Source organism: Phytophthora infestans, genomic scaffold, assembly GCF_000142945.1.
Source record: "Phytophthora infestans T30-4 supercont1.39 genomic scaffold, whole genome shotgun sequence".
Lineage (NCBI taxonomy): Eukaryota > Oomycota > Peronosporomycetes > Peronosporales > Peronosporaceae > Phytophthora > Phytophthora infestans.
The window spans coordinates 477982-588461 of record NW_003303720.1 but is presented as its reverse complement, the minus strand read 5'-3'; the positions used below and the strand labels follow the sequence as shown (position 1 = coordinate 588461).

Here is a 110480-nt window from a genome sequence, read left to right as displayed (position 1 = left end):
AAAAGGAGAGGAGTAGAATCCTCGGTGGAGGTGTTGGAGAAATAATGGAGTGTGATGATGCTGATGAGGGCACCAGCGAGGGTTCGCTCGGCTTTGCTTTCGAGTGCAGCGCGAGACGAGCCCATAGTGTCACTCCAAGATTATGAAGTTGAAGCCCTGGCGAGAGACAGGGGTGGTGGTCGGCCAAGAAATTCGACCGACGGATCAGAATGAGAGCTCTGGTGCAAGGCGCTGTGATCGACCAGCGAACGAGGATCCTCCTCGACACAGGAGCGAACGTTAGTGTGATCACTGACGCCTTTTCCAAGAAGTTGCGACTCCGAGATGTACCTGATCACGGACGCCGCATTGACATTCGAGGAATCAACGAAGGCAAGGTGTCTACGACGCGACGAGCGTGCGTCCAGATTACGCTCGGATGGGAGATGGTGTACGAGTTTGAGATGTGGGTAATGGCGCATAGTGCAGGCGTCGACGTGGTACTCGGGTCCGACTTTATGATCCCAGCTGGGATCCGGTTGGACCTGTTCCACGTCCGCGGCGCAATTACCCCACGAAGTCCAAATCCCGCTGATAAAGACCAAGAACATGATCGACAGCGAAGAATACGGCTCCCATGTAAACGCCGGGTCACCCGAGCGGTTGGACATTCAAGCGCACGAGTGGCGAGAATATCGACTAGCGAAGCGTCAAGTCGGGCTGGAAGAACACGTACTGTGGGTTCGTCGAACGAACAAGCTAATCCCGTCAGTGACGAGGTTTCGACGTGGACGGCCTCAGAGCATTCGATTGACCAACGTGTCTGATCGAACTGTGTACCTACCAGCACACGACTCGATCGCTATGTGGATTCCAGATGGGGATTTGCCACGAGGTGACGGCTATGTGCGTCTGGAGTCCAAGAAGTACCAAGACTGGCAAGTGCTGGCCTACGAAGGTTGTAGAGACCGCGGGCTCTTTCAGCGTGAATGCGAAATCTACGAACAGTGGCTGGCAACTCAGCCTTCAGCAGTTGATCGACCATACTACCCAGAACCCGGTGGGGTGCTAGCACGACCTCTAGAAGACTCGCTAGTGGATTCTAGTGATCGTCTGACATGTGCAGAGCGCTGGTCACTGATCCTAGAAGAGCGTGAACGAGTGGAAGCCTGTCTGGCGTCTGGGGTGACAGCCGGGGATTTGGCCGACTGTCAGCCTTCCGCAGAACCTTTGGACACTTACACGACAACCCATGGCGGAGGCAATAACGCGAACGAAGCCTCGGTAGTGCGTACACACGAACTACTGAGGCCGGTAAACGTGGTACATACGCCAACGAGTGTTAGTGTCCAGTCAGGGGTGACCCACGGAAGCGACAAGTCACGGCACTAGATTGAATGGAGTCACCCGTTTTGACGAAGCTGTCCCGGCCTTGTGTGTCGCCAAATCTGCGAACGAGCCACCGGTGGTTGATCCAGAGGATACAGGCATCGCGCAGAAGGTGTTGAGTACGGCACCGAGTATTCATTGCAAGATTGGTGCGAATTCCGAAATGTCAAGACAGCGGCAGAACGAGGAGCGGAACAAAAGTCAACAACCCAATATGTCGACGACCCACGCATTCAATATTGCGAACGACGATTCGGCAGGTGGCCCAGAGATGAGAAACCAGGATGGGAAGGAGATGGACCAAGTACAGACTGTTGAAATCGAAACGGATGGCAATGTTGAGTCAAGGGAAGAATCCATAGCGGCGTTGGACGGAACATACATCTCGGTTGCTCGAGTATTAACAACCGAGGGAAATGAAGCAACGGAGGATACGAGAAATGATTTCTACGAACACCCAGCTAACAACATTGGCTTGGACGACTACGCGAAGGAGCTGGCATTCCTGCCGGATCTGACCGAAGAGATCAACACGAGAATTGACTACACTGCGCCTAATGTTGCTGATCCTGAGCTGTCGACTGAACGCCGAGAACGTCTAGTCGCGACGCTAAAGAACCACGAGCACATCCTGATTGCTAGTGGTAACGCACTGCCGCCGCCAGCCTACGGAGCGGTATGCGATATCGACACACAGGGGCACGCCCCAATTAAACAGCGTGCCCGACGCGTGCCGCTGCGATTTCTCGGCAAGCTGTACGAGCTGCTGCGCGCTTTATTGCGTGCAGGACTGATCGTCTTTTCAGACAGTCCATGGGCATCGCCGATCGTGATTGTGATGAAAAAGAACGGGCTGGACATCCGGCTCTGCATTGATTACAAGATGGTGAATGCTATCACCGCGATCATGGAATATGCAATGCCGCTAGTCGACGACCTGTTAACAGATCTCGAGCGCTACCTATGGTTCTGCTCGCTGGATGCAGCAAGCGACTTCTGGGCGGTCATGATGACCTTGCGAGCGCGTAAAGTATCGGCGTTCGTCTGCGCACTCGGACATTTCGAGTGGTTACGCATGCCCTTCGGGCTAAAGAATGCGCCGATGATCTATCAGCGTATGATTGACAACGCACTCTGGGGGTTCGTTCAGCCTAAAGGAGGTTGGTTTGAATACTCGGAGAGGATGCGTTTAGCTGAAGAACAGGCCAAGGAACGTCGTGGGCCAAGCGCCGAGGGTTCGTTTCAAACGAAGTTTGCGGCAGACCGCGAAGCACCGGTAGAAACCGACCCTGTACTACAACCCGTCAACAGCCCCGTCGCTGAAATGTTTACGAACGGGGAGCCAGACAAATCATCGCTGGTACCTGTATTTGGTCGACGGTCGTTTGTGGATGACATTTGCTTCGGTGGCGAGGATTTCGACAGCTGCCTGGCGACGCTGGACCGATTGCTAGCAAGATTCGCACAGTGTCGGATCAGCATTAGCTTTACCAAGAGCATCTTTTGCCAACCCAAGGTGGGCTTTCTGTCGCATAAAATTTCGCCAGAAGGTATCAGAGCTGACCCCCAAGAAGCTTGCGGCCATCACCAAGCTTTCGTTTCCAACGAGCAAGAAGGGCATGCAGTCGTTTCTTGGAGCGGTTAATTACTACAGCCGCTTCATTCAAGACTTCGCGGTCTACGGTGCGGCGCTGTACCAGCTCAAGGATGAAGACTTTGTCGTTGAAGGTGGCCTTTCTGTGGCACGTCATTCCTTCAAAAGATTGAAGACGAGTGTTTCACATTCACCCATCCTCAGGCACTTCGATCGGTCGAAAGAAGTTCACGTCATGCTCTTTGCGAATGAATGGGCGTTGAGCACTACGCTAATGCAAGAACATGACGGCAAGTTACACCCCGTACGGTTCCTCGGTCGGGTGCTCAAGGAGGCCGAGATGAACTACCATCCTGCTGAGAAGGAAGTTTTGGCGTTACTTCTGCTGTTGAAGATCTGTTACGTCCAGCTGGCAGGAAAGACGCTACATATCTATACACGATTCTCGACGTTAGAGTGGGTGCATAAGTCGAAGTCTCTCTTCGGACGCGCGATCCAGTTCGCAGTGCTGCTATCGCAGTGGCACCTTAAGGTGCAGCGCGTGAAAGAGAAGGATGTCGTCTTTGCGCAGCTACTGCAGTCAAGCATCACGAGCTTCGTTGACCTGGAAGACTCGCTCGCGCCGGTGGCGCCTCCAAACAAGGGTTCCCCGACTATTCGAATGGACCCCGCGTTGCTGTACGCCAGGCTTTCCCGTAATTACAGCGGATTCGTCATGTCTTTTGACCGATCAGCGAAGACAGAGAAGTACGGTGGCTACGGGAGTTGTTCATGGGTGCTGTGGAGCCTTCCTGAGTGGAAGGTAGTGATTGCTGCAAACGCTTACCTCTCGGCTACCACGGTGAATGAGGCAGAGTATAAAGGTATGATCAACGGTGTCAAGGCTGCTATTGCGCACGGTGCCGAGGATTTAGTCATCGTTGGGGACTCAAGGCTCGCGATTCAACAATCACTTGGGGTGATCGCATGCAGGAAGGAAACTTTGCTAGCGCTGCTGAATACTCACAAGGAACTCACGGCCAAGCTTCGATCAGTTAAATACTTTCACGTTGTACGAGAATACAACGCGGCCGCGGATTCGTTAGTCACTGAAGCGCTGGAATCGAAGGTCAGTCGGGTAATCTTGGCTGAAACTCGCAAGTCGGAATTGGCATCGCTGAACCGCATCCAGGAAATGATCTACGAGCCGGATGAAGACTCGGTAGATGTTTCGTCACGAAGAGCAGAGCGTCAAGTACATGTACTGTCAAGCAGCGAGTCTTCAAAGTGGAAAACTTTCGAAAATTTCGTGGTTGATTACAGCTCACCAAAGTGCGATTATGGTAATATAGCAGTGATGACTCGGCGACAGACGAAAGCCAAGAAACGCGTCAGGTTTGCAGATGAACACTCGGAGGATGTCTTAAAAGCTCAAGAACAGCATGAAGAACGACGAGAGACGTCCACCGAAGATTCATTCGGCGAAGATTTGCCAGACCATCCTCACAAGACTGTACCATCGGCATTTCCCGATGCGGAAGATGTTGATCCGGTAGCGATACAGCGGGAGCGACGCAGACGGATACTGGTGGCACAAGACGAGGAGCAGAAGTGGTTTAACATCAAGAAGGTGCTTCAGGGCCAAGCAGAAGAGCTGAGTTACAAAGAAGCTCGAGATGCCTGGAAGTATGCTGACCGGTTCGTGTTATCAGAAGACGGCGTGCTACACTATCTTGGATTGAATCGTCGGTACGACCACGGTTGGCAAGAGGAGACCAAGCTGCGGCTTGTAGTACCGACAACGATGATTCAAGAGGTCTTGCAGAACTGTCACGACTCGCTGGAAGGAGGACATCAAGGTGTGGTGAGAACGTTCCACCGCGTTAAGTCCGATTATTATTGGATCGGCTTGTACGCCGACGTGGAGAAGCATGTGAAGTCATGTCCAGATTGCAGCTCGAGTAAAAGCCGTCCACAGCTTCGTGGATACTCACCTGGTAACGTGCTAGCCGAACGACCTTTCCAGATCGTCTCGATGGATTTTGTGATCCCACTACCAAAATCTCGTAGGGGCAACACGGCGTTGCTCCTATTTCAGTGCTCGTTCACGGGATTCGTTATTGCCAAGGCTATGTCAGATACGACTGCACTGAGTGTTGCCCAAGTGTTCGAAGAATGTGTGTACCGACGATTCGGAGCCCCATCATTAATAAGGCACGACCGCGACCCACGCTTCATGAGCGAGGTTTTCCAAGCATTTGCAGAGATGATGCAGTCAAGATCACGAGCGACTTTGAGCTATCGGCCACAGGCTAATGGACAGCAGGAACGCTCGGTGAAGTCGGTGATGGGATCCGTACGCGGAAGACCCTCTACAGCAAGATTGGGATGAAATCGCGGAGAAGCTAGTATTTGCTATTAATACTTCTTAAGACACTACGAGGAAGGAAACGCCGTTCAACCTCGTTCATGGTTGGGATGCGCAGTCGACGTTGCGGGCAATGTCGTCATCACTCAAACGAGGACTCGGCAAGCAGTCTGACGCACTGGCGTGGCGGCGCGAGATCAATCGACAACATGAGGTCGCCCTCACTATGGCCAAAGATTATCAGGCTGTAGAAAAGGAGCGAAGGGCTAAAAAGCATAATGAGGCCCTGAGTCGACTGGAAAAAGCTGCTGTACCTCAACCAAGTGGAAACGAACACTCGGCGAACCCTCCAGAAGCTTCGGAAGAGATGGAAGATCCTGCAAGAGCTCCACCGAGATCTCTTTTTGAGATTGGGATCCGGGTGTGGTTGTACATGGAACGCGTCAAACCGGGCTTGACGAAGAAATTAGCTCACCGATGGCATGGACCTTTTCGGATCAAGCGCAAGGTGGAAGAGTTTGCGTACGAGCTGGAACTGCCTGATCGAAGTGGGTACGCTTTTACCCAGTAGTGCATGTGTCAAGACTCAAGGCTGTCAACGAATTCAACAGTCGACCGAACACTCGGTTGGTACTTAACGTGACTAATGAAGCAAGACTCGACTTCGATGAGGAACTACTGCCTGAGGACAGCTGGGAACCAGATCAAGTTGCCGGTGAATATGAAGTCGAGGCCATCCTCGACGACAGAACACCACTAACGACGAGCACGGAGCGTGCTGTACGCGAGTTCAAAGTCAAGTGGGTGGGCTATGAAGATACAACTTGGGAACCATCATCAAACTTGTCATGTGGAGGTCTGCTGTACGACTATTTGCGAGCCAAGAAGAGCGAGAATCGGCTGCAGATGGCGCAAGTGGCGGACGAAGACTAGCGTGACTTGATCACGTAAGAACTGTCCACATGGCGATGCAGCCTGTGGTAACAGACGAAGAACGTTACTGCAACAACAAATTGTATATGCATTTGAAGAACAACATGAACATGATTACGCTGTGGAAGTGGATTAAGAATAAGAAAACATGAATGCCGACCGCGGAGCGATCACTGAAAACGAAGTCACGCGGGACACCTCAACAGTTAGCTGAGATGATGGAGAACGTCGTAGAACGTGCAGCGAGGATTCAAATCGATTCCAAGTGTCTGGCCGCGGTGGCCAAGAGTGTCAACGAAGCCGAGTCACTACTCTCCTTCTCCTCTTCATCAAGAACCTGAGCCTCGGCAGCTGGAGCTGAAGCCGGACCCTGCGAATCCTCGGTACCAGCTTCAACAGGAGCAGCAGCCAGAGCAGGACGTGGAGTACCCGGTGGCGAGTCAAACAACGAACGCCAGGTCGAAATAAGCTCGGTTGAATCGAGAGACGGGTCAACGATCACGCTTCGGTACACATCCACGAAACGCGTACCTCGAGGATTGAAGAACTCCGGATTACGCTGGCACGGGAAGTACGTGGTGTTGTACGGGTGCTGATGCGGCGCATTCATCCATCCAGTACGCCATGGCTGACGAGCGTCGAGAGCCGGAACTTCGGAGGGCCAGTCAGATGTCTGAGGTGCGAATGGCAAGTTTTCAACGGGGTACCACGGCTTAGACGGCTCCAAAAGCAACTCGAGACGAATGAATGACACTAGATGAAACCGAGTCACGACTCCACGCCATGTACTGCTCACGGTACTTGTTACGAAGACGATCGGCACGACGGTCGCGCTCACTGAAGAGCTTCTTTGACATAGCTCTCAGCTCCTTCAAGCGTTCCTTGTCGTGGCCAACCTTTTTAGCTTCTTCAGCGAGACCTCGTTCAATACCAGCTAACGGAAGTCAGTGGAGACGCTCCCACAACGCGAGCCCGAGGTCACCTTGCTTACCGCCGTCACCCCGAAGGTTCGCCCAGATCATTTTGAGACGGGTCTCAATCGGGGCACGCTTGGAGATGGGGACGCTTGGTTTGAAGTCGACAGTGTCAAAGAGGCAAGCTTGAAGAGGATAAAGCTGTGGTACGGGTGATCAGGATGCGAATAATCAAAGAACGCTTGGAGACCCTCCAACGTTGTACGCACGGTCACCTCACCAGCTGGTTCAGGAAGCGTTAAGCTCAGGAGTCGCTCGAAACACTTCTTGGCGCCTGCATTGGTAAACTCCATGTCCACATACGGAAGAACCCACGGTGGCAGGGTGGACAAAGCCGGCACCGAAGAGCGAGTACCAGATAACACTCGGTGAGGCAACGGCTCGACCGACGGTGCACCACCACGACGCGGCACCGAAGTATAGGTTGCCGTAATCATGCGTCCAGGTCCAGCATCGAGAGTCCAAATAGACGGACGAGGAGACACTGGAGCAGGAAGAGAAGATGCTGGTGCCGGAGGACTTGCTGGTGGCGAAGGAGGCGGGCCGCCAACGATGATTGGGGAAGTCATCATCGGCGAAGGATTTGGCCGAGGTGGAGTCGGAGGACGAGCTGGGCCAAGATTACTCCAGTTCCTGTTTGAATCTTCAACATCTTCGTCATCGAGTATGCTTGAATGATCGGTGGGGGGGCGGAACATCACCGCTACCACTGGGAGCATCAGGAGAGTCATCCACCGAAGATTCATTGTCATCCACGTCATCTCCATAGTCGTCATCAGCATTCCCATCGTCATCAATCTCCATCGAAAGGCCAGGCGAAGACACGCTTGGTACATCAGTCGTGGGAACAGTCGGAGCCGACTTCGAAGACGCGGAAGCTAGTGGAGCAGCCTCAACAGGGGCAGACCCTGCTGAAGAAACCACTCCCGAGACTTCAACTGCCTTGGATGTCGCGGCAGACGCCGACGCAGACTTGCCTTGTGGGACAGTCTGGTTTGACTCTTCATCTTCGTCACTCGAGCCAAACATGAGCCGCATTTCCTCGGCCTCGCGCAAAGCCTCTTCAGCAGCACGTATGTCGGCTGGAGAAGGTGAAATCGTTGAAGCTGGTGACTTGGCCACATCGTGTGGACCCTGAGGCGGGAGCGAAGGCGCGTCAGGAGAGACAGGAACATCGTCGTGATCCTCAGGGTTCACGTCCTTACCCGAAGGCTCTGTAGCAGTTTCTTGAACCGAAGGAACGCTGCCTGGATCAGCAGTCCCCATGTCCACGTCACTCTGGTCGCCGCTGAGGTCGACCACTGCGGGAGTCGAGGAAGACGCTGGTGTAGGAGGTGGCGACCATGAACTTGGAGAAGACGGTACAGACTTGGACCGAGTCTTTATATGACGTCGTGGCGACTTAGCAGGAGAATGAGGACGGGGTTTCTTGCGCTTCTTCTGGGCCGCCTTCTTCCACGCCTTCGGACCGAACAGCGATCTACGAGCCGACTTGGGAGTTGAAGTATCGGCAGGTGGCGCATCACCGAGACCGGCAGCTGCCATCGAAGCACTGGCCTTGTCCGTTGGGATTGGAGCCTTGTCTTCGTCAGAGTCGTCGTCTGAATCCTCGCCACCTGGTCTAAGACGCTTATGGGATTTCCCATGGGTCACTTGGTGAGCTGCTTTGGCCAAAGCTGCCGAAAAGGCTTGAGGATTGTCCGAAGAAGCAGTGGCAGACTGAATACGCCGCAGAGCGACTAACGTCTCCTGATCCAAGTCCAGCGCATCCAGGTCCAGCTCACCCGCAGTCAGACCTATCACGAAGGATTGTGAACGAACGTTAGTTGCTGAACACACGGTGGAAGGAGCAACATTAAGAGCGTACCTTCGACAGCCAGACGAAGTACCTCGGGATCCATCCCTGCCAGACTCACGTGTGCACGGAGGGTACGATTCGCTTGGAGGAGGCGAGTGTTACGGTCTTGCTGGTTCTCGAGGACCTTGAGCGTGTCGTTATCGACATACTTGCCCTGGGCAAGCTTTACCAGAAGGAGGTGGAGCTTCCGGGTCTGCTCAGTATTCGCGCCAATAGAAGACTTGTACACTTCGCGTTCGCGAGCCAGCTTCTTCTGCAACGTGCTGATAAAAACGTCCCGAGCTTGGACCTCGCAGTGCAGACGATTCAAGTCTTCTGCGTGTCGTTCCATAGTGGCTTGAACAGTGGCGAGCATGGCGTCGTTCTTGGCGTTCGACTCGCGGAGAATCTTGACGTGGTGGTGTAAGGCTTCAATCTCAGCGTTTGCAGCCTTGAGGAACGTCTCCTCGTTCTCACGAGCCATGATGTGGGGTGCCACCGAACGCACGGCGGCAGCAGCCTCGGACTGAGCAAACCGCAACTGACGCTCTAATGCCGACAGCGCGTCAGGAACAGGTTGTATCGCAGCGAGGACCTCATCGATACCAATAGCTGTCTCGAGACGACGCTGAGTGTGTATATCGCCGTGGAGAGGAGGCACAACGCTGATCTGCACTTGGTGACGAGCCATTGCAGTCAAGTACGGGATTATCGAGGTCATCATGTGATCGACCGATGCCTCCGTACTTTCAGCCAGCATGGCGCGCAGCGAATCTTCGGTGAGTGGTGGTGGACCACCAGCTGGGGCAGGAGGAGCAGCAGGAGCCATCTCCGCGGATTCAGCGACGACGGGGAGTGCTGCAGGAGCTACCGCAGGAAGTGAAGAGTCTGGGGGAGCGGGCGTCGGAGGACCGGTTGATGACGCTGCTGTCGGAGGAAGTGCAGCAGACTGAGGGGTGTTCGAACCTTCGGTCTTGCCCTCCTGAGAAACAAGTCGAGTAATGCGAGGTGATGAGCAAGGTACCGATGATTCAAGAGAAGGATGGGCTTACGTACCTCCAGCTGCTCACGCTCGCGACGTCTACGAGGATTGAGACGCTGAAACGCGTCGGACACGACTCGATTCAGACGCTTGGACATACGGTGGCGAGATGGTGAATTGAAGAATGAAGAAATGTCACAACGGGCACCAGTACCGTGGCTTCCATTGCGACAGAGGCAGTTGTGGTGTAGTGATTTCTCCGTGGTTGCGGATTATCACCCGTTGACAAGGATGTGACACCGCCCAAGTTGTTCAAGCGACGAACCCTCGGTCGAGTGATGTACAGAGACGCCAACGTGCAAGGGACTCGACGGCGTCACCTCCGAGTTTTCAATAAATATCGGATACGGCCCTATGTCACTGAATCCAGGCTGTCCTTATTATTAATAATGGACTGGCCGGATTCGCATTCAGCGGACCATCTACGGTACAAACTCTCAGTGGCGGTTGGGATGAGTTCGCGGAATACTCAGCGACCTTTAGAAGACACGTTAACCGTCTGGGACAAGGCGCGGACCGTTAAAGATGCTCATGCGACAGTGCAGACGACGCTTGGCATGCAAGAAGATCCAGAACGGATCATTGTTCACTTGATATTTGTATACTTGATTAGGACTTCCTATTAGGAATAGACCCGAAAGGGTAAGCTTAAATACAGAACAGAATTTCCACTCAAGCACACAGAGCGACGTCCGGCTTCAAGGTAAGCGTCAGGTCAAGCTTGTTTGAGTGTGTAATGCCTGTCGGTGAACTCGAAGCTCTGTAGCGAGGGTTCATCCGGCAAGGCCAAGAGATTTTGTGTATTGGCCGATTATTATCGGGAGGTTTTACGTGACAGCTTATTGTTGCCTATTTGCACGACTGGGAGTGCTTTAATTGCCTCCCTTTTATTTCTTCCAGCCGAGTGTTGAACACTCGGTGATCTCGTAAAAGGCTTACCCGTGCCTGGTACCCTTCCGCTGTTGGGACCACGAGGATTCAAAACACCTGCTAGCTTTGCTCGTGCTAGTAGCGTGTTCTTATTTTACTGGTTGGCCTATATAAGTAGTTTACAAGGTCCAGTTTGTCCCGGTGCAAGGGCAGAACTGGGGTCTTCAGGTCCGCCCGAACGATCGTTTACTATCCTAGTAGACATATTGTTGTGGGAACATCCTAACTACATTTGTAGCTAGAGTTCACGTGGGATTTCCAACACCACACTCGATCCCTGGGAGCAGTGTGGTAACATTAATGCGGTCATTGAAGCTTTCTACAGTGGTCTAGACGATCAGGCGCAGGAGCAGCGATGCAAGCTTCTGTACCAGTGGCGACCGAAGAAAACAACTGGCATGCACGACGGCGCGTGGACGCGTCAAAAGGAAGTCTCGCTCTAATGGAACAGGTATGTCTCTCCCCGCCGAAGATGAAAATGAGCTAGTTGTATGGATACAAGAGTTGAGGGGAGAGGATGTACCTATTTTCGCTACAGTGCTTCACCTACAGGCGAAAGAGGTGGCCACTGTGCATGGTATCATGGGGTTCCAAGCTTCGTGGTCCAGGATGGAACGGTACAAAATCCGCGAAAAGTTTTCGATGCGAGCAAGAACTAGCTTGCTATACAGGAAGCGGATATTGTAGCAAGTGAGATGATACAGCAGAATTTGCTAGTTTGGTAGATGGTAGAATAGAAGCTGTAGCCGAAGAGCACGACACTATTGAAAGCCGACCGGTCTGCGACGAGCTTCTTGAATAAATTCATGTATATCGCTATTGCATTTTCTCGTAGTTCACGAAGCCCGACGTACATCATATTTTATACACAATTATTGTTGCGAATTGTAATACTACATGATTGTCAGTAACAAGCGGAGGATGCCGGTATACACAGACTGGACTGGTGTGCCGTCGATGGGATGTCCGGTGTACCATTCTGGAATTCAGCGGCGCGGGCAAAGGGAACGATGAAGTAATAGGGTGATGCACTCGCATGAAAAGGCAGTATCTGGTTGGCCACAGACTTTATGGTCGTGCATTGATGTGTTTGTGTCGCCGCACCTATCAATCCAGCAGTTCTTTCTTTGTAAACTTCTTAGGCGCTGGTTATATTGCACACGCACGTAAAATTCGTTTCTCCCATTGCTGGTCGTAGTACCGATTTGGTTCTCTCTCCTTTATTTTCAAAACGCCCTTGGCAAAACAAATAGTCAGCGCCGAGCCTGGCATATCCAAAACGGAGTGGTTGGGCCCTACGGTTCATCGTACAAATAAGAAAATTACTCGTCTTCTGGAAATGCGACGAATCCAACTCCCAACCATCAATACTCATCTTTTTCAGGGCTTCCTTGTCTTTGTTTAGTTGCTTCATCCATAAGATTGCAATCATCACTCAATGCAGGCCAAATGCATTCGCATACAACATTAGTACGAGTCAACACGCTGTTTAATCCCCGTGTGGACTTATCGAACTTCGTGCGCGCTGTCCGGCCTGCAACATACGTTTGCATACAGCATTAGCCAATATTATACATGATGGATATGTGCAAAAAGTACACAAGCGCTTCATCTTGCCTCCTCCAGCAAAGTCAAAGTCATCAGCACTGCCGCCGTCACTGTCCTTGTCGTCGTCTTTGTCAGAATCCATCGGGCGTCGCTTCTTCTCAACGACGAGCAACCCACCACCGCCGTTTTCCGCTTGATCTTGGATTTGCTCTTCTTCTCTTGGTTCGCCTTCTTTTTCTTCTTTGCAGCATCTTCAACAGCATCTTGATCAGCGGCGTTTTCTGCACAGCCACAGCTTTAGCCTCAGCTAGCATGACGATTCGTCACGCAACCTCCTTGTCTCCCGCTACTTAGCAAGCAAGTGCAGATTCGGCATTTTTGCGACTTGACGCGCAAACGATTTCCTCGGCTCCTTGGTCTCCGGGGTCTTCTGATTCGCTGGGGTCTTCTTTGGCGTCCCTGCTTGGCGGTTTCTTGACCGCCTTGGTCGTCTTCTTCGCCTTCGGCGCTGCCGCTTTCTTCTTGCCCTTGCCTAACTTCTTGATAGCCTTCGCCGCGGGCTCTTCCTTGTGCATTTACTCATTGTATTGGTCAACTTACTCCACTTCTTTTTCAAACCGTTAATATATATCATCTTCGTCATCGACATCCTCTTCCGCACTCGCAGCAGCAGCGGCGTGCCCCTCTGCATCAAGTGCACAGCGGGGCGTCTTACCTTTTAATGTAGGATTCTTGGCCAGCTTCACCTTGGCCTTCTTTTTGTCCTTTTTCTGGGGGGGGTCCCAACGTCAGTGTCGTGGTCGCGTTTCCCGTTCAGGTAGTCCATGTGCTCTCGAAGGAGGTAATGACGCTCCACAACATTTCGTCCTTCCCGGCGCTGCAGACATTCCTCGCGCTTTTTTCTCGCTGAGCGACGGGGTGGCATCGTAGCCTCTTTCTTTCAAAATGACTAAATCCGACTTGAGGGGAGGGGAGTTTGGGTGGGAAAGATTTTTAATGCGCCTTACATCAGAGACTGTTTATGATCCGACCAGAGGCTATTTATGATAACAACATGCCTACCCCCGTGCAAATTGATCAAAACCAGTGCATGCACCTTTTTATAACGAAAGCGTTTTATCCTGACGTTTGTATGGAAATCGCGATTTCCGAGTCATGTCTAATGTAACATGCTAGCATATTAGTTTAGGTCGCAAACTATATTAATAGCCTTGAGGGTGGAGTGGTTTATTTGTGGTACGTGTGGTTTACACTTGGCAACCAGTTTTATAGCCATCATTATAGTTCTTATAATATTCATATCGCATCTGAGTAAATCTGCTGAGATGTAGTCATCATTTACGGTGATGAGAGCCATTTATGCAGCTTGTAATATATATGTAAAATGGCAATCGTCAGGGCTGTGCTCTGTGCAGCTGTGATCTCTAACGGTGCTAAGCTCCATTTTTATGGTTTTAATTCCCTACTCGCTGGCTGCTACTGCGTAGGGTTCTGAAGCACAACAAAGCACAGGTAACCTTCGTGTACCACGTCACTTTCGAAATGTGCCCGTCGATCGACAATGCTGCAATATAGGGGAGCCGGGTGGAGGACCCGGGGAGCTCGCAGCTCGAAGGATACGTATATGAGGGAGATGTAGTTATCTGATAAAAGGGTAATTACTGCTGTAAATTTTGCGTTGTGTGATGGGATAAATGTATATTGTAAGCAAATTTCTTCATCTAGAGTTGCGTAAGAAGGCCTCATAGCAGCTACGGCTCCTCTCGCTTACACCTGCTCATGAATTCGTCAAATGCCAGACCACTCACGTTAAAGATGTGCTTTCTTGAGAAGCGGTCGTATCATCTGCCGCCGACAACGTACATGTTGCTAAGATTTACTACACATTTTACATTTAGTCGTCGTCGTAAAGCCTTTGATAAGAATAAACGCCGTTTGACTTGTTTCTTTCCGTTTTTTATTTATTCACAATGAAATATTATAATCGTTGTGAGCCGACACCGAGACAGAGCAACCGGTCAGTCGATGCTACGTTTCTGCAGCACTGCAATATCGCGTTGGCATCGACGATAAGTTCGGTTTATCTTCTGAAGTCTTTGTGACTGTAAAGAAAACTCCATCTCATAGGCTGCTGCCCGCTTAACGTATTTACATGTAATACTGTAGCTCCACCTTCACTTTTAGCCGAGCTAAACGAATGGTTGAAAGAGGTGAAAGTGACGGTGGAGGTGGTGGCTACGATGAGGATGGCGGTGTTGATAAGTTTGAGGGTCTAGCTGCCATCCTCACCGGCCGAGGTAAGTTGGCTATAGAGAAGTTGTTATTGGTTACTAACAATCAATAAACTCAACCTGAAAATACTTGTCAGCTACACGAGTCAGACGCTTGCGTGCCAAATGGCTATTGCAACTCAAAACAATACTGACACTTTAGCTAAATGGTAGAAAATTCTACAATATCTTGACAAGGAATATATTTTGGCTTCTAATTTCAGCTGCGCTTAAAGGTGTTTTGCACGTCCGCTTCGTTCCTCGCAGGCGATAAATTCCGGCTTGGGCGCGCCGAATCTCAGCTTCTTGTGCTCGTTCTAGCGTTAACGCAAGGCTCCGCGCTGCAGTTAGTGCAGCTATCTCTTACGTTTATGACGCCTTTTGCTCGGTTTCTAATCCCTTTAGCGGCGCTTCTTCTCATTTTGCTACAGCCTTCAACCCCCCCTTTCTTGCTATGCTGCACATTTGGCTTGTGCTCGTTCTAGCTTCAAAATAGCTCCCATAATCGTTTTGGAGGCAGAATGCTCATTTTTCATGACCTTGTGAAATTGTTCCCTGAGCTTCTCCTCCAGCCTCAGGGTTTCTTCAGCCATGCAATCTTCATGAAGCATTTGTCGTTTTGCCTTTCACTTGATCGGAACTTTCGTTGAGGATCGTTTCCGTACCTCTTCTGGCTCGGTTTGTTTTTTTCTATCGTGTATGCCCTAACATTGATGTTGTTATTTTGAAGCCGTCGTAGTCCCCTGTCGTCAATCTGCCAATTGGTAAGGGGCCACTGGACCACAAAAATCGCGAGCGTTTGGCGTTTCGTGTCGTTTCGGCTGAGCAAGTCGAGCGTACTGTAAAAAATGCTTTTTCGCGATCCATCGGATGCAAGCCTGTAGCTCACCACGAGTTATGTATTCCTTGAGGTGCTAATGAATCGAAGAAAGCATGCTCGATCCCGACAGTGCCGTGGAGTATTGTGTGAACAGTGTTCGATAACTCACTCATCTATTGTGCGGTGCCACTTGGATTAAATGAGCGACCAAAGGTCGGAGGATGTGAGTTGTCTGTGGGGTAAACCTGAGCAGTTGAATTCCTTTCGTGATGACATGTCAAAGAGAGGAATTGTGTTCAGCCTCGTTGAGGAGGTTAGTATTGTTAATTGGAGTCAGCTAATTCTTGGTTCCTTAGACAAAGTTTGGCTTGATAGCCGCGGCATGATACGAAAAACTATACTCGATGAGGGAAGAAAAGGTTGCCGAAACCACGGATTTATATATTTATGTTTATTGGAGCTAACGGATTACCCAACAGCTACGACACGCAAGGGACATTCGACAGATTGGGCTTTGTGAATTGCTGCCAATATTTTGTGTACTTTGCACGTGGTCTTGTACATCAATAGCCGGGATCTATCTCGGTGTGGACTCTCGATGGAGCATCAATTCATCGTCATCCAGGGATTATATATTACCTGCGAAGTGTCGGTTTGCATTGCCGGCGTACTTAAGCTGAATTTCTGTTTGGGTACGTTAAGAAAGCTTTTATGCGCCACTACTATGGGTTCAGCGACAGCCTGACTTAGCTTGCTGTGAAGACGCTCCAGCGCTTAAATCATTTGACATGACACGTGTGAATGAGTAGTAGTTTGGATGCTGTAATGCGTTTTAATCCAGTCTGACCACCCTCTAAGGGAAAACGCCAGGTACTAGATGTTTAAAACGGTGAAGAGCAAGCTGACAGATAATAGGACGAGTTAGCAATTATGACGCGCCATTAGTTAGGCTAATGAATATCCTAATATCCGCTCTCGACTCTTGGTGATCAATGTCAGCAATGTTTTCAATCGGTGGAAGAGGATCGACAACATTGCTAGGTGGACGAGCTTTTAATTCGTCTATAAACGCCTCGATGATGGCCTTTCTGTCTGCTAGTTGATTCGTTTGCATTTCAATACGTCTTGCTAAACCGTCCACATCACGATGGAAATGCTCGTTATCTGCAATAGCTGCAACAGCACCGTCCTGTGTGAGTCGTGATGATCGATTGAGGTTTGAAATCGACTGGTCAAAATGCGAGTCCACTGCATTTAATAAATTTGACACGTGCCCCGATGGGGGATCGAAAATTGCACCAGTCCGTGCTAAGGGATTTAGGTGTCGATTAAAAGAATTTGCCCACATGCGCCAAACAATCCCTGACACTTGAAATGTGCTCTATAAGCGTTGCTGCAACGGAGTGACCACATCGTGCACAGCGCTCTCCCCAGTTGCACCTGTTCGATCGGTTACTGGAGGCTGAATGCACGCCACTTTGAGGCTGAATGCACGCCACTTTGAGGCTGAATGCACGCCACTTTGAGTACCTCCGAAGGTGCTGCACGTGGCAGCCGTCGAGCCGGAGCTCCTACTAGCTCAGGATACGAAGCGATACACGTATTAGGCATCGGGTTTTGGTGCAATCTCAGCGGTGTTGACCTGGTTATTGGTGTTGTCTCTCGCTCGCTAGCAGTAGTCGCCTCCACGTCTCTAGCGCTTGGTCTAGAGCTCGCCACAACCCCCCCCCCCCCGAGATAGGAATCAAGCTCGTTGACCCCGGGCTTAGCTCTAGAATAGTTGAAGCGACATAAATTTATCAACGTCTCGTAACAACCTCTTAGTTTCATCGCCTTATTGTACTCTTCCATAGCAATATTCGCCCTCTCTCTCATCTTCGAACTGTTCGATTTCGGACGGCCAACGCGTCTAATATCACCAGTCCGCTTAATCTGCAGTGGTTTCGCCTTGGTAGCGCTAAGCTCATTTGCCTGATTGTCGGTCAGCTGAGTGCGTTTACGGCGTACCAATACGTACACTCAAGCGCTATCTAGACGGAGCCCATGCTGGCTGTCTGCTGGAAGAGAGGCAGCAATCTCCGTGGAAGAAGAGGATGGGATTGTGAAAAGTCTCTTAGAAATAGCTCGCAAAGGATTTCCAGCTACCCACCTGCGACTGCAAGCCATGTTGATGAATCTCACTAGTGACTGCCGTGAATATCAGTTTGGTAAATCGGGGCCGTCGTCCAAGTGGATCACTAAGTTTCTGGCTCGTCATTCAGATCGTTCTTCCGCTCATAAAGGTAGGATCCTTGACACCGCTCGTGTCAACGCTGTGAAGTCAGACGGCATTGAACGATTGCTCACCGAATACGATGATGTGCTAAAAAAAAAAAAGAACTACATTCCACCTTCTCGAGCTTACTATTGCAACGAGACAGGAGTGGAACCACAAGGTGGCAACCACTAGAACGTCATTGCTGATATAGGAGAAAAGGAGGTGTCCGTTCAGCGCGGTGCTAACCGCCCGGAGACTTAACTGTTGCTGTGTGTGAGTGCAACGGGCGCAGTCATGCCATCCCTTTTCATTTTCAAGGGCGAAAATCTATCAGGTGATATTATGCAGGGGTCTCCGCCTGGAAGTACTGGCACAGTAACGGAGAATGCATTCATCGACCTGACAGCGTTTGAAGAATGGCTTGGCCTCCTCTTGCTACACATTTCTGCAACACGACCCGTTTTGCTGATTCTCGATAATCCCGTCTCCCATACTGGTCTATCAGCCCGACAACAATGTCTCGACAATTGTGTTCATTTGCTCAGTTTTCCTCTCATACGACCCACATCCTTCAGCCTTTAGAAGCGAAGAATTTTCGCACTTTCAAGTCCACTTGGCGCGATACCATATACAACTGGGCTTCTGTACGCAGCGATGTCAATCTGCCACGCCATTGCCGTTCAGAAGCTATCGGGCGTGCCCTGTACGAATCTTTATGTCCGTAGGTAACACTAAGCTCTTGGACATCCACCGGTTTCTACTCCGCGCTCCAATGCAAAGCCCACCTGCGCTTCTGAAACTAAGTTGAAAGGCGTTATATATCTGTACAAGATCCCTTGTCTATTAGCCAAATAAATACAAGAGGTGTACGGCGACTGAAATGACAGCATTAAAATATCAGTCTTCAGGGCGTACCCCTTCATCTCACAAACCCAGCGAAGGTAAAGGAGAGATCTCCGACGAAGGTTCTGACCAAGTTGAAGAGGGGAGCGGCTGGATACTCACGATGACTGCATGGTTGAAAAGCTGCGAAAGTTCGAAGAAAAATGCAGAGATCAAGAGCTCAAAAGGATGAAGAAGGAAGAAGTCGTTTCCAAGTAAGTCGAGGACAGCACAAGAAAGCTGACATGTAAGGAACGTAGCTAAGCAAGAAAAAGAAAAGCTAAAAACAAGGCAGAAAATAGAAGCTGGCCTATGTAAGGCTGAAAAAAATCAGCGGAAGGCGGAGGCAAGATTAAACGCTGCGATTCTGCAAAAGCAGCGAAACAGCAGAAAGCAGCACTGAAATTGCAGCGATCACAGGAAGCTGAGAGTCTCTTATGGTGAAGAAGGTCAGAGGACGAAGCGGGCTCATAAAAACCTCAAGCGATGCGATTTCTGAGGCCTAGAGAGCTGTGCAGCTGCAAGACATTGTAGAATATGCCGACATTTAGATCAGATGTTGGGAGATTTTTGCTCAGAAACACGACCTGGAAGGAAAGGAAAATTGGTTTGATTTGAAAATGAAGCACATCATAGTATGTGAGCTCTCTAGAGACGTGATTATAATCTATTGTGTCGCACATGAACTAAGCCAAGATGCCTAATTAATTGGTGATGCTCACATTGCTATAAAATTGGCATTGGTTGCAGAGTTGTATCAACACTTGTGAACATTTCCGACAAATTGATTCCCTTTACAGTATTCTGCGTGAATTGCGAACGCCTGATATATATGCCAGTCTGTAGTGTATAAAACGACATTGCTCAAAGCAGTTTGGAGCGAAAAAACAGCCTGTATTGCTATAAGCTAACAAAGCAAGGAATTGATGCTCGCTTTGTTAACTAAACCCGAATGTTGCCAACAGTGTTGAATGGCTGTCGCGCTCACCTTCGACTGTGTCCGCAGCAGCCTCTATGTTGACCGAGTCTGATTCTCCAAAGGCTTTGCGCCACTTCAGGCCGTAACTATCCTGTAAGCAGCGTAGCCAGGAAGGGCCGAGGCGAGGACACCGCTCAGGGGAGAGGCGGAGCTTGATAGCGAGCTGTTTGGCGTGCTCAATTATCCATGCTCCGCTGACGCTTACGCCTTCAGCCTCAGCGAGCATGATAAAGCTACGATGTGCTCATCGAGTTGTAGGTGGGCGTGTGGCTGCGCCTTTTTGCGAGTAGCCTTCTCCACTAGCTGCTTCAGTATTGTAGCTGACGACTTGAAAATACCACACATGGTGGCTGGCAAAGCCACCATGTCGTGGTTGAGAGACAGAACTCGTTTACGGCCCATTCAGCAATTGCCTTGTAGGACATAGTAGGAGAGAGTGCTTGTTTCTTGATAATGACCACCTTCTCGGCGCAGGTAAGGCGTAGCCGCTTCGTAGGTTTGCGGGGATTGGTGGATTTGGTAGCTTAGCAATGGCAGGGCAAGTTTAAATGTGAAGATCCGTTAAACTACATGAGCATACACGAAAAAGATCGCCAAAAGCGCGCCAATTTCAAATGTTGAAATGTACTGGGTTGTTTTTGCTAAATATCTCCGGTGGATTCAATACCTTTGCACATCTCCTTCTTGTCGTGCTGATAGGGTTCTATTATTCTTTGTGGTAGCTTATACGTTCATGACCAGTTCGCTATTCACGCAGAATACTGTACCCTTAATCATGGAAAAGGTGTTCGGTTAAGTGCGAAGAAGGTAACCGGGTTTTCCGAACCGGACCGAGCCGATTTGCCTCCAGCTCGGCCGACCCAAGCTTACGTAAAGAAGTAGCCAGGCTGCCAGCCAGAATTTTTTGTTATCTTCTTCAAACCTTGATTAGCTAGTAGTAGGACGAGGTTTTCACCTTGAAAAGATTTTGTCGCGTGGGAAGCCTCAAGTAGGAGCTACAACGAGTCTAACTTTCCAAAGCTAATCATGCAAACTTGCCCCTAGAAGTGAAGTCCGAAGGAGGAAACTTAGAATTAATGGGTGCTACCCATGCTTTTAAAGCCTAACCCTTTTAGAAATCGTGGCCGCAATTTTTATCACATTTCTAACTGCGGTATATCGCTCTACTTTAATCGTACATGTATGGTAGTGGCACGCAACGTTACGGTGTTGCAGTCGCCGCACATCCTGCACGAATGCTGCATGATCTAAAGATCGCCCGCCTAACACAGTTCTTCGAGCTGCGAATTATGGCATGGCATGATACAGTAGCTATTAATAGAAAAGTTTTTTTATTTGGTCGGTACAATTATGATAAAGAGTCTTTCTGTGGCGCTTTTATATAAATGGTGATAGCGACAGCCGAACAACTCGGTAGGTAGACGCACAAGGGTGTTTAGACAGCGACCGTTAGGCGGATCGCTACGTCTAAGCTAGCAGAATAGTCTGCAGGAACTCAATGTCGTCGTCGCTCCACGTTTCCTTGTCATCCGAGCATGACACGATCGGCATGTAGCCGAAGCTGTCGCCCAAACTGCTAATATCTCCAATCTCCTCATCTTTGAGCGCCGGGATGCTGTGGATACCTCGCATGGGGATCGTCAGAAACGAGCCCGTCATGATATCGTCGATGCCCGTAGGGGTCGATTCGTCCTTCGTTCCCGACGAGACTTTGTTATAGCTGTTATCTTCAGTGTGGCCGCTCTGGTGCTGAACAGACAACACCAGCGGTGATCCCATACCGCTCTGACCGTAGCCATGCGTCGGAACCTGGATTGGGGGAGCCAGATCCATAGTTCCGGTCATCGCAGGTGCATCGACCGATACCATGTGCAAAGGGAGGTGCTGCAGCAATGGGGTCCCCATCGTTTTTTGCTGCTGGTGCTCATAAAAGAGCTGCTGGGCCACCGCCATCGAGACCTGCTTCTTCAATACAGCGCGACGCTGCGATCGCTCACGACGACGAATGGCATGCACCGTTTGGTACTTGCGGTCACTGCGACGCTGGATCAAGTTCTGTTTGACGCGGTGCTCCTCGCAAAGCGAGTGTGCTTCACCATTGCGCTTGAGGGTACGTTCGTTGAAGCACTTGCCGGTCTTGTACTGGCACTTGCCGTAGTTGGAGCGCTTAGGAGGGTTTTCGTTAGTGGCCATGGGTTCAGCTTCGCGCTTGTGTCCGCAAGTTGCATTGGAACTTTTGTTGTTGGTTGCCGTCATATTTGGAAGTGAGTCGAAGATAGAAGAAATTGAACTGAGCTCCGTTGGACGGGGCGAAGTCCAGGTACAGGAGTCGATGACGGCCTGTTGGGCGAAAGGAGAGAGTGTTGGGTGGTCGAGTCTGCTGTTGTTGGCCCTTCGCTTGCTGGCAGATGGTCGGCGGGGGAAAATTGCAAACTGACGCTTCGGCTGTTCACATGATTGCCGCACGCAATTGCAACGAGGTGAACCACCTGGCGCTGGGAGAGACCAGCAACAAGACTTTCGATGAAGTGCTAGCTATTGTGGTCTTGGTTTAATAATACCAGTCTTCCCACAATCTGGGCACATTTGAGTAAGCGATATCTTAAAGGTGAAGGCAGGCACCCCACTTCAAGTGTACCAGTGTAAAAAGCATAGCCCGACCTCGCATGCACCTCGATATGACGAAGGTAGTCCGAAATTGGCCGGAGTGTTGCGATCGCGCGCTGGTAATAGACTCGTTAAAATTCAACGCTCTTCTAAAGCGATAGAAAATTCCTCATCCAACTCCATTTCGGTTGAGCTGGTCCATTTGCTAGCATTAATAGGCTCTCGTCCTCGAGAATCCGCCGAGGACGCTGGAACAGGTGCCGAAACTCTACAGGCAGCTGGTGAAGGCAGTTGCAGGGTGGGGGGTGGGGGGGGTAATAGATCAGTGTTGCTGCATTGGATTATGGGCTTCTGAACAGCATACAGGTTTGGAATAACCACTCTCTATTAATATGTGTCGTTTATCATTTGAAGATGTAAGATCTCACAGTCAAACGTTCCAGGCTTTCGGTTCAAAAATGTACCAACTTAAAAAAAACAAAAAAGTATTAATAGCTCGAGCCCCCTTGCGTACCGGGTTGAGTTTGAATAGAGCACACTCGGACGACAGACACCCATCTCGGTGCAGATCTCGGTGATATCCACCTGACTCACTTCAGTTGAACCCGAGTCTGCAATGATACGGGGCATTCATGAAAGTACCACTCAATTTGCGGTCAAAGTTTGTTTAGAGCGCCGACCCAAATCGGATCGTGCCGATCCGGTCGACGTCTATCCTTTGTCAATCCTTTACAATAATAAGTTGCGCGATACATTAGTAGATTTCGCTTCAACACGTGGTGAGCCGACTCGTCTCGTTTCCAGTCGTAGTCCAGCTGCTCCTCAATGGATCCCTTCGATACACAAAATCTCGCTACATTTACGTCGGCTGTCACCTCCTCAAGCAAAGACCATTTGCAAAAGCAGACAGCAGTTCCGCACACGTCGAGGTGAGCGTGTAATGAATCGCACGCAAGTTATTTCTACAGTCACGCTCCTCGATTGACAGACGCAGCCTATTTACATGTTAAAATGAAGTCACCATTCTAATTCTACACGTAGTATCTGAGGTTCAATTGTCCGGTTGTCGGGTGGGTGTACACCGTTTGTGCCGTGCTCTCTGCATTCGTTGTTGAGTTGCGACGAGCTGCACTACTTGTATCTGTATTGCAGATGAGATTTATCGTTTGGTCTCTAAGATACTGAAGAATGCAGCAATACGAAGACTACAGCATGTATCTGCGCAGTGGAAAGTCCCGGAACACTTCAAGATTGTAAACGCAATGAAACAGCGACATCATACATCGTGTCATATTATGTCCAATTATTTTACTTTTACTGTATTATCTCGCGTGGCCGCATGCATACAAAGCATGTTGCTTTCATCGAGAAAGAGGGCCAGAGTCACGCCGTTCCATTCCACGTGCCTCATGCCAGTCCCGCACACCTCTGACGTGGGTCGGATAGGCAACAAGGACAACGCTTGACGTGGTATTAATATCACTTGCATTGAAAAACACACAAAATAATCTAAATAGATGGCTTCATTTCTAGTACGTTGATTCTTTGTACCCATGACGTATTTGAGACTATCTCGCATGGGGCTGCTGCGACCGCAAGAGCTCCTCGTGGGCCGTCGCTTCGCCATGTGGCTATTGGGGCCGTGGGCTCTTGGTCCTGGCCACAATGTCTCCGATCTGTTGCTCATGGACCAGCAGATGGCTCGACAACTTGGCACCACGTTACGACCAGCAGGACGTCTTCTGTTGCCCCTGGCGGCTGCGCCCGGCCCTGACCAGCTCGCCAGCTTGCGTCTCTGGGTCGATGGAGACAACGTTGAGGCTTCTTGGACTAATGCACTGCAACGCCAGCAGCTCGGAGACTTCGTGGCTCTAACGGTCTTCAAGCAGCCGGACGTACCAGGTCGCGCGGTACGGGTTAGCAACGTTTCGGGCAACGTTGGCTCGCGCGTGTTGCTCTCGAATCAGTACGTGAAGCTCTGGGATTTCCACGTGCCATCACGTACGAGTTGTGAGCTGCACGAACATTTGCATCCGTACATGTTCTTAAACCGAACGGCCTGTGAGACCCAAGGACTCGGTGCAGAGCTTCAACCATCAGGACCTGTGACGTCCTTTGCGGCGTGTGAATTTCGGTGTGTTGAAGTGAACGACACCGAACGACACGTCCATGCGTTCCTCAACCCGGGGGGAAACGATGTGCAGCAGTATATCGTTGAGTTCGTAGTGTGAAATAGCATGGTGAATTGCACTTCGACGTATTTACAGAGTTTTATTTAACGCCGTCGAGAGCGAGGTCGTTGTTGCAGATGCACTGTCTTACGTGCCAACTCGTCCTCCATTTGGTTGAGTCTATCGAGTTCGCCACGAAGCTCCTGGGTTCTTGCTTGTAGTGTTTCGGATGTGTGGGGTCGACAGTCGAGTAGTATCTTGACGCCACTGCGGATTCCTTCCTCCTCCCAAATTTCACGTGCTCGTGACCAGAATAATCTCTCGAGACGTTGCAAATCCTCTCGAAGCTGAGTTCTCTGTTGCGCACAGTTTGCTAGTACAGTCTCAGGCGGAGTGTATACTCGTTCCTCATCTCTACTTGCTTCTTCTTCTTGCTGTTGGGAACTATGAGAATGCGGACTTGAGCTTGCTGGAGGGTCAGTTCGTCTGAAGAAGCTGCGTTGGTGTCCAGTCGGAGGCAACGCAAACGGGAATGCGGAGATTCTAGAGACTGGGCTGTCGAAAGCGGCGCTGTATATAAAGTCTTGGAAAGCGTCGGACGCGACACGTGGCTCTGAAGATGCCAGTGACACTGGAATGATACTCTCACCGGAGAAATCGACTGATAGCGGGGTGGAAGGAGCTCTGATGCGAAATTGAATGAGGAACTCGGGAACTACAGCGTCCGGATATCTCACTAAGTACTCCTCCTGTATCCATGATCATAGCAGCAGAGTGAGTGCGCCAGAGTACGGTCGGAAAAGTGATTCAACGTACCTCGTTAGTGAAATGGAGGGCACCAACGCTCGGGTCTTCGGGGAAATTTGAATCGGCACTATTCTTCACTCGTAATATCTTGCTCATGGCAACTCTGCACAGTCCGAGATACTGCACTGCTGGTACCTGGTCTCCTGAAGCAGTTCCAGTTACTGTGGTGCGCAGTTCCTCTAGCGTACTATACCTGCTGAATCGCCTCGGAAACTGCAATTCAGTGCCGTTATTTACCTTTAAGCGAGCGCGAAATGCCATACTCGTCCCAGGGGCATCTTTACGGTCGTGCAGCAGGCTTCATGTAACTGAGTGAGTATTTTGATAGTGAAGGGAAGTAATTTTGTGTCTCAAACGTACGCTGAGCGACTAAATACCTTGATTTCGGCTCCGTGGGGGTCTAAGAAACGAATTTCCCCGTTCTTCTCTTTTGCTGTGTGCATACCGTATACAACGCAGCGTTTAACGCTGTCCGCGGGTAAATTGCAAAATAACCCTTTGATCTTGATATCGGAGTTTGTCTTGGAGAGCGAATCGGTAAATCTCTGAAAGTTACTCAGCAACACTCGGTTGTCGATCTTGTAGACCTCGAGTACCTCCAGTGGTTGTCCAGGTGATGAGAAGAAACGTTTCTTTATATTCTCCGTGGCAGCTTTGACGCAGCGCTTGCGCTGTGGGTCTGACACTGGCAGTCTCCACATCCGCACCTGTCCAGACGTCTCGCTTTCGAGTTGCAACGCGAAAGAGCTACACAGGAACAATTGTTTAGATTCAGAGTATCAAACGACAGACCACTCACACGTACTTGAATCGGAAAAGCAGCTTGGTTAGTGCGCGTTGGTCGTTGTACTTCGCTTCTTCGCATTTGTTCCATGCCGTGATGTACTTACTCTCGGCCTCCAACAAAGCGTAGAGGTGTAGGATGTCGCTTGTCACGTGCTGCTTATAGGCTTGTTCAAGTGTCTGGAAGTGCCGGAAGTATCGATCCAGCGCACTCGAAGCAGGGTTTTCAATCGGCACGAGGTGGTTCGCTACCGCACATACATTTTCGTTGTCGTACACTTCAATCACGCCTCGTACAGCATCCCAACGCTCTTTCGCTGTACGTCTCCGCTGTCGCGTATGTCGCCGCATTTTGCGTGTAAATGCTAGTTTATCTTCACTCGGCTGTATAAGCCGTTGCGTAGCCTCCTTCTTATCATCGTCTAGGTGCAAGAGCTTCACTAAGAACGGGCGAGCGCCATGGAGAGTTCCGTGAGGCTCACAAAGCTTTACGCCGTTCAAGCGGACGAACACCTCTCCACTCTGGATGCCTCGGACTTGCTCTGTCGACCTCGCTTGCTGCGTACTGGGAACTGCGCTAGCAGTCACCACCATCCCACAACTACGAAGTATCAAGAGCGAAAAGATTTTTAATCGATGAGAACTGTTCATTCGATATGGCTACAAAGGTTAGCGAAAAGATCTTTATTCGATTACCGGTAGTGAGAATTGTAGCCATTGTTCATTCAATTTGGTTACAAAGGTTATGGTTGTGAGGTTATACTTTGCACGGAGCCTGACTTGGAGACTCCACTACCAGATGGAAGCAGCGGTGATGACAGACGCGACGTAAGCCGCTTTTCCTCTTCACTGGCGCGCTTGCGAGCTTGTCGTATCCAGCGCAACATGTTGGAACGAATGAAAAGTCCACTGAGGTAATGCTGCGTGAGCTTAGCTCGATGTAGCATCGCGACGCACGTTCTCACTTCATGCCATACGCGGTCAAGCTTCTCTTGCAATGCTGCCGTGTGCGCTGAGCTTGTAGCTAGTCGTTTAGCGTATGGCTGTTGAATCTGAAGCTGTTGCTGCAGTAGAGGTGTGTTGGCCACGAGTTTCTCTATAAGTGCACTCTGATTCTTGAGCAGCGCCTTGGTCGTCTTCTTCTGATGTGCAGCTTCGAGTTGATGCACCACGTCCGAGCGGACACTGCGCCAGTATCGCGCCAGATCTTCAACTTCTCGTTGCGTTGATGCAATATTGGCTCGCCCCGCTGATAGACGGAGATCCTGCAGGTCGCGCTCGTCAAGACTTACCTCCGGTAAATGTGTGTCGAAGACACGAAGCTGATACGCACGCGTCACGCGCAAGAACATGTCAAGATTCATGAATTCTTGGCCGGCATCACTAAATACTAAGCGACATTCACGCGCTGCTATCCGTCCCGCTGTGACTCCGGTCACTATCTTGATAAACTCGTCCAATCCTATTCGATCTCCACCCAAATCGTTTGTAGCAAATGCCTGTCGATAGCGCTACAGCACAAGAGGTTAGAATGACTCTAGAAAGATGCAGCTCAGATAAGCTTACCTCCTCTGTCTGGTGGGTTTTGGCTGTCCATTGCTTCAATAAGACGCTCATCACATCGTCAAGCTCGACGAATCGAGTCTTATCATCCGTGTCGTCGATAAAATCGACCGGATATTCACCATCGCTTGTAGTCGAGACAGGAATATCCGTCACGCCTGCTATTCCAGCGGCTCTGATACGAGGCAGGCCTTCGATCTCAGCACACAATGCACGCAGCGCTGACTCTGGTAGAGAAAAAGCAAACAGCGTATTCGTGACAGTCACGGCGTGCTGGACATCAATTGGACAGCTTCCGTTCGCTGTTTCATCGAGACGCTTGCCTGATTGGAAGATCTTCATCTGTCCGTAGAAAAGATGCGCGAGTGCGTGCATGTAGTACAAGAAGACGTCGTAGCTTGGCGGACCCGATTCGTACGCGTCTGACGTCTTCACTTCGCCCAGTCCACATACCGAGGCGAAGAAAGCCACGCGAGAATCATCTTGGAAAGCCAGCAACCCATTCAACAAGTTCTCGAGCCGTGCACCTACTGCAGCAGGAGCGTTGTAGCGTGCAACCAAGTAGTCGCACACGAACGGCGCTACAGACCAGAGACTCGCTGTCTCTAGCTGCAGATGATCCACCTTGAGGAACTCCAGCCAGATATCCAGTACTAAGGCTTTCGTGCGAGCCTTCGACAGAGCAGGCAAAGTATCTAGCGTTCCATCGGTATCTTCTCTCGACTGTAACGCAGTATGAGCTCGTAGATACAGCTGCCACATTGGCGGTACCTCACCTCCTCTTGCTAGTAAAATCTTCTCACTTGTGCTGCTGTCTCCACTGGAAATTGGGGCTTGAAACCCGCCACCTTCGCTTCGAGGATGCCGTTTCCTTGTTAGCGCCGATGGAGCAGTTCTCTTCGCTCGAGGACGCAGAAGTGTGCGTCCCGATTTGTTCTCTTTACTGGATCGGTCTGGAGAAGATGAAGCTGTTGTTGTAGTTGCACAACTGTTTCCCATCCCTGATTGACACAAGAAGCGTCGAGGGTTGTACCCAACGATAGCGATCTGTGGCGCTATCACCGCTCGAAAGACTGTACAGCGACCACGGAGGTAAATGCACTGATGCTCTTTTCTGCGTGCACTGGCTAAGCGCTGTTTCTCCTGCTCCACATCTGGTGCCGAGAGCGCTCTATCCAGCGCTTCCAGATCCAATGCGGCGGTAGTGCCGTCAATAACCACGGTCAGAAGACGTAGCAGCGTGTCGCCGCCCTCAACATGGTTCGTCTAATTCATTAAACAACACGTAAGTGAGAAAGAACAAGGACATTGCACAAGCTACATCACGTACCCGCTGTACAAGACTTTGACGTAATAGAAAGTCGCTCGAAGCCACCATGTCGACAAAAAATGGTCCCCAGACGTCCACATTTCCTAAGAAAACCTCCTGAATCACATTCGGATCCATGGAGCTCAGACACGTCAGCAGATGAGGAGACGCTTGCAGCTCGTGGAGTAAATCTCGATTCGCACGAGATGTCGGGCTGTCTCCACCATTTTCGCTGCTGTTTTTCCGGCATTGGAAGATCTCTCTAAGCACAGCTAGCACGGCAGTTTGGTCTTCAAGCGCAAGTCTCTCCAAAGTTCCAACCGAAGCGCGCGATATAAAGTTCTGGACCCCTGGAGTCTGTTGCAGTAGTAGCATCATCTGATAGAAGGCAGACACGTCGCCACGCTGATGCATCTTCGTGAACAACAACTGCAGCGGCTTCGGGTGCTCCAGCAAAGCTTCAGTCAAGTCATTGAGATGCGACGTGAACCACTCCAGCAGTAACATCGTCCCTTGCTCCAAGGAACCCCCAGTCGGTAACGCTAACGCTATTTCCTCGGTAGCAACGGACACTTTTCTCGTTTTGGTGGTCGGTAGGAAGCTGTCGTGGCTGTAGATACCACCTGGAGGTCTCCACAGTAACTGCACTCCTTTGTGCCTTTGCACTAGCGCGTCCAGAAAATCACACGCTTTCGCATCTAACGACAGGAATCTCTTCACCAGGTCAGGGAATTTTACGATAGAGAAGAGCAACATCCCTGCGTTCAAGGACATCGCACTTAGTAGTGTCTCTGGACTGCGGTTCACGACGTTGACGAGAAGTTCAGGATTGCGACGTTGTCCGGCTATGATGGCACGCACCAACTCCGTGAGCTTACGTTCGTCATCAGACCGACCACTCTCGAGCTCCTGTCGCTTCTCGCGTGCTTCCTCACATCTGTTATAGCGTTCCTGAATAGGCTCAGATGGCTCCATGTACGTGCACAGAAGATCTCGCAGCTTTACGCGAGCTTGCACCAATATCCGCTCCTCTATCTCCTCACAGTCCACTCCGTGCACGCCATTATGTCGCTCGAGCGCTGCCACTTGTTGCTGTTCCACCTCACAGAGGAGATCAAACACATCTTCACACGTGCGGAGAACATCAGTATGAGATGCCAGCAACTGCTCCGGTAAAATACCGGAGCTCACAGGCCGCGAGCGTCCTTGATTCGAAGAAATATGGATTTGACTGAGCCTGCCATGACCAGGACTTGATGGCACAAGGGCGCTCAATAGAACCTGCGGGATTGATGTCTTGGATTCAACTGCAGCGAGGGTCGAGTCCGCAGCGTCGCCGGTTAGTAATAAGGAGCGCGAACGAGCCCTAAGGACGCGCAGCTTTCCTAACGCACGTGGAGTAGTAGGGGCCAGGGCGAGGTGCCTTCCCGAGGCTGGAGTCTGGTCGGGACCGGACTCGTTGATGATTCCCAGCTGAGAGGCCAAATTCAAGTTTCGACGCGAAAGTTGCCGCTGGTGATGGATTAACTCGGAGACATAGGTTTCTTCGAGTGCGTGCAGGACGCTCTTGAGAGTAGTAGCCGCCTGTGTAGCGGAGATCGAGGGATCCAGAGCCTTGTACGCTAAATTCTTCTCTTCGGGACTCAATCGTTGCCACACAAGAATCACGAGACGAACACGTTCTTGCAGCACGAGACTCGCCAGGGCAGCTCCTCGTTTTCGGGTCTCTTTCCACGACATCTTCTCTTGTGATGTATCCATCTCGGCATCATCTGACGCTTGAGATCGGAGGAGCTGGTTCGCAGACGCTTGGGTTGTAGCAGTGGCATTCCAAATTACGAGTAGCAGTTCGTCGTCAAGTACAGGGGTCAGAATCTCAGCCACAGCACTCACTCTACGGGACAAGTCCATTTGCTGAAGAAGTTGACCGACACCAGCTGCACTGAGCTGATCGAACACGTGCTGCTCTGCGTGCTCGCGTAGCTTCGTCAGCTTGACGATCTCTTCGTCTTGAGCTAAAATCTTCTTGCCTTGACGCCCGACAACGTCCGCGTATTGTTGTTGCTTCTCAAACTTATGGTCCGGATCATACTCTGCGTAAATGGAGTTCGCAAGACCACCCACGAGTACATTCCGTAGCAATGCTGATGCTCCACAAGCTGCGAGAATCTGCTCGGTAGCTTCAAGACATAAAGCGGTACAAATACGGTTTACTGGGCCAGCTTTAGGGTTCCCAAAGCGCCCACTTTCGGAGTGTCGGAGCAACGCTTGCCAAGTTCGAGCCATCTTGGTCTCCAAAGGCATCAAAGGGTCTTCAAACTGCTCTGCTCGTCTTGATACCGTGGCGTACAATACTTCGTCCAGATGTACAGACACTGGTTGCGTTTGGTTTTCATATGCGCCGTTGATACGTGGAAGCCCTGGAGTCGTGACAGAACGTGAATCATCGCGACGACGACGAGACGGACGAGTCTCGACGAAATTAAAACTTGGCAGACTAACTCCAACGTTTATGGCGCGGTCCAACGTACTATCTTTCCTCGGGAATATACGTCGTGTCGGAGCCATCACTTCCGATCCAGCATCTCCAGGCGACGACTTGCTCAGACGCGATGGGTAAATATAGCGAAGGCCTAATCAGAAATATCACGGGGTGGTCTGCAATGAAAAGGTCTCTTGTGTCTGATAGATGATGAGAAGGTTAGAGGAACAGCAAACGGCATTATACACGTCTGATAGACAGCCAGCTTGACCACTGTACAGTGCTATAGGATAGCCGCCTGTCGCGGCTTCATGCGTTTCTTAAGCTTGGCCAGTTCAGACGCCATTAGTTCTTGTGACCAGATACGTAGCGAGTCAATCATCTTCTTCTTGAGGAATTCTTCGGCCATCATTCCGTCGTCATGACGTGAGATGCTATCGTCCATGTCTGTGTATGACGCCCCAGCCAGCGCCAAGGCCGCATCTCTTGCACTGCCATGGTTACTACTATTGTTACCGCTAAAGTCTCCAAATCCACCCATTCCAGCACCATCTTTCTCCAAATACGTCGATAAGTCCTTGAAGAATCCAGCCATGTCCTTGACACCATTGGGGAAAATGTTCCGCATGCGTTCGATAGCCTCATTGTCTTTTTTCCTCTTCTCAGCTTCTTGTTCCTCCATCGACGCAGTATTTCGACCTGTATGTTCCTTGCGATTACGTAGACTCCGCACCCAGCCGTTGGATCCTCGAAAGTCCTCAATACCGAGCTCCTCTGCGTATCGTTTGCCGACATCTCGGATCAAAGTGTCCGTGATCGTGCCGTTCTTCTCTCGATTCATATCGAACCAGTTCTCCACGAGTCGATTGAGTTTGTCGAACTTGGATTTCTTGTTAATGTGCTTGGAACAGCCCGATATGTTGTCCTTGTAGTAAGCCTTCTTGAACTCTTCCTTGCGCTTCAAGATGCGACTCACGGTGCTCTTATTAAGTCCGAATTGCTCTGCTAGACGGATGCCGTTCACAATTTCTTTTCCGTGATGACTAGGCAGGATTCCGTCCTGTTTGCTGCGACTGGAGCTCTTGGGGTCATATTGGTACTGCTCGGCCACTTCGATGATGCGGATCTTGGTCTGGAGGTCGATACTGACGTTGGTGCCCTGCCTCCTCTTCTTACTCTTGCGTGAAGGAGTCGAGGTAGACGCTATGTCCACTTCGTGCGACGCGGAGGCGATCAAACGTCCACTTGCACTGGAAACTGAACCGGAAACACTCGGTACGTTCAGGTTAATTGCGTCTGTTAAGCGTCGATATTCGTCGTTAGATTTTTGCATTTCGGTGTTGAAATCCCCGCCAGCGCTGCTCTCGGTCTGGAAGTATTGTTGCACGCTCAGCTGCTGTTGACGATGATGAGACGCGGCTGAAGACGGTGACGAGGACAGTGGTAGCAGCGTAGGCGACGTGGGCAGCGTCAGAGGCATAGACAAAGGCTCACTCGGCTCCGCGCTCTCGTGAGAAAAGGTTTCAAATGACGTGTCGGCCGCGCGTGGCTTGATCTGCGGGCGTCGCTCCGTTTCCTCTACATCCTGCAGCGTCAGCGCGAGCATCTCGTCGTCGTTAGCGGCCGCAGCAGACGTGTTCATGACGACGATCTGGTGGCTCGAGTTGCTCATTGAGCTCGGGGGTTGTTGGATTAGAGTGATTTTATTTAGGGTTGATTACATAGAGGTGTGGTGCACATAAATTGGTTCGGAGTGTAGGCCGACGCGCAACCTCGGCGGGTGCGCACTGCAGTAGCCCCAGATACTGCGTCAGCAACTTCTGGAAGGCCTCGTCACGCTCCTTCTGCGTCATGCCAAGTTTGATCGACACGTCTACGTCCTGATTATCGCAGTGTTCATCATCGTCGTCCTCGCTGAGCTTGTCGCAGGGGTCCGATTTGGCGTCTCGTGTCTTGACTCGCAGTCGACGGCGCGTGCGAGGGTCCATTTCCTCGTCACTGGATTTAAAGTGCCGGACAGCCACTTCAACATCGTCGGAGGTGGCGATGTCGCTACCCTCGCCCTCTAACTTCACACTTCGCCTCTTGTTACGGTGTCGTGGCCACCTCCGCTCGTGCTGATACTGCGGGCTGAGATCGTTCGACTGTCGTCTTGCATCCTCTTCGCCATCGTCTTCTCCGTTCTGTAGATGAGCAAGTAGTGACCGATGACGACTGCGCTTGCGCTCTTGGCTCGCCAAATGTAGAAGCCGCAGCTCCTCGCTCAACTCGTCACTGTTCGTGTGCTGAATGCAGTCGGCGACTTGAAGCTCATCGATGGTATTTTGGCTACGTTCATCGCTTTGCTCGTCGTTATTAAGTTCATTTGAAGTGTAAATACCACCATCATCAGCATCGGAAGTATCACTGTCCTGGTTTCGATCGTCTTCTTCGTCAACAGGGAAAATCGTCTCTGGCTGCTCGTCCAATGCACCTGAAACTGTCTTCATGGTGATAGTATCATCGCTCTGAACACTCAACATAGGAGGAGCACGTCCAGCTATGATCGACATCCGTTTGGGATGCGCAGACCTCGGTTGGTACCCCACGCGGTCTCGGATTTGTGCTAGTGCTAGCTCCGGTAACTCCCCACCGCGCTTCCACATTTGTTTATTCACATCTGGAGCAGGAATCTCGAGCTGATCTTCCTTGTCTTCTGGCAAATGGTCTCCGATCTCTCGACGACGAGCTGCAGCCCGTGATCTACGTAGTATCAATGGAAGTTCCTTACCCTTCTCAGTCCTCTTAGGGGGCTTTTTCGGGAATACTTGGATTTCAACAGAAGCTTCGGTGGTACGTTGCTGGACGTTTATGCGTCTCTTATGACGAGAACGGAATCGAGCAACAGGAGGGCGTGGCGCCCCTACTGCCTCCGGTATCACTGCGATCGTGGAACGATGCCACGCCTTGCTTTCCATGCTGGCTGGATCGACTGAGTCCTCGGTATCCTCTGCAGGTGGTGTAGTCAACGGTGAATATGCTCTCGATCCTTTACGTAAGACAACCTCTCGCTGTATCTTCATGCCTGTTCACACAACAATGCCAAATAATTAAAGCTTCAGCAGTATTAAGGAAGGCCGGATATCTTGCCTTGTGTCCCGTAGGAGAAGTACCCTCGCTGATCCGACTTACCGCCACGAGAAGCCAGGTCTGAGCGAGGCTGCTGATGGTTAGATTGCGTAAGTTCCCGATTCTTTGAATCGAGCAAGCTGCGTACGCGAGCATTTTGTTCCTCATCTTCAGTAATGCTTCGAAGCCTTTCTACCGTCGTTCGTCTTGACGTGATTGCGCGCGGAGCTTCGCCACCGACAGCTACAACCTTATCTGGTGTTTTTGCCTCATTTCCTTGCTCGGGTTCGTGCAACATTCCAAGGGCTTGGATGGCATGCAAGAACGAGACATCCATTCTTTCGGTTTTAAAGTCGAGCTCGTACAAGTGTTTTCGCTCCGGAACAACGCTGCTTTGTGACGTTTTGCTTCTATCGGCGTCAATAAAGGGTGCCATTAAGCTCAGCTGACCCGCACCGGTGTACGGACCTGTATGATTCTGCAGCGTGGCATCAAAAGGAAGAGATGACGGTGCTCTAATGGCTGGAGTACTTGGTTTTGTATGAGATTGAGTTTGAGTTCTCCTAGACGTCTTGTATCCCTTTCGGGGTTGTGGACGCGTTGTAGTATCAGTCACAACATTCTTGTTGATAGTAATCTTGATTAGGGGAGTATCAGGCGTCGGTGGGGTCGATGAAGTGGGTGGACGACTACCATCGTTGTCGTGCCCGTTATTTCCCTCTTCAATCTCGTCATCCGACCATCCTTCCCAAGTGTTTTCTAACGGTTGTGTTGGAATTGAGTCCTGCGGTGGCTCCTCTTCGGGTAATGACGTTTCTTCCCTTTCGTCTGGAACCTCCTCCGGCAACACCACCGCTACGGTATCCATAAAAGATTTCCAGGCTGCCTCGACATCCGAAGTGTCGTCATCACTGTCATGGTGACTCGCGCCGATGAGTTGAGAGGCCCGCTGTCTTCTTCGAGGAGTCGACGCCGGGGATGTGTGCTTGTCTTCTATGGTCTTGCCATGAGTGCTAATGCGGCGGTTTGCTGTGTCTACCGGTGGCACAGGAGGAAAAAATGTTTTTTGCTTTTCGGTCGTATCGGCCGTCGATTCCTGGCGAGCTGGGACCGTCTCCTTCGGTGGTTCATTTGTATTTTCATCACCGACAGTTGCTGCGGAAGTGAGCTTTGAGACAGCTGAAGAAATCAAGGACGACCTCTTTGTGCTCGACCTCTTGAGCACTTTAGTAGCCTTACGTTTCCCTGCATCGGAGGCCTTCTTTTTCGCTTCCTTGGCAGCCTCACGCTTTGCTTGAGCTTCTTTCTCTCGTTTCAAGCGCAGTTCCTCTACTGCTCGACGAAGTCGACGCGCTCGAACAGTTTCCCCTACCCGACGCCACACTGCTTGAATTTTTAGTGCACAGCGTGAGTCGAAGAGATACCGACGTCGAGTTACATCTTCTACGGTACGCAGTGCCTGGTCAACAGGATAAAGTGCCATGTGCTTGGAGAATTGTAGTAGGTCCTTAAAAGCCATGCTTGCATTGTATCTCGGCTTCAGGCCGCCTCGTCCAGTTGCAAGTGCAAAAAGGTCTGTGTTTGCGCTCAAATTGACCCCGGAAAGAGGCGTTGTTACTCTAAGTTCCTTGAGTAGCGCCTCGGTGGTACGTCCAAAGATTTCGATTTCAGCAACACGATCGCAGAAAGAAGCTTTTGATCGCACCCAGATGAGAACGTTGCGCTTGATGATACCTGCTGCGGCACGTTGTTGGACACTTTGATAAGCGTACGATTGTTCTAGACGCCGGAGGTTTTCTTTAACCGGATCTGGAGAGCGAAAGTGAATGCTACCCTCGTCAGTATCATCTTCATCGTCTTCGCTGGAGGATTCCTCGTCGAAGACACCAGCGCGATCCCAGCGCTCAAGGATTGCCCTAGCATCCATTGCCACCTCAGCCAGACATACGTGTCCATCTTGGAGGTATTGAAGACGTTCTACGAGTCTTACAAGAGGATCGTTGTCATAAGCGTCACTTGGTTCGAAATCAAATAGGAGCTTTTCGACATCTGCAGCCCAGGACCTGAATCGGTCGCGCTCTAACGGACTCGGGCCGTTGCGCTGCGAAGCTTTACTTCTATCACCAGCTTCTTCTCCATTATCCCCGAGTTCGCGCACATGGTCAATAATATCCAGCAACGATGCCTTGTTGTCGGCACGCAGTAAAAAGTCGTGTCGTCGAGTCTGCGCTAGTTTCTCTTTGAGACGAGATTTTTGTGCCGTGATGTGGAATTGGGATGAACGTTGATTTAGACTTGCTTGGTTTCGTCGGCGCGCACATTCGAGCTGTATGAACTCCTCCTGCAACAATGAAAGAAAGAAGAAAACGATGGATATCGCTCTACCTAGGGATCAACGGGATAGATAAAAACGCACTGCGGTCTCAGCGAGCATGGAGAACGGGGATACTTTGCCCATTGTTGCCTAGCGAAGTGTGACGGGGCCTGTGGTATTTTTACCGGGAAAATGCGGAAGCTGGTTACAATAAGATGAGAAGAAAAAAGATTGAAACAGTCCTTCGATTCACCAAAATTACAGATAAATTGGCCAGAGCTAGATTGCCCAATTCAGTTCATTCCGCCCGTGGTGACACTTGGGTTCTTCTCCAACCAAGCAGCGGTGAACAGATTGAGCTTCTCTCTCGCCTCGCGAGTGTTTTGCTTGTTAAAGTACTTGGTCACGTCCATGGGATCCTTTCCTTTGTCCACCCAGCGATTCATTTCCGCGGTCCACTTCTTGGTCCACTGCGCTGAAGGCTCAAAATGATCGTCCTCTTTCAGCTCTTGGCGGCTCGGTCAGTGAAACCAGCATCTGCGATTGTTGCAAAGGTGAGCGCCACAACAAAAACAAACAGGAAGCTGTAACGCATAGCTAGGATTCTGGCGCTGGGATGAAAATTGCGAAGTGACTCGATGCACTACGAGTCCGACGGTAGGTTTTTGGACGTTGAATGGCTGTACTTTACAATTTAAAAGCTTTAAACATACATAACCTTCCAGGAAACCGATTCGGTCATCCGCGATACGTTATGGAGATTCGGGCAAACGTCCCATCCGAGGTTTTTCTACCGTATTCCTAATGTGATCATATTCTTGAGGTGGCCCATCCGCCAGCATAAAAGATACCTGCATGGAAAAAAGGAGGTACTGTAGCGTGTGCAAAAATATACTTCGTACTTTGTCATAAGGCGCGACAACACAAAATTTAGGTTAATTTGATTGGCTGTTGGATTTGTCGCTAAGTCGCCAATCACATAAGGAATACGGGTAAGTTAAACTATTCATACATGCTTAAGAAAATGAAAATTGATAACTTTACCCTGTATTAATAAATGCAAAAATAGATGCAAAAAAAAAATTTATGAAGTTGGTTACAGAGTCGTGCTTAAAATGGGGAGTGTAGCTGTGAGCGAAGAGTTTGCAACAGTACAGGAGTCGAGCGTCAGGATACGGTCGCGTTGCTAATAATATTTTAAATTTGAGGTATAATTCAGCTGCTAATTTATTAAACGGTTTTTTACGCACACAATCAATTTTGTCGTGGCTGTAGAGCAGTGCTGAAGCCTCGCCAGCATACACCGTATCGCCGTGACGTACATACAAATATTACGGTAGGATTGTGTTTATAGCTATAAGAAAGAAGAAGAAAGCAAATTCCTCTTTTTATTTTAAGCCCGTAAAAAAATATGGACACAGCGGGATTGTCCATCTGCAAAAAACGCGGTGGTCTAAGCCACATGAGCTACGCGTCCAAGGTCGCTTATTGACCTTCAAAATTGCGCCAAGTGTTTTTAATATATTCATTATAGATATTATCTGGATTTTATATTCAGAATTTTTGGGGGCGAGTCACTTCTGACCCAAAACTACTCTAGCTTCTTATACTCAGGTCTTAAGCTAACGCTTTCAACACTTCAGCAATTGATGCGCTGGTAGAAGAGATTGTGTCCTACTAGAAGTCCTAAAATGTCCTATTGTCCTAAAACGTGGGATAATAAACTAGCAATCGGCTCAAAAACAAACCGATATTAAGGACATCACAATGCGTTTTAGAACAAAACAAGCCAGAGTCCGCGTGTCCTAATATGACACTCGACAACTAGACACTCAGATCACTGTCCAATTAGGACAACACCAAACCCAACATGCGCTGTCCTCAAGCCACATCCTCAACTGGCCTAGTTTATCGTCCCTCTCTCCAAGATCTTTGTTGTGTTCGAAAAGCACCTCAGCCAAGCTTTTCTACTACGAAGTACGTGACAATATTTTTAAATGTTTCAGAGGATGATAGTCATTGAAGGTTATAATCACCGCTAATAACGGCTGAGCGACTTCAACATACACGAAGCCAAAGACGCTTAATAATCAGAACGTGACGATATACGGGGGCTAAAAAAGCAGCAAAGTACTCGCAAGGGCTACTTGGCTGCAATTCGATCCGAAGACGCGCTTAGCAAGCGATGGGGGCCTTGGTCGGCGCGACAGTGGGCTCGGCCTGGTTCGTCGAGTTGTCTGGCGTCGTCGGGGTGTCGACAACAGGTGCGTCCGTGGCCGTCAGTCTGTCCAGAAGCTATGAAATTTGATCGGATTCATCAGACTATGTGTATAACAGAGCAATTCTGCCCTCGCAAATCCAGACTTGGTTATATTTGTCTTTCCAACTTTCGGTGAGTTATTATGTAAGGTGGACACGCTTGGGTGCTATCATTTAAAACTTGGAGCTGAGCGTTTTGCTGTGGAGCTTGCTAGTCTTTTCTTTAGCAACCGCCTGTGTCTCCTTGTGAGCAATAGCAGCAACCTTCTTAGTTATCTTGCGTCGCTTCTCCGCTTGGTCTCTTTCGTGGACAAACGGTCATAGATCTGAGATAGAGGTGGTCCAGCCATCGCAAACGGAGTATGCTCTTGAAGGGCTGATTCCATGCCACGCCGGCAGCCTGGTAGACGTAAGTGTAGCGTGGAGGCGCTTTCAGAAGCACGGAATTAAGGAGGGCAGGGTTATCAATGACTTCTTGGGTCCAGTAACCTGAGAAATCATTACAGAGAAGGAGTATCTTATCATGCATGCTGTCACGAAAGCCAAATGATACTCCAGAAACCCCTTCAATATGTGAGCATTCCACCACGCCGGAGGGTTGCCGTAGATCCGACATCAACGCAAACCTTTAGGAGCAAAACCTAATTTCCACAGGCGTACGCCAAAGCCATTGCGCACCGCATCGTTCTCCTCCTACGTGTGGTCATGACGGGAGACGCCGCTATTAAATATGACGAAGGGAGCGTACTTGTTACCGTGCCAATATCCCAGTAGTATAACTGTAGCACGATCTGTGCCCGTGCCGCTACATTTCATCCACACTGTCTTTGCACCTCTGGTGCTAATTGTCTTGAGTGGCAAATACTCGAAGAAGACGGCTGTCAGCAAACTGTTTATAATGTCATAGAAGCGCCGTGCTCGCCACCTTACTTATTTGATCAGCGTTGAACACATGGGTGATATTGTGCTCGACAATAGTCCGCTGAAAATAGCCCTTGCAGCTAAAGCGTCCACTGGGGTCGTCTGGCCATGTGGTGTGCGGACACGGAGTGCAAGTCTATGCCCTCCATGAACTGGCGCCTCCACGAATGAGATGCCTTGAGTATCGCACGAGTCAGGCCTCCATCAGCTGCCACCTCCAGCACTTTGAACTTTAGCATATGAGACGATAGCGAGCAGCCCTCTTTCCGCATTGATTTCAGCCACAGGACAATAGCACTTTTTGCTTCACTAGAAAGTATCGTTTCTTGTCCTCTTGAGCGCAGAGTTTTCAGGTGACCTTGACACGATGAAGGCTGTCTGCTTCTTCCATTTTGATGTATGATTCTGCTTGCGCTGTTTCTCCCTCTCAGTACAGGATGGATAAAGTGAGAAGTAACTTCGTCTCCATTATGACAAGCAACGATATATTCGAGGAGGAGACGCTTGTGAGTGTAGTCTACAGCGATTCGAATAAATTTCTTGGGATTCCTGCCGGTTCCGGTCGTGCGAAATCTTCCCATAGCACTTTTGATAATGTCCTTTTATTTTTGCAAGTAAGTGAACGAACGAATGACAGCAGTGTACACTACAATTAGGCGGCTTTATGGACATTTTAGTTTTGATCATATGATTTAAATTAGGAATTATGATTGGCTAAAATAATCATTCGCTTATGAGAAAACTTCGCTTACGACAACCATAACGAGCTTTTCACGAATCTTGAATTTTTATAAAGTAAATGTACGTTAATAAAACATAATAATGTAGACAGACTCCGTTGCTGCACCCAGCTATGAATCTCAGCAATTCAAGATTATTGGATATCACCATCACACCATAATTTTCCGATCAAAATGAGAATCTCTTCGATTAAACTGAGAATTATATCCGGATATACAGGACCATGGTTGGCCTTCAAGTGAGCACGGTGTGGGCTAATGCGCACGCATCTGCTAGCCCCCCCCCCCTGCATCAGCTAGCAAACCGGTAATTGACGTGTGAGCGTTTGTCGGCGGCTTTGTCAAGGTCTTTAGTGTATCCTGAAGGCTGTAGCGAAAACTGACTTAAAAGAAGGAGATGAGAATTGCTAAATTGAAAGTAAGAAAACTTTTAATCATAAAATACGTGGAAACTTATAAAAAGCAAAGTTCATTAGAAGCCAACGGGTATACCAATTATATCCAATGAAAACGAAATGTGTGGGCAGCTTTGGAGTCGCCTATTTCCGGTGTCACTTCATCGCCGTACTGTGTTTTGCGACGCGAGGCAAGTATTTGGCACGGTGCTCAGTCTTTGTCACACCCGATGGCGGGCTCAGTACATGTATAGCATCTCTCCTGTCTGCTAGATGGCCTTTGAATTCAGACTTAAAGACCGAGAAAGCATTCTTGATAGGATTCAGTATAAGTGGCAATGCTAAGATTTAATCGGCTGAGCTCTCACGTATCCAACTGCTGCGTCACCTCCTTGACACTCGTCTGGATTATCACTACAATGACGTCGAAGAGCGAAATGTGACGGTCTATCAGTTTGTCTAGCAGCTCTCAAACAAACGTTTCGACTACACCCGCGTCGTTAGTGCCTCTGCCATCTTCAAAGGCAGATAATTGCTTTGCCACACGCTATAGTGTTATTATTGCGAGGAAGCTGGCTGTAACGCGCTAGGTCTCTACCGTCACTAGCGTACACGTAGCGATGAGGAAGCTCGGGGCTGGTGGTGCAGGATCAGTGCTTGCAGCCCCGCAGTTGGCCTCCAAAGTTTACTCCATGATGGTCTGCTATGTGGCTCGTCCTCGTCGCTATTTTCTATAGCCGATGGCATCAATTCCAGCAAACCGGTTCTGCTGTCGTTGGCACTCCTGACTACGTCAAACTAGAAACTGATAGCTCTCAGTAAAGATATTTGATCGTGACAGATTATTCATTCATCAGTATACGAAGGTGGGTGCACTATGTGGAATGGTAGTGCTCCTTTTTTGCGGTGCTTCATATCCGTTAAAAGCGTTGAGACAACCTCATATAAGGTCTAGAACACTTAACGTAAGTGCTCTAGCCCTTATTTTTGGATTTCTGAGCATTTTAAACGGGTATACAAAACAAGTTATGTTGGTGTGAAAAGTCTCTACTCATTTAGTGGAGTTTATTGCAAGCGTAATGCTCTACTGCAGATCATCGTCGCGCGATTGGACGACTGGAATGAGCATTTTAACACCAAAATAAAATTAAACAGAGACGAGGACGAGCTAAGGCCGATGGTATTAAGGCCTCTGGCAATGGGGGGGGGGGCTCAAGGACGAGCTGCTAAGCGACACGGCGTTAGCCGACGAAGACAGCAGGGAGAGTGATTACGGCCTATAAGCTGCGGGTCACAAGACGAGTAGCACTGGGGACAATATGCGCGCAAACTGCACCAGCAGCGGTCGTGCTACAAAAGTGACGAAGATGGAGTAAGTTGCGGTAATAGCCGGTGCCGCTGCACTGGCAATCAGAGACATGAACAATGGCAACCCAAAGGAGTATGCATACCTGAATAGCCGCCTTCAATTTGAGAAAGAGCGAGAGAACTGCAGCGCCAGGAGGCGGAGCGGGCACGAGATAAACGCATCCATGCCGCTGACCGTCAGCGTGAAAAAAAATCATGACGCAAATGTTTCAGATGGCACTTGGGCAAAGCAAAAAAAAACGGGAGAAGACTGCTTTGAATTCATAAATGCAGCATTTTTGTCGTTGTTTTTATTTGTATACGTGTTTGGTATTCGTCTACTGGCGGTGGAAGCAGATTGAAGAACATTGAAACTTGGTTGCCTGCTGACTATAGGCACGTGTGCAGATGTTTTAGCAGTACACCAACGATGAAAAGCTTACGAACAGTGGTCACATCTTTTTTTTCAGTTGAGGAGCGACCAAATCATTTTGACGCGTCCACAGCCTCATTCAACGCCTTCGCGGACGCTACTCATACGTGAATTAAATGCAGTCATTGCTAGTTTTTATCCAGGATCCTCGAGTGGACAACAAACGTATTTGATGCATCCAGACGCAGGATCGCCGTACATTACTTTTCCAGCGAAAGTACCCTTCCTGTTAGATTCAAAGTAATCTTATAGGGCTAATGCTCACCATTGTCGAGTCATGTATTCTTCCTTCCACGAGACCAAATATGCTGACAGCAATCCTGTATGGGGCCGTGACAGCTTGCTACCTAAAACAGTGGCGTCTCGGATGGCCATTATACAGCGAACACCTAAGGGTTTTGAATGCAGATGCTGGAGTCTGGCGACGAAATTCTTGGTACTATCTATAAGGTCCAACAAGAGATCAAAGGATCACCCTTTACCGTGATTGCCTCACCGTACCATCAAATGCGCTTTACAACAGCGTTGCGGTTGAAATAGAGTAGGTCCTTGTTCTCTGTGTGTAGATCCTCCAAGGGATTCTACAGTGGTAACAGCATCGCAATCGGGGTAACGGTGCGTAGGAAGACGCAGCTTAGTAGTCAGTACTGATTCAGTAGTTGAAGTTCTTGAACAGTAAAGTTAACTCTTGTCTTGGCATTAAGCCAGCGCTCTGCTTATGGTTGCTCGTGGTAATCGGAAGCGCTTCGCTAGCCACTACATGTACTTCTTTGGAGCTCACCACCTTGCATCAATTTCAACAATCGATTTGACCCGTTAATGGACGACGGGTAACAAGGGCCTGGTGGGGAGTAAGGTTGGTGGCTATTAACACATTTTTTGTGTCGTGCGGGGAGCAAAGAAAACTCAAAACGCAATTGAGTAAACTCACCTTTTAGCTCATACACATTTTCGTTTAAGTAGCAGATTTAAGAAGGCAAAATTACGGTACAACTCTAAACTGAAAAGGATACAGAAAAGCAGCTTGGCGAAAGGTACATCTATTTACGGTAGGATTTAGGATACTTTTATATAAGGACCCTGCTAGAGTCACCAACGAGATTTCATAAGAGGTTCATCGGTCATCACAATCGAGTAGGTTGTACCCACCCAATCAATTTATCCTTCACCAACAAGTCACCAGCTAACGCCTAAGGTGCGAAATTAAAATAATAGTTTACGGACTTAAACAGGGTGAATACACATTGGAATCTCTATATCTGCAGCCGTTTGTAGAGATTGTTGGCGATGTTCCCAGAATGTTGGACGATTGTGGTGCTGACTTAAGCGTGGCGGTGACTTGATCCTTGAACTTGTAAGTTTGTCGATGGCGGCAGAGGTAACTTGCAAGATTTAAATTTCGTAGCATCCATTCTGTAATTAGCGCTACGACGTCTAGTGATCTGTTTGTAAAGCGATACGTAATGTATGAAGGGTGCCACAAGACGTTAGAGCAGAAAAAAAGTTGTGTATTACATGCATTAAAAAGACGAGTCTTCGGATGCATTCTCTGAAGTGCGACAAAATGCTCCTTTGCTAGCGAGAAACATGAATCGAAAGCGTAGGTACGCAACAGATTCCTGCAACACGTTTGGGACCGGAATACCAAGGGTTGTGGCCTCGAAAAGTAGCAGTGTAAGTGGTCCACAGCTGCGTATATCTTCTTGCCTTGGGGCTCGTTGCCGTATTGTTTCGAGTCCCGATATATGCTCGCCGAAATACTCGCTTACGATTGCTTTCATGGCTCCATAGCTTGATCGCGTTTGCATGGGGTCGAAGAATACCAGCTTGTTCCTGTCAAAATCAAACACGACGCCTGATCAGTGCTTGTCTAAGTACACAGGTAGCAGTACAATTTTGTTTCCTGTTTGAAACGGTGAAGTGACATCGATCACGTCGCGCTTTATGTCGTCATCGAACATTCTCGCGTACAGTGGATTCACGCCGCCGATATTGTTTTGTTCGATCAAGTAGTGCATCGCCAACATCATACAGGAGTCATCTAGCCACACTGCACGTCTTAATGAAGCAATATCGTACACAGGAATCTTGCCAAATCGAGTAGACATGACGTCTCTTAAATTCACCGACTCCAGGCGCTTTGCACAAGCTTTAGTGTCAGCGTTGATGCAGTTGTTTAGCGGAGAAGGCATTGATATCCGTGAGAATTTTGACAGTCTCACCCAAGCCGCAAGATCACTAATCGTCTCGAGCTTTGGTGTTTCGTCTCGCCATTGCATCATCATGACGAGATCCTTTTCAGCATACGTACCTAGCTTTGTAATAGCTACTTTCATTGTCAGGGAGTGATTTTCGGTACGTCTTGATGCCAGCAAGACACTTCGCTAAGTAACGTTTCGGGAATACAATCGTGACCTGTCGATTTACCTTCCTTGTCCTGGCTATTTGCACAATCGTAGTCGACTTCCACCTTGGAGCATCAGCTGTTTTAATGCAGTTCATCACTGGAAGCGCATCAGCGACATTGAAGCTGTATTTGAGTGTCTTGCGCATTAGAGCTAAATCCTTCAGGGGGACAAGCGTTCCTTGAATCAAGGCCTTGGCTCGTTCTACAGACTCCTCCATGCGAATTCATTTGATTCTCTTTGTTGTTTCTTCCGAATCTTTGGTCTGCATTTGCCTCTTGTACTCTTCACGATTTCAAAGCGTCGTTTTCCCTCGTCAGATGACAAACTCTCATCACCATCTTGGTCGTCCTGTTGGCAACCACGTTTCCGAATTGCTAGTCGCTACAGATGGTTTGGTAGGTGTCACCAACGGTTTGGTTGTCGCTACCAATGGTTTGGTTGTCGTCACTTACTGCTTGGGGCCCATTTCTTCGACGCTTTCTACTTGTTCCTCCATGTTCAGCGTTGTCATATTCACGACTCCCTCTTCCGCTGCGTGAACGGCGTGGTTGAGTGTCGCAGTAGGTTTTTTAGTTGACTTCTTCGTGGATGTCGGCAGTTTCGATGTTGCCTCTTTATCACTATCTGAAGACACCATTTCACGATTAAGGCGTACAATTCGATCCGTTTCAGCTATCAACCGTGCATCATCGCTCAGCAAATAATTCACTAGATCTTCGCGTTTGTTTTGCACTGATATGTGACCACCTCCTTCGTGTTTCCCGCCCAAATTGAGAATGGAAGTATCATGGCCAAGGTCGTCTCCGTTTGCATCGTAACTCCACTCAGATGAGCTATCGTCCGACCCCGCGTCGCTACTTTCATCTTCATCTTCGTCGCTCTCATCTGGTTGTTGAATTACCTTATTCATGATCTTCGCCTTTGTCAGGAGTGTAGGAGGCACATCGGAATCGCTACTAGAAGTGTCATCATGACCTGCAGCAGCATTGCTTTCACTGGTGGTAGTCTCATTTTCACCACTAGATTGTGTTTCGGTACGTTCGGGTATCCCGACTGCATGTATGATACCTTGACTTGCATACTCTGCAAATCTGCGCAACGACCACGCCATTCCTAGGAACGATCGTGCGCCTTGTGAGCTCATTGCTTCCACCACACGTTCAGTAATATCCATACCAGCTCGCCACTTCGTAGAGCCATTTAGTACTGCGTGTTTTAAGGATCTCATGTTCAAAACTGAGCTCGGAACATGCAGCAGGAGACGTCTCCCTCAGATTCATCTTCTTCGGGGTCGACTGGCTTCAGACTGCAACAGCCAACGAAAATAAACGTAATTGATAGGGATCAGCATCTTCTTCTTCATGTTGGATCGAGCGAATATCGTGTGGCGACACGGGAGAAGCATTGTGCGCCTGAAGACGCAAGAACAAGTGTAGATCTCAACGCATCCAAATGATGTTAATGTCAGCACTCAGTAATGATACTAGACTACAAATGACAGCAATATCACTCATACCGATGAGTTCACAGTATACTCCCTTTGAGTAGTACTTGAGATCAACCGCACCATCCCTTCTTGAAGCCGACCTCCTTCATATGCCAGACTTCCGCCCTTGAAAAAGTTCGTACTCCTTTCGAACGAGGTCGAATGCAAACGGACTCACTAATGCTGCAAGTCGGAGCAAAATATCGTCTGCTTCATGGTAATGACGTGACCCAATGACGTGAAAGTGAGAGGTGTACTCTAGTTCAGCTGTCGATTGCAAGAAACTCAGTGTTTTAACACACTCGTCCAGCTCCATTTCTGGTTTAATAAAACAAATTAGACCTCCCCACGCCGATTCTAATCTACAAATAGCAAATCGTTAGTATTAGTTTTAATCATCGTATCATACATGTATGAAGCAAGAGCGTACCGATTGTTTGTGTGGTTGCCAAGACGCGGGACATGACCGCGCTCATATACAGCCCACATATTCTTGCATGAGTCCTAATTGCTCATGTAATACAGGAGCAGAGGGTGCTATGGTTCAGGTAGCTCGTCTTTCTCGTCGAAGCCATCTAGTAGATAGTACATGTAGCGCAAACCTCGGTCGTACTCCTTTTCGTCTTGAGCCTTTACCATCATGTCCACCGCGTCTTCGACTCGATCCACATCAGCGCCATCGCGGCCACCATACACTACCTTCGACATCTTTGTCCTTAAGTACTTCTTAGGATGGAAGTGACAAATGAGGACCCGAGCGAGAGGGAACTCATTCTTAAAATCTTTATCAATCATAATTGCCCGGATCCTGTCCCACGAAGGGATATTCTCCTTAAACGCGCCAATAGCATCTAGCATACAGAAATAATTTTCATTCTCGAGCAGTGCGTGTTGCACGTATTGACCCTAACATGCAAATCAAAGCGGTTAGTAACTATACCCAACAGCTTGAACATGCACCAACGGAGCACCAATTGGTCATCAATCAACGATAGATCACCGATGAATCAATAAGTGATCACCAACCACCAAAGTTTCAGTACTTACGTGACCGAAGCCATCGCCAATCATGAAACTGAAGAGCGTGTACTTACAGTTAGATGAATTTGTCCCGTGCGTGGAATCCAGCATGATCACTTCGGGGAAGGCCTAAAAAACGTCTCATTTGCCGCGTTTGTAGGGTGATGGTGTTAGTCGTGCTGATGTCGTCAGTGAAAACGGTGGCAGTGCTGTCACGCGAAGAGCAAAACTTGCGCAGGACAGCTTCTAATCGGTCCTCAGCTGTCCCGGACCCGCGACGTCGTAATTTTAGTCGTTGCACCATGTTATAAACGTCTCGAAATATGACACGCTTACGTACAGACATTCAAATACGATCAAAACGCATGATATTTGAATAAGAACGCTCGGAACACTTACCAGTAGTTTCCTGCAGATACTTTGGGATTTTCTTCGGCTTGCCGCCAACCTTGATAAGCTCGTCCACGACGTCGAGAACGTCAGGGTCGGTAATTCTCCTGCTGGAAGGATCATGCTCGTACTTTTCTGTCCAGTTTGTGATTGTGTGTCCGCTTGTGCCTCGTAGCGCAGATTCGAAACGTGCCGGTGTCGGCGCAATTCATGACGGTCGCGCACATCACCACTTCGCAGCCGCAACTGCGCTCAAGATGACCAGTCCTTCGTCCTTGCCCCCTTGTACTCTTGCTCCCGCCGTGCGTACATAACAACTTCTTGCAGTAGTCTCCAAACGTTTCAGGAATCAGCTCCGATTATCTCTACTTCTTCTTAGATTTTATGACTTGGTATCAAGTCGTTGCTTTCACCGTCGTGTGAATCCGGTACAGCTGTGACGTCTGCACCTGATACGTCAAGCAAGCAGAAAACGATTTCCATGAATCGTGCCATGCCTCGAAACGGGGTGCCGTCGTGCGCGCGTTTCCCTGATGGCTGTCGGACGAGTCTGTACCGTGTACAGGAGCCCTCGACCGCGAAGACTAGTTCTTGAAGCATGCTTAGAGCCCTCGCGGTGGCTAGACGCCTCGCTCATCGTGCACGCAGTCCGGGGGCGCAAAGGAAAGGCTTGGAGGAGGGGGATCTGCCCACAGCCTATGGCTGATTTCTTAAAAAAAATCAACTATGGTAAATTTCACCGGGACCGGTTCTCGTAGTTTATCGTAATTTATTCCGAGGGATAAAACTATTTCTTTGGTTTTGCTGGTAATTTCGCTGGTGACTGTAATCACTTCCTTTATAAAAACTTATTAATGGCCTACAATCAAGATGATGTGCCTAAATTTACCTAGATATCAACGATGCCGCTGATGTTTTATTCCATGGCGTTGTTCGGGCGTTGTCCGAGGTGTTGATCTTGTATTTCCACGTCACAGCTTAACTGTCAAAGTGGTTTACAGGTAGCGATCGCTCCTTTTTCAGGCTGGATCTGAAATCAGGCAAGTTGCTGGTTTGGAAGCTGCACATAAAAGGCGAAATTGTAAAGTCGGGGCATTCTAGCAAGATCAGATTTTGGGTGTTTCAGGATGCAATGCCCAATTACCGGTTTAAAAAAAAGTATTTTTGCCACAAAGAAGCCGATATTTTATGGCATTTACTTTTATCGATTGTGAGCAGATATGGAGACCAAACGCATACTCACGGCAGCGGAGCAGCGTGCTGCCCGCCGAGCCCGCGTGCTGCAGGGCAGCGAGAGCCGCTTAAAATTACTGAAGGGACAGATCTCGTCACTTAAGACACCAAGTGATACCAACGAGTCGCTGGAGCAGCAGATGGACGATGAAGTCGAAGAGCTAGTGGCGTCCGACGCGAAGCCCGCCGAGCCACCGACGGAGCTCAAAATTCCGCCTCGTGTGGACCCCGCGCAGCGACGCCGAGACGCAGCCGCGAGACGCCGTAGCAAGGAGCAGATGGTGCAGGATATATTAGGCAAGGAGACGTCTCCTAGCGAGGTGGAGCAGCAGGATACACCCACAGACCAGAAGAAACCGCAGAAGCTGCCTGAGAGTCTAACAGCGCCCTCAACTGCTCCTGAGCCGACATATAGCCGCCACTCAACAGCTTTGAAACTCCATTCGCTCGAGGAGAAGCTGGTTCTGCTGCTAGTTGTGGCGGGGGCGGTCTATGCTGCAGTGTGCATGGACCTGCGATCCATTGCGGCCAGCTTGGCTGCTGACGACCAGTTGTTCGTGAGTTATCAAGACCTGATCACCAAAGGTGTCCCCATGGAGTCCATCCGGCAGCAGTTCGAGCGCGAACAGGTCGGACCTGAAGTGAGAAACAAGCTCGAGCATTTACTGACGCAGCAGCTGAAGATGGAGGCAATGGGGGAGACGGGGACTGGCAATTCCGGGTGGCTACCGGATGTGGCAGATCTCGGATTCTTCTTAAGCTCATTGGTGGCACACCCACCTATTGTATTGTGTGTGCTGCTAGTGAGACTGCTGGTGTCGACGGGGGCGAAAGCGTTGCATAAGGCGCTGGATCTACCGGACGTGAAGAATCCGCAGGAAGGGGATTTGGGGTTCTTAGCGAATATGGCGCTGTCGAGTCGGCCAGTACTGAAAGGTGAGCTTGGGTGGGCTGTGTTATGACCTTGAGGAAACGGAAGTTCTAACAACTTACTTTGTTGTTTTATTGAGTAGAGTTTCTCGTGAAGGCCCGAAAGTCGCTGGACGACGTGTTTGTCTTCATCTTCGCACTCGTGGTGTCCGTCGCCATCCGTGCCATCTGGATCAGTTAGAAGAAACAACAATACATCCCATCAGATCAAATAAATAGCTACACCGTATCTGCTCACGGAATTTTTGTTAGGGCAATTGAGGATCTTCTCGTCCATCAAAGGAGTTTATCGTCTGAAATCCGTTAATAACTTTTAGGCGTCGCTTCAATTATGGCGATGGCTTTTGGGGAAGCAATCCCTAACAAAGACGCAGATAATGACAAAGTCGCCGGAAAAGCTCAAAGTGTTCGTTGCCACCTGCCAAGTTATACCGGACGAAAACAGCAGCAACGACGAGCCCAACAGTGGGGCTCCCGCAAATGTGATCTCGTCAGTGTTCAAGCAAGAAAAATTCCCTGCAATTGTGCTTCCCTCCGCCAAGATGGAGGACTTACAGCGCTTCATTTTGAGTCAATGGACTATTTCCAAAAGTCCGTTTGCTAAACTCCCTCTCAAAGAGCACTACTACACGTTCAAAGGCCGAATACTTCGTCTGGATGGAACGCTGGATGGCTACTGTAAGTCGGATATTCGTGAAATCTGGCTAAAAAAATAGCTTAAACGTGTATGATTCGTCTTAGATATCCTCAATAACGACACCATTTATCTACGTTTCGCGTCGCTGGGGAAGATTTGTGATCCATGGGCCATGTCGACCAGCGAGCTACGCGTTGAGCTCAAAGCACGCAACGCGTATGAGACCAACTCACAACCGGAACAATTGGTGAGTAATTGAAGACTTTTCTACAAGCAGTTGGGGCTAATACTACTATATGGTAAATCCAGATGCAACGCTTGCAGACTTTGGTAATGGAAGAAAGTCGTATGCGTCGACTACAGCAAGCCACCAGAAAAGAAGAAATCGAGCAAGTGCAGTCGATCACGAAGGAGCTTGCACAATTACACAAACAGCGCGTGAAACCCCGAAATTATCTGACACCGAGCGAGCATCCGATCGAGCGTCCATTGTCACTTGCTAAGTGGCCAATTACTCCTTGTGCGAATCGCACTGTGTTTCTCTCCATTGCGGAGCTGGAGAGAACATTTCAACTTGTTCCTCGTGACGTTTTGGAACCTGCACTGTTCATCTTCGACACCGAGCGGAAATGGTACAGTACGCTGCCTTACCAACTCTTTTCGACAACTCAGCTCACGTTGCATTCGACAATGCTGCCAGGGTTTTCGATAAACACAACACTCTACAGAAGCAGCACTTCGACTACCGATACATGTGCTTTGACCAAGATTTTCTTGAAATGTTGACGCTCAAGGAAGAAGCTGGTATGGTCTTCTGGTTTCGGGTAGGTGCTGCTGCAAAATTATACAGGTCGTACAGCTAATATTCACGTATTTGTATGTTTGTCAAACGTTTTGCAGCCGCAAAAGAGCTACGAGAAACTGTCTGCATTCCTCACATCTATCGATGACCCCGTTGCTGGAGGCAAACGCTACCAGCCTCTGATTCTGTTGGAGACTAGGTGGCTAACACTCTGCGGTTCAAATGGCTGGGAGGGCAAGATCCGGCGCGACGGACGCAAGCGCGACATGGAGCGTGTGCCGAAGTTCACGAAAAGTGTTGCGCGTGTGGTGTCCAACCTGCAGTCCGGCAGCTTTGACTACGTGGCTGTGAAGGAACTACTCTATCAGGCCAACCCTTCGTTGATCTTTGCGCCCTTGTAGACCGTATTAACTGTGCAACATTGGTTGAACCGAGCGGATGTGGCAGTTGGTCGGTCGCTGGCAAACATAACTGATCGCTGTTGTACCGGTACAGACAAGAACGACCGGGAACGTCGATGAAGCGGGCGGTCGAGTTGATGCACTTGTTCTTGCGGTAACCCTACGCGCCACCTAATTTCAGCCAGTCATATCCCGAAGTGAAGGTGCTCATGATCGCGACGATTGGATGCCCGTGATGCTCTTTTATAGGATAGGACGTCAACTGAACTGCGTCAATAAAGATCCTGCGCCGTTGGCTGGCTGCAACACTCACTCGCGTATTTGCGCCGTGATTCGAACGTCTCTCTCAAGTGGAATGCTGCTCCAGCGCGTCTTGTCGGTGCGTCGTGTGACGCTGGCCCGGGCCGTCGCCGCGCGCGCCATGGCCACGAGCTCTTATGCACCAGCCGACGCTTTCCTGCACCGCCACCTGGGCGTTTCGTCCGAGAAGGACCGTAAGTCCATGCTGGCCACCGTGGGCTTCGACAGTGTCGAGGACCTTGTAGCTGCCGCGGTGCCGGCCGAGATCCGCCTGGACAAGCCACTGGATCTTCCGCCACCGCTTAGCGAGAGCGAGGCGTTGGCCAAACTTAAGGAGCTGGCGGCTAAGAACCAGACGCTTAAATCCTTCATCGGTATGGGCTTCAACGACACTCACACGCCCGCGCCGATCGTGCGTCACATCCTGGAGAACCCTGGATGGTACACAAGCTACACACCATACCAGGCCGAGGTGTCCCAGGGCCGTCTAGAGATGCTGCTCAACTTCCAAACCATGATCCTGGATCTGACCGGTTTCGAATATGCCAACGCTTCGCTGCTGGACGAAGCCACAGCTGCCGCCGAGGCCATGGCTTTGGCCCACGGCAACTTTAATGGCAAGCGAGCCAAGTTCTTCGTGGACCAGGAGGCCCACCCGCAAACTATCGGCATGATGCAGACGCGAGCCGAGAACTTCGGCATTGAGCTCGTGGTGGGCAACCCCAAGACCGATCTCGACCTTAAGGATCTGGGATACAGCGGTGTGCTGCTACAGTACCCGACCACGTTCGGTGCTGTCAACGACTACCGTGACTTCGTGGACGAGGCTCACAAGTCCAAGCTGGTGGTGGCCGTCGCAACGGACCCACTCAGTCTTACGCAGCTCACTCCACCCGGCGAATGGGGCGCCGATATCGCTCTGGGATCGGCCCAGCGCTTCGGTGTGCCCATGATGTTCGGTGGCCCGCACGCTGCGTTCCTGGCCACGACCAAAAAGTACCACCGCAAAATGCCCGGCCGTATTATTGGTGTATCTGTGGACTCGCGTGGAGAGCCGGCCGTGCGTATGGCCATGCAGACTCGTGAGCAGCACATTCGTCGTGACAAGGCTACTAGCAACATTTGCACGGCCCAGGCCTTGCTGGCCAACATGGCCGCCGCGTACGCTATCTACCACGGTCCTGAGGGTCTACACCTTATTGCTAAGCGTGCTAACTTGTACGCTGCCACGCTGGCTGCTGGTTTGGAGAAGTTCGCGCCAAAGTGCAAGCTGGTTAACGACGCTTTCTTCGACACTCTGGAAGTTGATGTGTCGCAGTCGGGCAAGTTGGCCACCGAGGTGTCCGCTGAGGCGACGAAGCGTGGTGTGAACGTCCGCATCATTGACGACAAGCGCGTGGGTGTATCTATGGGTGAAAGCGTCGACCTGAAGGACGTAGAGAAGCTGCTGTTGGCGTTTGGAGCCGAGGAAAACGGTCTTCCTAAGGACTTGGCCGAGACCCTTGGCGCTCGTGCAGAAGAAATCCAGAACAAGAGCATTCCTGAGGGCTTGCGTCGTACCTCAACTTACATGGACCACGAGATTTTCCACAAGTACCGCTCGGAGACGGAGCTCACTCGCTACCTGAAGCAGCTGGAAGACAAGGATCTAGCCCTCAACCGCTCCATGATCTCACTGGGAAGTTGCACGATGAAGCTGAACGCCGTGTCTGAGTTGGCTCCGATTTCTTGGCCCGAATTCACCAACGTGCACCCGTTCGTGCCTGAGGACCAAAGCGCTGGTTACCGTGAGCTCATTGAGTCGCTGAACCATTCTCTGGCCGTCATCACGGGCTTCAGCGCTGTGTCCACGCAGCCGCAGAGTGGCGCCCAGGGCGAGTACGCTGGTCTTCTCACTATCCGCAACTACCAGCGCTCCAGTGGCCAGGGCCACCGTAACGTATGCCTGATCCCGGTGTCTGCGCACGGTACCAACCCGGCCAGTGCTGTCATGGCCGGTATGAAGGTCGTCGTTGTGAAGTCGGACGAGAACGGCCATGTTGACCGCGAGGACCTGGCGGCCAAGGCGGCCGAGCACGCGGACAACCTCAGTGCCTTTATGATCACGTACCCGTCGACTTTCGGTAAGTTCGAGCCAGGTATCAAGGAGATGATGGACCTCATCCACTCGCACGGAGCGCAGGTCTACATGGACGGAGCTAACATGAACGCTCAGGTTGCTTTGTGCAACCCTGGAGGCATTGGCGCTGACGTGTGCCACTTGAACCTGCACAAGACCTTTTGCATCCCTCACGGCGGCGGTGGTCCCGGTGTGGGATCTATTGGCGTAGCAGCCCATTTGGCCCCGTTCTTGCCGGGCCACGCAGTGATGCCTACGGGCGGTGAAGGCGAGCACACCGTCAAGAAGACGGACTCGGCTGTCAGCGGCTCGCCGTTTGGTAGCGCCGGTATTCTGCCGATCCCGTGGATGTACATTAACATGCTGGGCGAGGACGGCCTCAAGCAGGCCACGTCCACGGCCATTCTGAACGCCAACTACATGGCCAAGAAGCTAGAGAACCACTACGAGGTTGTCTTCCGCAGTGCCAACGGTACGTGCGCGCACGAGTTCATCATCGACATGCGCCCGTTCAAGGAGATTGGCATTGTGGAGGAGGACGTGGCCAAGCGTCTGCAGGACTTTGGCTTCCACAGCCCTACCATGTCATGGCCCGTGCCCGGTACGCTCATGATTGAGCCCACGGAAAGTGAGAGCAAGGCCGAAATGGACCGCTTCTGCGATGCTTTGGCCATTATTCGTCGCGAGATTGAAGATGTCGCTACTGGAGCCATCGCGGTGGATGACTCCCCACTCAAGCACGCGCCGCACACCGTGGACCAGGTCACGGCCGGTGTTTGGGACCGCAAGTACTCGCGCGAACAGGCTGCGTTCCCTGCCCCGTGGCACCAGGGAGGCAAGAACAAGACGTACTGGCCGGCTGTGGGTCGCGTTGACAACGTGCATGGTGACCGTTACCTCGTGTGCAGTTGCCCGCCTCTCTCTGACTACGAGTAAATCAAGACACTGCTGGTAAATTCCTCGACGTAACCAGCAAGCTGGCTGCAATGAGCTGCATTGGCTTTGCGTACATCTGGTGCTTTCGACTTTGCAGACTGCTCTTCCTTCACGGCTTCACTGAGTGTTTTGCTTGTGTGGTCTGACGACCGGTGTTCAATAGATGTCGCTCGTTCAACGATAAATGCCGTGCGGGAGGTGGCTGTATTACTTGATGTGCTGAAGTGCGGAAACCCTCTCGTGTTGCTGCTGCTTGCAGAGGCTGTGGGGTAGTTTTGAACAAAAGAGCTAATCACGATAAGTCGACGTACTACCTAGTATGATTTAGATACTTTACTCACTACTCATGCCATTCTTCTTCACGTTATCGTCACTCAGAACACTTGCAGGCCTTCAATATATACTACTAGTACTACCTTTTGAGTGGGGTAGACTACAGTAGTATTTTAAATTTGAAATCGGAGTCGGTTTGTTCGTCGAGTCACGACTAGAAGCAGGATGAACCATTCCGCGATGTACTTGATGGCGAGCGTGAATAAGTAGAGTTCTTCGAGGGCCACGATAGCGCACAACAGGCCGATAACAATCTTCTGCGTGAGTGTCAAGTTCTCGTACAGCTCCAGAATCCCGAATTCATCGTGGGGATCTTTGCGCTCGGTTGCGGTGATGGCCACCACTGCCACTTCAGTTGAAGCAGTCGTAGCTGTCATAGGTAAGAGTTCGTCGTGCACTGCAGCTGGAGAATTCGTAAGTGGTGTCCTGAAGATGGCGGAAGGGCTGACATACGTCTCACGTGGAAGCACACGTAGATCCTCTGCATTTTGCCGCGGTGCTATACCGGTTGAAAGGTGTGCATCGAATCTAAATCGAATCTACTTCATGTGATGCTTCGTCTCCGTTATGTTCGTGTAAAACTTCTACTTCTACTACATGTAGAAGCTGTTTATACAGTCGCTGAGTGCACATTTTCCATGGTAAAGAATGACCAGAATGTTTCGATATTGAGCGAGCGCTTCAGCGTTGTTCAAAAACACCGACACTAGTAGCTATACCTGAATACCAGATAATATTGAAGTATCAGGAAAAGCCTTTGACTTGCCGAGCCAGCTGCCGATATCGCTCGACGAAGCTGTTGATATTAGCAAATAAGCCAATCTCCTACTTTAGTAGCGTGCACTGTCGGAACAGTGTTCACTTGTGGCAAGCGCCACCGCTCCGTTCTGCAAATTGTAGAGCGGCCCAACATCATTTTTTAAAAGGCACAGCACGTCGAAAACACACCGTTTCCGTGCAGTATTTTTTTCCGAATTGAAGAGTGAGCGCCAGGATGCCCAAAATTAAATACTCGGAAAAATAATTTTGTATTGTTTGAAGCAATTACTTATTTTGCACATGTTTGGTCAGTCACAAATAATTGATCTCACCAATTCTGAAAAAGTAATCTTCAAGCTGCCTACACCACCCAAAAGCGTTGGCAGTCATCTTCCAAGTACTCCCAGAGAGTCACTGACCGCAGCACCTTGTTTGCATTTCTAAATTTGCCACTTCTCCGCCATCCTGCCGACACGCCGCAATACCTGCCATGCTCGGCAATCTCGTCGATACGACTCAGAAACCCCAGCCTTTCTCACCAAGGCAAATTGCCGCCTTCTTCTTCAAGCCCGCGCTGGACGAAGAAGGCGACATTACAGGCTACCATGCCTGCAAGGCCTGTGGCAAACGGTGTACACACGCTCCTCGGAGCGGCTACACTAACCTAGTGACGCACGTTCGCGCGTCGCACCCAAGGTTTGAGAGCGAGATGCGTGACGCGAGCGCTGCTGCGACTGGAACACTTGTTCCTTGGGTGAGCCAGAAGGCATCGAGCCGTTACGCGTGGTTGAAGTGGGTTGTCGAGGGCAATCTGCCGCTCAACTTCTGCGAGTCGAGTTGGACGCGCAATTAAGTACACAAATTCTATCGGGCTATTTATGATTTGAACTAATTTCGTATACGTGCGTTTGAACAGGAATACGAACTTGGCGCCCGTCTCTGTTGGAACTTTGGTGTCTAACATGGAAGACCTCACCAAAGCTGTAGAGCGGTCTATTGGTGAGGAGATGCCCGATGGGTTTGGGCTTATGCTCGATGGCTGGAGCCACGGAACGGAGCACTTCCTGGCTGTCTACGCTTGCTACGATAAACCCGACGGGCCATGCTACCCCCTTTTATCAATGGCTCCAATAATGGAGGAGCCGGACGATCAGCTGTCCGCGGATAGGCATTTGCTTGCTATTGAGCGTTTTTTACCCTTTTTTTTTATAAAAATCTATTGAGGGGTGTAAGCTCCTTCGTTGGGGACAACTGCTCGGTTACCAAGCGCCTTGCCAACATCACGGGCGTCCCGCTAGTCGGATGCGCCAGCCACCGACTTAACCTCGCGGTTCGAGATTACATGGCTCCGCACGAACCCGCACTAGAGGAGGTTCAGCAGTTAATGCGCCAGCTGCGTACCCTCAAGCAAGCCGCAAAGCTGAGGCACCGTGATCTGTATTTTTGTATCCAATTCATTTTTGTTAATGTAATTGTGGAATACTATTTTTTGGTCTGTGATTTTTTTTGGTACAGACTCAAAACGCCGCTGGTACCAATTATGCGTCAGGACACGCGCTGGGCCTCGACATTCTCGATGCTGAAGCGCTACTTTGGGCTGAGGGAGTTCCTCTCAGCTGACGACGACGAGCTGGCCGACATGTTGCCATCCCGGACGACACACCGCCAGCTAAAGGAGCTCTTGTCCAAGCTTTGATGCGTTGAGTCTGCTTCCAAGATGCTACAATCCGATGGACTTACTCTGTTGGATGCCGGGGATTTTTTTAAGGTCTGTTGGAGATTCGTCCTTCAACGAGCAAGTACCTTGGTAAGTGTTTTTATTTGAAATGTTTTGTATCATTCACGCGCAGGCTTTTGAGGCAGCTGTGGTCAAGGTATTGGCTGGGAAAACGGTTGAGTTGACGGTAATGGAGATAACGGTATTGGAGCCATTCCGTCAGCTCGAAGCGGCAGCAACGAGCGCGTCACCAGCGTCTCCACCGGATGCGGATGGCTTTGCTCGGCAGATTCTAAAGCGCAACAAGGTTTCCGCGGAGCCTGTCAGGTACAAGCTGTTAAGTGCCATCCCTCCGACGTCAAACATCGTGGAGAGGCTCTTCAACGTGGCTCGAGCGGTCTTGCGTCTCGAGCGTCACCGGATGTCGCCTTTGACCTTAGAAATGATCTTATTTCTGAAGATCAACGCGAGTTTCTGGAACGTAGCTACTGTGGATTCTTCTTTATCAACGGCTGTGTAGGTCAACTAACACGATTGTAGTAATAATTTACTGCACGTTTCCAAGTATTCCAGTTATTTATTTACCTCAATCTGAAGCTGTGATGAAGCACAGCACTGACGTGCTGTCTTATCCAGCAGCATGCAATGGCGAGCGAAGCCATTGAGTACATGGATGTATACAAGCTGCATCGGCAGAGGAAGTTGAAGCAGGACTTTCACAGGTGCAGCATTCATATGCTTGAGGTACGGGCATTCAAGTAGATTGTAGGAGAAATGGTAGCAACCACTTGTAGGAGAGCTAGGAGCAACTACTCGTAGGACTTCTCCGACATCTAACTAACTCAGTTGTCAATTTACTACAAACACAGCAAGTAGCCAAACCAACACGCGACATTTTGCTAGCAAAAAACCGAAGCGTGGCTACATCGACCAACAAGAAGAACAAATCTCCGTCACCGACAACTCAGCATGACGGACGATATAACATTTACCAAGACCAAGGCAAGTGGTACAGTGGTGAAGAAAAAGGTTCCTGGCTTCCGCGACGGAGACTGGAAAGCGTGGCTAACCTGGGTGCTGAACTTGCAAGAGTAGCATTCATGGTCTACACACTAGATCAAGGCGATCAATGGGCAATGGCCGAAGATATCCAGGTTTTACTGTTTGACGAGAACCTGCGATTCTTCAACGACGTCTTCAGGGAGGAAGCAGAATTCCGACCAAACATCACCCTCATGGCACTTAGACAGCTAACGGCCATACACTGTCCTCCAGGAACGCGTGGTGTCCTCATGGACGAACTCATGCAACTGCGGAAGAAAAAGGGGACAAATGTGAGAGAGTACAGCCGAGAATTTAGAACTCTGCTGCGAATGTTTCCATTTTTAGAGCACGGAGAAAACGAAGCCGTGCCGGAAGCAGACATCGTCAGGATGTACAAGTTGGGCATGCCGGTGGACTGGCAAGTCGAACTGCACCGTGTGTTCCGAGGCTAGGATCTACGCAGTATGGAGGCGCAATTTGAGCTGATTGAGAGGAACGAACGTGACAGCGAAGTCCTGCGAGGGCAACGTCAACGCCAGATAGATCAGCAACCTCGACAGCGTCAAAACGAGAGGAGCCGCAACAATCAGCGGCCTCGCAACAACAACCAAGGACGGAACGACAAGTACTGTAGCTTCTGCAAGAGAAACAATCATAACGGCAACGAGTGCTTTCGTGACCCGGCATCTCCTGCATATCGCCCACGTAATTCCGGTGGTGCACAGTACCAGCCCAACCGTAATCACCAGACCAAAACCTTTGGTGGTGGCAATCGAAATGCGTACAACAATACCAACAACTCATCGATGACAGCAATGCAAGGTCAAATTGCAGAGATGGCTGCAATGATGAAGACGTTAAAACAACGACAGGATGACGAGTATGCAGCAGTTCAGTTTTATGACAATTCATTGCATGATACGATGGCTTCCAGAGTTGAAATGGCTACAGCTCCGGTAGATTGTGAACCGCGTATGGAGATTGAGGTACAAATTGGTTCTGTACGACTGACAGCTCTTCTCGACACGGGATGTACGAACTCGGCGCTGGATCAGAAGACCCTGAGTGCACTCCAAGGAGACGTTGTCTCGAACCCGAGACAGCGAAGTACAGGAATGCGGACAACTCGATCGGCCAGACAACTCACCGTGCCACGTCGACGCTGAAGCTGTTGGCATTTTCAAACACGAGAACGTGTACACATTCGTTTCGGGTAGCGGAGACGCTGCTATATCCCGTGATGCTAGGGAAGGACTTCATGTGGAAGCAAAAGATGGTGATCGACTTCGAAGATGGCACTTTGAAGTGGGATGGAATCGAGATTAAGATGGCTACAGGTCGTAGCGTCCAGAAGCGGGCAGCAGCAGTTCTTGCTGCGGATATGGAGTGCAGAGCAGAAATTGCAGTTGATGAACCCGAAGAAGGGCCTCCGAGTGATCTGATAGCAACGTAGCGACTGACAGCAGATCAGATGACAACGATCGTGTTGTTAACCAGGAAGTTCCCATCGTTATTCTCTGGGAAATTGGGAACATTTCGTAAGGAGCCGTACATTATTCCTTTAAAGCCTGATGCTGAGCCGTACGCTGGCAAACCCTTCCCGATTCCTCTGGCGTACTTTGAGGCGACGAGACAAGAATCGATCGACTCGTTGCTTTTGGTGTTCTGACACCGAATTCTTCTTCTGAGTGGGCTTCGCCGGCGTTTGTGATCCCGAAGAAGGACGGATCAGTGAGATTGGTGTGTGATTTTCGCCGGCTAAACAAGCGTTTACGACGAAGTTTCTATCCGGTGCGTTCGGTCTCTGAGATGATTCGCTCAGTACCAAGGCCAGTGTATGTTTCGGCCTTTGACGTTCCACTCAGCTACTACACAAGGGTGCTAGCTGGGCAAAATCGTGATGCAACTGCCATTGTGGTGGCGGGCATAGGAAAATTTGTCTTCAATCGACTACCGATGGGTGTTTCGACGGCACCTGACGAATTTCAAGCCTCGATGGACGCGTTGCTTGGAGATTTAAGCTACGTCCGCGTTTACTTGGACGATATTCTCGTGATCTCGGAAACGTTTGAGCAGCACATGGAACATTTGGAGATGGTGTTTACGCGTCTCATTGACGCAGGGTTGACTTTGCACCCGAAGAATCAGATTTGTGCGGATGCGGTGGACTACCTTGGTTACCGCCTAAGTGAGGCTGGCATTGAGCCGATCCCGAACAAGGTGCGAGCTATCACAGCAATTGCTCCGCCTCGCCACCGTCGTGACCTTCGACGATTTACTGACATGGCGAGCTACTATCGCGACATGATCCCCAAGCGAGCCGCATTGTTTAGCCCACTAACAGCGCTACTATCGCCATCAAAACCTTTTCGATGGACGACCGAGCTACAAACGGCATTCGAGGCAGTGAAGGAGGCACTCGCTGGCACAGTGAAGCTGGCATTTTCAGAGTCTGGAAAACCTTTTCACGTCTACACAGACGCTTCACAACTACAGCTCGGAGCCGTCATTATGCAGCACGACAAACCGCTGGTATTCTGGTCGAAGAAATGCAATGGTGCTCAGACGCTTTACCCAGCAAACCGACTGGAGTTACTGAGCATCGTTCTCCTGTTGCGCGAATTTCGGAGCCTGCTTCTTGGCCAAGAACTACATCTTTTCACGGATCACTTGAACTTGACGTACGCTACGTTTCATGACGTACACATGATGCGTTGGCGGCTAGAAGTTATGGAGTTCGGCCCGGCGTTTCACTACGTACCTGGTCAGAATAATGTAGTCGCCGATGCGCTCTCGCGTCTGCCGATGAATGATGATCCCCCGACCGAACTGGAGGAGAGAGATAGTGATGGTACTATGCAGACATGCGCGGCAATGGATACCGACGACGACAACCTGTTCAGCTTCGACATGCACACAGTGGCGCAAGAGCAAGAGAATGACTCCAACCTGGAAAACGACTGCAAGTGTGAGCTTGGTGGAGTGCAGCTATGGGTCGATCGACACTCGAAGAAGGTGCTCGTACCTGAAAGCCTCCGCAACAAGCTGCTAACAACATATCACGAGTGGTTGATCCATCCCGGCGCCAGCACCATGAAGGCAACCATCAATCAAGTCTTTACTTGGGCAAAGCTGGACAGAGACGTCACGAAATTTGTCGAAGCTTGTCTGCCCTGCAGCAAGGCCAAACACCCCACTGTTCGATACGGCAAATTACCGGTTAAGAAGGCGATTGCTTGGCCATGGTACGAAATCGCTGTGGATTTTATCGGGCCCTACGGCAAGCAGAAATTCAGGGCACTTACGATTATTGACAAATAAACGAGGCTGATAGAAATCCTACCTGCACTTGACGGGACCAGCAGCGAGGCTGCCTTCCTACTTGACCGTCACTGGCTGAATCGTTACCCCCGTCCTGTAAAGTGTATTTACGATGGAGGAAGTGAATTCAAGAAGGAATTTCTCGAGCTTCTCGATAGCTACGGCATTGAACATGCCCCTAAAACTGTGCGCAACCCGCAGGCAAATGCGGTGATTGAACGCGTACATCGCGTCATTGGCGACAAAATGCGAACCAAGACGCTGAAAACCGCAGATGAATGGGAGCAATTCCTGAATAACACGACCTTTGCACTGCGTGCGGCATACCACTCCATGACAAATACGTCGCCAGCTCAACAGGCCTTCGGACGCAACATGTTCTTTGACATGAAGCATGAGACAGACTGGGTCGAGGAGCACCGCCGGAAAGCAGACCAGATCAAGAGAAACAACGAACGTGAAAATAGCAAGAGAGTGAACTGGACTATACTCCAGGAGACAAGGTTTTACTCCGTCGCGACGCTGGTGTCCAAGGGAAGACACTGCCGCTTTTCGACGGCCCCTACGAGGTCCTAGCCGTGCAAGATACGGGAACGTTGACACTCGACAAGGGTCGATACATCGAGAAGGTCAACCTACGTCGAGTTCGTCCCTGCAAGAATCAACGTGGAGGAGACTGTGATGAAGCACAGCACTGACGTGCTGTCTTATCCAACAGCATGCAATGGCGAGCGAAGCCATTGAGTACATGGATGTATACAAGCTGCATCGGCAGAGGAAGTTGAAGCAGGACTTCCACAGGTGCAGCATTCATATGCTTGAGGTACGGGCATTCAAGTAGATTGTAGGAGAAATGGTAGCAACCACTTGTAGGAGAGCTAGGAGCAACTACTCGTAGGACTTCTCCGACATCTAACTAACTCAGTTGTCAGTTTACTACAAACACAGCAAGTAGCCAAACCAACACGTGACAGAAGCATCAATGAAATCTGTATTTTCTAGTAGATTTGCCAGAGCGATTTTATTTTATTTTGGGGATCCCTGGTGAGCGCTTCAGCAACTCGTGATACTTAGCGTTTGCGAGTTTATTTCCAACGAAAATGCCGTGGTTTGCATTATGCGGTCCTCTAGCATATAAATAATTTATTTGCATTTGTGAAGTCGACGAAATAAATATATCGTAAGAAATTATTGACTTAATCGGAGCCCTGCACAACACTGGACACTGCCAGCTACCAAGTAAGAAAGCGCCTCTTTCATAAACACACCCCATCGAGATTACCCCACAACTTACCAGCTTAAACTCGGCGACCATCACCAAAATATCAACGCTAAGTGAGCATTTCCAAGACATGTATCTTTGAAAGTGTAAATACGGAAAGTAATAGCTCATGTTTGTAAATTTCCGTACCTTCCTTGACTTCTAATCTGAAAGATAGAGCACCGAAATTGCAAATTTAGCTGTAGAGACTGCCACGTGGGGGAGAGCATACAATTTGATAGTACGGCCGTCGTCGCGTTGAGGCAGAGGCGAACAGTGACAGCGCCGACCAAGACTCAGCAGTAGACCCGCCGCCACCCCTCAAGTCGAAGGAACCCCGCCACCTACACACGATGGATAAGGCTTTGCTGACCCGTGCCACTAGTAAAGATGACACACCGACGCCGGGTTATCTCTACGGAGAGATCGCGCGCATGACGCAGCACAGCTATGACACGTGCACCAAGGTGCAAGATTTTCTCATCTCCCGCGTCAAGAACAAACATCACAACATCAAATACAAGGCGCTACAGGTCATCAAGCACGTGTGTCGCGAGGGCCGCGTCGACTTTAAGCGCGAAATGCAGAAGCACATCCCCACCATCAAGGAGTGTCTGCGTACGTACTCTCCCGATTTTAGCTCTTAAATTCGGAACGCTTAGAACTGACCTGATTATCTTCTTAATGCTACAGAGTTCCGCGGCGTTCCCGACCCGCTCAAGGGCGACGAGTACTACCGTCGCGTTCGGGAAGCGGCCAAGGAGGTGCTGGACGCCATTTATGACACAGACAATGCGCCGGGACTAGGCGGTATGGGCATGTCGGCCCGTATCCAAGGCGTGGGTGCAAACCCTAATGACAACGGAGGTGGTGGCTCTGGCTGGAGCTCCAAAATCTGGGGCGGTAAAAACTCGAACGACAGCTCACTGCCGCCTCCGCCGATGGCCGGCCCGCCGATGGGTGGATACAATGGAGCTGCTCCCCCTGGAGCTCCGTACGGATACCCCACAGACCCTAATCAGGGAAGTTATGGTGGGCCACAGCCTTACGGAGGTCCACAGCCTTATGGCCAACAACAGCCTGATTTCTCTCAGCAAGGATCGTACGGTGGCCCAGGCGGTGCTAACCCGCCGTATGGAGGAGCCCCACCGAACCAATATGGAGGTGCGCCACCTCCGTTTAACGACCAGAAGTTCTCTGGCATTGGCAACCCCATGTACCAGGACCCACGTGCAGATGAGAAGGGATTCTTTAAGGGACTCAAGGAGAAGGTGGCGTCCAAGTACAACAAGTCGGAGAAACCCACTTTTGGTGGTGGCCCGCCTGGATCCTCGAACCCGCCCGATGGCTGGAGCTTTGCTACGAACCGTGGACCTACCAGCGGAAACTACGGCCCGAGTCCTGCGCCGTATAACCCGGAGGAACCCTATCGCCCGACTGGATTCACTGGAGGAGGTTACCGACCTGGTGGCTACGGACAGGACCCACGGGAATCTGCTAGCTCGCAACTACGCGAGAAATCTTATGGTATGTCTGTGGCTCTGGTACTTGTTCACTTGAAGTTCTGATTGCTGATCTGAAATTTTGTTTTAACACTTTGAAATTTAGACGGCGACCGTAAGAAAGGTCGTGTTGGAGGCGCATGGAGCGATGCTGATGTGCCGTCCGCTGGGAATCCGGCTGGAATGCCACAAAACAGCGGCCACGAGAACCGGACGCAGAGCTTTAATGGCAGCACACGTGACTCTCGCTCGTACTCGCGCAATTCAGATTACGACTACGATGACAACAAGCGTCGCGAGCCTTCTCAGACCCCGAGACCGTTCCCACAGGCTCCCGTACTCACAGGCCAGACGTCAGGTGCACAGTCGGATGGATCGTATGAGCGCAACCTGGTCACAGCTCTGTGTGCTCCTGGTGGTATGCGTGCTATCCCTCCTAAGGACAAGATGGACGCGTTCTTGAAGAGCGCAATTACTCTGGATGCCGAAATTGTCGGTCCGATTCTAGAAGATTGTTTGTCCGATGACCAATGGACAGTTGTATCGAAAGCGCTGGCGACGATTGACGCGCTGCTGAAGACCGACGGATGTGAGGAGTTTGAAGAATATTTCAGTGAAAACTCGAGCGAGGTCGAGTCTTGCACGAAGTCAGACAAGGCTGCAGTGCGTGATCGTGCCGTAAAGGTCTTGAACCACTTGGGTATTTCTGCTGGCCTTGGAGCCTCCACGTCTAGCCGTGAGTCGTCCAAGAAGAGCAAATCAACTAGTCACAGGAAGCAGCCAGCTGCGGAGGCTGATCTCTTGGGAGGGTTTGATGACACTCCTCCCACTGATGACAATGACTCGCTCTTTTCGGGACTGCAGACAAACGCTCCTCAGCAATCAGTACAGGAAGTTTCACAACCTGCTCCGTCGACGAACGATGTGACGGATATGTTTGGCGGATTGCAGCTCCAGAGTAGCACAGCAAGCACAGCCTCAATCCCTGAGCCGTCTCAAGCACCTGCTCCTGTTCCTGCCACCCCCGCAGCTCCAGCTTCTGCGCCGTCAGTGAACAAGACGATGGTATTGGACCCTCTTCTTGAACCTGTTCCAGCAGCGCCTGCGATGAACCAGGGGTATGGTGGTCCCGTGAACATGAACATGAACATGATGAACTTCAGCACACCGCAGCAGATGGCGCAGATGCAGCAGATGCAACAGATGCAGTACATGCAGCAAATGCAGCAAATGCAGTACATGCAGCAAATGCAGATGCAGCAGATGCAAGGCATGGGCGGAAACTCAGGCTCTCAGGTGATTGGAGCTGCGATGACACCCACGGGTTACATTGCCAAGACGATTCAGGAACCGACGGATGGTCTGGCGTCCGACTCGGGATTCGGATTCATGAAGAAGAAAGACGACTCGTTCAACTTTGTCGAGGATGCCATGAAGAACAGTTAGGTGGCGACGCGTGTATAGTACACCCTGAACTTGCTTCAACGGATGTAGGAGAAGCGGGGATCGACGTCATATCTACAATGAACAGGAAACCAGGACTCCGAGTGCAAGACCTGACTGCTTGAACGTTGCAATCGTATCTGTAGAGCCTCACCGCATACGTAGATGATAGAACGCCGAAGGGGAAAAAGGAATACAGAAGTGTCTTGAGCTGTGTACCGCACGTCGTTTTGAGATTGGATTCTAACTTGCCGCCCCAAATTGTTGCTCATGGTATTTCCATAGCCCGTTCAAGACAACGTCTACTATTCGTTCCAGCCAGATAACCACTCCAGTGTCCCTGTCCCCACTGTAACAATTTAGCGCTTCGACCAGCTAGCATTGGAGTGAGGCTTCATCTCATTATTTAAATATCTTAAATGGCGACCACATACCTTGTCGAACACCTCTGACGGCCCTCCGCTCTTCTCAAAACACATGTCCTCGATCACTACAACGAGAGTAACTAAGTCATCAACCATTGTTCAGGCACAGTCAAAGTCTTCTGTCTGCCGATTACCTCGAACGAGGCACTCAATGTCTTCTGGCTGTCTCTTGACCATCTCCACCAGCACCGCCACCAGTGACGCAACGAGATCATTTACTGCCACATACTCTCGAAGTTCAGCAATCCCTCTCGACCAGTCCTGGAAACGCTGATCCGCCCGCAACTGTCTTAGATTGGACACATGAGTCGACACAACGACTGAGAATTCCGACTCAGCGTCTTGACTCTCCTCTTCATCACTGGAAGCAAAGCTCGGCTCATAGGAAGGAGATGGCCAAGGTACTTCGTTTCTAGAGTGTACAGGACGAGCATTGCTGCCTCGCTTCATGAAATATGTCGCCAAGGCAAAGCGCGTGATGCTACCCACCAATTCCATGGTGCACTTGAGTGCGGAACGCCAGAATGATTGTCACTTCAACTTTATTTGCATCCATCATTTCGATACATTTGTGACCCTGAACGCTACAGCTTAAAGCCCCCCAGAGGTGAAGCCATGAGTTTAGAAAACATTTATAGCTCGGAGAACTAAATGTTCGATATCAAAAGAGCGACGTGGAACATTTTCTTTGCTCCTTTGTGAATAATACACTTGTCTTTGTAGTATGAGCGACCTGCTAAAACCTTTGAAATAAGCAATTCTGCACAGATAGGTCATCCAAATTGCATACCGCAATTTAAAGTACCTCGACTTTTCACGATGAATATATAACGGAAATGGTGATGCCCACCATTGATTTCTGTGTTCGAAACGAATGAGCTCAATTGTGTATTTTTCCAGGTGTCTCCACAGTGATACAAGGAGGCTTTACAAAAAAATGGAGGATAGTAAATACTGGTCTATAATGGTTTTGTACGCTACTTACACGATATTGGCTGCCTGGCTTGATGCTGCCGATTGTGTGCTTGATTGGTGGCCGTTAGGCACAATTAGCACATCAGACGGACGTTTGCGATGCCGCAACGCCAGTCCGCTGATCTCGAACTGATCCAGCAGCTCGGAGCTGTTCAAATACTTGTTGCCGACGTTGAGTAGATCACACTTGAGCAGTCTGTGTGAAAATGCGTCATCGTCCAGCAGTATTCGAGCCAAGTGGTGTGGTTTGAAGTTCCTCTCGATGTCAGCTTCACGGCTTTTGCCTCCAAAGAAAATCAACACCGCCATGATGACTAGCGACGCACACCCCACTAGCGTGAGCATGGCCGAGAGTTGAGGCACTGACAGCGTAATATCCACATAGTTTACACTACTGTCAAACGCTAGCGCCGTCTTGCTAAGTTTGTGCTTCACCACACCATGCTGGAATAACCAAAACAGAGCAGACTGGTAGGCTGGCTGTAGAGATCGCTCGGAATACAAGTGCGAGCTCTGTACACGATCCATGAATACTCCACGTTCGCGTTCACATCGAGAGCCATCGACTGGGGTCCAGCCGGTAGTGTCAACAAAATTTTTAGGGAATACAAAATCGCTCTTGAGGATGTCGCTCATGTCCACCTCCTGCACATTTGAAGTCACGAGAGGTGTCCATAATAGTAATGAGGGGGTGTACGCTGTCAAGTTGCTGACAGGCACATAATCACTTCCAACGATGACTCCTCTTGACTCGTCGGAGAGAGGGAAGGCGACGCCGCTGCAGTCACTTGCCTCACACGACGCACCATACTTGGAAGCCAGGTCTGCAGTTTCCCACGACAGTCGACCGGCTGTAACTTGGTAAATTTTTCTCGCGTTCGTGAGCATCACAACTAGCGCATCGCTGTTTGTGTCATTCACAAACGAAGAGCTAATAGCTTGGCCGACGATTCGCTTCGCAAAGCTCAAAACCAGCATAGAATTGGTAGACCGGCGTCCACAGTCGCTTCCATCAACGTTCATCGTACTTTTAAAGTCTTCGTTCCCATCAGCATCAAGACACAGAGGTAAAGCACGGACTTGGCTGCCTTCGTCAGCTGGGGCGGTGGTCAACGCTGCTCCGACGGGGCTAACAACACATCCATACCGTCCACACTCCTCCTTTGCGTTGATTTCAAATGACCCATCAAGTGCCTGAGAGCCATACACGACAGACTGAGTCGTGTCGTTAAGAAGCTTCACTTCTCGACGCAAATATCCTTTGTCCATAGGAATCTCAAACGTTACTCCCTCGAATACCAGCTCTCCGCTGTCTGTTGTCCATGGGAACTTCACGAATTCCAAGCTGCTCTCAGCAATACTGAAGTTTCTCAAATGAGAACGTGTTTTCACTGCACGATTCAAAGTGGCGTTTGTAGCTTTCACGAGGGCGTGCGTCATTCTTGCGTCTTCAGATGACGCCGAGTCGAAATTCTCAGGTAAATCTAACAGCTCAAACGCACTAGCGTTCGCTTGTACGTCTTGCTCACGATAAAAATCGTCCGTAGCGCGCAGAGCATAGCCGACGAGGTTCCGGGCAGCCGTCGGTTCCATCGGCATTGTCACTATATCAGTCGATTTGACGTCATCATTCAGTGACACAATTAACGTGTTGGCATCTGTCGTTTCTGGAGCATACGGGAGCATTTCGCTTAGCCATTGACGAGATGGGTAGCCGTAGTTCAGCTGAGCTGGAAGTCTTCTTGGCGACGGTCGACTGCACTGCCCTGCTGCATTTTCCGCTGTTGCATCGGCCATTAGCATGGCACTGCGAATAATTGTATCAGCGCTAGATGCTCTGTCCGACATAACGATCGGTGTGCTCTCGTATTCCGCCAAGTCGCTATCTCCGATAACTGCATCCATTCGTACAGTTTTCTCACTCACGTAGACCGCCATAAACCCGTTAAGTAAGCAGTAAAGCACCACATTTCCCAGTAAGGCCAGACCCAATCGAGACCATCGTGAGCTCGTCTCCTGCATCGCCACTTGCGTCAAGAAGCACAGTAAAACTGCCGGTACTATTGCAGAGACTAATCCCATTAAAGGTTTAACCACCAGCGACGTGATTAAGCCAACGTAGAAATTATACGCGTCAATATCCTCCGTCCCGCTGCTCGACACTGGGATTGACTTGAGTACGATCCCTTCCTGAAGGAAATACATTATCACCACGATCACCGCGACGCCTAGTAGTGTTGTCCATAGTATCCGATGGCGTTGTAATCGTACTAGCAGTGGAACTGCGTTGGGTGTTAGTTGTCGCTGATACAAAAAGTCCTTGGACGCCGATGTCGAGGAGGAAGATTCCACGTCGAACATCCTGCTGCCATTGCTGCGACTGCCCTGACTGTAGCTGGAGATGTTGGACTGCGACAGCGAGATCTGCGAGACTGCCAGTGGGGAATCCATGAGGCCACTGAGTCTCGCAGTGGAGACCGAAGCAAGACGCCAAGTCGGTAGTGACGGGCGACAACTGGAAGATCCTCTGCCTCCGGATGGAGATCCCAGCTGAAGCCGCAAGATAGGCTGTCGTGTACAATACGGCCCTGACGTAAAGATAGAGCTCGTGCAGATGGTCGATAAGAGCACAAATGGTGAGGGTGCAGACAGCACAGCTCGAGTTGGAAAGTGCTACATGTAGTCTTATTCGACTTTAAACTCTCTATAATGGTTCTATTTTTATAGTCACGCGATATTATTGGCCCGTGATAGCTATTTAGATGCTTTTCTCTGAAAACGGTTGGAAAAATAGTCAGACCGGTTTTTTTTTTACTAGAGACGTTCGTTTGGTTCAGCTCACGTGCGACCCCTTCCAGCTGCCTGTCTTGATTCATTGGGCAGCAAAACGCTACACACAACATTTACAAGAGCAGCAGCAGTGCACTACTACTACTAGTATGTTTGTAAAGAGACACACCAGAGCCGGCTAGATTCTGGGTGATGCCAGCCAACTTTTAGCTGCTAACTTTTGCTTCACCTCAAGTCAACACTGATATGAGCTATTGCCCATCCCCCTCAGTGCCACTTTCGCATAGCAAAATACTCGTTGTCTATGTGCCCATCACGGTCTGAACCTTGTTGTTCGGGATTCATTTCAAGCGAATCGTGAAATGCCGCTTTGACGAAAAATCTGCCAAGGATCATACGGTAGATGAATATCCATTTGATACAAGAGCTCAGCTGCACAAGTTGGTAAGCTCCATGGGATCGATATATTAAGCTTTTTAATAACAATTCGAGTCGGTATTACATAAGATTTATTCGCAAGTGGTCAGTGCTTAAGCGTTGGAAACTGCATGCGGGTCAGTCAGAGCTGACGTTTTATCAAACGAGGCCTCCTTCGTCCGTATCGTATCGGTGTTGTTTGTTGCTGTCCATGCGCTCGTAGTTACTGCCTTGAGCACTATTCTGCACAATCAAACAATTAAAGACGTAAGAAAAGAGTTCAGCCATCGAAATGTGTGTATTACTACAGTCGTGCACCGTGGTGCCGCGACTCAAGAAGAAAACAGAAGAACTTATCTATACCGGTGAAAAGACCTGCTTGTCATGAGACCGGAACGAGTCCTTCTGTACGAATACAACACCAGTCACGTCAGAGTTGGACTAAATGGCAAACATGTCCCTATCTGAGGCACTTACCTCGACAGGCGGAGGCGACGCGAGCTGGTTCTCGGAGTTCGGGTCGCTAGTCAGTCCTTGGTAGTCCGGTTCCAGTGGGCCACGCTCCAGCATCGCTGGCTGCATGTACATGTCCTCAAGCACACGCTCCAGGTCGTCCATTTGGCGTGAGCGACGTGAGTCGACCATCACCGCTTGGTCCAACGGCAAGTTCAGCGCGATCTTCGGATAACGCGACGACACGAACAGGTGGAAGGCCAGCGTTAGGAACGGCAAAATGATCGAGAACGTTGCTGGAAGTGCCACTTGCTTGGTGGCCAGTACCGACGCCATAATGATCTGGGAGAACATGAGTGCACCAACGATGAAGCGATACAGCGACGGGAAGAACGTGCCCGACGTCTGCGTCGACGGATCATGCACACACATGACAGCCCACCGGTAGACCAAGTCCGATAGCACCAGGTACACCAGTGCGAAGTAGTTGAGAATGGGTGCAATGGCACAGAACACCAAAACGAGCATCAACACCAAAAAGTACTCGGAAACTTGGTCGGATGCTCCGAAATCCCCAGGGTTTGCCAGCGAGTTGAGGCCAAACCAAGCTGTCGAACGTTCGCGAGGGGTCAACTTTGGAGCGAAGACTTCGTAGATAGCAGCCTTGACAATGGGTGTCACACGCAGTAGAACTAGAGTCAAATTAAGTCCCGTCTTGACCAGTAGATAAGTGATGAAGAAGGAGGACTGCACAGCAACGGAGTCACTGATAAGGGTGAGAATTGCACTGGCATCCGTCAAGTTCGTGTCGCTTGATCCGATGACAGCGTCGATAACGGTACCACCGATAATCGGTAGTAAGAAGGTCACGTAGATCTGGTAGATGACCAGTTTGTTGAGTAGTGAGGCATCCACTTGTGACGCAAACGCGTGACCTTCACGTCGGGACAAGATGCCAAAGATAATCGGAGCTAGAGCCGTCATAACGGACAGCATCAGTGGAGAAAGCTGCTCCAACACCGACTTGATCCACGGATAGTTGTCAATTGCAGTCTCCAGCCAGGACCATTCTTTCTCAAGCGTCGAGACCTTCGCAAAAGACACCACAATACCCGTCGGCACCGTCCACAGCAGGATAATCGCTGTACTTAGAGCCATCGAGATCATGAACCAAGTGTCTTTGGTGTTCTTGGACAGTCCAATGTTCGGCCACACCACATCGTCAGCGTGAGCTGCAGGCTCCACGTGCATCTGAGTCGGATCGGCACTTTGCAGGATCTGAGTACAGGACTGCGCTACTTTCAGACTTCGGAAGGTCACGAATCCTGCAGGACGCATGATACCCATGGCCTTCTTATCCTGCCTCTTCAGACTCTTGATGTATCTCGATTCCACTGCGTCGCCGTCCAGTTCTTCTTCCTTGATAGCGAAGTTGATGCTTCTGGCAGATTCAAAATTCTGGTTAAATCCTAAATTTTCACCGTCGTTGCTCGATTCCACCAATTGGCGCGCCACTGCTGCTTGGTTGCGTACAATCGAGCGAACTTCCTTCTCCACCGCCTTGTTGAGGTCTTTCAGTTGGTCTTGGTACAGCTCCACAGCGTCCACTTTCTCGCCTCCTAGCATCTTGTTACTGGTCAACACGCGCTCGCCAGTCTTGGCGCATTGCGCCAGCACGTGTTCCAGATTGTTGCGCACTTTGACACGTTCAGCCACGAGTTTCTCGAGATCGCGACATTCCAGTGCAACATACACGTGTAGAACTGATTTAGGGAAGAGCAGTTCCAGATAATTCCGCAGCGTTTGTTGCGTGCAGAGGTTCGGAGGCAGCCCGTTCAGAACCACCGTGTATTGCTGCGAGTGCTTCCTAGACATGAACTCGTGACGACGACGGATATATTCCTCGTACTCCTTCCACAGGAGGAAGCACGTGGTGATGGAGACCAAGTACATGGTGATGACAGTGAACCAGAAGCGCCACATCTGGTCTGTGTCTAAATGCGACAGCGTCATGCGATACAGCGCGTCCAGCGAGTCGCGCTTGGCGTAGTAGTAGATGGGGAAGTTGGCAACAGAGCATAGAATCCCCACGGCTGTCACCTTCTCGCAGAGACGAAGGAATCGCAAGAAGAAGAGAGTGTCCATGCCACATTGGTCCAGAATATCGTCGTCTCGAGTGAAGAAGAGCAGCTTCAGCCAGCCAAACACTTTGGTATCGTGGCATCTTGTTACTATCCGATTGGTCGTCTCCGGCTTGCCTTCGCGACAGTAATAAGCGCGTTGCAACTTGACACGACCCAGTTCGAAGGCCAGCCAGCCGATGGCGCCGATCACAAAATACACGCGCATTCCGTCCAAAATGGTCGTGGACGGCGTCAAGTCCTCGGTGGCCGCCGACTCAGTCACGCTCGCGGCCGCACTCGCTGCGTCCGCCATCGCTGCCTTCAGTTACGTTTTCAAGAGGAAACACCTGGTACACACTTGGCGGAATAATGGGAAGTGGCTGGTGGGAGATTTATTGCAGGACAGGCGTACTGGGTTTTTGGTGGCTTCGGCATAGAGAACCGTTGGCCTGACTGGAATGACACACGCAGAAAAAGCGCGACCTTCCTTACAAAGAGCTAGTGAAAAATTGGTCTGCATTCCGAGAAAAGAGCCAGCAAATGGCTCGCCTTGAGTACATTCGCGTTACTTCGAGACGACTTAGTGAGCTCAACGTCTCTTCGCCTCGTTTAAGTCGTCTCGAAGTAACACGCGAATGTGCTCAAGGCATATATGTAGCCATCTCGCCTACAATACGTCAGGCTGTAAGGTTGCGCACACTACAATGCACGCGAGCGAAATTTGGAGTTGGATTTTAGTTCCACTTTAGTTTTTTCAACTTGAAATTTCCTCAGGCGATGGATCATCAGAATCTGATTCAGATGATGGCAAAAAGCGTAGCACTGTGGTGTACAGTACACGTACAAGCAAAGTCGCGGCTGGGTTAACTTACATGTATCAGCGCAGAGCAGACTTACATTGTAAGTGCATGTAGCTGGTCTAATTCGATCCCTGAATCAGTAACTCGGTAGCAGTGTATTAATAATACAGGTACTGAGTAGTATTAATTGCTGTAGGCTAAGTAATCAGAATTTTTTAATATGACTACTATTTTAGAAATAGTAGTCATCTGCCATTTGCTAATACTGATTGTGAAAGTAGTATGGAATATTGATATTGTCAATTCTACAAGAAATTTCCGTTTCGATCAAATCTATAAACGGCTCCGCAACCGCTCGGTAGCATACTACTGGCTAAAATCAGGAAAGATGTGCTCGCTCGCCAACAGCGCACAATAAGCGTAAAAAAAAAGCTGGCCGCCACTAAGCAACATACTAACCCAAACACAGTGTTCCACTGCTTGTACGCGTTCTACAATCTTGGCTACACTCGCCAGCAGCTCGCTCATGTCTACAACAAGGACGTAAGAACCATCGGTAACTGGAAACAGGTCTGCGAGGACACAGGAACATTTCAGCGGGCGAGCACAGAAGTGGACAGAAAGTTTACATCAGCGCATAGAGAATGGCTCAGCAACTATTATCAGAAAAAACCGCTTGCCTACTTGGACGAAGCACAAGCTGCTATCACTGAAGCTCACCACATTCCGATTTCAAAGTCATCCGTTTGGCGCATTATCCACATCTTCTGTAACGGGGTACGTAGCACTAAGTGTACCCTGGTTACATGAAGTGTGACACTTCACACTTCAGGAGTATGACATGTCATACTCCGGGATATTTGGTACAAGGTACCAAGGTCATTCAAAACCAACCATTGGTTTTGTGACACTGCATTTCTATAGGTAACTGATAGTTTGTATTAACCTCAAACTTAACCTACCTATAAATATACTCAGTTTACAATCTACCTTATTTAGGTCACTTCGCCCTCTTTAATTAAAGAGGGGACCTGTGTACTGCCGTTCACTGAGAGTTTGTATACTCTCGGAAGATAACTTCCTCTAGCGCAAGGTGCTGTGTGACCCCGTCACACTTGGTAGCACTTGTAGTCAATCCACGCCATCGCGGGTAGACTACCTGAACCTCCGAAGTTCGTTGCCATGGATAGGAACGACTTCTCCCATATGAACGACTCTCAGTTCGAGTCGGTTCGGAAGATGGCAGGCATCTTCGGGATGGAGGCCCTGCAGAGCCTGGTGGTATCAACACCGGCTGAGCAGCTCGAGCGCGTCAATGCATTCGACGCGTACGAGCAGGGCCTCATCGCGCATGTGCGGGAGAGCCTGCAGGCTCCGGCGGCGGGAGCAAACCCGCCTCACCCGAAGCCAATACGGCTGAAGGTAAAGCCGTATGAAGGGAAGGAAGGCGAGAACCTTCACTTCTGGGTCCGAGAAGTAGAGCTCGCGATGGACGCGGCTCTGATCTCGACCGAGCAACTGCGTGTTGCTTTTGCACTCTCCAACCTTAGCGGTCGTGCTAAGAGTTGGGTGTACACTCGGGAAGCGACATCCCCTGGATGTTTCACATCCTGGACTCAGCTGTGCGAACAGCTCCGAGCCGCGTTCCTCCCGGCGAACTACGAGTACCGCCAGCGTTCGCGCTTCCTCGCGTGTAAACAAGGAAGACGCGAACTGCACGAGTATGTGCAAGAGATACGGGAGCTCACGGCGTCCCTAGTGGGAAACCCACTCAATGAACACATCAAGATGACTGTGTTCATGGACGGCCTTCGAGTGGGCCCCGCACGCACTCAGCTGTTCCGGGTGCAGGCAAACACCCTTGAAGAGGCGATTCAAGTGGCTCTTCAAGAAGAATACAGCCATCGCCAGGCGCGTACGCCGGCCTCAGCGTGGCCTGGGAGTTCCTTGTCGGCTCCCGGTCGAACAAGCCCCAACGGACCAGTTCCCATGGAACTCGGGTCCGCCGAACAGCGTGACATCCGCTGCTTCGGCTGTGGGAAGATGGTCCACTTCAAGCGCGACTGTCCCGCGGAAAGACTCCGCAGACGGTCCTTCCCCAAGCCCGTCCTCAAGGGTCGCTGGCAGAAGCCAGGATCCCGGGGACAGGGGAACGCAGGGAACCAGTAGGGGCGGGGCGCCCTACTGGGGAAGAACTAAGTCTTCGTGATGGGTGCGCGGGTGGCGCGTACCACGGGGACTTAGCCCCTGAGAGTCTTCGCACTCTCGAATCGGCGAAGAGCAGCGGCGGGTTGCTCGTAGTACACGGATGTGTACGGGGGTACGATCACCCCTTTAGAATCTTGATTGACTCTGGGGCGTCGAAGAATTTCGCACGCCGCCAGACGGTTGCTCGTAACAGCAACAAGTTGTCCGAAGCTTTGCGAGAAAGCAAGGGCAACGGGACGGTGTCAGTGCGACTGGCCGACGGGAAGGTCGTCACTGTCCCCAACGTCCAAGTGGATCTGGCTGTCAAGTTTGAAGACTTTGACAGCCTCGAACAGTTCACTGTTCTCGATATGGATCCATATGATATGATCCTGGGCATGCCCTGGCTTGAGAAGCACGAGCCCTGGATCGACTGGGGAGGCAAGGCAATCGGTGCCAGCCGCCCTGCGCAGTCCGACAGAGCATTGGTGAGTCATGTTCCCACCTCTGTCAGGACCCGGGGCGCCCGCAAGGGCTGCCAGGGTACCAAAGAATCCGGCAGATGCTTGGGAGTCGTCGACGTATATGACGACTCCGAGGATGTTTTGATGGTGGCCGCGCCCAGAAGAGGCGCCGGCCAAGTGGGTAACTTAGGTCCACAGGCGGGTAACTTAGTTCCGCAGACAGCTGCAGCTGTCATGAACACTGAGAACAGCGTGTTCAGAGTGGGTAACAGAGTTCCACTCACGGTCGCCCAGACCATAACTGAAGAGGAAGACGTCGGATACGCTTCCTGTGTGAGTAACACAGTGCCACACGCGGTCGCCCAGACCTTAACTGAAGAGGAAGGCGTTGAACACGCTTCCTGTGTGGGTAACACAGTGCCACACGCGGTCGCCCAGACCTTAACTGAAGAGGAAGGCGTTGAACACGCTTCCTGTGTGGGTACAACAGTACCACACGAGGCCACGAGTGCCTCGGATGTCGTAGCGACGACATCCCTAGACGTGGGCAGCAAAGCTCCCCGTCACAGAAGCCGTCGGCAAAGACGCCGCCGCCGCCTCAAGTCGGATCCGAACTTCGTTCCGATCGACGTCGCTTTAAGCGACTCGGAGTCCAGGGCCCGGGCTCCTCCGACAAGGCCGGTGGAAGAGTGTTATCACATCTTCGATAGCGAGACGGGTTTACCCGTCAAGGCATCTGGTGTCCACTTGGAACCGTTGCCAGAGGTTGCAGAGATACTGAACCTCGAGGAAATGACGGCTGAGTCTTTCCTGGCCAACCTCAAGGCCTGAGAGATCGCTGAGATGGTACTCATAAGACCTGAGACCACTCAGGAGGAGCTGAACTCCTCCTCTGTCTTGGACGAGAACGTCCTGGAAGACATGAACAAGCAGCGTCAGGCGCGCTTGGGTTCTGAGATTCTCAAGAACCCCAAGGATCCGGTGTATCCTTTGGTGACGGAGTATGCGGACGTGGTGAATAAACACCCACCGACCCAGCTCCCACCGGATCGAGGCGTACGGCACGAGATTGATCTCGTGCCCGGCACAAAGTATTGTGTCACGAGGCAATGGCCTCTCCCGCGCGAACAGTGCGAGGTCATTGATGCCTTCTTCGCCGCGAAAGCGAAGGCAGGCATGGTGCGGGAGTCGAAATCCCCGCACTCGACGCCGACTTTCTGCGTTCGTAAGCCGAACGGAAAGTGGCGTCTGGTTCACGCTTATAACAAGCTGAACAACGCAACGGTGCCGGCCCAAACACCGATCCCACGAAAGGATGTGTTGTTGAACAACATGGCCGGGAGCGTACTGTACAGTGCGCTGGATTTGGTAGACGGATACTACCAAATCCTGATGCGAGAGAGTGACATCCCGCTCACCGCGGTAAGCACTCCAAGCGGCATGCTTTGGGAGTGGCTCGTCATGCCGCAGGGCTTGTCTAACGCCCCGGCGACGTTCAATCGCCTGGTGACGCAATTGTTCCGCCCTTTGCGTACCTTCGTACAGACGTACTTCGACGACATTTTCGTCCATAGCCGTGCCGAGGGAGGCAAGACGGCCATGGAGGTGCATCTAGGACACCTCCGTCGAGTGTTGGACGTAATGCGAGCGAACAAGCTCTACGCCAACATCGACAAGTGCGTTTTCACGTCACCAGAGATCAAAGTTCTCGGTTGCTTCGTAAGCAACGTGGGCGTTCGGGCTGACCCAGACAAGGTCAAGGCCATAGCAGCATGGCCGACGCCCCGATCCCAGAAGGATCTTCGAAAGTGGTTGGGTTTGGCCAACTACCTTCACAAGTACAGCGCTGGGTACGCGGGCTTCGCTAAGCCTTTGTCGAGCCTCCTTCAGAAGGACGTCGACTGGCGCTGGGAGCAAGAGCACCAGGATGCTTTTGACAGCATCAAGGCCAGTCTCCAAGAGGCCCCTGTCCTGGCTCTGCCGGACGAGACGAAGCCGTTTAGCGTCGTCTGCGATGCCTCCGATTACGCAATCGGGTGTGCATTGCTGCAGGCCGACACGGCAGGTCAGGAACGAGTCATCTCGTTCCAGTCCAGGCAGCTCAACGCCGCCGAGCGGAACTACCCTGTCCACGACAAGGAGCTCCTGGCAATGAAATATGCCCTTGTGAAGTTCCGTGTTCACCTTCTGGGCTCTACACCCTTTGTGATCTACACAGACCACGCGTCCTTGAGGACGGCGACTAACTCGCCTCACCTCTCCCAACGGATGGCGAGGTGGCTGTCCTTCTTCGCGGAATATAACTTCCGCGTCGAGTACAAGCCGGGCAAGCTCAACGTGCTTGCGGACGCCCTCTCTAGGCGTCCCGACTATGAGTTGGCCCACATCACGCGGGTGACAACGGATCTATATGATCGGATACGCATGGCGTATCGGGACGATGAGGCTGTCGCGCCTATCGTCAAGTTCCTTAAGGCCGGAACGAGCGCGAAGTCCGACTGGCTCTCGTCGCGACAGCGCTCACGGCTCCACCGATATGAGTTGAAGGAGGGCCTCCTCTATTATCGGGTGGAGCCCACTGATCCTCCACGGGTGGTCGTACCCAACGACGAGGATCTGAAGTTCGACATCCTCGCGGAGGCGCATGACGCGCCCTCCAGCGGCCACTTGGGCCGCGAGAAGACCTTTCTGTCGGTCTCTCAGTCCTTCTGGTGGACCCACATGTACAAGTGGGTCGCCCGGTACGTCAAGACATGTGAAACATGTCAGCGGGTTAAACCCGCAGGGCACTCTTCGGCTCCACTACAGAGCCTGCCCGTACCGGCTGATTGTTGGAAGTCGATGAGTCTTGACTTCATCTTTGGGCTTCCCGCCGACGGACACGGCAACACCGGAATTTTGGTGTTCGTGTGTCGGCTGAGCAAGATGGTACATCTTGCTCCAGTTCCCGTCACTGTGACGGGCGAACAAACCGCAAGGTTGTTCGTCGATGGCGTGTTCCGCTATCACGGTCTCCCGGAGACGATTGTCTCGGACCGAGACCCGCGGTTCACTGCTGCGTTTTGGAAAACGCTGTTCCCTTTACTGGGAACTCGTCTGCAGATGTCCACTGCGGATCATCCGCAGACAGACGGCCAAACAGAGCGCGTCAATCGAGTGCTCGAGGACACTCTGCGCAGTGTGTGCGCGGCAGCGCCACGTACGTGGTCGACGCAGCTTCCAGTTGTTGAGTTTGCGCTCAACAACGCGGTGCACGCGTCCACGGGGTTCACGCCGTTCTACTTGAACGGCTTCCGCCACCCCAGAGTGCCTCTCACTCTTCGAGGAAACACTGACACCTCTATTCTAAGTGGGGGAGAGGCTCGGAAAGCCCTTTCCTCCCAGGTCTCGGATGTGAGGCCAGTTTCGCTGCGGAAACAGGTGGAATCCTTTATGGATACCAAGCTGAACATTGTCAGCAGGGTCCGCGATGCCATGGCAGCGGCCCAAGATAAACAAAAGGAGTACTCGGACAAACAAGGAAGAGGAAACTTAAGTATATTTGAGATTGGTGACTTAGTGTTACTAGACACGAGGAACCTACCTCTAGACACTGTTAGCTCTGTCGGCAGCAACAAGCTGAAGCACCGCTTCATCGGACCTTTTGCAGTCCTGACCAGACATGGTGCGTCGTACACCATCGACCTTCCAAAGTCAATGACGACGCACCCGACGTTCTATGTCGGACGTCTTAAGCGGTACTTTGACCCGCAGGGGGTTGCTGACTCGCAGACCCCCCTTGACCCAGCTCCTCGAAGCGAGGGCCGGTCACAGTCGTCGACGAGGGCGTCGGAGCAGGCACCCAAGCCTCGGTCGGGACGGCAAGGCTGCGGTCAAGACCGTACGCCGGAGGGGCTCCATACGAACGGACCCCGGCGCCATACGCCGAGTACGCTGAGTACGCCGGGTACGCACCATACGCGTACGTCTGGGAGTGTGCCGCAGGCGGCTCCGGACGTGGCAACAAAGCCTCGATCCGTCGGATCATGCGAAAGGCCTCGTCCAGATCGGACGAAGAGGCCCGGCGGTCCACCCGCAGGTGCAGGCTCGCGACCTCTCGCTCCACCAGGTCCAGACGAGCGAGCTCGCCCTGATTCCCGGCCTGGGCGGCAGCATTACCGCCAGTCCCAAGGCCAAGTGCAATCTCAAGCACGAGGAGACGTTGACGGAGGCGGTCAACCTCAGGGTCCCGTGTCGGACCCGCAGTCGGAGCACTCGAACGAGAGTGGCTCTCGGGAGGCGCCGAGTACTCGTACTCGTACAAGGGCACCTCCGCCCCTGCTTGACCGGAATGGAGAAGTCCACTTCCACGTGGAGCGGATCCTCCAGGAGCAACGGTGTCGCGGGAAGCGACAGCTCCTCGTGAAGTGGAGGGGTTATGCCCACTCCGAGAACTCGTGGGAGCCGATTGAACGGCTCCTGATTGACTGCCCGAAGGCTGTCGCAATCTGGGAACAGAAGCGGCGGCAGCTTCATAAGTAGTCCGGGGCTTCTTGCCCGAACGGGGTACGGATGATGAATACATACCGTACCCGCGCTCATCGTGAGCGCTAGAAGCCGCGCGCTTCAGGATGTCCCTTGGCAGCATACGCTTGCTGATCAAGTGGGCAAACCTCACACGAAGATCACGCTGGTCCAGGATGTGGGACAGCTGCTGATCTTCATGGAGTTCCCATAACTTCGTGGGCGAGTACTTGAGAGTCTCCACCCACGCCCAGAACATGTCCTCACAAGAACTCCATGTGGGACAGTTCTCGGGCATAACCCAGGGGTATCCCCAAACAGGATAGAGACCACCCCGGGTCTCGGGCTTCTTACGACAAGTCGTGAAGTCCTTAAGGGGAATGCGGTGTGGCGCGAGAAGCACACACCGAGCAGCCTCCACGTTGTCGACGAACAACTGTTCTTTCTGAACAAGGGCTCGTTCATAGATGCCCCTAGAAGTGTGGCCGCCCACAAGGCCACGAGGAGCGACGAGAAGCTCTAAGAAGAGGTCAGCCCCAGAGCTCTCCTCGGGAGGCCAATACCCTCTTGAGTTGATGGCAGCTCCCTGGCTGACGGGTGCCGCCACCGAACCCCCACGCACACGCTGGGCAGCTTGGAAATCCTCCTGCTGCTGGTCGAGGTCATTCGAGACCTCCCGGGGCTCAACAATGGCACCCTCCTCTTCCTCTTCTTCCTCCTTCTCCTCCTCTTCATCCGAGGAGCCGAAGAGACTCTGATAGGAGCGTCGAGTCTCCTTCTCCTCGCGGAGTGGAGACTTAGAGGCGGTACGCTTCTTTGAGGGCTTGGCGCATTCGGCTTTAGAGGCCTTAGCGCGCGCAAGACCCTCGGCAAGCGAGAGACGTTTGCGAGGACTCCCTTCCTCATCGCCACCGGCTTTGGGAGTGCCCTTAGCCTTAACGGCCGGACTCTCAGAGCGCACAGAGGTCCTGGGACTGTGATCACCGTGATCACTAGCGGACGACTGCACGCTGTCTTCTTTGTGCTCACTGGGCACTGGGCTGTGCCCTCCCACAGAGCCCGCAGGAGCATCATGAGTGCTCTCGGACTCGGCATCGTCCTCACTGCCCGAGTTGAACTCACGTTCTACGAACCGAGGGTTCGGACGATTGTCTGAGGACGAGGGCGACGGACTGCGTCGCCTGCTTGCGCGCTTGTCCGCAGCCGCGACACCCGAGGAACCGATCGCCTCGGAGGCCACCTGAGTAGCCTCCTTGAGTGCAGAGCCTTTGCCGTGAGGCTTAGTGCTCTTGGCCTGCGCCTTACCGGCTGCAGCCTTGGAGCGTGTCTTAGCACCGCTCTTAGCAGTGCCGCGAGGCATGTTGACGGTCGAAGTGGAGACCTTGACGAAGAGCGCACAGGTTGCTGCTCGAGGCTCTAACTGTGAAGTGAGCCTCCGCCGCGCTCGCGCGGCCGAGTCGATGGTTTTCGACTTTGAGAATGAGAGTTTGTGACGAACATCTCTTCATTCTGATTGGTCGGTAAACCGAACCTAAGTGGGGGAGGATGTAACGGGGTACGTAGCACTAAGTGTACCCTGGTTACATGAAGTGTGACACTTCACACTTCAGGAGTATGACATGTCATACTCCGGGATATTTGGTACAAGGTACCAAGGTCATTCAAAACCAACCATTGGTTAAATGACATTGCATTTCTATAGGTAACTGATAGTTTGTATTAACCTCAAACTTAACCTACCTATAAATATACTCAGTTTACAATCTACCTTATTTAGGTCACTTCGCCCTCTTTAATTAAAGAGGGGACCTGTGAACTGCCGTTCACTGAGAGTTTGTATACTCTCGGAAGATAACTTCCTCTAGCGCAAGGTGCTGTGTGACCCCGTCACATCTTCGGACTTACTTGGAAGGTCCTTGAAAGACGCGCGATGCATATTAAAGAAAGCGATGTATTAAGATTCGTTGAGGAGCTAAGTACTGTAATTGGAGTCATCAAAACCTTGTCTTCCTAGACGAAGTATCCTTTGATAACCGCGGAATGATACGAAAAAGAGGATACTCAATGAGGGGAGAAAAGGTTGCCGTACGTGGAGACTTTCAGAGGAAGCCAAGGATTTCAGTGCTAGCGTTAATTGGAGCTACGGTTTACCCGACTACTACGATACGCAAGGAACGTTCGACAGGTTGAGCTTCGTGAGTTGTTGCAAAGATTTCGTGTACTCAGCACGTGGGCGCGTAAATCAATACCCGGGATCTAACTCGGTGTGGATTCTCGATGGAGCATCAATCCATCGCCATCCAGAGATTATAAAACTACCTGCGAAGTGTCGGCGTGGTCCCTATTTTTTGCCGGCGTATTGCCCATTTTTTAATCCCATTGAATTTCTCTTTGGGTTCGTGAAGAAGGCTTTTATGCGGCACTAGTGGCCGGGACCTGACTCCGCTCGCTGTGAAGACGTTCCAGCGCTTTGAATCGTTCGACATGACACGCCTGTTTGCGCACTGTGGTTGGATGAAACAAGGCATTTTTAATCCAGTCGGGCCACTCTCTTAGGAGAAACGACAGGTACCAGCCATTTGGGACGGTGAAGAACAAGCCGACTGCCGTGAAGATGAGCTAGGATTTGTAACGCACCAGTAGTTAGGCTACTGAGTATCCTACAATTTACTATCTACTCTTCATGATCGATGTCAGCAATGTTTTCAATCAGTGGAACAGGATCGACGACATCACTAGGTGGGGGAGGGAGGAAATATGAAAAATCCACAGTTTTTTTAAGGATAATCCACACCGACAGATCCACAGTCCACAACAATCGACGACATTGTACTGTACCAGTGCAGTGTTATATTGACGTCATCGCCTGTAAAACGATGGCGCCCTCGGAGGCTTAAGTACCATTGGTAATTAAGCCTCCGAGGGTACTACCAAGTACTGCTTGGTAACCAGTGTTTTATCACTCAAGAACTACCAAAGAAGCCCCAATTCGTCGCTTGAGCAGCCCGCAACCCCGTCCAAATTCACCCGCTCACAACAATCACGACGCAGTGCCTTCCCCCAAGCACGAGCTCCGCCACCACTGCCAGAAGAGTCTGAGCCGCCACCAGAAGCCGCACTTGCAGCCCAAACGCCACCGAGGTGTCTGTTCCGTCGTCTGAAGCCTTGAAGACTCTGTTAACGAGTCAGTATTGCCCCCAAGAAGCCTCGCAATCGGCACCTACTTGCTGTTCGTCGTGAAGAGGCTGCTGCTTTCAGACGTGCGTTGTGTTAGACGCGTGAAGCTACAGCCGTTGGTCCGCTCTGCTGGCGAGTACCTCAACCACATTTACGACTTGACACGACCTGTGTGCTCCTTCACGTGTGTGCCTGGCCAGTAAGTGTGGCGAGGTGTCAGTCATTATGGATGCCAGTCTAAAGGCGCAATTCTGGAATGAAGGCTACCTTGTCGGAAACTTAAGACTACCGCCTCACACTTTGGAGAAAGCTAAACAGGAAATCGAGCAACTGGACTTCAGACCTATTTTTGGTGAAGTGTATGAAGTAGAACGTGACCATTTCCGTCTTCAAGCTCCTATTGCTACATTTGGTCCGGCTACAAACAAAATATACAAGCGAGTGAAGGGTATTGTGGAAGGATCTGATAAAAATTGGTACACCAAAAAGTCTATTTGGAACGCATTGAAATCACTTCCGGGGGGCCTTCGCCAAGGCATCCACCTAGATTTTCCTTCATTCGAGACAAGCAAAGCGAAACTGGAAAAGGGTATTGTTCAGGCGTCTGTCATTATTGCTCTTCAATCAGACACACAGTTCTACGTCTATCCTGGCTGTTTTGGAGTCTATGCAGAAATGGACAAATGCAAACTGTTGTCACTCGACGCGGGCGCATTCCTGCTGTTCCGCGGAGACTTGGTCCATGCAGGGGCTGAATTTAAAGAGGAAAATTTGAGGCTGCATTGTTACGTACGTGTACGTGGAATTCCACAAAAGGCCGACGCAACTGAAGCTGCTGTGTTCAGAAGCTACATGTGCGAGCATTGCGTCCAACAGTGCACATCGCGTCGTCATCTCTCCAACCACCGCCGTTACTGTGCTGACAACCCAAACAAGGTCAAGTCCAAGAAAGCGCGCCTAGAAGCTGATGCGCGTGGGGGGATTTGCCACAAGTGCAACAGGAAATTCAAGAAGCGAAACGCGCTGTACCAGCATAACCACCGCCGCCATCCGAAGAAACCGGGGAAGTCCAGCTACACTGAAGAGCTAGCGTACGTGTACCACGAAGACGGCGTGGATGACGAGGTCGAGCACAGTGATAACATTGAGGAGGAGAGCAAAGATGATTTCTACGTAGATAATGATGATGCGGTCGACGCTGAGAGCGACGACGAAAGTGAGGACGCAAGCGAAGAAGAAGTCGAGGAAGAGGAGGGTGAGGAGGTGGGAGAAGCAGAAAGCGCGGAGGAGAGCGAGTGGGAGAGTGAGGCGGAGAGTGCACAGGACAGTGAATAACTGAATACACAATTTAATTTGTTTTTCTGTTTATTTTAAGCTAAATAAAAAGCGATCCGTATTGTCAGAGTAAGCGATCCGTATTGTTAGAGTCAGCGATCCGTATTGTCAGAGTAAGCGATCCGTATTGTCAGAGTAAGGGATTTGTAATGCCAGACTTTAAAAATAATATCTCTAGAGGCTTAACGTACGTATTCGTTTCATGTAGCAACTGAATCTTATAGACTGCATTCGCAGGAAAACAATATGGTAATACTGGCACAAAGTGGACGTCAGCAGCAAGACCACAGTGAAGATCGGAGACATCAACGATATCTTTGTGGCTATCAAACCAACAGCTGAACGGCGGAAAATCGACATGAGGAGACGCGAGGGTAGATCCAACAGACTTCACTGCGTCCTTGTGCAAGACTAACCGGCTTAAGAGCACGATATATGCTTACTACATTTTAATGGGAATTAAATCCCACGCGAGGTCATCATCAGCCTTATCGGCTGTCCGTGTGTTCAACTCGCAAAGACACTATACGTATAACAAGAAACATAGCAAGAAGAAGGCAATAAGGCGATGAAGTGATGGTATATTCAAGCAAACATTCATTTCGTGTGTCTACAACAACGATAAAGCTGGACCGTTAAGGATCGGACGTCCACGTTTGGACTGGTCTGCTTCGGCTGCTTCTGCGATCTGATCTTCTAAGGTTTTTCTTTTGTTGCGCCGGCTGCGGTTGAACAACTTCCTCTTGCCAGGTTGGTCAGTACCAAACCTTGTATTAAAGGCGAAGAGAAGATGTACACACTGGCCTTTGTGGAAAAAGTATTTACACGGGCAAGTGCGAGTAGTTAGATCCACTGACCATCCTTCTTCCGGCTGTTCATCTCTTTCCATTCTAGCCGCATTAGCACCAAGTTGCACAGCCACATCCACAACTTCCATCGACTTCCTCTTCGGCTTCACGTAGATTCGAGGTGTAGCTTTAGAAACGACAAGTACAAAATTGCTGGAGTCGTCGAAGGATGGAGTCTCAACGAGCAGTTGCTGTCGGCGCAAAGCTGTCGCGCGCCGTCGAAGCCTGCTGCTAGCGGTAGATGTTTCATGGAATGCAGCACCCGACACGCTCTCCATTCGACAACAAACTTGAAGTTGACCAAGCAAAGACCCCATTAGCATTCGCTCTCGTAAAGTGTAGGTTTTCTTCAGCTTGGCATTGAACGTTTCCACGGGATTATTTGTAGTTGCCCAACCAACAGGCGTACGGAAGCACTGCCATTTCACAAACTTTCCCGTCAGCCACTGCTGCAGAAAATACTCTCCAAATCGCTCGACATCTGGGTCGGCAAGCCACCGCCGCACTGCAGACGTCTTTTTAGCATGAAATTCCGAGGCGTTTCTTGCGTAATGCATATAAAATATATCGGCCAAGACCAGGCTACGCTTACCGGGTAGTAGATACCTCGTCCGCTCATGAACTTTTGCGATAACGTGGTAAAAGCACATCAAAATCTCTGTTTCACAATCCTCGAACACTGATGCCATCGCATTGTACTGAGCTCCGTCGGCGTCTCCAAGAATGTAGTGCACTACCATCGGCTTCCGCAAAAATCGAGCGTAGATAGCTCGGAGGGATGCAAGCGCACTCGCGTAGTGACGCTCTTCTTGTTGTGACACGACGACCAAAGCAACCAAGTGAAAGGAACGAGAATGGTCAGAAATTCCACAGACAAAGGTAGGATAATCCACTTGGTTCAACTTGTAGGTCGCATCAAAATGCAAAATGAAACTGTGCGGATCACGGTCGAGTCGTTTTAGGAGTGTCTTCGTAGTGAAGCCGACAAAAAATGTGCTAGTGTCGGTTCCTTCACCAATATTGATGTCTCCATTACAATTCATGTTGCTCGAAAACGAAAATGCAGAGCTTTCTTCTTCTAGCCCAGTGTAGGCTTTTGCTCTGATAACTTCCTCCAGAATATCCAAGTCGTCCGTATTGTTCAATTCAGTCTTGCGGCAATACGTAACAAAACTTTGCACCTTGCTGAGATGCGGAATTTTTTCCGCAGAGGCACCAACAGCCAGCGCGTTTCGAATTCGAGCAGGTTTCAGACCGTTAACAGCTAGTTGGCGCGCCGTTCTCTTTTGTTCCAACGTCAGGCCGCCAGTTGGAGGATCATTTCCTTTCACTTCGTGTAAACCAAACTCGTAAATATTCACTATGCCGCTTTTGCAGCATACAAGCGTCTTGCATTTCCAACGACACCTTAAAGGTGCGACACACGCATCCGCACACGTAGCTGAAGAACACGAGAAGACCCGGTATCGCATTGTGTGAGGTGATGGATCCGTACACACGGCACATATCGATGTGTTGCTGACAGTGACTTTGTGTTTCTTCGCGTGCTTCATGTTTTCCACAATACGCTCGCTTTCCACCTCCGACACCTGCCGATACAGCATAGCCCACGGGAGTGGCTTTCCCATTTGTTAACGCGGCTGTGTCAGATACATTGTTAGCAATCAAGCAAACAAAATACAATAATTAGGTAGTTTTAGCGTCCGTACGGTAGGTAGAGGATTTCGTCTAGCTACTCACTATGGGCTTACGAGTGCTGCGCGTAGAGAGCAGGGGGAGTCAGGTGGCGTTGTTGGTGGCTGGTCTCGACGTTTCCTACCGCAGATTTTGATTGGATGCGTGTCGGCCAATCTCCGGAGGTTTGTAATCGGTCACTGGTTGGCTAAAATTTAGTTTGTTTGATTACCTGACATTTGGTGGATTGATTGATCTTCTAGTGGATTTGTCAATTCAGCTATGGATTAGTATAGTGTGTTATTTACTGGGCTCACAGATCTGTGGATTAATACTATCTCTGTGGATTGACCTCATAGTACTGTGGACATTTTACGCGTCCTCGTGGGGGAGGCAGTAATTCGTCAATAAATGCCTCGATGATTGCCTTTCTGTCAGCTAGTCGATTCTTTAGTGCTTCAACCCGTTTTACTAATGCGTCAACATCACGACGGATTTGCTCATTATCTGCAATAGCTGCGGCAACACAGTCCAGTGCGAGTCGAGATGATCGATTGAGGTTTGAGATGTGTAGCTCAAGACGCGAGTCCGCTGCGTTCAGTAAATTCGCTACGTACTCCGGAGGTGGATCTGAAATTGCATCAGTCCATGTCGATCGATTTAAGTTACGCGTGATAGAGTTCGCCCACATGCGCCAAACAATCGCCGATCCTTGTAATGTGCTCCCCCAGTGTTGCTGCAGTTGGACAACCACATCGTGCAAAGTGCTCTCCGCAGCTGCACCAGCTCGATCGGTTTCCGGAGGTTGAATGCATGCCTCTTTAAATTCTTGGAGGTCTTGAGCCTTTGTTATTGCGAGGCCAAATTCGTACACAAGAAGTTGCACAGTGTGGCGACGTGTACTTTTCACCCACTGTGCCCAAGCGTCTTCTGTCTTGGTGCTTTCGATAATGTGCCTTTTGAATCTGAACTGCATGAGTTTGTGTCATTCTTCCTGGAAAGTAGTCTAACAGTGACCATTCGTTATTCGTCTTAACTGCCCGTCCTTTGATGTGACTACGAAGCTGTACGAATAGAGAAGTGATAATGTCGTTAAACGTGGCTCCACACACGGTCATTTCATCTAGCGTGACGCCAGATGCATCTCGCTGGCCAATTGTAGCCTTGATAATTGGCTGGACCACCAGCGTTAGCTGCCGACGTTCTTCTGAGTGCGCTGCGCTTGGCGACCGTCGAACTGGAGTTCGTACCCGCTCAGGATACGGAGAGACGCGCGTATGAGGCGTCGAGCTTCGCTGTGATCTCAGAGCTGTCGAAATGGCTGGTGTTGTTGCCTCTCGCTCGCTAACACTAGTCGTCTCCATGTCTCCAGTCCTCGGGCTTGGGCTCACCACCTCGACGTCCCCCCTGCTTGGTCTTGAGTTCGCCTCCATTGCACTGTTTCTCTCTGGGAATCTGGTCAGATACACACCATTATTGGGAATACACTATAAGATAGGTAGGGATCGAAATTCCGGAGCGGTTCAATCGGCCGATTCGCTTAACATAAATTAATACCCCCATCTTACATCCTCCGCCTCTTCATAATCAGATCTTCTAATATCTTCTTCACCATGGACGACCTGAAGGTGACGTTGCTGTCCTCTCCAGCCCCAGACGCCTCTACTCTCTCGGATGAGTCCTCACCACCTCGTCGATCTTCTCGCATCCGCGATTTCAAACTGCGTGGTCGTCATTCCCTCCCCAAGTGGATGTACCCTCCAGAAGGCGAGACTCATCGACTCAAAGTACCCCCACACTCGATCCAAGCCACCCGCGATCTCCTGGAGATCCCGAAGGAGCATCTAGGCGAATGGCCGTCCACTGCTATCTGTGGCAACGATATCCTGGCCAGTGTGCTCTATTCATCGGGTATTGTGGCCGCAAAAGCCGGCAAACTCACTCCTTTGGCCCAAACCTTCGTGGCCTTTGTGCTCTACCTCTTCCGCTCCATTTACGAGGAAGCAGTGACCGCCATCCCCTTGAATGGAGGCTCTTATAATGTCTTACTCAATACGACATCCAAGAGAACAGCAGCTGTGGCCGCCACGCTTGGCATCATCTCGTACTTAGCCACAGGGGTGGTCTCCGGCACCTCTGCATTGCGATATCTCGACACCCAAGTGGACGTGAGTGTCGTGCCCGGCACAGTGGCGCTGCTCTTTGTGTTTGCAATGCTTTCCATCATTGGCATCGCCGAGAGTGCAACCGTAGCGTTGATAATTTTTATCGCTCATGTGTTCACATTGACGCTCTTGAGCGGATTCTCACTCTACTACGCAGTGCACAATCCAGATATTTTCTGGCAGAATATGAGGACGGATTTTCCCGATGTCAATGTGGCTGGAGATGTGATCAAGGGGAATGTGTTAACGGGGATTTTCTATGGATATTCGTCCGCCATGCTGGGGATCACGGGGTTTGAGACCTCAGCGCAATTTGTTGAGGAACAAGCACCCGGGGTTTTCAGAAAAACTCTGCGGAATATGTGGATATTCGCCACTTTCTACAACTTGTTACTATCCTTTTTAACACTCGCTGTGCTACCGTTGGAAGGACCTGGGGGGATCTACAGTGACAAGGATGTGGTGCTGGCAATGATGGGACGTATGGCAGCTGGCAAGTGGCTGGAGAGTTGGGTATCCATTGACGCCTTTGTGGTGCTGGCTGGAGGCGTTCTGACGTCCTATGTAGGCATCACGGGTCTTGTGCGTCGGTTGGCATTCGATCGCGTGCTTCCGGCTTTTCTAACACGCACCAACAAGTGGAGAGGCACGAACCACTACATTATCCTGCTCTTCTTCGCGCTACAAGCCAGTCTAGTGATCTTACTACATGCTGATGCCACAGTTTTGGCTGGCGTATTCACATTCGCGTTCCTCGGAGTCATGGCACTCTTCGCCTTTGGCTGTATGCTGCTCAAGTTGAAGCGTGAAGATATTCCACGTGACGTCCACGCTCCGTGGTGGAGCTGTATCTTTGGACTGGCTATGGTTCTACTTGGACTTCTGGGAAATCTTCTGGGAGATCCAGCGATCTTCACGTACTTCGCTCTCTACTTCGTCGTTTTCGCCTCGACGATGTTCGTCATGCTGGAGCGCGTCTTCATTCTGCGTATCTTGCTGTACATTATGCAACAACTCTTCCCGTCTAGCAGTGCTCGCGACGGCGCAGTTGAAGATATTGAGGTAGCCAAGTCTCAAGGCAAAGAAAAGAGCGGATCTCGGACTGGAGCTAAAGGTGGACGCACGATTACTGCCGTGCTGCAAGAGATCCACCTTCCCCCGATTGTGTTTTTCCTCAAGACGCCAGACCTGCCGCTGCTTAACAAGGCGATTCTCTACGTTCGGAAGAACGAGCAGACGCACAATTTACACGTCGTACACGTGAGTGAAGACGCTAATCTAGACGAAGATGACAGTGCTGAAGTGACCGAAGCTGATGTGCAACGACGGCAGCTTGAACGAGAGAATGTGGAGGATATGCGTGAAATGACTCGCGTGTTCGACCTCACGTATCCGAAAATTAAGATCGACTTTGTGCACGTTTGCGGCTCAAGTTTTGATACTGCGCTCGTCCACTGGCTGTCGGACCAATTACAGGTTAAACCCAACATGATGTTCATCCGGCAGCCTGGCACCAAGCACATTCATCAGGTAGCTGCCCTCGGTGTAAGAGTCATTACTGGCTAGAAGTGTGAAACAAATCCAGGTAAGAATTGAAACTGCTACTACACTATCTTAAAAAAAACAAGGGGTTTCAAAACACACTACACTTGTTTTACAAGTTAGCGAATGCCTAAGTTGTCCGCCATATTAGTCGACATATCACGGCTGTACAAATACAATTACTTCTCCTCTACCGGAACTTTTTGCTTTCTCTTAGTGATACGTTCCATGCACGTAAACCTTATCAAGCCATCTCCTGATCCCTTTCCGTCTCTACCATTTAGGAAACGTGAGATTCTTTGAGCCAGCAACTGCGACGGGTATTCGATGAGGTGGTAGCTTGTTGTCGCTAGCAGCAAAATCAGAGCGAATCGGGCGAATAATCGGTTGAAATACTTCTTTTGGTGACTCACCGGAGGATAGTCGATAACAAAAGAGTGCAGCAAGTAGACTGAGAAACTGATTTTCCCCCAGTAGCGCAACACGCTCCACTCAAACATCGTTGAAATACAAGACGGACGGATCATCTCAATCACAAAAACTGTTGTCATCTGCACGCTGACAAAGCCAAACCCCTGGGAAGCTGGCACTGGGTCTTTGTGGACCCAGTCAAAGAATAATCCTTGAAAGGACACGCTCAGCATCAGCGCAATAGCCAAGCCTTCCATTATTCGGAGGACAAGTGTGTGATACCAGCGAAAGTTAAACCCCGTCTTTTTGATCCACAAATCCGACCTCACGAAAACTACAGCACCCAAAGAGCCTGCCATGAACGTGTGAAGATGAGGAGCGAGGGCCATGTGACTAGTTCGGTACGTGTAGCACCCTTCGTGCACGACCCATACGGACAAAGGAACAGCGACAAGCCACCAGTATCGACGCAAACCCAGCGCAACCATCACAAAAGCTGGAATCACAAAATAGTACCCAATTTCCAGCGGCAGCGTCCAAAACACGTGAGGACGGTATCCTGTGTAGAACATTAGCACCTTGCCCAGCTCGTAGTCTTCGGGTTTCTTCAAGCGAAAGTAGCGGTGCTGGTTTTCAAATGACAAGCAAGAAAGCACGATCGCTGTCACTGCAAACAGCGGATACACGCGGAAGAAGCGTTTCTGGAAATAGTCTAGCAACGCGATTGTCCACGAGCGAGCTCCCGCTTGCTGTGCTAATAATTTCATGCTCTTCTTCATGAACAGCCACGTTAGCAAGAACGACGATAACACGAAAAAAGCGTCCACAGCTACTGAGCCCAGGTGAAGTCTGTTCGTGGGAAACTCGTGTGAGTGCTGCATGACTACCAAAATGGCAGCTAGGCCCCGAATTCCGTCGAGGAACAGAACTTTGGTCGGCGCAGCATTCGTCGAAGGTGTTTTGGCTTCGGGAGTCTTTTCGATCGGTGAATTTGTGCTGGTGTTCGCGTGTCCTACAAATGTCTGATCCTCCAACTCAGCAGTTGAGGAAGACGTCTTTGCTTCCGAAATCTCAACCACGCTGAGGTGAGTGTCGGGGTCTGGCACGTCCGGCACGTCCAGCTCACTCACTGCAGTGTGTCCAGCGCCTCCCAGCATCCCTACTGCCTCGGTTTGTTCGGCGAATGGCTGTGTGTCGAACGCAGCGAATGGGAAGTGAGGCTGCTGTCCAACGCTTATTTTACAACTACAAAAGTACAAACGAACGAAGATGCGTAGATACCCATACTTTTTTGAAGAGCTCTTCAAGGTGGTGAATCACTGGTGATTCCACAGTCTGGTAGACCAGGCACGCAATGCCATGGAGTTGCCCTTCTTGCTGGAGGCATGTGGGATTGATCAAGGCGATGTGCACATTTAAAACTCGGGGTGAAAAGGAGATTGTCGTAGAAACGTACTTCGGTATCTAGGACTTTGTATGCAATCGCAGGAAAATTAGCCGAGAGAACGTCAACATTGGCAAATGTTGATTCACAGAATCACTATTCTACTACTGTAGTACCGGTAGTAGTGATATAGCTATTAATATGCATCTCAATCAGCATTTGCTCGATTTAGTAGCCAGCTTGCGAAAAATCTGGACTACCGACTCGGTGAATATTTAGCAAACCAAGCATGGTGTAACGGGGTACTTGCCCCATGTTACATAAAGAGTGACCCGTCACTCTTGTGGACACCTGGTACACGGTACCAGGTGCTCTCGGAGCCAATCAGGGCATGACTACTTAGCTCCACTATAGGTAATCTCTAGTTTGTATGGAGCCCAAGCTAACCTTACTTATAAATACATCAGTCTTACATCTACTCCTCTAAGTAGTAAACCGTTCCCTTTGAGGCCGGGAGCACGTGGACTAACGTTCACTCGGGTAGCTATTACCCTTAAGCACTTCCTCTGTGCAAGGTGCTGTGTGACTCTGTCACACTTGGTAGCCCTCGTAGTCAATCCAACACCATCGCGGGTAGATTGAACTACCTACATCCTCTGTGCGCTCAACGTTTGAGCCATGATGGACCGAAGCGAGTTTGCTCGCTTGAGCGACTCAAAGTACGAGTCTGTTCGGAAGATGGGAGGCATCTTTGGACAATATGTCTTTCGTAGCTTAGCGGCGGCGACGCCTGTCGAGCAACAAGAATGCGTTACCACGTTTAAGACCTACGAGCGCGGCCTCATCGCTTACGTCCGCGGGAGCTTGGAGGCCTCGATGGCCGCTCCCCAGGCAACCAGGCCTAAGCCGGTATGGCTGAAGGTCCCCGCGTTTGAGGGGAAGGAAGGAGAGATCCTTCACTTCTGTGTCCGTGAGGTGGAGATCGCCATGAAGGCGGCTCTCATCTCGGACGAGTCAGTTCGGTGGCGTTTGCCCTGTCCAGCCTTCATGGACGTGCTAAGCACTGGGCATACATCAGGGAGACGACATCTCCTGGATGCTTCACATCCTGGGCTCAGCTGTGTGAGCAGCTTTGAGTCGCGTTCCTACCGGCGAGCAACGAGTTCCGCCAGCTCTCACGCTTTCTCGCGTGTAAGCCAGGTAAACGTGAGCTGCAGGAGTACGTGCAAGAGATGCGCGCGTTTGTGGCATCTCTGGCAGGGAATCCTCTGCCTGAAGACGTCAAGACAACAGTCTTCATGGACGGCCTGAAGGTCGGTTCTGCTCGCACCCAACTATTCCGGGTGCAAGCGACAACTATGGAGGAGGCGATTCGAATCGCCCTCCAAAAGAGTAGAGTCACAAGCAGGCTGGTACTCCTCGGGAAGAGGAACATCGCCACGATGAGAATGGAATTCCTCGGGAGGCGGAGCATCGCAGCAATGACGCTGTTGCTCCTGCTGTCACGCAGCCCGTTGACCGACGCGTACAGCGAGCCCGAGCCCATAGACTGAAGCTCAGCCGAGAGCTTGGTCCGCTGCTACGAATGCAGCGGACATGGACACTACCAGCGTGTGTGTCCCTCGCCAGCCCTCGGGAAGAAGACAGCCCGTGTACCCCAGGTCCGGTGGCGCAGGCCACGTCCAGGAGGCCGAAGACTCCCCGGCAGCCAGTAGAGGCGGAAAGCCTTACTGAAGAGCGCTAAGTCCTCGGGATGGGTGTGCAGGTTGTGCACACCACGGGACTTAGCCCAGAGAGAAGTGGCTCTCTCAAACCGGTGAATGGCAGTGGTAGTACACTCGGTGTACGAGGGAACGGTACTCACTGAACGTTCGATGAGCTGGTCCTTGGTGAACTAGCCTTTGGTACGGTGAAATAAGTACCAATGGTCCTCAACGGACCTGAACGTTTGGGTTCGATGAGCTTGCGCACCGCGGTGTCGCTCGCAGTTCTCGCCATGAACATCATGGCTGTGCCGAACATAAGGCACAGCCTGGACTTTAGAGTGGCAAGGCTGAGAAGGGCCTATCAGTCCAGGTCTATGGCGGAGCATTGGTGAATCATGTTCCCACCTCCGTCATGACTGGGGCGTCTGATACAGACCACCAGGACGCAGAAATGGCACGGTGCTGTCAACGCGCCGACAGCTCTGCGTACAGCAAGACCATGCTCCGCTGCGGCAATGCCACGGGCATGAGTCTTTACCCGGCGTGTGGACCTGCTACACCAGCGGCGTCCAACGCCGAAGGTCATCGCGCCGTACGGGCTTCGACAATGGTTATGACTTTAAGCGCTAACCAGGTGGGTAACTTAGGACCACACGGTCGCCCAGACCTTAACTGAAGAGGAAGGCGCTGAATGCGCTTCCTGTGTGGATAGCACCACACGCAGTCGTCCAAACTATAAAGGAAGAGGAAGGCACTCATCATGCTTCCTGTGTGGGTAACACAGTACCACACGCAGTCGCCCAGACTATAACTGAAGAGAAAGGCATTGTCCATGCTTCCTGTGTGGGTAACAAAGTGCCACACGAGGTCTAGAGTGCCTCTGATGTCGTCAACGAGACATCACGACGTGTACCACGTCACGTTAACCGCCGCAAGTCGGGTCTGAACCCTGTTCAGGCCGACGTCGCTTCAAGCGACTCGGAGTCCAGGGCCCGGAATCATCTGACTCGGTCGGTGGACATCAACTCTGTCCGGTGTGTGTGCGGGTCTGACACACCAGCTGATCCCAAAACCGAAGGTCGTCGCGCTGTATGCGCTTCGACAGTGGTGGTGCCGAAGGGCATTCACCAGGTGGGTAACACAGGTACACATTGCGGGTTACAAGTTCCGCAAGCGGCGAAGCTGCTTAAGGAGCCCGACATTCGGTGCTCCGAGCGTGTGTAACAGAGTTCCACGCAAGGTCACTCAGACCATTACTGATGAGGAAGTCGCTGTATGCGCTTCCGGTATGGGTAACAGAGCTCCACACATCCAAGGTGGGTACTCTAGTTTCACAATTAAGGCGAATAACATAGTTCCGCACACAGAGCCATTAGCTCGAGGCGCGAGGCTGTCTTGGCCTCGCCAGCCGTGAGCGACTCGCTCGACGTCAAATCGCGTAGACTCAAACTGCTGACGCGAAGATTGGATGCCTTCGGTCGGCACGGCCGACGCAGTGCACGGAGCGGAGAGCCGTCGTACCTGCCAGTGGCTATCACAAGCCACGAGAGACTCAGTAGTCTCGAGGTTAAGTGGGAGAGAGGCTCGAAAATACCTTTCCTCCCTGACTTTCCACGAGGCAGGTAGCCGTCGTGCTGCCAGTGGCCATCACAAGCCACGAGAGACTCAGTAGTCTCGAAGTTAAGTGGGAAAGAGGCTCGGAAATACCTTTCCTCCCTGACTTTCCACGAGGCAGGTAGCCGTCGTGCTGCCAGTGGCCATCACAAGCCGCGAGAGACTCAATAGTCTCAAGTGTAGTGGAAGAGAGGCTCGGAAATACCTTTCCTACCTGGTCTTGAGGTAAGACCAGGTTCCTTACGGAACCAGGAGTTGATGTACATCGACTGCAGGCTGGAGGCGAACAGCCGGGTAAGAGCTGCGGCAGCGCTAGCCAAACTAGCCAGAGTGGCGACGGAAGCCACTGACGCTAGGTGCCTCGGAAGCTGAGTGAGTCAGCAGTATTGTGGCTGCATGCAACCACACACTAAGCGAAGCGCGGACCTGGTGCAGTCACGGCACAGGTCCCTTGGTCATAAACGACCTGTCGAGTAGGGTGACCGGAACGTCTCACCCGCCGACAAAGCGGTTGCGGTACGTGATGTACGCAACGCGCCGGGTTTAATGGGCCGTGGAGCCATAACCCAAGTGTGATGCACGAGTGCACACACAACTGACCAGGTGGTGGTCGAGGCAACGCACGCAATCGTAACTGGTGCCGCACCGAGCATGACACCGTGGTGATGGCATCTTGCCTCACCATGGCTTGGTACCCGTGAGTACTCGGGGTCAATACCAGACACCAACGCCGCAGTGGCATGGTGGTGAGATATCCCCACCACGGTCGAGTACCATCAAGGTACATGGTGTCTGTAATAGACACTGGTATGGGTGCAAAGGATATGCACCATACCACGACCTGATGCGCTCTGGCGTAAACGCTGTAAGTCATCGCACGTACCGTGCATCGGCACTGGCTGCTGTCGAGCAGCCTGCCGGTAGTTCCACGTAATGAACTCATCGTGCATGACACGCATGAAGTACACGGAGCACTTATGGTAGCTGTGATACGTGTCGTACGCAGCGTACATCGTGTACGGACCTATGGACCTGTACACTGTGCTTGCACATGCGTCGTGCATGATGCGAGCACTGACCAGGAATCCGTTCAGGCGACAGCACAACAGAAGCTGTTGCCGCCAAACATGGCAACCTTGTGGTGGGCGTACCGCACCAAAGGTTAATACCGGACGGTACATGGTGTCGATGGGAGACACCTGCACCACGGCTGTGTACCGTCACGGTACACGGTGTCGATGAAGGACACCTACGCGCCGTTGGTATGACGACCAAGAGAGCGTGGCAGAAGCTCTGTCCGCAAGAATGGATCCTTGTTGGAGCCAAAGGCATGGACCGAGGTGAGCTGGGAGCTTCCTCTAATGCTGGGGCAAATGCTGCCTTTCTCGGTGTCGTCCCTCGCGGGAGACACCATGCTCCGGACGCGTTCGCGAGCACTGTCGTGTCCTCTATTGCGAACTGTTGGCGAATGCCACACGCTCGGATGCTATTGCATTCTATACCAAAGCACTGTACACGCACTAGCGCAAGAGCTAAGACAGCTCTGAGTGTAGGCTTTGCGGCCTACACAGCTGTGAGCATAGGGATGCAAACCCCAGTGAGCTTTGGGAGCACAAGTCACTGTGGGTGTGACTGAGAGCCGCGCCAGTCTCGTGGCTACTCAGTGTGAGATTTCACCTTTGGGCGTTTTAATTCTCTCACTTGTGATTGGAGAATTAGCTGTGATTGGAGATCAGGGGATTCTCAGTTAAGTGGGGGAGGATGTAACGGGGTACAATAAAGTGTGCCCCATGCTACATAACGAGTGACCCGTCACTCTTGTGGACACCTGGTAACGGCACCAGGTGCTCTCGGAGCCAATCAGGGCATGACTACTTAGCTCCACTATAGGTAGCCTCTAGTTTGTATGGAGCCCAAGCTAACCTTACTTATAAATACATCAGTCTTACATCTACTCCTCTAAGTAGTAAACCGCTCCCTTTGAGGCCGGGAGCACGTGAACTAACGCTCACTCGGGTAGTTAATTCCCTTAAGCACTTGTTCTGTGCAAGGTGCTGCGTGACTTGGCCAGCCGTGGTAACTCTAATAAAACTGATTGAACTTCGATCGATAATTTTACAGTCTGTATCGATTCGTAAATTGCCCATCTTTATTCTAAAAAAATTGCACGTAACATCCACATAGGCTCCCTGTGACTTATCCACATGCATCTCGCGCAGTGTGTTCTCAGGGCGACCTGTGCTGAAGTTAACCAACACTGGCGTTGCGGTACTATTGGTCGTTCAGACCAGCGAGATCCTTTAGAAGAAGCCGCTGGTCGTATAGAGTACAGACGAGGACACTTTAATATGACGGACACTAATGAATGACACGAGGTTTTTTGTCAATAATTTCAGCCAATAGAATGTCAAAAACAATATTGTGGCCATGAGCTCACTTCGAATCGTGCCATGGAAGAGCTCGAGCTGCGAATGCTCCAGTGGGGTATCCGCGATGGTGCCGGAGCTGCCGGCGACGAGGATGACGCTGCTGAAAGCGACAGTAGCGGTGGCGGTGAGGTGATCTATCAGCTGAATCTACCATCAAAAGGTCGTCGTAGCACGTATTCAAACGAACTAAAGCTTCGAGTCGTTGAGAAAGTTAAAGCAGGCGGCAAAGTCGCTGCTGTAGCTGCTTCCAATGACGTGCACACTCGCACAGCTGTGTACGAGTGGATAAAGAACGAGGATAGACTTAGAGAAGCGTGTGCTAACAAAAAGAGCTCCAAGACCACGTTAGGGGGCCAGGGCCGTCACTGCGTTTTCCCATACGCAGATGAGCTCATACAGTGGATTAAAGCCATGCGTCGTGATGATTTTGCACTAAAAACTAACCACTGTGTTGCTTTTGTCAAGGAAGAATACAGCTCATGGGCTTCGGACTATTTGCTGACGCGTCAAGAGGACAGTCTACGACGTGCAATCCGTCGCGTAGCACTGAGTCGCGGCTTTTCGTTTCGTCGGGCCACCAAAACTATCATATCGACCCAAGAGCTGCTCGCAGAGCAGCAGCGCTTTTCGGCAGAGGTTGGCGCCGAAATCAAGAAGGCGTACCAGCGAGAGTGCGTCTTCAATGCTGACGAAACCGCGGTCTACTACGAGGAAGACCCCGGCATCATCCTTGCCGAGCGCGGCCAAAGCAAGTCCGCGCGGGTCAAAGGACGCCGCCGTTCGGATCGAGCGAGTGTGCTGCTCACCGTTTCCGCGGCAGGAAAAAAGCTAAAGCCGCTAGTCATTTTCCGCGGCCAGCCAGGCGGCACAATTGAACGTGATATGACGGCATACTCGAACCAAGTCCTTGTAACCGTCCAACAAAATGGTTGGATGGATACAAGGGTTTGGAACGAAACGTTTATCAACGGTCAGTGGGCAGAATTTGTTTGTGACGAATTCCCAGACCCTCTAGCCATCTACGTCGACAATCTGAAGTGCCATGTGTCCGAGACCGCGCAGGAAGCATTCGCGTCGTGGGGGACAGAGCTCGTGCCTCTACCAAAAAACACTACTGCTGTACTACAACCTCTGGACGTGGGCATCATGGGCCCGTTCAAGAAGAAGCTACGCTCGCTGACGCTATCCTACAACTTAACCTCCATCCAGAGGAATGGGTCCCTGCCTCTGCGGGAGAGGCTGCTGGCGCTCAAGCGCATGTCTGCAGATGAGAAGAGAAAGCTGCTTGTAGACAGGGTAGTGACAGCGTGGGCGGCCATCGACGAGCGCTGCATCAAGCGGGCTTGGGAGAAAGCTGGACTGTAATACATGTACATCTTTACAGTTGATTGGATAAAAATATTAGGATTTGAAAGCATAGATAACGAAAAACCAAAAGTGTCATATTAAAGTGTCCTCGTCTGTAGCACGATACTGCTGATCCTGGCCATACTGGCCGTAGCAATGCTGTTGGCCATGCGTCGAGATGCTGCTGGCGCTAGTCACTTCATGTCGCCGACGTTTCCTCGTTGATGGTGCGAGTTTCTGCATTTGGGTAGAAGTATTTACGAGCCCCTACTCTTGGAATACCCGTCGACAGGAATAAAACTATCGGTAAACGGTAACGATAAAAAAGGAAGCGTGCTTTTCCCCGTGTGGTGAAAACTACATTGTACTGGAGAGATGAAATGATTCACCAACTTTAGGAGCCGGATATAGGATCATCTAATAAGGGTCGCTCTTAACGGATTCGCGATCCGGTGGGATCGTGAACAGCACTTAGGGATTGCGATCCGTTCGCTCTTAACCGGATCGCGGCCCGCCCATCGAGTGCGACCGAGCATTACAGTAGACTTAACTTACCGTAAATTAAAATTAAAGAATTTTAATGCTGCATTAGCAGCTCTGTGCGTAGCATTACGTACGTAAAATTATAGTGACAGGCATTAAATATTGCAAATAGGATGCAAATACATTTGTGCACCCCCGTTTGCGCCCTACCACGAGCATCGTGCACTGACGTCGTTTTCAGATAGCCGTGCGATCCGACGACCCCATTGAGGTCGAGATCCGAGACTCGGATCGCGTGGGTAGGATACAAAATCGGAAATAAATAAAGCAAATTTGATCAATCACAGGTCAGTGTTTCGGATTGCAATCCCGCTAAGAACGGCCCTGAGTTATTTTCCAAAAGGAAGCCAGCACTACGATTTACACATTGTCCTCAGAGAAAAGATATATATAAGTGAAAAATGTGACCCCCGCTACGACCGACACCCGACCGTTTCATGTCGGGTCCTTACGGTAAAATTTCGAAACTGCATATTCGAATACTAAGCGGTAAGCATATAACCTCAAATGTTATATTCTTATAAGGCTATCTCGTACTCCTTCAAGTGACTACTGTTTGTCTCACCCGTACTGTCGTTACTGCTGGTCTGTTCGTTGGGCCCATTGGCGAGATCCTGCAGCTCTTTAATCGTAGGCGTTAATATTACGGTCGGTGGCTGTTGCTGCTCCATGTATGCCACCTCCTACTTCCAAACCTTCTTGTACGCGCCAAGCCACTGACACTTTGTTGCGGTCTGTAAACTCGCCGTGATCTTCATGTCCAAAGTCGCCACTGACGTAGCTTGATCCATGGCAATCTTGGTTTTTAAGGCCCCCCAAATTATTTCTATTGATTGCTGCTCAGGATGATAGGGGCGTGTACACGAATTCGTGGCCACAGTGCTAGACCATCGATACAGCACCGTACGTTGTCGACGGCTTTGTCTATAATAACAGTGTAAGTATTGGCAATGTTTCTTTTGTGGTATCGTGAATCGCTGAGAGAAAGAGATCGAGTCACGAACTATCGTCAGAGTGCTCCAAGGATTAGTCATGGTATTTTCGGACTATTGGCATCGACGGCGATGGCCCCCGTGACGACGCTGCGACAAAATGGCGTGGATTACCCCAGTCCGAAACATCGACTGGTTGTAGGTGCTCGGACGGGACGCACGGTAAGGTTCGGATTGATTTTTGGGTATAGAAGATAAGGGCACAAAGGATAAGAAGAGAGTAAGGGCCAACTGGCCCTAACAGCAACAGAGCAGAATTTTTCCCGATGCACACAGGTATTAAGCGTCGAGGTAAGTCTCTTACCTTTAGTGGCCCTGCAAGGTATGCCTACCAGCGAACAGCGACCTTCCTCAAGGCAGTGCTCGCTTCCAGTCAGACCAAGAGACTAGTTGAGTGTTTGTGCTTTGATTTGCTCCCTCTTTGAGGAAAAATTCGGGTATTGGATTCCCGATATTAGAGATCTCGGAATTGATTATGTACCGCAGATAGCTTACAGCCTGAGTTATTCTCGGTCACCCCCGTAAAAGAGTAAAAGAGACTTGGTAACCTCCGCTGTTGGTGCTACAGTGTATTGGAGAGAGAAAAAGGAAAGACGTACAGGCGAAACTCGTGTCTGTTACGTTTGTGTGTTTTGTCTACTAGCGTAGACGGTAAGAAAATAAAGCGTCGTCTCATGGTGCTGGGCCTTACTTGGTTCCTTCTACGCCCCAACTTTCGCCAACCCTCATGGGAGGTGAATTGTTGTGTGCAGAAGCTCGCTACATATTTTGATGAATCCCTACACCACAACTGGTGCCGCGACCTGGGATCGGTGTGAGGTTTTATTATTGTTGTGTTATTCAGAAAAATTCGAGTAAAAGACACAGACTAATTGATGATGGCAAGAGGATTAAGACGGGAAACACGTTGCCACATAGAGTTAGGCGGCGTTCGAGCACGTCGGCCGAGAACTACAAAACCGCGGAGTAGGGCATCATAAACCCGAATTACCTGGCCAAAGCGACGTCCGAGTGCACCACGCAATACGAGCACCCCATCAGACGGGAAAAACGGAGCTACGTATTTTAAGGCAGCAACTGAGCAAACTACGCAGACTGGGCACTTCAAAAACGCGGAGCATGGCACCACAAATGTAAAAGCTCTTTGATTAGATTTTTTTTAGAAACCATGAACACGCTGGCTAAGATGAACAAGCCAACGCACCCGAATTCGTTTTTTTTTACATAAACCGTCAGCATTTGAATAATATGATACGCATCTATCGCGGCAGCTTCGCAGCCGAGGTTAGTGATGGCCAATCGACCCAATCCGACCGATTGTATCGTCTCGTCTGACCAATCCGATTGTGTTTCGATTAGCATCGATCATTCATCGATCGGTTTCGACTGAATCCGATAATCAATATCATTTTATGCAGGTCAATAATTCCAAACGAACCAAGAATATAATCAAAGATAAGGATGAATATAGTGATCTTTCCGACAGATAAATTTTATAGTTACGACCAGAGTGGATTTAATAAGCACATTAGCCAATCACCTTTCTTATTTCGCTGCTTTTAGCCAATAATATGTGTTAGGGGTAGGGGTTGAACTCCGACACTTTCCGACATATATTTGTCGGAAGTCAAGGCAGAAATATGAATATACGAATACAATAATCAAATTAAAAAAATATTTGGCAAATATTCTATCAATTCGGACATCTAGGCTGAAGCAGGAATATCCCTAATGTAGGAGTTCAATAGATGAGAGCCACTAATTACTTTTCAAAAACAGAAGAGACAGCTCAGCATGAGCCTCTCGGCCTTCGTTCCTACGAACACGCAAAAGGCGCGTTCAACTGCGATTGCAGCATTCAAGCGGATGCTGGAGGAGGAGCATGTTAGTTTGGAATTTGTCCAAGCTAGCATTCTTCTCGACACCTCTGGCAAACGCTTAGCGGCAACAATGGACCGATTTGGTTTCTATTTGGCCACTAACGAAGGTAAGAAAGGTAAACTTGCAGGAACACTGCGTCCTCATACTATAGAAACGTAAAGCTATGGTTATTTGATGTGTATCCTCACTTGCGTGTAGTTACTGAATTGATATTGTTAAAGCAAGGAAAGACGTTAGATAAACACTGCTTAAAACGTGAAAATGGAGGGTTAACTAACAAAGCTCCTCCTTGTACTAAGGAGGATTTAAAGGCTTTAGTACGTTACGTTTACAGCAATGCACGAGTCAACGCAGACTACCAAGACGCTGCCATGGCGTGCTTAATGTGGCACTGCTTTGGTCGATCATCAGACCTCTGCTACGTCCAGAAGCAACATGTGTCGGTGTCATCTGACGGCGTGTTTTATCTGCGTTTGCTCCGCGTAAAGACTTCCGAAGAACAAGGCCTCACGCTTGTCCCCGACAAGGACGACTTCTTGACGTGTCCACTGCACTCGCTAGCAGTAGCGCTGGCAACACAAGAAGCCCCTAGTCCATCGCTACTTGGTCACTTGCCAGCGCTAACTCCACAGACAAGTGCTACGCTTGATGCCGGAGCTCCACTGCACAACTTGCTTTCCTTGACCCCGACACACTTCACGTTGCCGTTGCCCCGCGACCTACAAGTCCTCAAGACACAGTTAGCAGAAACTCACCCGCTCCAATCCCGACGCTGGACAAAGGCGTGAAACGAGGCGAGGACAGCATGCAGAGCCACGTCAACAGGATGCTGAAGCGCGTAACCGAGCCTGCAGGGGTCAAGGCGGAGCTGAGCTCTCATTCCTTTCGGCGAGGAGGTGCTCAGCACGCTAATGGCGACGACCGACTTGCTGCTCAGTGGATCTTCGACCGTGGTGCTTGGGATATGACGAAGACAAACAAGGCCTTTGCCTATATCACCAACACTGCGAGGGAAGACAGGAAGGTGGCGCGCGTCTTGAGCGGCTGGAGTGCTGACGCTGCTCCTAAGGTGATCGACACGGCTTTGCTGGACTGCACGGCGCTCGAGCATCTTGAACGGTTACAAGAGCTGTTGTTCGCCACCTGTACAGGTCTCAAAGAGCGCAGACTAAACGTGAGTACAAAGGTTCTCAGCGTACTCACAGCTTACCTTGTCCGACACTATCCTCAGCTCAAGGCTCTTGCCCCTGGATCACCCATCGTCATCCGCGTTGAAGAGTGCCTGGTTGCTGCTGACATCCCACTTGCGGACTTGCTGAAGTGGTCTATAGCGCTGAACGAGAAAGCCGATGTACCTGCTCAAGACAAAGAAGAAACCCAAGAAGCAACGCACACGTGTCCGGCAATGAATCATCTTTTGGCTGTCATTCAAGAGTTAGTTGCATCCAATCGCGTCCTAGCAGAACGCATGACCATCGTCGAGGCTGCGCTACTCAAGTCGAAGTCCAGCTGCGTAAACAAGGCAGCAGCTGAAGAGCAACAACAAGAACAAGAATCGTCAGATCAAGAGCCAAAGCCTAAGCGAAGGAAAAAGCAAGCAACGAACCTGTCCGCCACGTGGTACGAGTGGTACACTAAGACGCCTCCTGTGTGGAGCAGTACTGACCGTCAAAAGAAGTCCGAGTCGCGCCACGTCGTCGCATTCATGAAGATCTTCTTGCCAGATGGCATCGCGTTAGACATCCAAGCGGAGGACTACAAAGACCAAGTTCTCGACGCCGGTCGCAGGGCAGAAGAAGCTGTTCTCGGGTTCCTAAAGTCGCAAGGCGTTAATGCGAAGGGAGCTGGCAGTGTTCTGCGCGCGCTACGACCATTCCACAAGTCTGGGGCGTTGGATGATCGCATAGGCGCGTACAAACGCCTCCTTGCCACCGGGAGAATAGTTGACCCTGCTCCAGGAGACACTAAAGACATACTCGCTGTGATAGGGAACGTCTAAACACTCTTGAATACAAATGCATTCACAGTTAGTACAGTTAGTTACAATACAACGCATTTCGTACAGCGAACTGCTTCTTCACCACCAACAAACCTGGTGCTGCACCTCACAATGTTGAACACACAGCACGAGCTCCTTCAACGGCAGCACGAATCATCGCCGATCTCTCTTGCACAAACCAACGCCGTTCTAGGCAGCAACGTCAGCACGAACCAGCACCGCCCTATCTAGCAGTTTGATTCGCAAAGTTTAGTAGCAAATCACATATAGGTAAACCGGCAGTAGGGAATCGGACCCCCCGCTCGTTACCATCCGAGCGCTGCACCAGCAGTGCCGGCGGGAGTTGTGCTTGTAGGCGGCATAGTATCGATGCTTGTGGGATGAGGTCTGCGAGGTGGCCGGCGAAAAATGAGGACTGAGCCGCCAACAGCTCTGTCGGCAATAGCTGGCGTCGTTTTATTGGCTGAGTAAAAAACCTGGATGAGGTTTAATATGTCGCGCTCTATCATTGGCCTATAAATAACCCTGATTTAAATGAGTGGCCAGTGCTACAGATGTCAGTAATATGGGCCGTGATGTCAGTGTAATGAAACCCACTCTATTAGAGGCCCCTCATCCTCGACTTCGGTCTCATTCATGATTTTGCTGTCTAGAGTGAACAGCGCTCTGAGCTCCATAATGCTACAAATACGTTAAAACGGGTTTTCTCGGCCTACAGGCCGCTACAGAGCATTTCCTTGCGCCTGTGATCTCCCTTTTGAAAGCTGACTGGGTTTGTTGTCGTACTTATGATAGTTAGCGTACTTAGTGTGCTCGCACTTAACTTACTTCTCTAAACCTAGCTACTCCGCTGATTTGATTGGTGGATTCAATGGATGTCCCATTTGTCGGAATCCGTCGGAAAGGGGTAGGGTGTCGGAACGGTTGCGATATGGGTAAGTAAAAAGACAAATATACTTATTCAGCTTTTATTGGTGGAAATAAAGCAGATAAACTTCAATGCTCCGAGGTAACATCCAGTTTGTTATAATATTCCTATTATTTGTCTTTCGGCTTCGATATATCATTAACGACGAGCTGTGAGTCCCAGCTCGTCCCAGAACAGCTAAATCAATCCACTGTTTTAACTGGTGTCGCTCTAGCCGTCGATGTAGGGAGGGCATTTCGCGCATATGGTGGGCACTCCCGGCGATACGAACCCAGCCGTTTCCATGTCTTAGCTGATCGCGTTCATGACTTATTCGAGTGTTTGGTGTGTTCTCGCTGCGTGGCGTTCTCGGATGCCGCTTTGACCTGCCGCCTTATTGTGCGTAGCAACGTGTTTCGCCCTACTCCGCGGTATTGGCGTTCTCGGTCGACGTGCTCGAACGCCGCCTTACTGTAGGTGGCGACGTTTTTCCCGCCTGATGAACTGCTCTCACTGCATGGCGTGCTCGGGCGCCGCATCGTTCTAGTTCTTCGTGCTTGGGGTGCCATGCTCCGCGTTTTTGAAGTGCTCGGTCTGCGTAGTTTGCTCGTTGGCTGCCTTATAGTACGTAGCTACGTTTTTCCTGTCTGATGGATTGCTCGCATTGCGTAGTTATTAGTACTTATGGTGCCCTACTCCGCGGTTTTGGCGTTCTCTGTCGATGTGTTTCTCGTCTAATGAATTGTTTTCGCTGCGTGGCGTGCTCGGGTGTCAAAATAAGCTGAGGTAGCTAGTCCAAAAATAGGAATCTTGTGCTAAAGCACATCCTGTGTCTCTGTCGCAGCCGCAGCATCTGCCGCGTCGAAGCTACACTATGAATATGACTATCAACCATTTTTAAATCTTTGGTACCTGTATAAACCTGAGATAGTTTTGAGGATAGTGCGCAAGCGACCCAATTGTAAAATGAAGCTGACGACAACGTAAAGAAGACAGACATCTACCTCTGGAATACACGCTCGATACGAATGAATATTCGACCCCCAAATCAATTTCTCTGCCACCCCTCTGTTATAAAAACGAAAGGACGACCTTCGCGTCCAGGTTTTTCGGATGAAAAAAACTCAGAATTCTGATTCGCCATGTATTATCCAGGCTGTGTTCCAGGTTTCATACCGATTTCTCCGAATCAGAAAACGTAAATTTAGCTGGATAAGTGTACTTCACTACCAGTTTTTTTCCAGGTGAAAGTATCTGGACAATATGTATGTGCGGTGTTCAACGAAAAGTGGAAGTGAACAGAGCTGAATGTCTCGCAGCCAACCAATATGGTCAAAGGTGGTCCGGGTATGGTCCAGGTATAACACCTGTTCAATTAGCATTTATCCGACATGGAAAAAGATGAAATGAACACCACTTCATTGTGTCGGCTACAAGTTTAGAAGCACCATAAGCTCAGGACCCCATCACACAAACACAGGTATTTTCCAGGTTTTATCCAGGTATCACATGTATTGAAAATATAGAGACCAAAGTCTCTTAGCTAGCGCTGCTTCATCTTCAAAAGGGCTTGTAGCAAAGCCCAGCGCAGCTTCGTTATTACAGAAGTTGACAGATCACTCGGGGCTTTGTCACTTACATAGCGCTGGAAGAACAGTGACACGAACACCCCGCAATTGCTGCCATCTTTCTGCTTTGGTTCCGTAACACTTACCTATTCGTAGGTATCACCTGTGTGTGGATGACTTCCTTTATCGCAATCTTTTAATGTTTTTCTCCATGTATTCGCGAAGGCTCTCCTCGAGACTTCTCCAGGAGTCATGTTCCTTCTTAAAGACAGGGACTGCAACCAAATACTCATTTTCCACACCCGAAAGTGATCGCTTCTTTCCCTTGCCCCCTTTAAATGCAGAAGCATTTTTTTCTCAGTGTCCTCTTCGTCTTCTTCTTCAGCAGCAGTTGATTCTTCTTCTTCACTTTCTTCTTCTTCTTCATCATCTTCTTTTTCTCATTTATCTTCTGCGGCTCCTTCTCCGGCTTCTTGCTGTTCTACTCCCTCTACTTTTTTTTTCTGTATCGGCCTCTTCCTCTACGTCCTTAGCTTTTGTCGTATTAGGGATAACGGGATCGTTACTCTGGCGCTCGCTCGCTCGGCCGAACGCGCCAGCTTTCTCAGAGCGCGCTCGCGCGCTTTCAAGATCTGCAACCTGGGTCTTGTTTCGCCGGTGTGCTTCCTCTTAATCGAGACGAACTTTCTCCGCCATCTGTGTCTTGAACATGGCAGTCTTGCGGGTCCGTGCCATGCGAAGAGGGCCAGGGAGCTGCCG

The 110480-nt window shown here is 50.6% G+C and overlaps 18 protein-coding genes across 18 annotated transcripts; 7 read left to right on the top strand and 11 right to left on the bottom strand.

The window, feature by feature from the left end:
• Positions 1-12514: 12514 nt before the first annotated feature.
• Positions 12515-13499, bottom strand: PITG_15860 (uncharacterized protein; the record flags this gene model as incomplete). The annotated part of the gene is made up of 3 exons (XM_002898051.1): positions 12515-12559; positions 12751-12854; positions 12959-13499. The coding sequence occupies 3 exons, from the start codon at positions 13146-13148 to the stop codon at positions 12515-12517; spliced, it is 339 nt and encodes a 112-aa protein (XP_002898097.1).
• Positions 13500-19520: 6021 nt separating this feature from the next.
• On the bottom strand, positions 19521-20007 carry PITG_15859 (uncharacterized protein; the record flags this gene model as incomplete). Its single annotated transcript, XM_002898050.1, has 2 exons — positions 19521-19528; positions 19791-20007. 2 exons carry the CDS (start codon positions 20005-20007, stop codon positions 19521-19523), a joined length of 225 nt encoding a protein of 74 aa, XP_002898096.1.
• Positions 20008-21093: 1086 nt separating this feature from the next.
• Positions 21094-22196, bottom strand: PITG_15858 (uncharacterized protein; the record flags this gene model as incomplete). The annotated part of the gene is made up of 1 exon (XM_002898049.1): positions 21094-22196. One exon carries the CDS (start codon positions 21972-21974, stop codon positions 21249-21251), a length of 726 nt encoding a protein of 241 aa, XP_002898095.1.
• Positions 22197-23965: 1769 nt separating this feature from the next.
• PITG_15857 (uncharacterized protein) lies at positions 23966-24619 on the top strand (the record flags this gene model as incomplete). The annotated part of the gene is made up of 1 exon (XM_002898048.1): positions 23966-24619. The coding sequence occupies one exon, from the start codon at positions 23966-23968 to the stop codon at positions 24617-24619; it is 654 nt and encodes a 217-aa protein (XP_002898094.1).
• An 814-nt stretch (positions 24620-25433) lies between these two features.
• On the bottom strand, positions 25434-26743 carry PITG_15856 (uncharacterized protein; the record flags this gene model as incomplete). Its single annotated transcript, XM_002898047.1, has 4 exons — positions 25434-25469; positions 25529-25664; positions 25727-26113; positions 26172-26743. 4 exons carry the CDS (start codon positions 26741-26743, stop codon positions 25434-25436), a joined length of 1131 nt encoding a protein of 376 aa, XP_002898093.1.
• A 149-nt stretch (positions 26744-26892) lies between these two features.
• Positions 26893-31589, bottom strand: PITG_15855 (uncharacterized protein; the record flags this gene model as incomplete). The annotated part of the gene is made up of 6 exons (XM_002898046.1): positions 26893-27660; positions 27716-27793; positions 27854-28665; positions 28723-28978; positions 29043-31375; positions 31475-31589. 6 exons carry the CDS (start codon positions 31587-31589, stop codon positions 26893-26895), a joined length of 4362 nt encoding a protein of 1453 aa, XP_002898092.1.
• A 197-nt stretch (positions 31590-31786) lies between these two features.
• On the bottom strand, positions 31787-33145 carry PITG_15854 (uncharacterized protein; the record flags this gene model as incomplete). Its single annotated transcript, XM_002898045.1, has 2 exons — positions 31787-32674; positions 32783-33145. The coding sequence occupies 2 exons, from the start codon at positions 33143-33145 to the stop codon at positions 31787-31789; spliced, it is 1251 nt and encodes a 416-aa protein (XP_002898091.1).
• Positions 33146-35894: 2749 nt separating this feature from the next.
• On the bottom strand, positions 35895-36538 carry PITG_15853 (uncharacterized protein; the record flags this gene model as incomplete). The annotated part of the gene is made up of 2 exons (XM_002898044.1): positions 35895-35938; positions 35989-36538. 2 exons carry the CDS (start codon positions 36536-36538, stop codon positions 35895-35897), a joined length of 594 nt encoding a protein of 197 aa, XP_002898090.1.
• A 13006-nt stretch (positions 36539-49544) lies between these two features.
• Positions 49545-50668, top strand: PITG_15852 (uncharacterized protein; the record flags this gene model as incomplete). Its single annotated transcript, XM_002898043.1, has 2 exons — positions 49545-50493; positions 50571-50668. 2 exons carry the CDS (start codon positions 49545-49547, stop codon positions 50666-50668), a joined length of 1047 nt encoding a protein of 348 aa, XP_002898089.1.
• A 196-nt stretch (positions 50669-50864) lies between these two features.
• PITG_15851 (uncharacterized protein) lies at positions 50865-52327 on the top strand (the record flags this gene model as incomplete). Its single annotated transcript, XM_002898042.1, has 6 exons — positions 50865-50912; positions 50991-51165; positions 51229-51371; positions 51434-51756; positions 51825-51948; positions 52025-52327. 6 exons carry the CDS (start codon positions 50865-50867, stop codon positions 52325-52327), a joined length of 1116 nt encoding a protein of 371 aa, XP_002898088.1.
• Positions 52328-52682: 355 nt separating this feature from the next.
• PITG_15850 (glycine dehydrogenase, mitochondrial precursor) lies at positions 52683-56025 on the top strand (the record flags this gene model as incomplete). Its single annotated transcript, XM_002898041.1, has 1 exon — positions 52683-56025. One exon carries the CDS (start codon positions 52683-52685, stop codon positions 55680-55682), a length of 3000 nt encoding a protein of 999 aa, XP_002898087.1.
• A 103-nt stretch (positions 56026-56128) lies between these two features.
• Positions 56129-56392, bottom strand: PITG_15849 (uncharacterized protein; the record flags this gene model as incomplete). The annotated part of the gene is made up of 1 exon (XM_002898040.1): positions 56129-56392. One exon carries the CDS (start codon positions 56390-56392, stop codon positions 56129-56131), a length of 264 nt encoding a protein of 87 aa, XP_002898086.1.
• A 7972-nt stretch (positions 56393-64364) lies between these two features.
• PITG_15848 (uncharacterized protein) lies at positions 64365-67281 on the top strand (the record flags this gene model as incomplete). Its single annotated transcript, XM_002898039.1, has 3 exons — positions 64365-64735; positions 64811-65644; positions 65726-67281. The coding sequence occupies 3 exons, from the start codon at positions 64471-64473 to the stop codon at positions 67063-67065; spliced, it is 2439 nt and encodes an 812-aa protein (XP_002898085.1).
• Positions 67282-68468: 1187 nt separating this feature from the next.
• On the bottom strand, positions 68469-70931 carry PITG_15847 (uncharacterized protein; the record flags this gene model as incomplete). Its single annotated transcript, XM_002898038.1, has 1 exon — positions 68469-70931. The coding sequence occupies one exon, from the start codon at positions 70911-70913 to the stop codon at positions 68469-68471; it is 2445 nt and encodes an 814-aa protein (XP_002898084.1).
• An 813-nt stretch (positions 70932-71744) lies between these two features.
• On the bottom strand, positions 71745-74558 carry PITG_15846 (uncharacterized protein; the record flags this gene model as incomplete). Its single annotated transcript, XM_002898037.1, has 3 exons — positions 71745-71912; positions 72033-72074; positions 72147-74558. 3 exons carry the CDS (start codon positions 74556-74558, stop codon positions 71829-71831), a joined length of 2538 nt encoding a protein of 845 aa, XP_002898083.1.
• Positions 74559-84239: 9681 nt separating this feature from the next.
• On the top strand, positions 84240-84625 carry PITG_15845 (uncharacterized protein; the record flags this gene model as incomplete). Its single annotated transcript, XM_002898036.1, has 2 exons — positions 84240-84328; positions 84385-84625. 2 exons carry the CDS (start codon positions 84240-84242, stop codon positions 84623-84625), a joined length of 330 nt encoding a protein of 109 aa, XP_002898082.1.
• Positions 84626-90846: 6221 nt separating this feature from the next.
• Positions 90847-92964, top strand: PITG_15844 (uncharacterized protein; the record flags this gene model as incomplete). The annotated part of the gene is made up of 1 exon (XM_002898035.1): positions 90847-92964. The coding sequence occupies one exon, from the start codon at positions 90847-90849 to the stop codon at positions 92962-92964; it is 2118 nt and encodes a 705-aa protein (XP_002898081.1).
• A 65-nt stretch (positions 92965-93029) lies between these two features.
• PITG_15843 (acyltransferase family) lies at positions 93030-94508 on the bottom strand (the record flags this gene model as incomplete). The annotated part of the gene is made up of 2 exons (XM_002898034.1): positions 93030-94325; positions 94368-94508. The coding sequence occupies 2 exons, from the start codon at positions 94506-94508 to the stop codon at positions 93120-93122; spliced, it is 1347 nt and encodes a 448-aa protein (XP_002898080.1).
• Between the last annotated feature and the right edge of the window lie 15972 nt (positions 94509-110480).